Here is a 102,450-nt window from a genome sequence, read left to right on the forward strand (position 1 = left end):
AGCATGAGAAAGGCTGAGAGGCTTTCGGTCCAGACTTACAAAGCAGAAGTGTCAGGCCCACCTCCACTCCTTGGCATGGTTCTGCTGGCCTTAGCAGATCTGGGCTTATTTTAGGCCATTGAGTCTAGATCAGTAGCTTCCAGCTCCTGAACTCCTGTTAGGGTCACCCCCAGACAAATGCTCAAGGTCAGATTAGGTCTGACTAGCCTAGGCGGCTCCCCTCTGGGACACAGGTTTGTGTGTGATCACGCTGCTCTAAGAGTTGCTGAGCCAACTTGCTGGGGCCCTCGGGCAAGGCATGAAGTAGGAGGGTGCCACCTTAGCCAGGGACCCACCTGGGTCCTATGAAGTGGAGTTTTAGGAACGGCAGCCCCCTGATCTTTTTGTGTTCACAGACCTGGGTCACGTCTTCAGGTTCAGAGAATCTGGCTTAGAATCAGCAGAAAAGGTGAGTGAGGGGTGGGGACTGCAAGAGGCCCCACAGCTGGAGCAGTTGGGCTAAAATAGCCAAGGGTAGGGTCAGGATGAACACCTAACTAGGCTCCAACCAGGGATGTCTAGGCAGCCTAAGACAGAGACTAATCCCGCTGGCCTTGACTTCTGTTCCAGCTGCGCCCTCAGCTAAAAAGATATACTTCTGCATATCCTTTCCCCCATCTGTCCCGGGTCAGGCCCTATGTGACCATCAGGGAACTCCTTGAAGGAAGGATGAAGCAGGGCATATAGCAAGGGTCTGCTCCAGGCCAAGGGAGCATTCTGGGCAGCTTCCTAGAAACCAAAGTCCTGGCAAAGCAGAGCCTGGAATTGGAAACTTGGAACTTGAAGAAACCATTTTATTGCTGGGGAATCAGGCTCAATATATTCATTAGGGGAAAGGCGAAGCTGCTGTAATAGACCCCAAACTGTGACGGCTTGAATAAGATGGAACTTTATTTCTCTCTCTCATAACACAAGGCAAGAAGCTCAGGTTGTCAGGGCTGCTCTACAAAGTCACTCAGGGACCCAGCTTCCTTCCACTTTGTTTCCCTGCATCCTTTCCGGTGTTGCCACCTGCATAGTCAAATCTGGCTATTGGAATGTCTGTATTCTAGCTTATGGGAAGAGGGGAAGACAGGAAGCCCTGGATAAGCAATGTCCTTGTACACTAGAGAGGGAAAAGTAGCTCATATCTCTCCTGCCTACAGATGAGAATAGTAAGTTGTCTACACCTATTTGCAGGGGTAGCTGGGAAAGATAGTCTCCACTTGGCAAGCTGCCCTGGAGGGAGGGGAGAACGGAGGCTGGGGACACCAACAGCAGTCGGCCATGCTCAGGAAGGGGAAGTTGCCTGAGATCTGCATGAAGTAGTGTTCGAACCTGAGTCAGGATCCAGGCCTGAGCAGTCACCACCAAAGTCTGAGAGGCCTTAGGGCAGCACCACAGGCTCTTTGAGGGTCTGAATTAGCAGCCGGTCTCCAGGCTGTGGGTGACTCAGTCTGCTGGGCTGGGGCATATTTAGTGCAGGCCCTGAGTAGTGGCTGACTGTGACCTCCAGCCCTGACAGGACTCAGATATTTCTATGACTGACCACAGAAGGGGCCCAAGTGTGAGGGCTCAATGCCTGGCTTGGAGACACCCAGGCAGGTCCTGGGTAGCAGCAGCCATAGAGGACTATGTGCTTCCAGGGTGATGGGTTTTTCTCCGAACTTGTATCATGTGGGAGCTGGTGGGGCCTCTCAGACAGGCTGGGCGTGACAAAGAACCCCTTGGGCCTCTTCGATTTGGGGGCAGGGGTAGGACAGAAGGACCCCACTAGATAGATCCTGGAGGAAGCAGACCAGGAGCGCTTTCCCATCAGCCTCGCGTACCTTGGCCCCTGCCTGCAGCATCGGGAGGACGGCTTCTGGGATGCGTGTGCTGTTGGGACATGCGGCTGTAGCTCCAAGGGGACCACCTGCACGTGGGTGTGTTCACTTTGGTAAGCTTGTCAGGAAACTGTCTGTTCTCTGGGACTGAGTCACAGTGCTCAGCCCACGGGCCGGTCGGCAGGAGTCCATGAAGCTCTGGGACCAGCCCCAGCCCCACGAGTACGTGGGAATGCCCGGCTTCAGGGACCCAGCCCAGGATCACTCCAGGTCTTCAGTCCTCGGCGGACAGGTGATTAGGAGGACGGGAAAGGGAGCAGAGGACCCTAATCATGCAGATGATTATTCGGGATTCGGATTGGGATTCGGATTGGGATTGGGATCCTTTTTTTTTTTTTTTAATAATTAATTTATTTTTGGCTGCGTTGGGTCTTCGTTGCTGTGCGCGGGCTTTCTCTAGTTGCGGCGAGGGGGGGCTGCTCATTGTTGCGGTGCAGGGGCTTCTCATCGCGGTGGCTTCTCTTGTTGCAGAGCACAGGTTCTAGGCGTGCGGGCTTCAGTAGTTGTGGCACTCGGGTGCTGTAGTTGTGGCTCGCGGGCTCTAGAGCACAGGCTCAGTAGTTGTGGCGCACGGGCTTAGTTGCTCCACGGCATGTGGGATCTTCCCGGACCAGGGCTCGAACACGTGTCCCCTCCATTGGCAGGCGGATTCTCAACCATTGCGCCAGCAGGGAAGCCCATGGGATTGGGATTCTGAAGCTGCAGATCAGGCTGGAGCTTGGTTGCTGGGGTGGCTGTGGCCTCAGAGGGGACAGTGGGGCCCCAGGACGCCCCCATGGTGAGGGTCTCTGATGGGTGGGAGGTGCAGAAGAAAGCCATTTGGAGACTGAGTGTGCCGCACTCGAACTGCCGGGGAAGCCTGCAAGCTCACCAGCACCGCGGAGGGCCCTGTCATCACCAGTTCTCAGAACAAGCTAGATGACTAGATAAATAAAAGAGTGGAGAGAAATATTTGAGGAGACAAATTCTCCCAACTGTGGTTAGGGTGGTGGCTGTGAGAAGGGCAAGGACAAGTTCAGAATCTCAGAGTTGGGTTAGACCCCTGGGCCTTCTCGTCTGACCCATTTCTCCCCCAAAGCAGGGGGTTGGAAGAGAAGATGCAAACACTTACAACTTAACAGTTTTTCTTTGATCCCCGTCACACAAATAAGTATACAAATAACTATGTAATTGACTAGATCGTTGTGATAAGAACTATGGAGGAAAAGCAGAGGGCCCCTCCAGCCTGTAAGAGGGAGATCTAACCTAGTCTGGAGGGGAGAGGCCACCCTGACGAAGAGAGTGACATTAAATCCCAGACCCACGGGGTGAGCAAGAGGTGGTCCAAATGAAGAACGTTCCATGTAGACGAAACAGCGAGCCTGCAGGCCCTGAGGCAAGCAGTGGTTCAGACAATAACAAGGGCAACGACTGAAGGTGGGAGCAAGTGCTGGGTGCCCGTGATGGGAGATGCTTCAGGAGACCCTACTTGTGCAGAGCTGAGGGACAGGCTGGGGACGGGGGCTTTCTGCGGAGAGCAACGGGGAGCCATTACAGCCCTGATGGTTGGTCGACAGAATCTGATCTGCATTTTGAAGACATCTCCTGGCTGCATACGGGGTATGGAGGCTGTATTAGTGGGCCTCAGGATGGAAGCAGGGAGGCTAGCAGGAGGCTCTTGCAGCAGCATGCAAAAGATAATGGCCCCTCAGACTAGTGCAGTCGTGGTGACTATGTGATTGGAGGGAGTGTCAAAAATGACCCCAATTTATTTCTAAATTTTTTTAAATTACAAGTTACTTCTTCATTATAAGTAATGAAAAGATTCTAAAGGTACACAATGAAGAAAGTTGGTACTTTGCCCTTAACTCCCGCCTTCCACTCTCACCTGCTAAGGCCACCCTGCTGACAGCCTGAACAGGAGCAGCCTTGCACATCTTGCCTTTGTGTTCATCTAAGCAGAGAGAGGTTTTCTTTTAAATGGGATATTACTTGCTACTTACTCTGCAACCTACTTTTCTCGCTTAACAGTACATCACAGACACCCTTCGCAATTCCATAGCTGTAGGTCTAACTCCCGTTTTAACAGCTGCATGATGTTCTACAGCTGGGCTGTATGACAGTTTATTTGATCATTGAGTGACATTGATATCAGATAGTTTCCAGTTTCCTGCCACCACAAACAGTGCTGAAATTATAAGGCTATCCTTAAATATGGGTGATTTTCCTCCATAAGATGTATTCCCAGAAGGAGAATTTCTGGGTCAAAAGGTATGTGCGGGTGGGATAGGGAGGGTGGGAGGGAGGGAGACACAAGAGGGAAGAGATATGGGAACAGATGTATATGTATAACTGATTCACTTTGTTGTAAAGCAGAAACTAACGCACCATTGTAAAGCAGTTGTACTCCAATAAAGAAGTTAAAAAAAAAAGGTATGTGCATTTCTAATTTTAATCAATAGCACCTGGTTACTTGCCCCAAATTGTAACAGATAGTGCCCCATTACTTGCTCAGCAACAAATGAGAGCACCCGTTTTCTCACATTTCTAACAGACCTTAAATTTACTCTTAATTTTTTTTCCAATCTGATGAATTAAAGTAATGAAAACTTATTTTGCTTTAATTTGCATTTTCCTAAACAATAATGAGGGTAAGCATTTTATTGGCCATTTAGATTTCCTCCTCTCACAACAGCCTGTTCATACCCTATTTCCACTTTTCTTTCGGGTATTTGTCTTTTTCTTTACAATTTATAGAAGCTCTTCGTATATACAACATTTTCCCTTTTACTGTTTTATATTTTGCATATATTTTTCTGGTAAATCATTTGTCTTTTTTCTTTGTTTATGGTATCTTTTGCTATCAAAGTTTGAAAAATTAACTTAGTATAATGTCTATCCTTTCTTTTGCTACTCTTGCAGATATCCCCCACCAAATTTACTCATGTTTTCATTATCCAAATCTATTCCATTTTTCCTTTAAATTTCTTCTAATATTTTCATTGTTTCATTTTTGTATTAAAATCTCTAACCCATTTGGAACATAATCTTTATGGGAGTGGGTAGGGATTCCATTTGTTTCTTCCAGATGGATAACCAATTATGGTAGCATCATTTTAAAAAATAGCTTTATTGAGATATAATTTACATACCATACAATTTACCCATTTAAAGTGTACAGTATAATGCATGTTAGTATGTTTATAGATGGGTGAATCACCACAGTCAACTTTAGAACTTTTCATTACCTCAAAAAGAAAGCCTGTACCTTTTAGCTGTCATCCCACTATTACCCCCACTCATCTGCTTTCTGTCTCTACTGACTTGCCTACTCTTGACATTTTGAATGAATGGACTCATATGACATGTAGACTTTTGTGACTGCCTTCTTTCACACAGCATAACATTTTAAAGGCTCATCCATTTTGTGGCGTGTATCAGTACTTCATTCCTTTTTATGGCCCAGTAATGTCCATTTGTCAGTTGATGGACATTTGTTTTTTTCCCACCTTTTGGCTATTATAAATAATGCTGCTATAAACATCACTGTACAAATTTTTGTGTGGGCATGTTTTCAGTTCTCTTGTCTGTATACCTAGAAGTGGAATTAATGGGTCATATGGTGATTCCATGTTTAGCTTTTGAGGAATTACCAGGCTGTTTTCCAAAGTGGCTGCACCATTTCACATTCCCGCCAGCAGTTATGAGTTCCAATTTTTCCACATCTTCAGCAACATTTGTTATTATCTGACTTTTTGATTTTAGCTTCTTAGTGGGTGTGAAGTGGTATCTTATTGTGGTTTGGTGTGCATTTCCAATGGTGTTGAGCATCTTTTCAGGTGCCTATTGTCTTATTTGTATATCTTCCTTAGATAACTGGCTATTCAGATAGTAATACCATCTATTATTTATTTTCTCTGATGAATTGAAACTTTTATCATATATTAAATTCCTTTCTAATTTGGATCTATGTATTGGCTCTTTGTTCCTCTGATCTATTTGTCTCTTCCTAGCTTAATCCTGTACTGTTCAGATCACGGTGGCTTTGCAGTATGTTTTATTATCTAATAATGCAATTTCCCTTCGACTAATCTTTCTTTTCATGTTTTCCTAACCAGCCTCAGATATTTATTTTTCAAATATACTTCAAATTAATTTTTTACACTTCTAAAGTACTTTTAATTGGGGATTCTAATAGAAACTGCGTTAAATCTATTTTTGAAAGGATTCACTTTTTATGAGAATAAGTCTTTTCTTTGAAACATGGCTATCTTTCTATAAGTTCAGATCTTGTTATATGTCCTTCAATATGATTTCATAACTTTCTTCAAAGAACTTTACCTTTGTAATGGTTGTTGTTTTAAAATTATTCCTTGGTATTTTACAGTTTTGTCACTATTGCAGATGATCTTTTTTGTCATTTCCATTTCTATCATATCATTGCATTGAGAAAAAAACCTGTAGATCTCTATTTACCTTGTATTTAGCCACCTTCCCAATTATCTAACTAATTCTAGTAGCTTTTAAACTAAATTTTATTGGATTTTCTTGATATACAATCACATCATTTGTAAGCAGACATGTTCTTGTCTTTTTAAAAAAATCAGCTATTTATTCCGATTAGTTTATCTTCTTGTCTTATTGAATTAGTTAAAATCTCCAAAAAATGTTGAATATTAGTGATGATAATGAGCATCTTGTCTTGTTCCCAATTTCTGGGCATGTCATATATTTGCTATTGCGTTTTGGTAAACAGTCTTTATCAAATTGAAGGAATTTTCTTCTATTTTTCTTTATTTTGTATTTTATTAGCAATATTTGCTGAATTTTATCAAATGATTTTTGGCATCTATTACTATAATCATATTTTGTTCCTTTCATTTGTTGATGTACTGACTTATATTGATAGATTTCCTGATGCTGAATTATGTTTTTGGTGTTAAAATAAACCCTTCTTTGTATGGTGTAAACTTTTGATACTTTTCGCATATCTAGTAGCTAATATCTTATTTCAGATTTTGCACTCATTCAAACTGGTCTGTGATTTTTTTCTTCCTTTTTTAGTTCAATCTTTATAAGTTTTGGGAATTAAGAAAATGCTAGCTAATAAAACAAACCAAGAAACTTTCCAACTTTTTCTCTTGTCTGGAAGTAGTTTAGGTAACATTAAAAATCACCTGTTTTTAAAGGTTATATAAAACTCATATTTACTATAATCTGTGTTTTGAGATATTTTTAATTTTATTCTTAATTATGGTAAAATTCACAAACATAAAATCCACCATCTCAACCATTTTTAAGTGTACAGGTCAGTAGGGTTCAGTACGTTCACATTGTTATGTAATCAATCTCCAGAACTCTTTTCATCTTGCAAAACTAAATCTTTATATCCATTAAACAAAAACTCCCCATTTCTCCCTTCCCTCAGCCCCTGGCAGCCACAATTCTACTTTCTGTCTCTATGAATTTGACTATTCTAGATACCTCAATATAAGTGAAGTCATGTAGTATTTGTTTTCCTGTCATGGTCTTACTTTACTTAGCATAATGTCCTCAAGTTTCATCCATGTTGTAGCATGTGTCAAAATTTCCTTCCTTTTTAAGGCTGAGTAATATTCCATCATATATATATGGCATTTTGTCTATCTATTCGTCCATTGATGAACACTTGAGTTGCTTCCACCTTTGGGCTATTGTGAATAATGCTGCTATGAACAGGGGTGTACAAATATCTCTTCAAGACTTTGCTTTCAATTCTTTTGAGTATATGCCCAGGAGTGGAATTGCTGGATCATATGGTATCTTGTAATGTTTTAATAGCAGAGTTTTCATTAAAAAAAAAATCTTCTGTATATTGACCTATTCAAGATATCAACTTCTGTGCTCAATTTTTCACAGTTTTCTACTTTGGTTGGAAATCATCTATTTCATCTAGATTTTCACATTTATTTTCATAGGCTTACATACATTATTGTTATAATTCTTTAACCTTTTCTGTACCTGTGATATACCTCTTTTCTTATATCTAATATTGTATGTTTTTGCTTTCTTTTTTTTCTTAAGAAGGTTTGCCTGAAAAAAATTATCTATTTTGTTGGTCTTTTCAAAAAACCAGGGTTGGACTTTCATTTTTTCTTTTAATTATTTTTCTATTATTTGTTTATTTTCTATTAAATTAATTTCTGATTTTTAACTTTGTTATTTCATCTATTTTCTTTTGGCTTTGTTTGTTCTCTTTCTGATTTCTTAGATTAAATACTTAATTAAATTTTCTTTTAGTCTTTTTTTAAACGTTAAAAGCATTTAAGATGCAACTATTTTAAAAGATCTCTGTTATAACTGTAATAAATATATAGAAAAAATAAAAAAGCATTTAAGGCTATATTTTTTCCTCTGAGTACAGCTGTGTCTCATAAGCTCTGTATGGTATGCTGTTATACTAGATGATTTATAATTTCAGTTTTTATCTTATTTTTGATCCAGTAGTAATTTAAGGGAGTGTTTCTTAATTGCCAAGCAGTATATACTTTTGGCCCTGAAATTAGTCTTATTTGACATTAATATTGCTGTCCCTTCTCCCTCTCTGACTGCATTTACTAGGTGTATCTTTGCCCATTGCTTTATTTTCAGTCTTCTTTGTCACCTTGTTTTGGGAATATTTCTTGTAAACAGCATTTGGCTATATTTCGTGTTTTAACTTAGACAAACTGTTTTTTGATAGGGAAATTCAGTCTCTTCACATTTAGTGTAATATACTGATATACTTTACTTATTCCATCTTATTCCATATATTTGCTGTTTCTTACACACACACACACACACACACACACACACACACACACTTCTTTTTGGTTACTTTTGCTGGCTTGGTTGAAATTCTGCTTTACTTCTAGATTTCTGGTATTAAGAACTGAGTGGCAGGTTTACTGGAACAAGATGAAGAAAGATTTGGGAAGAAAGTCATGAGCTCAATTTGGATTTTAAATTTTAAGATACCTTTGAAACAGCCAAGTGGAAATATCAAGGGGGCATTTGGAAATACTGGAGTAGAACTCAAAGGAGAAATCCCGAGTAAGGGCTACACACCCCAACAGCCGTGGACAGCACCCCAGGGGAAGGTGTTTGGCAGGGGGAGGTGGGCCTTTCTGTCTAACACCTCTCATCTCATAAGGTCGGAGTTGACATTATCTGCTGAGACTTCAGAGGAGCAGGGGGATGAATCAGACAGTTGGGGAGACAAGAAGAGAAATGAAACAGAAGTTCAGGAGCATGGGAGAGCATGTGTGGCTTCAGGAGACCTTCCGGGCAGCGAGGGGCAGTGGGAACAAAGCCTTTGGTTGGCCCAATGTTAATGATGCCCTTTGCGTGCCCTGCTGATCTCCACTGCCATCAGGCAAAGCTGGCAGTGGGGGCTGTTCTGGCCCACTCCTGCTCCCACAGCCTCTCCCTTCATGCCAGTCACATAGCTAAAGCAGGTTGGAATATGGAGCCCATACATATGCCGGGTACCAGATCTTACACATTTACAACAATTAGCCCTAAATCCTCATGCTCCGATTCTCTTCTTCTGGATCCTCCTCTCCAAAACGGTGTAAGACCTTCTAGGAATGCTTACATGTGTTATCCAAGTGCCCTCTGGATACTATCAGATTTGGAGTTCTGGATAAGGCCACTTTCTCTCTAACAGTCCCAGGGTTGGGAGGTAGGGTTGATGGGCTAGGGATACAGATGCCTCCCATATAACTAGAGCTGCTTCCCAATACTTTTGCCATCTTGTCGTCCACTGCATGCACGTGCTGCCACCAATGCCACCGAGCTGCTGACCCAGTGGCTCTTGTCCCTCTCTACAGTTACCTTTTGTTCCTAGTGACCAGCTCTTTCAGAGGAGGCTTCAATCGTAAAGCCGTTAGTGACTTGCTTCCTCATCTGCACCACTGCCCTCTTCCTATGGGAGTGCCGGGTGGAAGTGGGTCAGGCCTAGCTTTGCGCCATACCTGGAATTGTTGCCCCTCCAAACTCCAGGCCTTTCTACTCAGTCTAGATGCCTATGAGGATCTCCTTTCAGGAAGCTCACTGTCTCTCCTCCAGCGTGGTTTCCGCTGGGAAACTTGATCCTTACAGTAGGTCTGTCCATGTCTGAATCTCAGGGGATAGACTGAGTTCAGTGTCCTTCACCAGTGCTTGGGGCCCACATAAATTCAAAGATGGGCTGGGCATCTGTTTCAGTATCCCTGACCACCCATCATGGTGAAACTCTCTGAATTTTCTCTTCCTCTATGAAAACCAGGAGGCTGGTCTTCTAAGAGCCCTTGGTGTGAGTGAGGGTGGGGGCAGAGGAGGCTGGGTGCTCAAGCCTTCAGGCCGGCTTCCTTGAGTGTCAGATCTGGCCAAGCAGATCACTCGATTGCAGGGCTACGCTAGTCCGCATGGTGCTTCTGTGCAAATTAGCAAAAAGTGCCCTCTTTTGGTGGGTGCAGCCCATGTCAGGCACATGGCTTGGAGAGCAGAGAGAGGGCAGAATTTCAGCCCCCTCTTGTCCTGTTGGCCAGATGCCCTAGTGCCAGGAACAGCCGGCACCAATCCAGGCAGTGGCCATGCCCAGCAACACAGAGAAGCATGGAGATCCAAATATTAGATCCAGAGGAAGCATGTACCTGGCCTCTGGTCCCATGCCATCTGAGATCCTGGGGAGGGAGGAAAGATGGTACCCAAGGTTCTCTCCTTCTGAGCCTCCATTCTTATATCTGAATCCCTCCCCTGCTTCTGCAGCTCCCATCTTCTCCAATGACCCAGTGTAGACTCTTCATATGATATCTGTCCTTCCACTCCAGAGGAGAGCTGAAACTATTCCCGCAAGGGCTGACCTTATACTCCAGGGCTCAATGGAATAATCCACATAGCACTCAGTAATCCAGACTTCACATAGAGACACTTAGAGAAACGTAGGGGAGATATTTCCTTAGAGGGCTTTGAGAGGTGGGCAAGGGCTTTCTAAGCAGAGGGATGCCATGAGAAGAATCACTAGAGCAAGAACCTGCAGGGTGTGTTCAATTACAGTAAAGCAGTCCAGAGGGGCCGGAGTGTGAGATTGTTGTTGGAGATCAATAGATAGCAATTGAATTGAAGTGAAGGGCCGTGGTTGTTACAGAGGCTTCCCCAGATCTCCCGAAGGGCCTGAAATGATATGATAAGTAGTTAGGGCTTTGTCTTATGGACAAAGGGGAGCCATGGAAGCTTTTTGAGCAGGAGAGTAGCAGGGTCAGGTCTTGGCACCAGGAAGATGACTCTAGCAGCTTGTGCCGGATGGTGAGGAGGAGGATTTGCCAGACCTCGTCATGGCCTGGCTGTGTTCAGTGCTCATGGGAGACTGAGAGCAGCAGTTGCGGGAGATCGTCCTGAAGAGCACCTCTGAACAGTCCGCTTTTCTTTACTGAATTGAATATAATTAACTCAATCATTTCACAAACTTTTCCCAATATGAACTGTGTGGGTCCATGGGCAAGGATCGAGGAGGGCAGGAGGAATCGGGGTGAGCCCTCTCTTCCCCCCAGGCCTCTCTCCACCCCTCAATCAGAATGTGTTTTGATAAGTGAGGGCTTGGGGACAGCATAAGGGTGACAAGCTGCGCCTCCCCCACCAATTAAATTTTTTAAAAAGCGGCTCTGGAAGGAGCGAATATTAGTTTCCTGATTTATATAGCCAAATGGATTAAGCTCATTCATTGCCCGAGGAAACAAAAAGGAAATCTTCAATACCTCTGTGCACATTGAGAACAGGAACAATACGGGTCTTTAGAAAGCAGAAACCTAATTTGGGGGAATCAATTACCCTCTGTGTCCCTGCCTCTGTGGGCTCTCTCACTGGCTCTCTCTCAATAGAGATTTCCTGGGAGGTAAAATGTGGAGAAGTTGGTCGACCATAGGCACACCCTCCGTTCAGCCTTACAAACGGGAGGCAAAGAAGTAAGGTTTGTGGAGTTGGGTGGGGGGTGTGCCTAGATATCAAGCACTTGTGGAAATGGGAGGGGGCGAGCTGGGACTCAGGAGGGCTTTGGAATAAACGCTGGAGAATGGGGGAAGTATAGGGATGTGCAGTGAGAGGGCGAGGGAAGGGGATGATGGGAACCTGAGGTTTATAACTGGGGGGAGGGGGAGCATAGTCCAGTCGGTGCACAAACCGGTGATGGAGAGAGGGGGACACTGCCCCAGCCTGGGCACGGCCTCCTGATTCTTCCGGTTTCTCTTGTGTGGTCTGCACTTGCCCTTGTGGGTTTGAGCGTGCAGTGGGCAATGGCCAGGCAATTAGGCGAAAAGGAAAGGGGATGGGTGCCTACCACAGTATCCAGGGAGTCACATTCACAGACACACACAGAAGCACCCGCACAATCTCATACATTCCTGCGCTGGAGCAGGGACTCTGCCCTCAGTCCCCAGACTCAGAGCCACACCCAGCCCGATGCACTCACAGTCGCACACGTGGAGTCCCACACTCACAAGGACAGGGTCACAGACTCAAAACGACACCCCACACACTCCCACGCGAAATCACACACATTCCGCCACCCCCAAGTCCCAGCTGAAGCTCACACAGTGGCTCACCACCCCACACAGCCCACACTCCGGCATGTGATCACACACACACACACACACACACACACACACACACACTGGCTGTGCTTTTGTGTTTTGTCAGAATTAATGAGAAAAGTTCCCGTGCCCTGCGGGTAATTAGTGTCCTTGGAGTTAAATAAGCTAATGGCGTGCACCTCTGGCCCAAGCAATTATGTTTGTGTATTGAATAATTGATTCAAAGGGGGGAAGGGCCGCTAATCAGACCTGAGCATAATGAATTGATTTAATTAACAGGGGAATCTGAGGGGCCCTGGGAAACGCAGGCTTCACTCGGCTGCGCGAGCGCTGTCAGCGCGCAGAGAAGGGCGCGCGGCGGCGGCGGCGGCGGCCCGGCTTGGGCAGCGGCTGCCGGATCGGCTCTGCGATCCCGGCCCGGCGGACGCGCCCCAGCCCCGCCCCGCCCCGCCCCCGGGTTGCGCCCGCCCGCGCGAGCTCCCTGTCCGCTGGGCTCAGCTCCCGGCGCCCGTCCGTCCGCCCCCGTCCGTCCGCCCCCGTCCGCGGCAGCGCTAGCCGGGCGCGGAGCCCGCGCGGGGCCGACTGGAGAAGCGCAGGCGGGCGGCGGCGGAGTCCGAGCCGCCCGCCCCTCCGCGTCCTCGGCCCGGGGGGGGAACCATGGTGTTGGACCAGGAGGACGGTAGGTACCCGGGGACCCGCGGGCCGCAGGGTGGGGGCGGCGACGCGGGCCCGGCCGAGGCCACCCGGCGCGGCGGCAGCGCCCCCGGCTCCCGGCTGCCTCGGGCCGCTGGGCTGCTTCCCGGAAGCCGGGCGGTGGAGGTGCGCGCGGGTGTGTGTCGGGGTGCCGGGCTCAGCCCCCGAGGCTTCTCAGGGGGATTAGGAAGTCACACGGGCCACCACGAGCCCGCCATCCCCGCACGCTCGGGCCGGGAACTTTCTCACTGGCTCTTGTCGCCTCGCAGACACAGGAGCGCCTCTCCGATCCGTGCCGCGGGCTTCCCCGCTGGCCCCGGTCTCCCCACCTTCCACTTGGGTATCTGCACGCCCGACCCCTTCTGCACCAACTGCGGAACGGCTCCCCCAGGGGGATGCCCAGAGAACCCGGCACTGTCCTGGGGTCCCTCAGGTCTGGAACTTCATAGTTGCGGGATGGGTGACATTGCTTCACCCCTGGCAGGGCTGGGGAGGACGCTCACCATCAGCTCCCCCAGTCCAGCGTGTTGGGAGGTGCTCCGCTGGCTAGGGCCCGTGGATGAGCCATATATCCAAGATATCAGGGCCGGATTCACCTTGAAGCTAATGAATGTTAAGCTTCAGAGTCCTTCTGTTGTAATTTGTATTAGTGATCTACTGTTCCTTTCTTAAAAACCCCCCCGCCCCAGTTGCATAAGGAAGCTTGGCTCTCCCAAAATCTGGACCACCCCTGGATCCAACTCACACCCTTCCCATTCTAACTGCCAGTCTCTCAGGAGGACTCACAGTGCTGCTGGTCCAAGGAGCATTGCCAGTTGCTAGGGCAGTTCTTTGGTGCCCAGGAGATGGAGCCCTGAGGCAGGAGGCTGGGAAATTTGGGGTTGGGAGGCAGCTGCTGGTCTGCAGGGAAGGGTCTGGCTGCCTGGCCTTTCTCTCCGGCCCCACTAGTCCCTTGTCCCACCCTACCACATCCCACTAGGGTGATTAACTGTCCTGGTTTGCCCAGGACCATCCCTGTTTTATCACTGACAGTCCTGGATCCTGGAAACCCCTCAGTCCCAGGGCAAACTAGGACATTTGGTCGACAGCCTATATCGACAACCTTCTCTGTGCTGTTGTGCAGGGGTGGATTGGACTTCATCAAGTGAGTGGGGAGACTTGTTTTCTGGAGTGCAGATTCTGCCTAGGCACCCACAAAACCTAATAAGTTATAACTGCAGCTTCCTAGAAGGCCTGTCCAGGGCTTCCAGAAACCAAAAGAGGAAAAGTTTGCCAACGATGTACTTCTCCACTCTAGCTGGTTGCAAATCTCTGTGCATGGGCTGCTTTTGTGTGAGTAGGGGACAGGGCAGGGCAGGGCATCTGAACTTGGCCAGCAGGCATCCTGATTGTTCTGCAAAGTCTGTAGATTCACCCTGTCCTGTCAACTGTGGCGGCCACAGGGAAATGGCCTTTGTCACTCCAAATACCCCTTTGAGTGTCACCTGTGAGGCCAGCTTGTAACCCCATCTTGGAGACAGCTGCACTGTGTTGGGAGCAGGGCCCTCAGGCTGAGGCACATCTGACAGGCTCTACTGAAGAGTTCTGGAATATCTGGTCTGCCTGGGCCCTCGGGCACCAAGTCTCCAACCTCCCCCCCAACCCCTAACACCGATGCAGGAATCCTTCCTCAGGATTTTACTGTCAGGTACAACGACAAACTGCTAGGACCTGCCCAGAACTTTGTAAAGCAGCCAGGAACACCCCCTCTTCCCTCACCGTAATCTAGGGGACTGATCAACTGGCCTCCCCCTGCCGTCCCCAGAGGCATTTCAAGGGCATTTTGGAGCACTCTTGGCAGTATGGAAGTGAGAGTACATGCTCATCACCTGTGGAATGTGTCAGGTGCAGACAACCTCCCCCAGCCCCAGGGGATCCAAGGACTGCACCCTGGTGTTATGGGCGTGCCCCTGGACCTGGAGGCTTGGAGCGAGCATGGGCGCGGGAGTTACCTGCCTGCACAGCAATTACCCATAAGCTGAGAGGGAGGCCACTGGATGAACCAGGCTCGTGTCTGGGTTTGTAAACCCAGCAGGGCTCTTCCTGGCTGGGAGCTCAAGCCACCCAAACTGTCCAAGGCTTGCTGGGTAGCTCTGTGAAGCAGAAGGCCTCTGCAGAGGCACTTCTCCAGGTGAGTGTGGGAACTCAGTGCTCACCACTGGGGCTGCAGAGAGAGCTGTCTGTGGGCACAAGCAGCCAGCCCTTCACACACGGCACCGATCCCCTGCTCAGTACCCCAAGGCTGCACCAGTCCCTGGGGTGGCATGCAAGGCGCCTGACTCCCTAGAGGGAGGCTGGCTGTGTGGCTGCTAACTGGGCACCCTGGGGGCTGGGGAGAGCTGGTGTTGGGACGGAGTCCTGAGCACAGCACATGGATGAAAGAGTGAGCAAGTGGCCCCAGATAATGGAGTCCAGGTTTGTGGGTCAGGGCCAGACCCTGAAAGTCAGGAGAAGCAGCCCTGGAGGTCAGGAGTAGGGCTGCAGCCCTTGTGGAGTGAATACCTCCAGGGAGCACAGAGGTGTCTACAGCAAGAAGCTACCCCTTGCCAGCCTGTCAGGCCCTGTGCTTGCTACACTGTCTGGCCCCCTCACTCAGGCTGGGGTGAGGGGCTGGCGCTAAATGTGCCGGCGGCAGCAGTTCCAAAGCCTCCCTCAGACCCTCAGGGTACTGTTCAACTGCAGTGACAGGGGAGAGATCAAGCTCACAGTCCTGAGGGATGGTGAGTCTGAGCAAAATGATATATTTAACATCAAATATACTCAAGGACTATTAGGATTAAGTATTCAAGATGAAGGGGAAAGCGAAACTCTCTGAGCTGCGGATGAAGCAGCTCATTAGAAGCAGCCTCTGTTCTGTTTTCTCAAAGCTTGACTTTCCTGCCTACAATAGAGGACCATAGGCTGCAGCACCACTCCCCCATCCCCCTCCCCAGTCAGGCACCCTGCACTGGGGCCTCCCAGGGCTTAAGGGGCATGACCTGGCCTCCAAGTCTCCTTTGTACCAACTATGTCCCCTTCCATTGTCCGGGGTGCCACAGTTCACAAAGCACATTCACATGCATTATCTCCTCTGATCCCCACAGCAACCTTGGAGTAGCAGAACAGGTCTCCCACTTCACAAACAGGGAAACTGAGGCCTGGGGAGAGAAAATGACTTGCTAAGGTCCACTGTTGGTAATAGGCAGAGATGGGATGAAGTCTCAACTGGTGGCCCTTTGCCCCTCCAGGGACTCTAGCTTCCTTCTCCTTGCCTGAGTCTAGTCCTCAGAAGTGACTGCGGGGATGAGCCTCTGACACATCTGTCTGGAGAAAAGCCATTAAGATTTTCATGCCATCCTGGAACTCTGTACTGTCAAGAAAATAATGCTCGATATTGAAGAGTGGCCTCCCTGGAGTAGGCAGCCTGGGCACCAGACCCAGGGCTCTGGGAGAGAAGCAGGGTTCAGAGGGAGAGGAGATGAACACTGTCTCCCTTCCTGCCTCCTGAGTTACAGAGCAAGAATTGTCAACTCTGCAATAGCAGGCATCTTTGTTTTCACTGCTATATCCCCAGGGCCTTAAAATAGTGCTTGGTGCATAGTATATGCTCAATAAATAGTTGTGGAATGAAAAAAACCTTTAAGGCCATGCTGTGCTTGCTCAGAGAGAAGTTGAGACAGGATCCCATTCTCTATGGAATCAGGATGCTCTTGGGAGGGGCTTCTGGGGTAAAGGTGGTGCTGTAGGACACACAGTGGGAAACTTTGTGCCCTGCAGAGGGTTAATTTTGCCAAACAATCCAGGAAGCAACCAGAAACCTCGAGCAGAGGAAGTAGGAAGGGAGGGCACAAGGTCAGAGAAAGATTGCCCCGTGGGAGGGGGGCAAAATCAAGGCTGAGGGGTGGGAGTGACAGACAGGTGTGGTCCACCAGGCAGTTTACCGGGGATGAGGACCCTGGGTCCTGAGCAGAGCCACACGCCGAGTTGGGGCCGACAGGCCTCCAGGCGGCGCTGCGGAGCCGGGCAGACGCGCGTCTCCACTCCCCATTAACCCGGGAGGGAGGGGGGCCTCGGGAAATGTGTGCATTTATTCAGTAGCAGGAGTGCAAACCTCATACATTGAGGGAGAAAGGCAGCGGGAGACGGCCGCCGAGATTCCCCCATCTCTTTGAATATAATTTTAGATTGAGATTCAGATTAAATCCGAGGGGAAAACACTTTATGAGGCTGAAAGCTGTGTCGTTGCCAGAGCCAGGGTTATGAGCTATCAAATGCAATTACATTAAGACAGATTATACTGGGCAAATTGAGCCATTTAGAAGGTGAGAATCAAAGAAACGGCTCTGATCCTCTCTTCCCCCTTCTCTCTCCCTCTCCCTCTCTCTCTCTAAATTGCAGTTCATAGTTCCTTGCAATTCTGAGGCACAAAAGTAGGTGAGACTGCTTTTGTATCTGCGAAGTGCTTCACTCCTGAATGTAATTCTAGCTGAGTGCAATCTAGGTTAAGAGCCGGGCAAGCGGGTAATTAGAGCCCGCTCGCTGCCCGAGGACCGGCCGCCCCGCCGAAGCGCGCCTGGAGCCGGCGCCCTTCTCCCGGCCGAGCCGAGCTGCGGCTGGACACGGAGCGCCCGAGATGATGGTGCTGGACAAGGAGGACGGTAGGTGGCGGGCGGGGGTCCCGACACCCCGCACACCCGCGCCCCCCGCCGCGGCGCGCGGGAACACACACGCCAGAACACCGGCGCGCGCACGCCGGGCTGTGCCGGGCTTGCCGGGCGGGCGGTCCGCAGGGGGCTGGGGCTGGAGCCTGGGGCGGGGGGAGGACCGAGTGGGACTGGCGTGGGGAGATGAGGGAGCCCCGGGCTGCGCGGCCCCGGGGCCGGGACAGGCCGGACCGAACCGCGGGAGGGCGAGCTGTGCGCCGGCCGTGTGATGCTCTGCGGGGCCGCGTGGAGGCTCCGGCTGCCCTCCGATCTCGGCGCAGCGGCGGTTCACGTAGAGCGTTTTCGTCTTTGCGGCTGCTCCTCTCACCGCAGCCATCAGCCTCGCGCCGCCCGCGTAACCCGAGAGGCGCTGAGCGCCGAGCAAATCAGTGGCTTCGGGAAATCTTACTCCAGAGCTTGCAGCGAGCGGGCGCGCGGAAAGACGGTGGCCGCCGGGTGCCCGGCAGGCGAGGGGAAAGGCCGGCCAGACCCTCGGGGAGACAGCTGCCCGAAAGCTCGGTGAGAAAAAGGGTTGCCTCCTGTGATTCCCACTGTCTCCCTGTCTCTGGAAATCGGAGGCAGGAGTTTGGCCCAGAGGAAGAAAGTGTCCCGCTCGTGGCCAGTAGCACGAGTGCCGGAGCGGCATGGACTTGTCCTGGTCAGGAGCCTCGCTGCGCCCGAGAGGTCAGAACAGAGGGACCCATGGTGGTCCCACACACCCCAAAGCCTTCCTGACTGGGAGTGCCCTGCAGTAATTGTCCTGGTATGTGCAGGAGAGGTTGGAGAACCCAGTCCCCTTGAGGGTAAAACCAGGGGTGCCCTGTGACCCAAGGGCAGCCCTCAGGGTCAAGAGTGGCCGTTCCCTGGCTGTCCCAGGCCCTCCTGCCCTGTAGGTGAGGGTTACCTGGTTTGTTAAGTTTGTTAGTGTTGTCGGGAGGAAGATGTGAATGTAATTGTTAGCACCCACGCCATCACCTGGGTTCTACTGGTAAGGAACTGAGAAAGTGGGTTTTCTGTGAGTCAGCGGAAATCCTCTTAGAGTGACATCTTCTGACCTCTACTAGTGAGTAGTAGAGGTCTGTGCCCTCTTGCCCTCCAGGTCAGTGGTGTTACTGACATGGTCACTTGGTGAAAATCTGAAGTTAAGTGACTTAAGTTCACACAGGATGTTCACTTTGCTGCCACCATGTGCTGATGCCCCTAACCTCTGCTCCCACCTTCTGAGACCTCCAGCAGGGAGGGACATTTAAAATATCTGGCCTGGGGGTGGCATGTGCTGGAGCCCTGTGGCCCGCAAGGCCATTTCTCAGCGTGAGTGTGGAAAGAGAGGGAGGGGGAACTAAATGCTCTGGCCAAAAGAATCCATTGTCCAGGGTCTGGCTGGGGTGTGACATTCATCTCCTGCATGCTTTTCTCTCTTCATGGACCCCTCCCCTGGAGCCCCATGTGGGCCATCAGAGGGCTGGGCTGGTGCAGTTGTGTACAGATTGAAAAAGAGAAGAAGGGGTCTGGGGTCAGGCCAGATAAGGAGGGAGGAGACCTTGATTTAGCTCCTTTCTCCACTAACTCCCTGTGTAATCTCGGACCAGTCATGCCCATCTCTTCACTTTCCCTCTTGGTAGAATGAGGAGCCAGTGCAGAGGGTCCTTCCTTGGTGTTTGGAGGAATTCCCACTGTGGAAATCAGGGTATGTCTTTAGCCGAGATTGTTTAGCATGCTTGGCTCCCCAGGCCCAAGCCAGAAATCCAGAAGACCCAGGCCCTATACGTGGGCGGCCTCAGGCAGGGAGACTGGTCTCCCGCCAATAAGACGACGCCACCAGCACCACCTCGGGTCTTGCACTCTGTGCAGGCACCCAGAGTGCCCCGGGCTTTGTGATACTAAAGGTTTCCAGATGAGCACTGAATGGGAATGGCTCTCTGGAGGTCATTTTAGCCCATCTCCTGCCTACACCCTGGGCATATGTATTTTCCCTAGTCTTCACCAGACCTGTGGAGGAGAGCTCGCACTGCCCCGCAAGTCCCCCACCCTGTCCAGTCCAAACCATATGGTGCTTTGTACTGTTGATGTCACTGAGCTCTGGGACACATCACAGCACAAGGAAGAAGGCTGGCTTAGGTCCTGAGGAGCCATTTGATTCTTGTCCTGCTCAGCCTAGAGCTGTCTTCCAAAAGCAACCTTTCTGCTCATAAAATCCACCCTCCACTCCCCATTGGAGTCTAGCATCTCCTGGTTCCAGGAAACCTTGAAGGTGGTACCTTCAGTTGGGGGAGGGAGAAAGGCTCTGGATATACTCCCCCTCCCCCCACACCTTCTGCCTAAATCCTTCCTTGCACTTATGCCCTCCCAGCAGGTGGCCGTCTGGGCTGGAGTCAGCACTGGTCCCCAGGGCCCCCAAGGGGTGTGTTCCTCAGGGCTGCGGACTGCACCCTTTGTCTGGCTGCAGCGTGAACTCAGGCTCCTATTAACCACCCCCAATGCCTTTTCTCCACCTGACAGCATCTTGTCGGAAGAGGCCGGGGCTCCTCTGGTTGAAGTCAGGTCCGCCAGCTGCTGAGGACCAAAGCTCTTGCTCTGCTGGGCTGCAGGGCTTTCATGTTGCACTTCTGAAAGATAATAAAATATCAATCGCTTTGCCGTAGCAACGGGTTTAAGAGACTTTCTGAAGTATTGAATCGTCAGAAAAAAAAATTTTTTTTTTTTTTTGCTTTTAAGCACAGTGCATTATTAATAAAGTAATCCATTAGGTCGAGCAGTGAAGGGCCACCACAGAGGAGAGGAGAGATCTGTTTTGCAAACGGTTAAACTTCAGGTTTTAAGATTAATTGCTTTCATTTGGATGCTTGCTCTTGGCCTAGGCAGCTCCACTTTACTGGAACTCAGGGTCCTGCCTTTCTGCATGTCGTCGGGCCTGCCTGTCAGCAACGGAAGCCCAACTCCAACTTTCCTGGAGAAACAGCCCTTCTTCCCCTGGCACCTGCTCTTGGGCTGGCACCAGGCTGTGGGCTTTCCGAGGAGGCTTACAGCCCCAGGGGTGCAAGGGGAGTACAGCCGTGCGTCCTGAGAGTCAAATTAGCCCTCAGGCTGTAGGAGAAAAGGCCCTTGAGCAGGGGCAGGCAGCAGAGGGTCTGAGCAGCCCCAAGAGCTGTGAGAGCCTTGGGTTGTGAGGGACAGGGGAGGATGCCAAGGGCACCCCCAAGGGGTGTCCCCAGGTGCATGCTGCAGAAGGACAGGTCCGGGTGTAAGCTGCCTCTGCAGAGGCCCAGCAGGAGGGCTGGCGTGACCACAGGAAGCAGCAGGCAGGCTGTGGAACTAAACATCAGACATAATTCCTAGGGCATTTTTAATAAGTTAAAAACACCTAAAGTTATTGGAGTTGGGCTGAGGAGGACCAGACAGTGCATCTTCAGTAGTTAGTGACTACCATGAGTGCAGCGTCCACAGATGACTCGGTTCATCCACAAGGGCAGGCTCTCAGCTGTGCTTGGGTCCTGACCAGCAGGACCTCCCAGAATGTCCCGTCATGCTCTGGACCACAGAGGGTACTGGCGGCCTCTCCTGTGGCCAGGACCTCCACAGCCCTGGGGGGAAGGCAGGGAGTGGGCCCTGATGCTGTTCCACACTACAGATCCCAGCCCATCAGCAGGACGGCAGAGCCCAGTGGACACTGCTGCCTGCTGAGGGCTGGTAAAGGCCTTGTGAGGCTGGCAGGGTAGGGACCAGGCCTGGCACCCACTGTATGCCTAGAAGAGGAAGGTCTCCATCTGCACCTACCAGGACAGCCCGGGCGGCAGCCACCTCCTCACTACAGGGAAACAAGGCATCACAAAACCTGAGCAGCACGTATAGCCATGTCCCCTTCCTGCCTAAACTCAGCCAGGCAGGGAGCCTGTAAAGATGGGTCTCCCCAACCCGCTCCCAGAGCCTGGGGTGAAAAAGGAGGTGCTTCTGTCTGTTCCCTGCTCTTCCATTCATCTGCCCAGGCAGAGAACTAAGGCGGGGGTGGGGGGGGGGGACAGGGAAACAACATAAATTGGTCTGTCGTCCAGAATCCGTGTCTCGCTAATGTACCCAGATTAACTCAACTGTAAATTGTCTCCTCGGGTGGCAGTGTCTTGCTAAAAGTTTCCCATATGATTCATGATTTGGATTGCTTTTAACGGCTATTGGCTAAGCAAGCCAGTGACTGTACAAGGTGATGCAATTGGCATTAGCAAGGGGAGGCACGGGAGCGTGTAATGCAGTCAATACTGCATTAACTACTGATGCCCAATTACAGGGAGTGGGAGAGAGCCTTTTGGGAGCATTAGGACTTGGGGAAGCTGAGATCACTGGCCGCTGCTCGCCTAAAAGCTTCACCCTTTCCATGCCGGGGCTCAGTGCTGGCCTGGCCACTCACTTGAACTGTCTCTCTCTCTCTCTCTCTCTCTCTCTCTCTCTCTCTCTCTCTCTCTCTCTCTCTCTCTCTCGTCCCACAATGATGCTTTTAGCACATGGAAATGTTCATTTTTCTAGAGCCGGGGCCTGCCTCTCATCCCTCCTGAGAATTGATTTCCTACCCAACTCCAGGTCCCAGAGTCAGATGGGGCGGCTGCCCCACCCACTTCCATTTAAGGAACCACTCAGCAGGCCCTATCTGAGAGTAGGACCGAGGGGAGGTCTATTTTGGTCTCTCCCCCTTGGAACAGATGGATGATTGCCAGCAAGCATTGGCGGCCGACCTTCTGTGGCCGAAGGAGACACGAGGTTTAGCCTCAGTGCAGCTGCGCTGCTGGGGCAAGCAAGGCTGCTGGACCTGGGAAGTAGTCCTGGCTGGGCCTTCTGAGCAGAAGACAGAGATGGAGAGGCTGATGGGGGAGTGACCCAAGCCAGGCTGGGGTTCTCAGCAGATGCAGGCCCCCTCCAGAGCTGCATCGACACAGGGCAGAGCTGCCCGCATGTAGCCAGGAGGCCAAAGCTGTAGTTGGGGTCCATCTCCAGGGGCCAGAGGGCCTCCCAGGAACCCCGATCAGACACATGAGGAAGTTTGGAAGGAGTTAGGGAGCAAAGTAGAACAAAGGACCTGGGTACCCCAGTGTGGCAAGTACCATGGGACTGGGACTGGTTTAGCTACTGCAGTGCTAAACTGTGCAGGTCCAGCACATCCACTGCAGTTCTGTGTTCTGTGCCCACCCAGTGCTGAGAGTGCTTTGCCTCCGTACCTTCTCCTCTCTACAGTGAGAACAACCACATCTAACCGGCATGATTGTGGACAGGATTAAATGAGATAATGTCCATGTACACCCTTGATAAACCAGGAAGCCCCATGTGTGTGTGAAGAGACAGTGCTCTCTACACAGCCACAGTATGATCTGAAATAGTCCTGCGCCCAGTTCAGTGCCTTGCTCACTGCCAGGCACTGGGTCCTAACCCTCCTTCTTCTAGTTTATCCATCATGGCCATCCGTCATCACTGTCCAGGAAGCAGGGTAGACTCACTACTCAACCACTCTCCAGATTTCCAAGGCGGGTAGCACCATGGGAAGAAGGCTCCAGAATCACTCTTTGCAAGCCCTTCCATTTATATGGGCATGGTTGAGGCTCAAAGTGGGCAAGAGAGTTGCCCAGGGTTATGTAGGGAGTTAGAGCCCAGAGCTTCTGCATCTTTCAGTGTTCCATGCCCGGCTTCCACGCCCTCTGCCTGTACCCAAAACATGATAAGGCTGAATGGTAGAAATCTCCGATGAGGAGAAATGTCAGTTGGACCAAGGCCATGTGTCTGGGCATCCTACTCATGGCCCTACGGACAGCCCAGGGCACGTGGTTCTGTCCTCAGATGTAGGTCCTCCTGGCAGGCGTTGATGGTTGCTAACGTGGCCTGAGCCTTCACAGACTGGAGAAGCCCCAGAGGTGCATGTGGCCTGTAGCCCTTGCTGCCTGCCTGCCCTACCTGAAGTTGAAAGACATTGAGGCACACAGGGCATCCTTCCCCCCTCAGGCTGAACTTTTCGTGGTGCTGCTAGAGTGAGTTTTCCTGGTAGGTCTGTACTCAAGATAGGACTACACCAGGGGAGTCAACTTGCACTGGCTTGCAAGAGCTGATTTTGCACATCTCTTCCCAGCTCTGAGTTCAGTGATATCACATGGGTAGCTTGACATCAGCCATGGTGGAAGTATGAACACCACGGAAATTGGCAAACACTACAGATCAAGGGTTTTTTCCCCAGAGAATCAGTTGTGAGCGATCTGTCCGCACACCGCTGGATTGCATTCATCCGGGACTCTGCACCCAGCTCTTTCTGATCTGCCACCACCCTTCTCCCATCCCATCTACCTCCTGTCAGAGGACCCAGCCTCTGCTACCCTGACATTCTGCCTGAGACCTGCTGCCACACTAAGCTGGGCAGGTCTGATATGTCCACTCTAGTTTTGTGTCCCATGCAGACCTGGCATTTGCCTCTATACCATTGCTCATGTTGTCCCCTTGCCACATCCTCTCCCCTTTGATTGGCCTCGTAGGAGCCTACAGGCGGTCAAAGCCTCTTACAGATCATTCCAGGTCCTGCTCAGAGTCACATCCACCCAACCTAGCAGGAAGCTCATCTCTCAGTGGTTGGAGTATGTTTATTTTGTGTTCTGGCTAAGGCAGGAGCCTACAGTGGCTGACATAACTGGGGGCAAATTAAAAGCAGATGGTAGAGAAGAGTAAGCAGGCTGGTCCAGGTAGCCGAGGCAGATGCCCCAGCGTGCAGGCCTACCGGGTCAGATTGGGCCCCTAGCTCTACCTCCGGCCCCTTCCTAAGTGGCCTTTCTTGAATGGCCTACTATCTTCAGGTGTAGCCTGCTAGCATGAGTCAGGAGACCTGGCTTCTAGTCCCAGCTGACTTCTGTGTGACTTCAGACAACTTCCTGAGCCTCAGTTTTCACATCCCTACAATGGGAGCAACACCTCACTGACACCTAATGTCCACGTGCACACTTGATAGGCCTGGAAGCCTCACGCCTATGTGAAGTGACAGTGTGCTCTACACAGCTACCGGATGATCTGTCCGGCTTCGGCCTCTCGGTCTTTACACAACAATTCTTGTTTCAGTGAACCCTTAGTTAAAAGTGAGCATTGTGGGCTTCCCTGGTGGCGCAGTGGTTGAGAGTCCGCCTGCCGATGCAGGGGACACGGGTTCGTGCCCCGGTCTGGGAAGATCCCACATGCCGCGGAGCGGTTGGGCCCGTGAGCCATGGCCGTTGGGCCTGCGCGTCCGGAGCCTGTGCTCCGCAACGGGAGAGGCCACAACAGTGAGAGGCCCGCATACAGAAAAAAAAAAAAAAAAAAAAAAAAAAAAAAAAAAAAAAGTGAGCATTGTACTGTGCATGTGTATCAGTTAGTTATTGCTACGTAACCACCCCAAGACCCAGAGGCTCAAAACAACAAGCATCCATTTAGCTTTCGAACCTGGGGGTCAGTGATGTAGGCTGGGCTTGGCTAAGCGGTTTTTCGGGTCTCGACTAGACTCACTCATACCTGGGAGATGGCTGATCAAACTGGATGCTGGGGGTAACGAGACTATGTCCCTCATCATCCAGCCGGCTCTTCCAGATTGTTCTCAGGCTGGAGGCAGGTCCAGGAGAGAGAATGGACGCAAGTCTTCTTGAGACCTAGGCTTGGCTCTGGGATGTTGTCACTTTACATTCTGTTGGCCAAAATAAATCACAAGCCCAGCCCAAGTTCAAGGGTCGGGGAAACAGATTCTATCCTTGAAGGAAGGAGGTGAAAAGTCACATTGCAAAGGGAGTAGATAGGGGAAGAGGTAGAGATGTGGTGCCGTGTGCAGGTCTCACAACTCGCAAGTCCAGGGCTGGGCTGGGAACCCAGGCCATCTGCTCTCCTCTGTGCTCTGCCGGCTCCCAGCTCCCCCGTTGTGGCTGGCAGGCCTGGGGATGGGGGAGAAGGACACTCGGGGTAGGGGGAGCTCACGGGAGAGGGGTGGAGCCAGCAAGAGGATGACTTGGGGTGGGGGTGAGGGAGGCTTGCTGTTGGGGCACTTGCTGGGGGCCGACATCAGAGCCCTGTCCCGTTCCTCCATGGGCGAGCCTGGAGGGGGACCACAGTGAGGGCAGTCCCTGCTGCCTTCTCTGGCTTTTCCTCTGTCCTGCAAAGCCACCCATCGGTTAGAAGGGGCGTGAAGCTCCGTGGTTCCCAGAGCTGATTGAAACCTGGACATACATGCAGATGCAGCCAGGCGAGAATCAATTCATTGGTTAGCCCCTTGCCTCAAAGCAGGGCAGTAGGTGGGCTGGTGAGAGGCCCGTGTACATTCATAAACCAGCTGATTGAAAAGCAATATTTCAGATAAATACAAGCCAGCGATCTATCAGTGGTTGTAATAAAACCCAGGCTTCAGGCTGTGATTTTATTTTGAAATAATAAGAATTGCTTGATTCTTTTTACTTGAGTTACCATGGTAATTCCAGCGTGGAGCAGTGTTATATTGATTTAGAAAGTGGACAGTAATATTTCTTTTGTGTTATTCTGTTTCTAGGCCTTGATTTCTAATTTCCACTTGGAGATTACTTTTATAAATTTCTTAAGTCCTTCCACTTTTTTCCCTCTCTCAGTATAATTTTCCTCTCATACGCCGCTATGTTCTGAGCTTATTGGTTTGCTCTTATTTTAAATTAAACTTGCTGGTTTCAAATATTGAAATGACATCTTTGTCTGTGTCTGTACTTTGGTTTAGCAAAATATTACAGTCTGACGCTTTCTGCTTAATAATTTAAGGGAGGCATTCTGTCGGCCCTCACTGGGTGCTGATAACTTATGACTCAACCAACACAAGCCTTAAACTCCTGACATTTTAATATTGTGTGGTAGGAGGGGCCACCCCTCTGCTCTGAGTCTCAGTGGAGAAAAATCCATGTGGTACCCGAGAAGGGAGTTTTAATAATTCAACTTTGCTGGTTGGCACAGTGACTTGATAGAGAAGGGGAGGGAGGCCAGTTCTTCTCGGGTTAGTGGGAGCAGCTCTGGTCTGGGCTCCGATGGCTCCCACGAGCACCTGCTCCATCCTGTCTTTCCTCTCCCTTGAATCTTTAAAAACTCCAATTCCTGATCCCTTGGTGACAGATTGTCCAGGAAGGATTTGGGGCGGGGCGAGGTGGGGGGGTGTGCTGCCCGTGGGTGCCATCATGAATTCTTAAACTCTCTGTTTCTCAGTTTTCCCATTTGTAAAACAAGTGGAACCGGCTCGGGCTTTGAGTCAGACAGCCTGGGTTCACATCCCTCCTCGGCCACTGAATAATTCTAGATAGCGAGCTGAATAGTAATTCTTACTGGTAAAATGGGTATGATCACGAACACCTTTCAGGTCTGTTGAGCCTTCACCCAGCACATCTCTTGTTGGTCTTAGAGATGGTTGGTGCGGTCTCCCCACCCTTCCTAGGGTTTTAGGAGGAGCAAGGGAGAAAGCGGATGTGGGTGTGCTTTGGAACGTTTGCTCCAGACATGCCTGGGGTTCAGAGCTCTGGCAGGACTGTTCTTTGGAGAGGACCCAGGGTGATGGCTCCACGAGGAAGTGGGTCAGCTCCACCCACTTTCCGGGTCTGCCCAGTGGAGAGCAGGGAGCCTGTCCTCTCCTTACAACACTGCACAGCAAGGATGGGTCTCCAGAAGGAAGCTCACAGCAGCGGGGGTCGTAGGGCAGAGATCTGTCCACAGGCTCTGTCTCTCTGGCCTGAAGAGAGGTCCCTACTGTCCTGTGTGTGTACGCCAGTGTGGTGGTGTATTAGTTATCTCTTGCTGTGTAACAAATTATTTCACAATTTAGCAGCTTAAAGCAACACCCATTTTTTAATCTCACAGCATCCGTGGGTCAGGAGTCCAGGTACAGCTTAGCTGGGTCCTCTGCTCAGGGTCTCTCACAGACGATGATCAACACGCTGGCCGGGGCTCGTCTGAAGTTTCATCTGGGGGAGTGAGCTTTCAAACTCACTCATGTGGTTGTGGGTGGGATTCTGTTCCTCATGGGCTGCTGGACTGAGGGCCTCCATTCCTCACTGACGGCTGATCAGAGGCTGCCCTCGGTTCCATACCTCGTGGGCTTCCCCATTAGGGCAGCTTGCTTCCTAAAGCCATCAAGAGAGAGTGTCTGCTAGCAAGCAAGAAGTCACAGTCTTTTATAAGATGTGACACATGTAATCACAGATGTGACATTCCATCAGTTTTGCTGTATTTTCTTCCTTGGGAGCAAGTCTCTAGGTCCAGCTCATACTCAAGGAAGTGGCGGGGGAGGAGGGGGGTTACACAGGGTATGAAGACCCTGTGTAACAGAGGATCATTAGGACCATTTTAGGAACTGGCCTACTGTGAGAGGTCAGCCTCTGGAACAGCATCTTAGGCCCCAAGGTGTCCGAGGTATCGGGAGGCCTGGTACCTCTGTTTCCTGCATCACCTCACCCCAGGGAAGGCCACAGGTGTCTCAAAGCCTTTCATTTCATCTTCACAGCACCTTTGGGAGGCTGGAGATCAAACACTAGCCCCATTTTGCAGAGGAGTAGGTTATGCCCAGAGAGGGCAAGCTTGCAAAGTGGCCATCCGTTACTCCAGGGCCTCTCTTCTGACTCAGAGGAGGTGAGGGTGCTTCCTTCCTAAGCCAGCCTCCCCACAGCTGTTGGACTGGGGGCCTCAACCCCTCGCTGGCTGTTGCCGGGCCAGGTGGAGACGGCGTCTTTGAGGTGGCCTGGGCAGAGGCCACTTCAGCAGTTCCTCACATGGGAACAGGGCTGAAGGAGGCTCTCCTTTGGGCTGGGACCAGAACTCATGCACCCTCAGCCTGGCTCTGCCACCAACTCACGTTCCTTGGGAATGTCCCAGTACGCCCCTGGGCAGGCCTCTTTTCCTCTCTGGGTTTACGTTTTCCCACTGATGTTTCAAGGGTCGCTGGCTGCTTGATGCCTAGTGGTACTGTGCATGGAGACGTGACCACGGGTGGGGAATGGGTGGGGTGAGGCCAAGGCCAGGAGAAAGAACCCACCCCGTTGACATTTCTGTGTCTTTCTTTGGTCTCCTGGGGTCAGGAGAAGTAGAGATCTCAGGTGAGAGCATTTGTGGCCTCCGGCCCTCCATACTTGGTCTTGCCATATTTGAATCCAGGTGGACGGTCCCATCCCTGGCTGTTCCCAGGCAGAGCCTCAACTAGGAGGCAGAGGGGACCCTTGGAGTAGGCCCAAAGCCTGGAGGCCAGTGAGCAAGTCACAGCCTCAGAACTGAGAGGACCCTGGTCAATTATCTCCTTTTTTAAAAAAAAAATTATTTATTTATTTATTTATTTATGGCTGTGTTGGCTCTTCGTTTCTGTGCGAGGGCTTTCTCTAGTTGCAGCAAGTGGGGGCCACTCCTCATCGCGGTGCGCGGGCCTCTCACTATCGCGGCCTCTCCTGTTGCGGAGCACAGGCTCCAGACGCGCAGGCTCAGTAATTGTGGCTCATGGGGCTAGTTGCTCCACGGCATGTGGGATCTTCCCAGACCAGGGCTTGAACCCGTGTCCCCTGCATTGGCAGGCAGATTCTCAACCACTGCGCCACCAGGGAAGCCCTCAAATATCTCCTTTTATCAATGGTTGGGGGGTGGGGGGACTGAGGCACCAAGAAGCATCTATTTCCTCTCTCAGCTGACGTTGAGATACTCAGCTGAAATCTCAGCTGAGATACTTTCTGAGTAGAAAAGTCTGGGGCCCAGCAGAGGCTGCATCCAACCTGGGATGGGACATCAGGGCTGAACCCCATCTCTTTGCCTGTCAATCAGAGGCTGTCTCTTGCAGATGGCTGCTCTCACCCCGGCCAGAAGCTGTTTCCCAACTGCCAGGCATCTTGGCAGGGGCTAGGGCTCCGGAGGAGCAGAGGGCAGTGGGCAGGGCTACCTCGGGCACCAGGTCCTGACCTGGTACTCAGCCCAAGTGCAGAGTGTGATGTTTTGACCTGCCTTTTTGCCCCGAGGATGTGTTCACGCTACTCTTTGATCCTCAGAATGCTTTATCAGAGCGGTGCTAAAATATGCCTTATATAACGAAAATAACATCTCATTAGTATTACTGAAAATGTAAAGGAACAAAATGATCCAGGAAAAAACTTAAGTTGGTTGAAATAATTAACACAAAGCAAAACTGGCAACAGCTAAGACTGCACCTGGCAAAATATGTTATTGACTAAAAATTGACAGAGGAATCAAATCTTCCTGATAAAATTTATCTGCTGAAGTTGGCTCAGGAAATATTTTCTGGTGGAAATAATTACTACAAAAGAAGTCTCAGCAACAATGGAAGTTCTAATTTGTAGGATTTGATTTGAGCCCAAAGCTGATCATAAACCAAATAGTCACTTAAAAATTTAAAAATAATTTATCCCAATGAAAATAATTTCAATACAATGAAAATGGAGAAAGAGGAAGAAATGGTTTAACTCTAGTGAATAGAAAATTGACCAAGGCATTGAACTGACTTAATGAAGCTCCCTAAGAACTACTTTCTTGATGAAAAATCATCAATGTTGATATAATTCTTATTAACATATAAGTGTTAGGGGCTAGCCTCTAGTAGATGTTTAGTAAATATTTGTTGAGTGACCTGTGAGTGAATGAGGTAACAGGTGAAGGAGGGTGGGAGGAGAGCAGAGAGAATCATAAGAGTTTCTTTATCCCAGAGAGAGGGCACATTTCCATTTTATTAAGATCATTTGGGCTACTCTGGAATGTTTTTCGACACCACCAAGCTATTCTCCAATTCTCAGTGGTCACCTACTGTGTGTCCTACAAATTTAACTCGATTCTGACACTATCTACCTAGAGATGACAGGTTAAGGGCTCAGTCCCACCAGACTGTTTCCACTTCAGAGGCCATTCGCTAGTCCAGGTTGTCACCTGTACTTCTGGCCAACACACTGTAAATTGGGGTTCACCCCCTCCTCAGGTGAGATAGTTTCCTAGAATGGCTCACAAAGCTCAGGGAAACATTGCCTTACTTTTACCAGTTTACTCTAAGGAAATGATAAAGGATACAAATGAACAGGTAGATGAAGAGGTACATAGGGTGAGGTCTGGAAGGGTCCCGAGCACAGCAGCAGCGTCTGTTCCTGTGGAGTTGGGGTACTTGTGGACACATTCACCAACCCAGACCTTATCAAATCTTGTTCAAGACTTTGTATACAACTTCATCACTGGCCACTTCCCGTCCTTTCCTGGAAGTGAGCGGGTGAGGCAGAAAGTTCTAACCCTCTAATCATTTGGTCTTTCTGGTGACCAGCCCCATCCTGAGGCTACCTAGGGCCCTCACCCTAAGTCACCTCATTAGCATAAACTCAGAGGTGCTCAAAAGGGACTCCTGGGCTTCCCTGGTGGCGCGGTGGTTGAGAGTCCACCTGCCGATGCACGGGACACGGGTTCGTGCCCTGGTCCGGGAAGATCCCACATGCCGCGGAGCGGCTGGGCCCGTGAGCCATGGCCGCTGAGCCTGCGCGTCCGGAGCCTGTGCTCCGCAACAGGAGAGGCCACAACAGTGAGAGGCCCACATACCGCAAAAAAAAAAAAAAAAAAAAAAAAAAAGGGACTCCTTATGAATAACAAAAGATACTCGTAGCACTCAGGAAATTACGAGGTTTTTAGGAGCTCTGTGCCAGGAACCTGGAACAAAGACCAGATATATTATTATACTACTTCTACTCTGTGGAGAATAATTAGAGGGGATAAAACAAGGGGCAGAAAATAAAAATAAAAAACAGCCGTGATGTAGAAGGGTAGTGTTCTTCCTTTGGAGCTTTATAATGTGACCACTGTAGTGTGACCTCCAGCCTCAGACTGCCCCCTGCTCCTTCCTGCAGTTTCCTTCCTTCCAAGCTTGCAGTCTGGGCCTGGGGCAGCGGCGGGGGGATGCAGATGGGGGTCCAGATGGTCAGAGAGGAGGCAGTTGAAGTCCGGGAAAGAAATGGTGGAGGGCATGACTAGAGCTGTGGCCTTGGGAATGTGGGGGGCTCCTCTGAGGTCTCCTGGTGGTCAAGATCTTGGCTAGAGTGTCTCAGCTACCAGCTGCAGGGCCTGAGTTTCTGGAGTTGAGCCCCAGGGAAGGCAGACTCTGACTGCAAGCCTGTCCTCACCCACTCTTGTCCCGGAGGCCCCTGCTGGCCCTGCCCAGCTTTGGCCTGAGGCTTCCGCGGCCCCTACACGTCCTCTTCTGTGGCTGCCCTGTGACTGGACCAAGATCTGGCTTTCCAGACTCCAAAGGAGTGAGCCAAAGCCTGTAGGCCTGAGGCAGGCGGGAGCACACCAGGGCAGGGAAACAGCAAGTCCAGACCTGCCCAGCTACCCACTTCCGAACTCCTGTGATCTCATGTGATCTGTCTGTAAAATGTTTCGTGGCCTTCCCAGCTCCGGGCCGGTTTTCTTTCTCAGACTGGCTTCCACGAAAGCTCCTGATTCTGGGAAAGAGCTAAGTCTCTCTACCCTTGTCTGTGTCTAATACAGTCCGCCCCCTGATTATATATGTGAGTAGGACTGGCCTGAGAAGAGCAGGACCTGTGTCTAAGAGCACTTCCATGGGGAGCTGAGTCTAAAGCCCTGCCTCTGCAGTGAACTGTCCCTCGGGGCATCTTTGTACAGCACCGCTCCTGCCTGGCTGCCCAGGGCCTAGAGAGCCACCCAGCCCAGTCCACACTGGCCACACTCTTCTCCCCATGGCCCACATTCCCAGGTGCTCTGCCTTCCCTTCCAGGGTGAAGGCTTTGGATTCTTTCCCTCAAGAGGAGAGAAACCCCAATAGCGTCCGTCCAGACCCCAGATTCAGGGGCAGCTGGGTGCACCCTGCCACAGCGTAGGCCTGACTCCCTCTGCTGGCCACATGCTTCTTCTTGAGTCACCCTCTCAGATTAGCCACAAAGGGTGCTGCTCTAGCCTGGGCACTGAACTCTCTCCCTCCAGCAGTTTTCATTAGACCCAAAGGCAGCCTTGTTGCCTTCCTTCCTGGCCTATGTGGCCTGGATCTTAGCTTGCACACCCTGTCTTGAGCGGGGCTCTCAGGCCCTGGGAAAGGATATCACTCTTTACGGCACCTTGTGGTACCCAATGTAGGACAAGCTTGGGGTCTAAAACAGGGACCCTCCCCAAGAGTGTGCCCAGTTTGCAGGTGGGGCATAGGCCTCGGAGGATGCAGAAATTTCAACAAAGAGAGATCTAGGAAGACAAAACACGAGTGTAGTAGTGGAAGCAAATGGGTCAGAGAAGAGTGATGGATCCAGTAGGGTCTGCGTTGCCTAGGAGCAGGGCTGGAAGAGCGGGCACAGTCAGATTTCTGGATGGGAGGGGCTGGGGAGGGAAGCAAGAGGGTGCTCTGGAGCCCTTCCCTATGAAGTAGCTGGGGTGAGGTAGGGTGACCAGGGCCCGGCCTCTCTGAGGGCTGGCTGCTGGACCTCCCAGGACCCCTCTCCTGACCCCAGGACTTAATTTTTCATGAACTGGTTTCTCCTGTTCTCAAAGGAATATTTGTTTTGTTGTTTGTTTGTTTTGCCTTTCTTTATAACAACTTTATTGAGAATAAATTGCATGCCACCAAATTAGCCTTTTAAAAATGTGCATTTCAGTGGTTTTTAGTATATTTAGAGTTGTGTGACCATCACCATTATATAATTCAAGAACATTTTCATCACCCTAAAAAGAGACTCCATATTCATTAGCAGTCACTCCCCATTCCCCTCCTCCCTGGCAACCACTAATTTACTTTCTGTCTCTATGGATTTGCCTGTTCTGGATATTTCATATAAATGGAATCACACAATATGTGGTCCTTTGTGGCTGACTTCTTTCCTATCATAATGTTTCCAAGGTTCATCCATGTTGTAGCATGTCTCAATACTTCATTTCTTTTCATTGCCCAATAATATTCCATTATATGTATATACTACATTTTATTTATCCATTCATCAGTTTGTGGGCATTTGAGTTGTTTCTCCTTTTTAGCTATTGTGAATAATGCTGCTATGAACATTCATATACAAGTTTTTGTGTGGACATATGTTTTCATTTTTCTTGGGTATATGTTTAGGAGTGGAATTGCTGAGTCATGGTAATTCTATGTTTAGGGATATTTGTTTCTCACTTTAAATAAACAGTACAAGAGTGTTTAGGAGAGAAACCATCCTTGGCTGTCTGAGCTTTGGGAAAGGAGGTTGCCTGCAGCCTGGTCCCCCGGGCTCCTAAGGGTCAGTGGAACCTTGGGTAAGTCCTTTCCCCTGCTGGCTTCAGTTTTCTGATCAGTGAAATGGGATTCTTACAGATCCCTGCTCGCCTCAAGGCCTTTTGTTAGTAATTACTACTTACATAGCGTGTCGAGGATTGCAAAGCCCTCCGCTTATTTTAGCTGCTTTGCTTCTTTGGCCCCACAATTTGGGTATTATTACTCGAGTTTTGCTGATGGGGAAGCTGAAGCTCAGAGAGGCTAAAGAACTTGACTGAGTTTACATTGTGGGTTAATGGCAGAACCTGAACTTGGACCCAGACTCATCAGAGTTCAGGTCCCTGGCCTGAACTCCTGTCTCACCTGTGTCTCTGGGCAAAGCAGGGCATTATGCAAGGGAGATCCCTGTCTGAGCAACCATCACGTTCTATTCTCCATCCTGGGTGCTGGGAAGTCAGGGCCCAGACGTGGCAAGGTGTGGGCTCTGAGGCAGAATGGTCCTCTAGGAATCAGGACTTTGCAAAAGTCCCCTTTTACCTGTGTGACTTTGGATAAGTTGCTCCACCTCTCTGAGCCTCAATTTTCCCATCCTCAAAATTGAAACAGTAATTATTACTCAAAGCACTGGAAGGGGAACATGGTAAGATATTATATAGGAAATGCCAAGCACGATGCCAGGCAGGGAGAAGGTGTTAGGTTATAGAACACCCGAGGAGCGCTGGAAGAGGGTGAAGAGTGCTGCGGGACCTTTGAGGAGAAGCGGCTGGATTCTGGGCTGGTCAGAGCCGGTGTTAGGGAGGGAAGGTGAGAGAAAGTGGGCTGTGCCAGTGTTCTCCAGCCTGGGGCTGCCAGAAACCAGGAGGGGTTTCCAGGGGGTCTCACAAAAACCTCCCGTCTCCAGGAGAGCTTGTAGACAGGCCCTGCTGGCACCAGCAGTCCTCACCCCCAGCCTAGCCCACAGCTGCCTGAGAGGGGGGCTTGCATGACTGCCTAAGTTAACCCAAATGGTAAGAAAACACTTTAAATTTATTGTGACATTTGGATTTAATTAAAAAGTACACACTTAGGGAAGTAGAACATAACGGGGAGAGAGGCAGGGTGGCTTTCCCCCTCCTTTCTTCCTCAAACTAATTAGCGTTGTATTTTAAATTGTTTATGTGCCGCTAATCATCGTAATAAATCATTTATACTGAAAAAGACACAGTCGGCTGTGCCCGCCACGCAGGTTCCGCTCTCCGGGCTCTATCGCGAACAAATTGATCTGGAAGTGAATTTATTAACCACTGGGGAAGAAATCATTAGCGCTTCCTCTAAACATTCCCCAGGTACGCTTTATTGCCGCAGTTTACGCTGTAACTAAAAGAGCATTACCCAGGCTCAAGTTGTAATTTCCTTACAGAGCTGGCAGCCCACTCCCAAGCCAGGGGGTGGGAGGGGTTGGGGAGTCCCTGCCCCCTCGCCCATAAGTGGTCTGGTGACCCCAGCCCTTTCCCAGGGCTGCTCATTCCAGAAGGGGCCCCTTGAGGTCTCTGCAGGCCCAAGGCTTTGGCTATCTTCCTGGTGCCTCTCAGAGGAAGAGTGGTTCACAGTCGATCGTGTTTCTGTCTCGGGAGTGTGGCTTACAGTTGGGGGTTTAGCCTCGGGTTTGGAGAACTGAGGGGCAGGGGCTGTGAGTCACTGAGGTCATACAGGCTGGTTGTGGACCAGCTTCCCCACCCAGAAATGGGAAGGCATCAGCGGTAGGCTGATCGTACACTTAGAGGAACCAACGTGGCTGAGCAGGAACCCCGGCAGGAGCAGGGGCTGCCAGGAGCATCCTCTGCCTGCAGGCGTCCCAAGGCCCTCCTCCTGCGGGCCCTGGAACCTCCTCCTAGGTTTGGCTGGAGCAGTCTGTTCTGGTTTTTTTTTTTTTTTCCTTCTTTTTAAAATTATTTTTATTTTTTTGAATTTTATTTTATTTTTTTATACAGCAGGTGCTTATTAGTTATCCATTTTATACATATTAGTATATGTATGTCAATCCCAATCTCCCAATTCATCATACCACCACGACCCCCACCGCTTTCCCCCTTTGGTGTCCATACGTTTCTTCTGCTCAGCTTCCTGCTGAGGCCCACTGCCCCGTGTGTCCCCATCCACCTCACAGGGCAGGGCCAGGATGGTGCTCAGTATGCCATACATGGTCTGACAGGTGACAGGCAGCATGATTGTCAGCTCCCTGGCTACAGATACCATGCCTCAGATCATGCAGCCTGTGGCCACAGCAGCCTTCCCAGCAGCCTGGCTACCCTGTGATGCTTCCTCTCCCTTTGCACTGGGGGCTTCAGACCACTGTCATTTCCCAGGGCCTGCACTCCAAGACCCTCCCAGCAGGCTTTCTCCCACCAGGTTTCTTGAAGGGAAATTCACTTCTGAACCAATACCTTCTCCCTAGGAGCCCATGGCTGCTCTAGGATACAAATCCCTGCCTGCCTGACTCCAAAGCTCATGTTCTTAACAGCTTCATCCACTGGGGCTCCATGAGCCTCCTCAGCCTGGTTGGGGGTGCATGGGGATCTAGCTCACGTGGGCCTTGCCTTCGGCTCTTTTCATCCGGGTCTGCAAAGCAGAGGGGAGCAGCCCCCAAGGCCTCAACAGGAAGCCCCAGGATGGCACCTCAGGCAAGTACCCCAAGGTCGTGCTGGGTCCACAAGAGCCGAAGGCACTCCTGTCCCTGCGGCTCCCGGGGTCTTTCTCCCAGCTCCCTCGCCCTCCCCTCCCTCACGCAGCCCAGTGGCTAGCAGATGGGCCCTGGCTGCTTTGAGAAGCAAGCAGGACCCAGCAGCTGGCTAGACCAGGCCTGCCTGGAGGGTCCCCTCCTTGTGTCTAGAGAACACATTTAAAAGTTTGAATTCAAAATTGATTTTGAAGGGCCCTAATCTCCGATCCCCTGGCGCTCGTGGTGTGTCTGCAGCTCCTGCCAGACTCTCGTTTTCTGGTTCAGCGCATTGGTGCTCGCGTCTCTGTTGCTGTGAAATTGAGACTCGTCTGAGAGTCGGTGCCCTCCTCCTCCTCTGTGGAGGCTGCAGGCCCCTTGGGAGCCATGTTTCATTAGATGGGTGACGTGGGCTTTCCGGGTGCCCAGGGAGCAGTTGAGTTGCTGTCTGGGGAATGCAGCTTCCAGACGCTTCCCGCTAGTTCCCATAGCTGTGCAGCTCCAAGCAGCATCCTGCCAAGGGCTCTGGGGGCTGGCTCCAGCAGCCCAGGATGGGATGGGGCTTGGAGGAGGCTACAGATAGAGTAAGACTTGGGACCTGGGGATTTTCTGTAGCAAACTTCATGCGCTTTTTCCTCCTACTGGTCCTCAGAGGCTCAGACTAGGCGGGGAGTGGGTTACATCATTAGGCCAAAAGGTCCCTCAAGTGGAGAGTTGCAGGGGCTAGGTCTGTGCCAGGGAGGAGTGGTGCCCTGGCCACAGGTACAAAGGGAAAGACTGAACTGCCAAGGTTACACAGATGCCTGAGCTCCAGGACTCCACTGCAACCCGAGAGTTGGGATGTAGTATTTCCGCATGAGGAGAGGCACCGAGGGGGGCTTCATTCCTCATGGGTCTGCAGGGCTGAAGGACAGGATTGCTGCCCCTTTATCTAAGGAGTAGAGGGTTTATATTTGCACAGGAGCAGTCATTTCTCAGCTGGAGCCCTGGGGTGGGCCTATTCAAATTCCAGATAGTGGCAGGCGGGACCTAGGCACTGCCGCAGTTGAATCTGCATTTGTTTCTTAGAGCTGCATAGCTACAGGTGGGTGGCACGGGCAGCAGCAAGCCAGATTAAGGCTCCCATCTCTGGGGAGCCTGCCTATCTGCATCGGCCCACTCTGCGCAGCAGACTCTTGCCAGTAATATCTGGAGAGATTCCGTTCAGTCTCTTCATTCATTAATTGAACTGATTAAAAAACTGGTTAAAAAGTGACCGCTATGGGGTTCAACCCTGGGGACACAGTGGTGAACAAGACAGAGCCCCCAAAATAGACCTTCATGGGGCTTACATTCTTATAATAAAATTCTTAAACATTTTCTTAGGTAAAATCACAAGAAAGTAAAACAATTACAGATTGTGGTAAAAAAAACTGAGAAGGAAATGACCAGGGAGTCATTTAAATAGGGAAATAAAGAGATCAAGGCTGGCCTCTCTGAGATGATATTTAAACTGAAGCCCCCAAATGAGAAGGAGCCAAGCACATGAAGAGACAAGGAAGGGTGTTCTGGGAAGAGGGAAACAGCAGGTGCAAAGGCCCTGAGGCAGAAGGGAGCTCTGGAGTGTAGCTGAAGCACATTGGGGGTGGAGGAGCAGAGGCCAGAGCACATAAGGATACCATGGGCTTAATGAAGAGTGTGGACGATATTCCCAGCCCACTGGACGTTAAGGAAGGGTTTCAAGCTGAGCAGTGACCTGACCTACTTTGTTCTGAAAGATTTCTCCAGCTGCTGTTTGAAGCTGGATTGTAGATACTAAACAAGAAGCTGGTGGGGTGCTTAGCTGATAGTGCAGGGAAAGATAGTGGTGGCTCTGGAAATGGAAAGAAGCAGGTGGGACGGGGTGGGGACCAAGCAGGGAAGAGGGGATGAGGATGATGGAAGATCTGAAGATGACTCTGAGTTTCTGGCCTGAGCACCTGGCTGGGTGATGGTGTCAGGACTGTGAGGGGAAGCCTGGGTAAGGGTACAGGTTTTGGGGAAGGAGATCTAGAGTCCTATTTTGGGTCTGTTGCTTTCTAGATGTGTCTGGGGCTTTACAGAGACAACCTGAGGATGAGAAGAGAAGGCCTACACCCGTGCCGGAGGAGCACACATTGCAGATAACTATGCAGTTAACGTAGGCATCATTCCCTGTGACAAACTCCAAAGAGCACACGCAGCTTCTGATGTTTCAAAGTGCCCCTCAGATTCTGTTTGCAGCTGCTCCCACGTCTCTCGGTGCATTGTCCAGGTCCCCTTCAAGTTATCGACTGGGTCCCCTAAAGCCGTTGCCCAGCAGCAGGCTGTGCTGGGTTCGGCTTCCCTCAGCAAGGAAGACCCGTGAGATATGTGTGGAAACTCCTCAGCCCCTCCCTCTCTCCACACTGGAAGGTCCCCGCGGGCTTAGGCTTCTGGACCCACCATTCCTCAGGATGTTTGTCTCTGCCAGAACCTGCTGTAGAAATGCCTGCTGCTTCGGACTGCCACATAAGAAATGGGTCCTCTGGGGTGACACTGGGGACCAGAGGCCCATCCTTCCCTGATTTGTCCCTGTACGGTGTGTTTCAGAGCTGCCTTCTTTGGGCAGGGCCCAGTTTGGGTCCAAGCAGAAGTTCACTTACCCCATTGCTTAGGGAAAACATGACACGATGCTGCCTCTAGAGAGAGCAGGAAGGGGGTGGGGCACTTCCTGGCCAGCAGCCTGGGTCCAAAGCCCTGCTTGGCCACTCACAGGATGCCCCCGGGCCGGTTGTGTGATTTCCCTGACCTCAGGGTCATGATGAGAATGAGCCTTAACGAATATAAAGCATTTGGCCCGTAGTAGGCATTCGGTGCGAGGTGTTGTCATGTGGTCAAACGCCGCAGTTGTTTGGGGATGGGGCTGGACAGTGCTTCCCTTCGGCCTCTACTGTGGTGATCTGTGGAGACCAGGAGGAACTTGGCACTTCAGAGACGGCCAGCGTTTGCTGCACCCCCTTTAAATTTCTTACCTTCAGCTGGGCCCCTCTCCAGCTCCCCCCACACCCTCCCCTCTCCCCTCATTCACACAGAGCCCCTGGCTGTTGACTGAGGCTCCCCGGCTCTTGTGGCTCTGGGTCCGGAGCCACCAGCTACCCCCTCACAGCTCGGCTCTCCCCAGTGAGGCTTCTTCATCTCTCTCAAGGCCTCGATGCAAACATCTCTTCTCTGCCTCTACACGGCCTTCCTGCTCCCTTCCCGGCCCCTGTGCTGTCTTTGTCCTTAGATTCTGGTCTGTGTCCCCTTTCTGGCCCTTTCAAGATCCTACAGCAGCAATAGCTTCTGAAGGAACAACAGGTGAGAAGCAATAGCCTGTGACCCACCAGAACCTGGAGACAGTGCACTGCCTGTCATCCCTCCTGGTCTTAGTCCAGGCCCTGCTTTAAGTTTGCCCCCCAGGGTCCCGCCCTAGCATCACCTGTGTCCAGGCTGCACAGAGGCTGCCCCAGCAAACCTTCTTCACCTGGGCTGTTCAGGGAGGCCACGAGGTGTGTTCTGGGTGAGAAATGGAACTCTGGATTCCGGCAGGCCAGGGCCGCAATCCTCCCCCTGCCTGTCAGCTGTGTGACCTCGGGTAATGGCCTGAACCTCTCTGGGCCTCTGTTGAGTGGGGTCATCATTTAGTGCCTCAGGGTTAAAATGAGGATTCACTGAGACAACAGATGTAGTGAACAGTGGGTAAATGGTGGGTTTTATGAAGAGGCATATAAAGTCTTGACGGAGACTGAGGAGTCTCCTTCTTAGTTTTTTTTGTTGCTGCTGAGGTATCATATATATGCAGTAAAAGGCACAAGTCTCAAATGTTCAGTTCAGTGAAGTTTTCTGTATGTATGCACCCATTTAAACACCACCCAGATCAAGATAAAGGACATTTCCAGGACCTCAGCAGGCTTCCTCACACCTCCTGCCAGGTGATGATACACCCCATTATTCTGACATTGATCACCATGGATTGGTTTTCTGTTTGGGAATTACATATAAATAGAATGATACAGTATTTACCTTTCTGTGTCTGGCTTCTTTTGTTCCACGTTATACTGTCTGATTAATGCATATTGTGGTGTGTACTGGTGATTCCTTCTTTATCATTGCTGTGTACTATTCTGTTGTATGACCATAGCATAATTTATTATCCATTTTACTGTTGATGGACATCTGTGTAGTTTTCAGTTTGGGGCTATTATGAAGAAAACTGCTACGAATATCGTTGTACATCTCTTTTGGTGGATATAAGCTCTCGTTTCTGTTGGGCGCATACCTAGGAAGAGAATTGGGGGGTCATCGGATATGCATAAATTTTCTTAGTTGATTGTTTTTAAGCTACTGTATCCAACATTGTTATGAGTATTTCATGTCCATTATCTAATTCAGTCCTCCAAATAATCCTTTAAAGTAGTCTGTTCTCATTTAGCAGGTGAGTATATTGGGCAGTGATGGAGTCAGAATTCCAGCTGAGGCCACCTTGTCTGCAAGGACCACCGTCAGTGTGTACCTGCCTGCCTCTTCTCTCGGAGCCCCTTGAGGGGCACTACTAGAGTCAAAGGGGCCCGTCCCCCCGCCGCGCTGACCGCCATCCCGGGAGCCGAGCCCCCCAACCCCTAGGGGAGTTGGAGGCCACAGGAACCCCACTTCCCTCCCTCATCAAATCCAATGCGCAGCTACCGGCGAGGGGCTGTGCACAGGGGCAGTAATGAGCATGCTCTAGGTGGCTGTAGCCGTGCGCTTCAACAGTTGTTCTCGTTGGCTTTTGATTCCAAATGAGTAGGAAATGCTATTAGTTCAGGCCTCGCCTGGCGCGTGGCAAGGCCCTGGGATAGGAGTGCAGTGAGACGAGAAATTGTGGAGATAAAACTGGTGTGAAATGGAGGCCTTCGCACGAGGCTGGATGTGTCCGTGCGAAATGAAGTTACTTCTGAGAAAACGAGATTTAAAGAGATTCTGGAAAATTAGATTACACTTTCAAATTTCCTTATTAAACAGGATTGATGCCGAGGAGGGGCTGCTGGCTGGCTCTGTTTGGGAACCTACTCTGCAGTTCCAGGCCCGGGTGTGGGCCCTGCTGGGTACAAGCACCTTGCAGGTGGCAGGGACCCAGACCCTACCCCTCCAGCAGCTGACATGGGTGTGACGATTGTGGGACTGATCACTTCTGGATCATTTCCCCTGTTTTGCCTGGGTCCATGTGGGCGAAACCTCAGGGCTTGTGCTCCTCCATTTCCTGAGGAAAGTGGAATTAAAAACAGAGCACCAGGCCTCTCCTTCGTAGGTTTTGTTCAAATCAGAGCTTGATTTATAGCTACAATCCACTTTTTGGAAGTGTAGTGTTTTAAAAGGCAGTAAATGTGCATGTGACTGCTCAGGCGTATGTGTGTGTATTTTTATGTGACACCCATGCGTGCGTGTCCTTGGATGCAGGGGTGTGTCTTTTCATGCAACTTACTGAGCACCTACTGTATACTAGCACTGTGCTGGAGCCTGGAATAAAGCTGTTCTGGGGAGAATAAGCAGACACAGTCCCGCCTCTCGTGGACCTTGTACGCATGTGTGTGATTACACGTATGTGTGAAAGTATGTGTGCAGCTGTGTATGTTTGCACATATGCCCTGCATGTGCATACCTTCTGTGTCTCCTAATCTCTGTGATGTCTCCCTTCCCGGTCTCCTAGCACCTCAAGGTAAGCAGCGCCCCGCCTGGCATCAGAGCAGTTGAGTCCAGTGCTCGGGCCCTGAAGACAGGCTGCCAGGGTTCAAATCCCAGCTCTGTCTCATTCTGTGTGACCCATGACAAGTCACAGCCTTTCTTGTGCCTTAGTTTTCCCATCGTTAAAATGGGAATAGGTTTCATCTGGAAGGTTATTTGCTGGTTTCTGTGATGAAAGAGGTGCATTTAATGCAAGGTCTTATCCTACATACGCCTGAGGACATCCTTAGAAGTACAGGCTAGAATCATTCCCACTGTGCAGGTGGGGAGACAGACAGGCCTTGAGAGCCACAGTGATTTATCCAGGATCAAGAACAGGGCTCCACACAGGAGGCCAGACAGGAGCTGATCCATGGAGCCTTTAGGGCAGGTGCCCCACACCACCAGCGGAGCCTAGGACAGGCTCAGGGGGGAAAACGTGTCAACAGTAGACAGGAATGGGGCCTGCGTGGTACCCGTCTCATAAAGCAGTTGTGAGCTGAGCACTTCTCAGTGTTCAGTCAGTGATATCTCCCTGCAGAATGCCCTTAGCCCCCAGGAGAGTCCAGCCCAGGCTCCCTGCCTGTCCCCCAGTGTGAGAAAAGGAAGCCCCAGCACTGTTCTGGGCAGCTGTGTTTTGCTATGTGGGCACGGATTTGGAACAGTACTGAGGCATATGGAGAGATGATGAGAAATCCCAGGCCTCCCGGGGCACACAGAGGGACCTGCCCTGAACTGGGGCCCCCTGAGCTGCCACAGCCCCCTTCTCCTCTGACTGGTCCCTGAAGCAGCCTGTGGGACAGATGGGGCTGACCTCCTGCACACATTTGCAGTGGCCACTAGACTATCCTTTGGGTAAGGCTGGACTCTAACCAGTGCCTGCATGACTTGAACCATGGTTGCACGTTCAAATCAGGTAATTCTCCTCCAAATGTGCCCATCACTGTTGTAGCGGCCTGAGATGGAGCTGTGACTAAGGTCATCCTTCCCCATGTGCTGAATGGGGTGACACCAATCAGAGCTAACTTTTGACTGCCACGTTCGGTTCGTCCTGAGCACTTCACACGTATTAGCTCCTGGATTCCTCACAGAACTCTATGAGGGCCATTCTCATATTCATTTTATAACCAAGAGGTACATAGGAGTTAAGGTCATATAGTCAAAGGGGTCAGATAAACCCAAATTGAAGGAAACTTCATAATAACTGGCCCGTACTCTTCAAAAATGCTAGTGTCTTGAAACACAAAGAAGGGCTTGGGAATTCTTCCAGATTCAAGTAGACGGAACTTGACAGCTGAATGAAATGCATGATCCAGACTTTTATTTTGCCGTAAAAGATATTGGGGGAACTGATTAAATCTGAATGGATAGATAATAGTATTAGATCAATGATAATTTCCTGGTTTGGATCATTGTACTGGAGTTACATGAGAGAATGTCTTTGCTCTCAGGAAATCAAAGTATTTCGGGGTATAGGGGCTTCATGTCTGAAACAGATGAGTCAGGAAAAGAATTATATAGGAAGGGAGGGAGGGAGGGAGGTAGATGGACAGATAAACAGAGAAGAGTAAAGCAAATATGGCAAAATGTTCATATTTAGGGAATCAGGGTAAAGGGTATACAGGAATTCTTCCTATTCTTGCAAAATCTGGAAGTTTGAAATGTCAAGATAAAAAATTAAAAGAGCCAAAAAACAAGTGTCAGAACAGGAAAGGCATCCCAGGGTGCATGTTAACAGTATAACAGTTCCTGTTTGTTGGTCCCAGCTGGCTGCCAGGCCCTGTGCTGTGGCTTCCTCTGCAGAACCTTATTCTACCCTCACTATAGTCTGGAAGGAGACTAGTATGGCCCCATTTCACAGAGGACAGTTGGAAAGGTAAAGGGGTTTGTGCCAAGCCCTCCAGCTACTTGGGACAGTTCCCAGATTGGAAAGTAGGTTCTCTGAGTTCAAAGTCTGTGCTCTTAGCCTCAACTGCACTGTTGACTCTGACCTTTGGGGACGAGTGGGGCAGGCAGGACAAGGCGTTTCTTCCTGGAGCAATGGCGGAGGGAAGGCTCTAGGGCAGAAGCAAATGAGATCCATTTGCAGGGTGGAAAGGGACATTATTCCTGGGATTCTACAGGGAGCAGAGCCAGCAGTGCCAGGCAGGAGGTGCTGGCATGTGGGAGGAGGCCTCAAGTGCCAGGTGGAGTTCCCAGTGGTGGCCACAGTGGCTTCCAGCAGGGGAGCCACAGGGCATGACCTGGAGTGACACGGGGCTGGGTGGGGTGGGCATTCTGGGGAGGAGGACCTGCCTCAGAGGAGCTCACTGTGAGCAGAGGAAGTGCTCCACAGCCGGGCTCAGTGTGCTGTCCAAACTGGAGGCGTGGGTGGGACCGGGAGCCGGTGGCCTTGGCACCTTAGAGAAGTCCCATCCGAGGGACATGCTGTCCTGGGATAGGTGGGCAGGAGTTGCTGAAGACTTGGGTCTGGCCTGGCAGACCACTCTCGAGGATGCGGGAAGAGCTGAATGACCTCTGGCAGTGCCTCCCGGTCACCGGGACTGTCTGGCTTTTCCCCAGATTAAAGAGCTGAGGGTAAGTGTCTGGCAGCCGGATGAGTCAGACTGGGAGGCTGCCTCCTTCCACCATCAGCCCGCCCAGGGTAGAGGCGGGGTAGGAGTCTGGCCCATCTCCTAGCAAATGTGGTCCCCCTCACACCCCGAGTTTGGGGGAACACACGGGCTGAGTGAATTGGTTTATTTTGCTGGGTCTCGTGTGTGCTTCTGAGCGTGAGTCCACACGCCATGCAGAGGCAAACATCATCCATTGTAAAATATCAGTGTTTTCATGGGTGAGTAGTAATTACTGGGTAATGCTTTAAAACCTTTCCTGAAGGAGCGCAAAGCTGTTTTTTTCTAAAGTCAGGAGTACATTAAAAGGATTACCATGTAGATTTGATTTTTAGATAACGCTAAAATGGATCCCAAATGGACTTCAGCAAAGGGATGCTATCTCCTTAATGGAAAGTGCATGGCCCGAGGCTCAGCTCCCAGAGCCAGGCAGGGGAGGGAGGGAGGGAAGAGGTGTCTGCAGGGCCGACAGGCAGGCTGGGTGGGAGCTGGGGAGGCAGGACAGGAAGGGAGAACCCAGAGCCTCTGGGGAACATCTTGCTCTATTTGGGAGAAGGAGACTACAGATGCCCCCCTTAAAGGCCCTTCACCTTTCCAGGAGTGTTTTCAAGTCTCCTGGACTAGCCCAATGAGAGCAAACGGTGTGGGTGCTCGGTAAAGAAGGGAGGGGTGAGTCAGACTTCTCCCAGGACCTCAGCCTTCCCAGGCGAAGAAAGCTCGAGCTCCCCAGATGCTCTGGGACCTCCTCAGCCAGGCTGGGCCTGGTGTTCCCTGTCTCAGTGGACATCAGACACTGGCAGAAGCCATGTGGCTTCTTAAAGAGTTCTCCAGGACCCAGGAAGCAGAGTCCAGCACCCTAAAGCAGGGTATTCAGGCCTCACAGAGCACTTGCTGTATGCCAGGAGGGGGACCTGGGGCAGCGTGTGGCTTTGCTCCCCATATCCTCCCTGCATCCTCTAGGTGCTCGGTCCCACTGGTGATGGAATACCGGCTACCATGTGGTCCACAGCCCTTCAGGCTCAGCCTCTCTAGGAGCCAGGCCAGATGGAAGATGGAGCAGGACAGACGCTCCTAGTGCTGGGACCCCCCTTCATTTGGGGGCATAACTTAGTGGGCCAGGTGTATCCCCTGAGTAATGATGTTCCAGCCACTCACCCCCCTCCCAGTGACAGCACAAGTATAGAGCCCTGGGAGGGCTCAGGGCTGCTGGGAAGGGAGCCAGGCCTGCTGCTAGCCCTGGGGAGCAAGGGGCAAATCAGCCGTGGGGGGACTAGAGAGAGACTTGGTCTGGCATTTTCCAAGCTGGAATGTATATGCATAGCTATGCTGGCTGGGTGCTCCTTCCACAGGCCCCAGGGACAGTAGTTTTACCCTGGGAGCCCCCAGACCTTTCCATATTCAGCTCTTTGAACCCCTCCCCCATTTGATCCCTGTAGGCCAGGCCTAGGAAGGAGCCTCTTAGGCCCCCCTTAGCTCTCGGGTGGGCCTGCTCCCCAGCCACCTCTCTGGGCTCCCCTGAGCTCTGTGACCGCCGGGCTGGCCCCTGTCAGAGGAGACACAGGCGGGCCTGAGGACACAGTCATCCTGAGCCCCATCACTCTCTCAGACCAATTAACCTGTAGAGCTGCATTAGGCAACAAACTTCCCAGCTAACAGATGGGCCCCGCGGGCGCTGGAGGAGGGAGGATGCGCTGCCTCCTTCCTGCCCTCACCTGTCCTGCTGCTCCTGGGGGTTGGGGGGCCGCCCCCTCTCCAAGAGAAGTCTGAGGAAGCAGCGAGGCTGAGAAAGAGCATAGGAGGGAGGAAGAACCCCGGAGGCCAGCTTGAGCAGTGGCTTACACTAGCTCTTTGGACTGTCTGGGCCTCAGTTCCCCCATTTGTAGAATGAGAGCATTTGCCTGTACGAACCCTGAGGGCCCCTCTCACCTGACATCTGTGGATTCTGAGACTGAGGTCCTTTGGAAGCTGGTTCTCTCCTGGAGCCTGAGGAAGGGTCACAACCCAGAAGAGGGAAGGGAAAGGAAGCAGCTCGGACTCCGGGCTGGGGGCAGTGAGGGGGAGGGAGGGAGAGGAGGGATGCCAGGGAATGGGAGCTGAACCCAGAGCCCTGGAGAATGCAGGGGTCCTGTGGAGACCTTGGGCCCAGGGGGAGGGAGTGTTCGGGGGCTTGCTGGAAAACCGAGGAGGCAGGAGGGCGTGGGCTCTTTCCCTCAGCGGTGACCCCTCAACCCATCTGAGCCCTTGTGAGGGTCACTTAGACTTAGACAAGTGCAAGGCAACCCCACCATCCAGCTGGGCTCTGAGACTCTCTGCACTTGCCTCCAAGCCTAGTCTTCACCACCCTCGAGCCTCAGGACTCCATGTGGATATCCAGGTTCCCAGACAACATCTGTCCCCACCTCCTTCTCAGCTGCCCCTCCCTATGGCCTCAGGGCCGGGGGCTAGGAGCCTGTGCCTCTGTGCACACACATGCCCACGCCTGCACACCTTGCCTGTGTGCACGGGGCATGTGTGGCTGGCTGTACATTCTTGCCTGGTGGGAGGTCTGCCCCTCCCTCTGGTCAAGGCCACGCTGCGATTCCTGTCTTCTGTACTTACCACTTCCTTGCATGTCGGGAAGCTCACATGGGCCCTGGGAGAGGGCCGGTGTCTCCAAGATTCTTATCCTGGTAGGATGAGCAAGGATGCTGGGGCACTGATGGACAAGTACTGGCTAGGGCAGGTAGGAAGTTTGAATCTAGCTAGAAACATTCCTGAGGAAAGCTTCAACTAGGCCAGGCCCAGCTACCTCCCCAAGCACTGACCAGGAGCTCCAGAGCTCCTGCTGCCCCCTGGGAGTATCACAGGGGCATCTCACTTTCTTCTTTTTTTTTTATTTTTTAAAATTTATTTATTTTTGGCTGTGTTGGGTCTTCGTTGCTGCGTGCAGGCTTTCTCTAGTTGCCGGGAGCGGGGGCTACTCTTCGTTGCGGTGCGCGGGCTTCTCATTGTGGTGGCTTCTCTTGTTGCGGAGCACCGGCTCTAGGCTCGCGGGCTCAGCAGTTGTGGCGCACGGGCTCATTTGCTCCACGGCATGTGGGATCTTCCCGGACCAGGGCACGAGACCGTGTCCCCTGCATTGGCAGGCGGATTCTTAACCACTGCGCCACCAGGGAAGCCCTCACTTTCTTCTTGACGCCTCCACAATCAAGAGTCTGTAGCCTGACGTGTTAGGTTAAAATGGTCAAGCACACAGCAGTGTGAGGAAGCCTTGAGGTGGCAAAAAGATCTGGGAGTTCTAGTGGACCCCAAGCCCAAGATTCCATTCTCAGGGCTGCCGAAAGAGCCAATGGATGGTGTCTGCATAAGGAAGCCTCAGGCCTACCGTGGATCACACGGCACAGGGGGCAGTGGCTGGATGGAGAGGAACAACTCAGGGAAGCGGGCGTGAGGACTAGCTGTGTAGAGCAGCTGCAGCAGAGTAGACGCGGGGCTCCCGCAGCTTCTGGAGGACCTTCACGGGGCAGGGGAGGAGGCTGTGCCATGCAGCCCACACAGGGCGGGACCCAGGCCCAGGGGAGGTAGCTGCTGGGGAGACAGGGAGGGCTTCTGGAAGGGGGCAGCAGAGAGAAGCAGAGGGATGTACCCTGAGGTGGGAGCCGCAGGGCCCACCGTGTCCATCTGTCTGTCCATCCGCAGGTATGCCGATGCTCTCCGTCCAGCCCAAAGGGAAGCAGAAGGGCTGCGCGGGCTGCAACCGCAAGATCAAGGACCGGTACCTGCTGAAGGCACTGGACAAGTACTGGCACGAGGACTGCCTCAAGTGCGCCTGCTGTGACTGCCGCCTGGGCGAGGTGGGCTCCACGCTCTACACCAAGGCCAACCTCATCCTGTGCCGGCGCGACTACCTGAGGTGGGCGGCCCTCCACCCCATCTGCCCCCCAAGCCCTTCTGCTCAGAAAGCCCCATCCTCCAAGGCTGGCACTGCTCTGCCCTGCTCTAGCCCCAGCATCCTGCCTGCACTCATCCCCACCCCTGCCCTGCCCCTTGGACTCAGTGCCCAGCACGGGTCCTGGGCGGGCACATCTGTTACCATTGGGCACCCAAGAGAAGCTTCCCGAGGGCACCAGTCTGGCTCTGGCCCTGCCTTTGCCAGGTGCTTTTGACCCACCCCGTCCCTGAAATCTGGGAAGGGACGCCCTGGAGGGGCTTCCAGGAGCAGGTGGGGAAGCTCTGACTTCCCTGGGCCCCTCTGGCCTGACGGTCTCCTTCTCAGTCTCCCCAGGGACCAGCTCCCCATCTTCCAGGTGGGCCCTGGGATTAAACACCCCCATGCCTGGGGAGCCTGGTAGGCAGCCAGACCCTAGAAGAAGAGCTGCTGATGCTGGACCTTAAAGACCTGGGTTTGAACTAGTCCTGAACCTCTTCCCCGCCTCAGGTTACCCGTCTGGGAATGGGGAAAAGACTATCGCTTCCCCTCCTGGCATTCCTCAGAGCTCTAACCCACCCTCCTCCACAACCTGGCTCCTATTCCCCAGGGCTCCTCCTCCCCAGTGAACCCTCCCTTAGGCCATCTATGACATCAGCAAGGCTGGAAGGAGGCCACAAAGCAGGGGCCTTGGCTGACACCCAGCATCTGCATTTGGCTCCCATGCAGGCTGCTGGGTGGCGGCAGGGCCTTGCGGGGAAGGAAGGCCCATCGCATTAATTAGTAGGTCATGGCCAGGCTTCTTGGGGCTCCCTCTGCTCAGGACTGGGCATGTCTGGGGGGGGGAAGGCGGGGTTATCAGCAGAGGCTCCCCTATTTCCCCGAAGAGCCTAAGATTTACCTGCCTGCACCGTCTCTTTTAACTTCTGCCTTTGCAGGAGTTTTTTTTTTTTTTTTTTAAGGGGTGCTATAAACCAGGATGTGTGACTCAGTGCTCCTGACTGGGGCTGGAGGAGAGATGCTGAGGCCAGGAGGAGGGGTTAAGGATGCTTCTGGGGACTCACCCCTTGACAACCTGGAAGGGGTCTCCAAGTCTGGAGGTTTAGGACATCACCTGGGGGCTGAACCTACCAGGCTGAGGGGAGGTGGCAGACCATCTGACGAGTCCACAGGACCTGGAGAGGGACGACCACAGTACAGGATGGGCTCATCTACAGAGCTGATGCACCCACAAGCATCCTGGGCCCTGCCAGCTACTGGAGCCTGAAGGTATTCTCCTGGACTCTGGCAGAGGCTCAGGAATGACTTTGAGGCCTGGTGGGCCAGTGGGCCAGGGTGGGTGTGGGTATGGGGCTTCCTTGAGCTGCTCAGCCCCAGAGAATGGCTGTCCAGAGCCTGCCTCTCTGCAGTCACTTCTCATTGGACTGGTGGCCAGAAAGGCCCCTCTTGGCAAGCAGATGCTGTTGGCCCGGCCTTTGTCTGCCTTAATCTGAGCCACCAGGCAGCTCAGCCTGATGAATAATGGAGCCAAGCTCATCTGCAGGCGCTCGAGCTTGAGCTGGACAAATCAGGGATTAGAGGGCCTCCCGCCCGCCTCTCAGCCCCCTTGCCTCACTTGGGGCTTGCTCTGCCAGTCTGCAGAGCAGAGGCCTGGCTGGCTCAGACCCCTGGAACATTCAGCCAAGGACTGGCCTACGTGGGGGAAGGAGTGAGTTCCCTGTCCTTAGAGCTTTGCAACCAGCAGCTAAGAGGAGGGGTACCTGCCCCAAAGAGGTGTTGTGCCAGATGGCCTTGGAACTTCCTTCCTGTTTTAGAAGCACCTTTGAACAGGATCATCTAGTCCAGCCTTCCCATTTTAAAGAAGGATAAACTGAGGTTCAAGAAAAGGGAGTTAGGCAAGTCACACCATGAGTTGGTAGCAGAAAAAGACCATCCCATAGGGTTGTTGTCAAGATTAAATGAGTTGGTCTTTGGAGGGCCCTTAGAACAGTGCCTGGCACATAGCAAACGCTACATAGGCATTTACTAAAGGAGCTGTGACTGAGAGGTTACAGTTTTCACAACAAGCTTGTGAAGAATGTATTATGGTCCCCATTTTACCGTTGAAATAAATGAGGCTCAGAGAGACTCGGTAACTTGCCTGAGGACACACAGCCCATGATCAACAGGCTGTCTCTAAATTCAGGCTTGTGTGAGTCTGGAGTCCTTGCTCAGGGCCCAGCCCAGTGTTCTTCTGGTGACCTCAGGTGCTTGAGGGACCCCAGTGGAAGCCTGGGAGGGGGCATTGTCAGTGAAGCGGGGGGACGGGCAGCGTCAGCCAACACCTGGGTCCCCAGAGTCTCCTTCCTGGGTGAAGGCGCCAATTTCTCTGAAGCCTTCTCTCTTAGCAGAATCTAGACACTGTCATCTGTGCTCCTTCCCTCTTGCCCAGGCCCACCTGCTGAACCAGGGGGAGGGCAGGTGGGGCCCTGGGTGGAGGCAACTCCCCTGCCCCCCACACCACCCCAACAGGTGCCTGAAACCTCTGCACCCTTCCCTCTGCAGGCTCTTCGGCACCACAGGAAACTGCGCCGCCTGCAGCAAGCTGATTCCAGCCTTCGAGATGGTGATGCGGGCCCGAGACAATGTATATCACCTCGACTGCTTCGCCTGCCAGCTCTGCAACCAGAGGTGAGTGCTGGCCTGTAACAGACCCAACACGCTCAGCAGACCCCAGCTGACACCTACTGCCACAGACCAGGAGTACCATGGAGGCATGCATGCAAATGCGGGTTCTGTGTGTGCATGTTGTTGTGAGCATGTATGTTCATGCCTGTGTTTTATGTACACCTGAGCCCTGTAGCCAAATGTGTGCCCTCCAATACCGCGTGTACATGTTTGTGGAGTACAGCTCTGTGCAAACGTAATGGACGGGGCCATGCATGAGCTGTGTGCAGTGTGTGTAGTGTCCATGCATGTATTTTTATTTTTTTTTAATATATTTATTTATTTATTTTTGCTGCATTGGGTCTTCATTGCTGCGCACAGGCTTTCTCTAGTTGTGGCAAGTGGGGCTCTTCATTGCGGCGCGCGGGCTTCTCGTTGTGCTGGCTTCTCTCCGTTGCAGAGCACTGGCTCTAGGCACACGGGCTTCAGTGGTTGTGGCATGTGGGCCCAGTAGTTGTGGCTTGCGGGCTCTAGAGTGTAGACTCAGTACTTGTGGCACACAGGCTTAGTTGCTCCGCGGCATATGGGATCTTCCCGGACCAGGGCTCGAACCCGTGTCCCCTGCATTGGCAGGTGGATTCTTAACCACTGCGCCACCAGAGGAGTCCCATGCATGTATTTTTAAATGTCCATGTACGGGGTGGCGGGGGGTGAGTCTGTGTGTGCATAATAAATGAGCATGCCTGTGCATGCATGTTTTAAATGTGTGTGCACAAGGGTTCTCTATGCATGTCCTGTGCCGTGTGTGTGTGTGCTACATGCAGGAGCACGCATGGACATTCCAGCGAAAAAGGGTTCCCAGACCTGGAGGGTGAAATCCCCTTGGGGAGCCGTCACTCACTTCTGTGATTCTGGTTCCAGCCCAGCCTTGTTTCTGGTCTTTTGGCCCCTACTTTGTGCCCCGAGCCCCATGGGAGACCCTAGGGACCTAAGGAGCCAGAGCCCTTCAACCCTGGCTGGGGGCCGGGCCCCAGAAGGCAGGCCCTTTTCTCAGGAGCCCCCAGGTGAGGAAGGAGTTCATACAAGTGTTCCCAGAGGGTGAGGTCCAGAGGGACCTGCAGGGAATGCTGGTTTGGCTGGGGCTCTGCCCAGACCTACTGCTGGGAGGGCTCGGTGAAGTTGCAGCACCACCTGGTGGTTGAAGTGGGATCTGCTGGGACTGAGCCTGTGACCCTGGGGTCCCACGACAGCCCTCAGACACCCTGGGCACGCCTTTGGGGGAAGGGCTGAGTCCTCCAGTGCTTGAGGAGGACTGGGAGGGGCAGAGAGGTAAAGCAGGGCCTTCTTTGGGTTAGAGGGAAGATGGTGGGACAGGGTCACCTCCTCCTGAAAGGATGTTCCCGGAAACCCAGATTCTGTTTAGAGGAAGAGTGCCCTTCACTGAGCCATTTCCTTAAGCTGGTTGGAAAAGTCAGCCATTTTATCCCTTCCTCGTGCTCCATCTCTGCCTCTCCTTCCCTCTCCTCGGTTGGTCTTTTCCTATTTCTTTGTTCCTCCTCTCCTTCTCCCGCTCTGGCACTGAGGTACATTATTTCTACACCTCCCCTCCGACCCCAGCCCTGCTCCCACCTCCACAGGAGCTCTGACTATGTGCAAGGGCTGTGACCCGGGCTTATCTGTCTGTCTTACACCCCAGGCTGCAGGGCCTGGCCGAGAGACTTTCAGGGATCCCCTCTGGATTGACGGGGTGTGCATGGGACTTTCAGGGACCCCCGGAAAGCTCGAGGAGCAGACTCCCCGGGACCTCACTTCCCGCACGTCCACTTCCTGGGCCGGGTGGGGTCCTGTCTGGATCCTCCGCCATCCACTGGGACCCCTCCATGGCCTCTCTCTCCTGCTTGGATTTTCCAGATTTTGTGTGGGAGACAAATTCTTCCTGAAGAACAACATGATATTGTGTCAGATGGACTATGAGGAGGGGCAACTCAATGGCACCTTTGAACCCCAGGTTCAGTGACGCCCGGCACCTGGCCTCCCGGCCCGTCCGTCCGTCCGCCCGCCTGCCCACCCGCCTGGCTGGCCAGCCGCTCTCCTGCCGATTACAACTCCTCTGTCCTCGATGGGAGGAATGGCCCTTCCTCCACCGCCGCCCGTCTGTGTGTGACCCCTCCTGGGGCCAGGCTGGGCCTGTACAGTCTGTCTTCTGTATATAAATGGGAACATTTATTTTATGAGAAATGTAATGCGATTTTATTACTGGCGTGGATTAAACTTATGAATGTTTCCGGGGAGGTTATTCTGCATTGATCACATGACTGACACAGGCCTGGGGCCCCTCCCCTTGGCTTGGGAGTAAAACCAGACCCTGCCCTTGGTCCTTGGTGGGGAGGGGGCCCTGGAGCAGGACACGGGGCTCTAGTGTATGCCGTTGCCGGCAGGGCGGCTCCAGGTGGGCTTTAGCGGGAACAAGCTGGAGGGGAGGGGACAACCCCAAGCACCCCCTCAGCCAGAAGGTGGGGCTAGGCTGTCCTCACCCTCCCCTGGCAGAGCATATACCCTGGCCCCCAAGATGAAAACCTCCCTTCCCTGGACTCCTGTGTTGCATCCACCATTGAAACCCCCCCAGACTGCCCAGACAGGGACCCAGCTCTGGTCTACCTCCATGGTAGGACCCCAAATCCTGAGCTCCCTGCCATGGGAGCACCATTCTTAAACCCCTCTTAACCTTCATGGGGACGGACAGCATTTGCTGTCTCTTCCTTACAGCTTGGGCACAACCTGGGACCTGCCTTTCTTCTCCCCTGGAGGAGTGAGAACAATTCTGTTTCCCTGTAACTCAGCCCACGGAGGCGGGAGGGTTTCGTTCATTCAGTCGGCAAATCTGTCTGTCTCAGCCCCGCGCTGCAAGTACCAGACACAAGGATGAATCATGGACTGGACACGGTCCGTGCTCTTGAGGAGAAGGGGGAAAGCCAGGAAAACAAACAGAGCACATCAAGGTGAGGATGAACGCCATGGGGAGGCCTGGGACAGGCTGGTTCCCTCCAGCAGACATGGGACCATTTGTGACGACTGCAGAGTCAGACAAGTCAACAGACACACAGTCAGACACATACGTGTACTGGCAAGCAGGAGAGATGGACACACAAGTAGATGGATGTGTAGGCAGAGGTAGGTAGGGACAGACAGAAAGCCAGCAGGTACTCAGACTGGAAGGCAGCCAGACATCCAGCAGCTGAGCTAGGCTCACCCAGGGCAGCAGGGATGCTGTCTTGGTCATGGCTGAAGCCATAGTGCCGAGCACATAGCCTGGAACTGAAAAGGTATCACTGAACAGTATTAAAAAGAGAGGCTCCTGGGCTTCCCTGGTGGCGCAGTGGTTGGGAGTCTGCCTGCCGATGCAGGGGACGCGGGTTCGTGCCCTGGTCCGGGAGGATCCCACATGCCGCGGAGCGGCTGGGCCCGTGAGCCGTGGCTGCTGAGCCTGCGCGTCCGGAGCCTGTGCTCCGCAACGGGAGAGGCCACAGCAGTGAGAGGCCCGCGTACCGCAAAAAAAAAAAAAAAAAAAGGAGAGCCTCCTAGGGTCCAAAGCCTGAACAGAGAAGGCTATATGGACAGGCTCCCCTGACCATCAGGCCACTCACTCCTCCTTCCCCAGGGATGGTTTTTATCCTGGCCACAGACCAGAGCCCAGATGGAGTCAGCCTACAGCCTCGGCCTCTGCCTGCTCCTGGGCAGGGAACTGGCTGCCTGGGCAAAGCGGGGACGTGCTGCCATCTCACGTCACCTGCCCCCAGGCCTGCTCCTCCACTTGAGTGAAGCGGGAGGATGGCTGAGCTATTACGGGCGCTTGGAGGAGGCTACATCTCCAAGAGATGATTTTGTGGCCAGTGGCCCAGTCCGTGGGAAGGAATCTTTAGGGCCAAGGATCTTGGGGTAGGAGTTCTCTACTTTGGGGCTTACCACCTTCTATGAAGGAGCCGCACCCGTGTACGTGAGAGAAAAGAGAGGCTTCAGTGGGTATATTTGCGTGAGTCTGGTGGGTATATTTGAGTGGGTCTGGTGAGACCAGGGAGCTGTCGTCTGTGTGTGACCATGTGAGATTGTGAATGGGTTTGAGCACATGAGCTTGAGGCTGGAGTCTGTAATGAGGGATTTTTTTCTCACTCAACATGAACATTATTTCCCTGGACTGTAGCAGAGCCCTCAATGCCAGACCCTCCCTGGGCCCTTATGTCTAGGATGGCTGTGCCCACCCCAAGGACCCAAGTCCTAACTTGGGAGTCTGCTGCAGATAAAGTTGTAACAAGTTAATTACATGGTTATCGAGAGATAACGGAGCCACTCGAATGCAGTTTCTGGGCAATTACAATTGTTTCCAACAGAGTTACCATATTGCAGCCATGAAATAACGTGTCATTTTGCAGTAATTATGTAATTAACTTGTCTCATACTGTAGGTTGCACAACAATTAATTCACTCACAATGAGATCGACTCAAAGTCAGGCAGCCGGGCTTTGAAAGCCCCCAAGAGCAGAGCTGGCCTTCTAAGATGACCCCAGCCCCACTCTGCTTGCCCCATACCTTGACAGGGTGCTTCCTCAGCCTAACGTGGCATGGAACGTTCCAAGTTCAGCATCATGGCTCCACGGACTGCTGCCTAACCATCCTCATCCAGGAAATGGGGATGATCTGTTTCCTGGGACAGCCACAAGGCTGAGATCTACACTGTGAAGTCCTGTGCTTACATGAGCTGGGGTCACCATCCTGGATATCATGAGGTCCTGAGTAGGAAACCCTTTGTACAGGAAGACCCATAGCCGTCCACAGCTGCCCCCAGGAAGAGGCCACACAGGCATTGCCTCGGCAGGTGTAGAGCCAGTGGTGGGGGGTGGGGGAGACAGCCAGAGAGGAGACCGATCTCTCTCTGTAGCAGGGCAACCAAGCTGGGGCTAGAATGGCTACTGGGGGCCGGGGATTATGCACCTGGAGAGGATTTGCAACCCCCAGAGGAAACCCAGGAAAAGCCTGACCTCCCCCACCTCCCCAGCCACTGTGTATGAGAAACTTGTGTAAGTGTAGGGCATGAATGGTCCTGACCTGGTTCTCCCTGAGGCCGTAGCTCACCACAGAGGATTGAAGATGAGGAAGCCAGGGAGCACTGAATGTGAACCATTAGAGGCTGTAGCAGCTCAAGCCTCAGCCTGGGGCTTGTGGGTAGTGGGGATGTGGAAAGCCTTGCACTAGCTATGCACAAATCCCCTCCATCCCCAGCCAGCCCCTGGGACCCCATCTCCCCACCTGCTTTCCTTAGTGCCCTGGTCTCAGAGATACTCTAACAAGGGGCCTGGGACCCATGGAACATGACACCTGCATATGCCCCCGCTCCTTGGTCTGAAGCTGGACCACATAGTCTGTGTTTGGAAAGAAGTTTGATTCTACCCTTGACACTGCTGCAGGGCCCGTCATGGCATCTCATATGGGTCCTCTTCTCCTGGGCCTGGTCCCAGAAACCATGCCCCACATCATGAGACATGTAGGAGCCACAGGTGGAAACCACGTGAAATTCCTGCCTGGGAAATCTCATCTCTACATGGAGATAACTGCTCTCGCCCTTAAAGCTGTCAGAGATAGGCAAGGCCAGACTCAATCTGGCACTGAGTGATCCCCAGCACCACCCATCTGCGGATGCTGCCACCAGGTGAGAGTAGGTTAAGGAAAGATGCTTTGTAGCTGTGACTGTGCATCACTCTTGGTGAGAATTCCAGTGAGAGAATTCTGTCAGTCTGCAAGTCAATATTTAGCTATATGTTACCTCCCAAACTATAATTAGCTAAAAATGAATGAACAAAGATGAGCTGATACGAAGGTAAGTTGGTCCAGAAAAATACTTGATCAAGATTGGTTGGGCTTCCCTGGTGGCGCAGTGGTTGAGAGTCCGCCTGCCGATGCAGGGGACGTGGGTTCGTGCCCTGGTCCGGGAGGATCCCATATACCGCGGAGTGGCTGGGCCCATGAGCCATGGCCGCTGAGCCTGTGCTTCCGGAGCCTGTGCTCCGCAACGGGAGAGGCCACAGCAGTGAGAGGCCTGCGTACTGCAAAAAAAAAAAAAAAGATTGGTTTATCATGAAAAAATGATCAGATGAACCAAACACATACCCAGACACGCGCACACACAGCTAAAATCCAGAAAAGAGTGCTGGTTCATCAGTACCTCATGAGCAAACCTCATCTCTGCTCCTGGCCCCTGGGGAAGACTCTCATACTGCTTTATCCCAGCAAAGATAGCAACCTCCTACCCCCAGACACGAGGTTGAAGGGTGTCCAGATCTCTTCAGACTCTTGGTAGCTCCAGAGTAGATTGTTCCTGAGCTCCCTCCTGTTGGGGCCATTTTCCGTCACCCAGCAATAGCCCCTCCAACCAGTGGGTCTGCCCGCAACCTAGCAACACCTCTCTGTTTCTGCTGCCGTGTTGAGCCCCGAGGCTCCAGTGAGGCCACACTCACCAACTCTCCCCTCGGGGCTGGGTCCAGTGCTCACATAATAAGTTTCACATCAAACTTCTTTCCACCATGTGGTTTCTCCCTTTCACCACCTGTACCCCCTTCTTGGATCAGGGGACGTCCCTTGCTGGGGCTCCTTCTACCTGGGTTAGACCCTCCTGACCCTCTCTAGGGGCTCAGGGCTGCACCTAGGAAGGGGAACGCCATTGCTGCTCAGGGCATTCTTCAGGGGTGCAGGGCAGAGGTGAGAGGCACTTTACTATGAAACTGCTGTAGCAGGAAGAGGGAGAAGCTGGGCCAGGCCTCAGAAAGGAGGGAGAGAAATTAGCTTTTAAAACCTATTTCCAGTGGGGGGAAAAAGACCTGGATTCAAATATTCTGGACCCTACAAAATGGTTTTTATTCTGGGGCAGCATCCATCTTTCTGAGAACTGATGGAAACCCTCTGTGCGGCTGGGTTCCCCAAAACACTGGTTTCTCCCTCTCTCCAGACCCCAGGCTGCACACCTACCCAAGGCTTCCGGTAGGTGCTGCCTAGACCCCGATTCTCTGAACTCACATGCTCGGAGCCCAAGACAAGCAGGCCAGTCCCAAGTCTGTCCCACTGGCACTGGGTTTGGCAGAGATTATGGCCTTTGCAGGGAAAGCGTGAGTCCCTCGGGGGCTCAGGCGCCCTTTGGCTGCCTGTGGCCCCCAGGTTGGGGGTCTGCATCCCCCCATTCCCCTGCCTTCTTTGCAGGCACAGCCAGGTTCCAGAGGAGAGCTGGGCCAGGGGCTCTTCCCTCAGCTTGACCTACAGACTCACACCTCCTGGGTCTGCTCTGTGAGCAGTGGGAAGCCCTGTGGTGGCCAGAGTTCTGGACGGCAGGTACACTGTTGTCTTCCAGAGTCTGAGGTGCTAAAGGGACTGAGGCAGTTCCCAGGCCACACCTCTCGTTCTACCTGGTCTCCTGCTGCACTTGGGGACCACGGGGGCTCTCCCCACAGGGGGCCAAAGGCTTCCCCCAAATGACCCAGGCTCCCCTTCTCCCACCTCCCTCCCCATCTGCCAGCACAGATCAGGGACCACTTACCTGAGACAGAGGAACACAGAGACAGGGACAGGTGAGGGAGGGAATGAGGGGGGGGCAGGGAGGGAGGAAAGGAGAGAGGGAGGAGAAAGGGGACGTGGGAGAGCTGAGACACAGGGCAGGAGAGAAGGGAGAGAGAGTGGGCAAAGAGTCTGGGAAGAATCTTCTAACTGCAGGGAAGGCGTGGGGTGAGGGCGACAGTGGTGGCAAAGGACAGTGTGACATGGTCGTGGCATGTGGCTCAGGAGCCAGATTACATGGGTTCTGATCATAGCTCCTCTGTTTGGCAGCTGTACAGCCTTGGGCAGCTTACTTAGCTCCCATCTTACAGATGAGGAGTTTTCTCATCCTTACAAGGGGCGTGTTGATGGTACCTACTTCTCAGGGCTGCCTTGAACATTAGCTGAGTCGCCACATGGACAGCACATACTCACAACTGTGACCGGCTTATGGTAAACCCCAGAACATGTAGTCACTGCTGGAACATTCTCTATATACATCCAGGTCTAGCTCCACTTGTTCTGAGGCCTGGGACACTCCCATAGGAGGCCTGGGCTCCCCACAGCAGCCTCTAACTGCATCCCGCAGGCTGTTCCTGGGCATTGGTGTGTGCTTTATGGAAAGGGCACTGCACCCTGGGACCAGTGTGGGACAAACTCAGTGGGCTTTCATAAGTAAAAACACGCCTAACCCACTTGAGCCACTCTGTAACTCTATTAGGGAAGTGCTATTTTTATCACCCCCGTTGCTATGGGTGCTATTATTATCATCATCCCCATTTCACCGTTGAAGAAACTGAGGCTCAAAGAGCCATTCTAGTAAGCAATAGAACCTCGATCTGAATTCAGACCTGTTCTAACTCCAGATTCCATACAGGTAATTCTCATGTGAAATGGACACCTAGAGGCAGCCCTGTGCAGTGGAAGGATCTAGGAGTGCACAGTAGCTTTTACCCATGACAGAGCCCCTGGACCTGCTGCCCTACCCCTGTGTCTCACTACAAACCATCCCCCAACTGAGAACTTGTTTCTTGGGTAAGGAGGGCCCTTGGGCACTTCTGTCCCATATTGCACATCCTAACTGAGCCTGTCACTGGTCCTGGCCTATGCTGGGTGCTGAGTGGGATGAGCAATTCCAGATGATGGAGTCAGAGGCAGTGCAGGGTGGAGCAGTGGTGGGACTCCAGGCAGCTCATCCAGTCCCCGGGCTGGAGGTTTCTCAGTCATCCAATCGCTGGGCTGGAGGTTTCTCAGTCATCCAATCCCTGAGCTGGAGGTTTTTCAGTCATCCAATCCCTGAGCTGGAGGTTTTTCAGTCATCCAATCCCTGAGCTGGAGGTTTTTCAGTCATCCAATCCCTGAGCTGGAGGTTTCTCGGGAAGGCAGTCCCCAGTGCATCATCATTCATTCAGTCAGGGAACCAGCCTGCCAGCCAGTGAGCAGACGTGAATCAAGTGTCTGCTACATGCCAGGCATGGTGCTGGGCGCAGAGGAATGGAAATGCCAGTGGAGAAGGCAGACAGGGTCCTTCTCTGTGTGTAGTTTACAGCCAGCCTAGTGGGGGAGAGAGATGATAAACAAATAGATCAATAACAAGCTAAATATAGTTCTGAGTAGCTAAAGGGAGGCCTACTTTAGACAGAGTGGGAAGGAATGACCTTTACTGGCCCATTCTTCATTTATTTATTTATTTTTTTGCGGTACGCGGGCCTCTCACTGTTGTGGCCTCTCCCATTGCGGAGCACAGGCTCCGGACGCACAGGCCCAACGGCCATGGCTCACGGGCCCAGCTGCTCCACGGCATGTGGGATCCTCCCGGACTGGGGCACGAACCCGTGTCCCCTGCATCGGCAGGCAGACTCTCAACCACTGCGCCACCAGGGAAGCCCTCTGGCCCATTCTTATGGACCATCTTAATCAAAGGGCTCACTTTGGGGAAATTGAGGACCAGAGAGGAAGCAACGGCTAGGGCACACTGTAGCCAGCCTGGTCTGGAAGCCTGACCTCCTGGCCCTCAGCCTGGCCCAGGGCTCTGTCTCCTGCATCCTGAGACCTGCATTCCAGCCAAGGATCCTACTTGGGCACACAGTGCATGGAGGAGAGAAAGCATCACTCAGCCCTGATGCCTGCTCACTGCTTCTCTCCCTTTGTTTTCCAGGTTAACAAGAAATCGTTTTCCTTAAAATACCAAGAAACTGGGCTTGGGTTCTTGGCTGCCATCGCAGGTCTCCCTGCCCCATAATACCACTAACTTGGGCCATGTCGGCTGGATCCATGGCTTCTGGGGAATTCTAACCTGCTTGTTCTGAACACCTGGAATTACTGCCCTCCACAGAGGAGGCATCAAGAAAGTAGGTTTCTCTGCAGACTCTGCATGACCAGTTTTCCAGGGAAAAAGATTTGCTGTAAAAGCAGGAATTGGCAATGCACAGAGGGCCACAGGACAATGGGACCAGCATGACCAATCCTCCTTTTCCTCTTCTCCAGACCTCACTACCCTCTGCCTGGCTGGTCTGTTTTGAGGGGGAAGAGGTCCAGGTTGAGGCTCAGCCTCAGGGTTCCTCATGGACTGTCCTGGCCCAGAGAGGGGCCAAGGCAGGTGGGTTTCTCTTAGCTGTGCATCACAGAGCTGAGGCTGGGGACTCCTGCTGCTGCCAACCGTGCACCCCCTCAGGTGCCCCCCGGAGGAAGGGTTGTTTTGTCTGGCTCCTGTGGACACCCCTCCTGCTTCATCCTGGCCTTTCATGCAGGGCCATGGATTTCCAGAATCCAGCTAACACCAGAGCCCCTTGCTTCTAGGCTGGAGACGCCAGGCGACCATCCCCCCCATACCCTCTCACAGTGAAGAACTATGGGGGACTTGGCATAAAGTAGGGCTGGGGTGGACACTGGCTCCGTGAGGCTCAGGAGACCCTGGACCCCCTTCTCCAAGTTCCCACAGGCTGGGTGCCCCTCAACCTGGGGCCCAGATGGCCTGGCCTTCACGCCCTCCCCTGCACCTGTCTTCTTATTTAGGGCCTGTTTGGAAGCTAATCCCTGTGTTCATTCAGTGACCCCTCCTCCCGCCCCTCTGCTTTCATTAGAAACAAGAGAGCTAATTACTAACCACTCTGAGGCCCCACCACAGGCCATTTTAGAGCTGACGCGAGGCCCTTAAAATGGGATTTAAAAACCCCATTTCCCTGTAATGAAGCGGGCTGCTCTTCCCTGCCTGTTAAGGCTAATTACCACCACTTCCCATCTGCAGAGGGATCCTGTGCCTCGTCCTCCCACCCAGCCTCAGGCTGTGGCTTTTTACAGAAGCCTTCCGGCTGTTGGGCAGGGACGCAGTGGAAACATCATCAGAGGATCCTCTCCCTCCAGGCAGATGCCCCAGTGAGTTCAGGAAGGCTGAGCTTGGAGGAGACTGGGCAGGATGGGCCCGAACTGGTAGGGTTGGATGAAGAGAGAGTGTTGAGGTGGAGGGGTAAAGGGAAAACCAGTGCTGAACTGTGGCCATCATCCCCTCCGGAGCTTCAGAATTTCCCTGCTTAAAGGCAAGGCTTGAACAGGTCCTGTAGAAGGGAGAATGGGATTAGGGCTGTGGAGCTCCCTGGGGCTCTCCATGGTCCTGAACTGTTTGAGGCCGACCCCTTTGGTCCTCAGTCAGCCGCAGAGTGGAAGGAGTGGTGGAAAGCACCTCCAAGTATTACGATGGGGGCTTCGCCTGGAAGACAGGAGCTCACTGCCTCCAGAAGTAGCTGGATTCTAAGGGAGGCCCCTGTTTAGGCCCCTCTAACTCCAGGAAATGATGCCAACAGTGCCCTTCATTTTGACTTGTCTTCTTCCCCTCTGCCTCCTGTCTGGGACCTGCAAGGTGGAAAAACCAAACTAAAAAAGGGCAATCTGGGCTTCCCTGGTGGCGCAGTGGTTGAGAGTCCGCCTGCCGATGCAGGGGACACGGGTTCGTGCCCCGGTCCGGGAAGATCCCACATGCCGTGGAGCGGCTGGGCCCATGAGCCATGGCCGCTGAGCCTGCGCGTCCGGAGCCTGTGCTCCGCAACGGGAGAGGCCACAGCAGTGAGAGGCCTGCGTACCACAAAAAAAAAAAAGGGCAATCTTGGTTTTTTTTGGCCATGCCACATGGCTTGCAGGATTAGTTCCCCAACCAGGGATTAAACCCGGGCCCCCTGCAGTCGAAACACAGAGTCCTAACCACTGGACCGCCAGGGAATTCCCAAGGGGCAATCTTAATTTTTGTCATATGTGTAAGTTTGTTTCATTTCAAGAATACAATTTTCTTTTGCACTTTAGATATTATATTTATTTTAAATCATATGGGGGTGCCCTAACGTTGTTTCCTTAATTTAGGGCCTCTAACTTGGGCTCCCAACTCCATCTGGCTCTGCTCTCCTGTGTTCACTGGGGGATTTGCTACATAATCCTAGAGGTCCCTCCCCTCCCACATTCTGGGAACCCTTGAGTCCCCTGTCAAAGGACATGTGGTGGTAGGCTGTTACTGCATGCTCTCTTCCCAGCCCCACCAGCAGTAGATGTCCACCAATGTTTAGCCCATAACCTGTTAGAGTGGGAATATAAGAAGAAAAGTGGCATGGCCTGTGCTGCTGGGGACCCCCAAGCCTCCACAGTGCAAGCCCTGCCTCAGGCCAAGCAGGGGTCAGACTCTACCTTCCACCACTGGCTTTGTCTCTTGTGACCCTCACCACCAGCAGCGCTCTGTAGAGTGAAGCATCGTGTTCCTAACCCCCTATCCTCTACCAGTCCTGTACACCTTCAAGCTTCACCTTCTGAGTTTTGCAGGAAAACAGGCAAGGATAAAAGCTCCACACAGAGGAAGGGGCACAGATCCCAGAGTCCCATAGTACATGTAAATTCCGGGCTCCTGACCCCACCTGGGTGATGAGCAGATCCCCATTACACTTCTGGTTGCCTTTATTCCCTAAAGGAATGCTCACATTTCTACCTACCCCCACTGCTCATCAGTAGCCCCTTTGTCCAGCAAAATAATGCCCTTAGGCCTGAAGAGACTTTAGAGGCAGGATATCAAGAGCCCCTTGTTCCCTGTGGACTATCTACATTCCTGAGGTCACAGGCCTCTACCTCTGGGAACTTATCCACCCAACAGCGCAAATGACAACTCCCCATAATGGAAATGTCTCTGCTTATTAAATCCATGTCCCCTCCATTGCTGTATTTGTCTCACAGCCTCCCTGGGAGAGCACAGGTTCATATGCCCATTTTACAGGTGAGGACATAAAAGACATTGTAATGTGGCCCAGTGGTGCAGAGGAGGGAATAGAAGTCAGCTCTTCTGTATCCTGGGGCAGGACACCTGCTCTGTGGTTCCTCGGGCATACATCATCAATATAAGCCATCCACAGTGAGGATGAATGAATGGGTATCATGTTGTGAGAACTCTGAAGAGGAGGTGTGGTAAAAAATATCTGAGGGGAGGTGGATACAGAGTTGCTTCTTACAGAAAGAATAGCTAGAAATATGAGGGAAGCCCTTACAGGTACAGGAGAAGTTGACTGGTTGAGACAGAAGACGGGACATGGGGAGGTAGAATGTGTTTGGAGTTGACATGGGAGACAAGAAATTAAGAAGAGTTTAAGCCTTTATGTACAAGGCAATAGAGAGCTATAGTAGGTTCCTGAGCAGGACACATGGCACATAGGGAAGTAGGCTAGAAGCAGAGAGCTACAGTTCACAGAGATACTGGATGGTCTCTGGCTTGGGGAACAAGGCACATGATTCGGGTCAGGGGGTGCCCTTAACTGGGGAGGACTCTGAGGTCTGATAGACCAGAAGTGTCCAACAGGTGGCCGAGTTCAGCACCGTGGGGTGATATTTTTAAACACTGCCTCTTCCGAGGGGTAATAATGCTAACTGCAGAGGTGATCACTCTCTTGGCTAAAAATTGGGCATGACATGGCCTAGGACAGAGTTCTGTGGCTGGTCACTAGGCACCTCCTATCAGGCTACCATTATTTGGTGCTCTTTGGGGCCAGTTCTTTAAAGAGCTGAGTAGTACCATGTCACACAATTTTCCATCTCAGGCACGGATGAGGTTGTGAAAGAATTTATCTGAAGTACAGACATCGCAAATCATCCCTGATAGCTGTCTAGGGACATAGGCAGAAAAGAGTGAGGTTGGTTTAACTCCTCCATCCATCCTTCCCTCTTTCCATTCCTCCTTCCATCCACGTTTCTAGCTATCCAATGCATGTTGAGCATCTAATGTAGGATAAGGCAAGAGAGATACAAAAGAAATGGAGCAAAGTCCCTGCCCTCAGAAACTCTCACAGAAGGGAGGGGAGTCAGGAGCCAGCCAGTGAAAGAGTCATAACTCAGGGTTGTCGGTGTCCTGATAGAGCTTCAGAAAGAAGGGAGAGAAGGTGACTAACTCAGCCTGGGAAACAGGAGAGTTTCTGAGGAAAGGACACTTGAACCATCAGACAAGGGAGGATGAGCATGGCAGGCAGTGGGTAAAGGCCCAGAAGTGGGAGAGAGTGGGCTTGGGTGGAGGGTGTCCAGGAGCTCTGTGTGCCTGCAACACAGAACACAGAGGCCCCAGGGGAGAGTGGCCAGGCTGCTTGCAGGGGCCCTCATGCCAGGAAGGGGAGATGGGCCTTTATCCTTGAAGCAACAGGGAAATGTCACAGCTTTGTAAATGGAGCAAGGACATGATCAGATTTGTACTCTTTGAAAGATCACTCTGGGGTGATATAAAGGGTGAATCAGAGGGAGCAGACACCAGGGGTTGGGGACACCTGCACTTTCAATTGCTCAGGTGAGAAATGAGTTTTGCATAACTTGCTCCTCATGGGCCCCTGCTGGGATTTTTTATTTTTATACCCATTCAAAAACCATATACTAGAACCCTCCTGGGGATGCAGAGGTGAAATGCTCTACCTGCCATAGCCTCTCAGGTCTGCTTTTTCCCCTTTTCAGAAAACCCAGCCTCCCATATCTCCTCCCAAGCACTTTTACCCATGTTCTGCTCCTAGGGCTTCTGCAAGCACAGAGAATAAAATAGCCAAAGGAACGGTGTTCATATTGGGTAAACAATTTTTTATGAGTTGAGATGGACTGTGGCCACCTCCTCAGTACAACCCCCTGTTACCACAGAAGACATTTGGGGCTTACAGAGAAAGGAATTGAGAATGGTGCCAATATCCCAAATGACTCAGGGGGGAGGATTTTCTGTGAATGGAGGAGCCTGTGAAAGCAGGATTAGAAATGAGTCAAACACTTCCTTAGTACAATAATTCCAGGTCATAATTATTGGAGAGAAATAAAAATCAGGTTATTAGGAGGAAGATGCATTCCTCTGGTGAGAATCAGCTTTGATGCAGTGGTGAATTTCTCTTAGGTAAATCCAGGAAGAAGCAGTGTATGTCTGGTTGAGAGACTGAACTAGAGCCAAAGCTTGAACATCTTTTTCTCTCCCACAGGAACAAGGGAGCAGCTCCCTGAGACACCCTATAGGGTGGACATTTGGTTGACTCCCAACCTCCATCCCACAGATGAGCAGTCTAAATCAAAAGAGTACACCTGGCCCCTATTATTGGCCCAGAGTGAGTAGGTATACAAGTTGTCTTGAGGAAACTCTGTTTGCCACTGGAAGCATCTTATGACCGCAAAGGAACCCAGCCTTAGAATGAAGCTGACACTCAGGAAGGCAGAATGGAGGAATAGAAACCCCTATGTCCTTGATGGCTTCATTAAGCTGCTGGAAGTACCTACTTGGGGCCCACCCTATTTCTGGTGTCTTTATTCTTTTTGGCTCCTTTTCAAAACAATGAATCTGAACCTTGGAGGACAGGAGGTGTTGGGAGGAGTGGGACCCCTTGCTAAGGACTTATTGCCAGCTAGGCTGCATTAACACAGTATAGTGTCTAAAATGTGGAAGGTGATGGGTTCACACTGCTCTCTCCCGGCCAGACCACCTCTGTGCTTTGGACATCGGAAAGGAGGTCCAGGAAGGCAGGGAGAAGGGAGACCTTGCTAGATGAGGAGCATCTGCAGCAACTGAGCTTGTTTGTTTGTTTTGTTTTTGTGGGGTTTTTTGTTTGTTTGTTTGTTTGTTTGTCGCACCAAACGGCTTGCAGGATCTCAGTTCCCCGAGCAGGTATCGAACCTGAGCCCCTGCGGTGGAAGCACAGAGACCTAACCACTGGACTGCCTGGGAATTCCCAGCAACTGAGCTTGTTAACCACAGAAGAACAGCCTCCGGGCCATGGTGTTCCTGTCTGGAGGGTAGAGTTGTCAAAAGTGGTGTCTGGCAAAGTGGGGTTTGGTGTCTGGTGCTGTTACTTTCATCAGTGACCTTGCCTAGGTTTCGTCACATGTCTGTGCCTCAAAATCTCACTTACATCACAGGGATATTAGGCAGACTAAATGAGGTGGTGCATAATAGGTCCCTAGTACTGTGTGTGGCACATAGTAGTTCCTCAATTAACGTTAGATACGATTATGATTATTGCTGTTATTAGCTGAATGGTTGTCATGCGGACAGGGAGATTCGGGGTGGGGTGTTAGAGGGAGGAGCATGCAGACTCCATACAGGATGACTCTTTTTTTTTTTTTTTTTTTTTTTGCGGTACACGGGCCTCTCACTGCTGTGGACTCTCCTGTTGCGGAGCACAAGCTCCGGACACGCAGGCTCAGAGGCCATGGCTCACGGGCCCAGCCGCTCCGTGGCATGTGGGATCTTTCCGGACCAGGGCACGAACCCGTGTCCCCTGCATCAGCAGGCGAACCCTCAACCACTGTGCCACCAGGGAAGCCCAAGCATGACTCTTATTATTAAAGCTTCCCTTCCCTGGAGGTCTTCAAACAGAGACTGAATGACCCCCCTCCCCAACTCTAAGAGCCACCTCCAGTTCTTAGACAGACTTCTGGGGTCCCTTCCACAACTTTTGCACTTGGTGGGGATGCCCATGACATCTGTCAGGCTGTCTGCTGTGACTTTATTCCAGCCCAGAGGAAAGGAAATGGGCAGATGGCATGATCCCAGCCAGTGTCTGCACAGGCGTATGCAAGACCTTCTTCCTGACTCATCTCTCTGCTCAGAAAGCCCTCAGAATTCCTCTTTCTGAACACAAGCAGCAGGATAGGGACAGGGACGAGGGCAGGAAGAGGTGGCTTAATAAAAAATCCCAATAAAACTCTGCAGCCCCTGGTGGCCAGGGGCAGGTCCTGGGTATAAGCCTTCCTTAGGCCCACCCACGGGGGGACCCTGACTAATATTCCTGGAGCCTCTGTCTGCCCCCGGCTTCATTAATGGTTCTGAAGGGGGCTGAGATGTCCAACGGGGCTCCGCAGTGCTGCCTGACGATATTGCTGAGCCCTCCATGTAAGCCCCACTCCAGCACACATACCCCGCCCCCCCATTCCAGACCCTCTGCTGAGGAATGGGTTTGATTCAATCAACCATTTGCCTGTGGGACCGCCTGGGTCAACTTATGGGCAGATGCCGGCTCCAGGGAGTCAGACAGCCCTGGCGTGGAATTTGGAGCAGGCTTATTAAAGAACAGCAGAGAGATGCTGGGATGGGGTTCTGTTCCCTCAGAGCAACCAGACCCAGCTAGGCTCCGGCTAGGGAAGGGCTGGGCTGCAGCCGGGAGGGGCAGGTGGGAGCCGAGGTAGAGCCCACAAGGGGTGCTGCTGTGCTCCTCAGAGCTGGCCTCCCTGCTGGGAGTTCTGGGTGGGACAAGCTTGGATCTTGTCCCCTCTACCTACCCCTAATATAAAGCACAATGCTTAAGGAGTCTGGGCTGCAAAAAGCGAAGTCTGGCCAGTCTGAAGACAGCTAGACAAAGGCCTGGTGCGGGACCGCGCAGAGTGCCTCGGCCCTCAGCTGCCTATAAAAGGGAGGAAAGGAGTGCGGACGTTGCAGTTCGGCTTAAAAAACAAACCTGTGAAACAGAACCAGCGGCCCCTCCCCTTCCCCCTCGCTGCAGCATTAGCAGGAGGGGCTGAAAACATTTGTTCAGAGAGAGAGAGGCGGGAGGGGGGTGGGGGGGACCCTAAGTGCTTCTGCTTCCTTTTTTTTGCCAAATCATGCAGAAGATGCTGGCAGCTGCAAAGATTCAATTATGCACAATGTGAAAAAATCATTTACAAAAATAATGGCACTCGAAAAAAATGGCCTCTCCAGAAATGGCGTGGAACAATAAATCCGTTAATTAGCTAATTAATATTCAATTGGGGTCAGTGGGCTTAATAGAACCTTTCTTGGAGACCCAAGAAATTCTAAACTGCCGCAAGGCGCCTGCCCACTGCCATTATCTCGGACGAGCAGGCCCTTATCGAGCCGCCAGCTGTCCCTGAACAATACGGGCCCTTATCAGCTGGGGCAGCAGCCCTGGCCGCTCGCTCTGGCTCCCTCCGCCCAGAGGAGCACACAGCCTCTTGGTAATTGATATACGGCGCAGCTTTGTCTGAGGCTGTTTGCTCTGCTGGTATTTAAGGCAGTGCGGGGGGGCAGGGGGGGGAGCCCTGATTGATTGCCATTGGCCAAGTTTTTGCCGTCAATGACAACCCGTCAATGAGGGACCAGCCAATGGCAGTGGCTGACACTCGATGCCCCGGCCATCTGGGCCAGGCCAGTGGCTTAACACGTGGTCCAATTGGGTCTGGCTTGAGTTTTGTTGCCCTCCTCAAATGGGAACTCGAACCCTCAGACGGGTATTTGAATGGCTGGCCAGCATCCCCTGCCCTGTTTTGCTGGCCAGAGGTTGGATCAGACCCTTGCGACTCTTAAGTGTGGTCCATGTACCTGCAGCATCCATCATCCAGGAGCTTGTTAGAAACACAAATTCTTGGTGCCACCTCAGATCTCCTGAATCTGAATATCAGGGGATGGGGCCCGGGAATCTAGGCTTTAATCAAGCTCTCTAGATGTCTCTGATACTTGTTAAAGTTTGAGAAGCAGTTAACAAGATCAGAGTTCCCACTGCCAGCTGTCTTAGAATCACCTGCAGTGGGGGAGAATTAAATATTCAAATTCCCACTGAAGTGTGTGCCTTGAGCACTGGTAGGTACAAGGTACTCTGGGAACACTAGGGCTGGCCAGCAAAGAGGCAGGGAAACAGGCTGCCATGGTCACGGCCCTCCAGGGGGCAGGGGTGGGGTTCTTGTCCAGTATGGAACAAGGCTGCATATGTCTAGTGTGGAACAAAGCTGCAACAGTGTAGGCTAGCTCTGGCTATGCAGGATTTGGGCTCCAGGAACCCACTTGGGAGCCATTAGGTATTCAGAATGCACTCTCTACAGAAATGATGTTCCACATGGGAGAATGGGTCCCCAGGCTAGTCCTCAGACACCATGAGACCCATAGCGAAGCTGTCTCAGCACATCTCCTTAACAGGAGGGACCGTGGGATGGGGAAAGGAAGAGAAGGAAGTAGAGAAAGAGAAGAAAAGGATGGAAAAGGAACTTGTCAATTCTCTTCCCAGGGTTCACAGCACAGAGTCAGGCCTCGGCTGCTCTCTGAGTGGGCAGTTGCCTCTGTGTCCTACATTCCCATCCTGCCCCATCTTCTCTCTTCACCCCATCCTCTATCACTGCACCCTCTCCAGCCTGCCTTCACATGTAGGGCTCAGAGTCCCAGCCTTCTGAGCCCTGCCTTCTCCCAGCCCAGACCCACGTGTCCAGAGTCACAATACTCAGGGGACAGCTTGCTCATGTCTCTACATGTGAAAGAGTCTGAGTCACAGGGGTAGAAGGGCTTTAGGGGGACCTGGACTTGGAGCCCTCCTAGGATGAGGAGTTTGGGAGAGCCCCCCGCCCTGATCACACCCCATCTTCTCTCTGGGGCTGAGTGAGAATTAGTCAAGCAATAGGAACCAGGAGGCCACAGGGAGGGCCAGACACCAGGCATAACCCAGCTCTGGCTCAATGCCCTGATCCCACACAGTGCAGAAGCGATCTGCAGGGCTTCCCTGGTGGCGCAGTAGTTGAGAGTCCACCTGCCGATGCAGGGGACACAGGTTCGTGCCCCGGTCCGGGAGGATCCCACATGCCACAGAGCGGCTGGGCCCGTGAGCCATGGCCACTGGGCCTGCGCGTCCGGAGCCTGTGCTCCGCAACGGGAGAGGCCACAACAGTGAGAGGTCCGCGTACCGGAAAAAAAAAAAGAAGTGATCTGCAGATCGCGGAGCTTGGTGATAGGTATTCACAACCAGGGCCAGGTGCAAGGAGGGCTGAGCATCAGCAGGCAACAGGGCGCCAGCCACAGGGGCCATGGGCAGGGCTGGTGGGGCGAAGCTGCTCTAAGCAATGAGCAGGTGACCTGGTGGGGCCTCCAGCCTCATAACAAGTTAGAGAGAAGGGATCAGCCCTACCAGGTGCGATGCGAAGTGAGGCCACAGGTGGGGTCGAATGGCTGATGAGAGAGGGAGGGAAGCAGCAGGCAGCCAATCCGAGCCGTTCCTTTGCCTTTAATGAGGCTCAGCAGCGAGGGCTCAACGTGCTGCTCCTCCCCGGTCATTTCCGGCTTGAGAACCCGGGGCCTTCTGGGCCTTGACCTCTGTGTGGGAGGATCAACAGGCATTTCTAGAGCCACCCCAGGCCTTGGGGAGGCTCAGACGCGTTCTCCGTTTGTGTGGGAGTTCACCAGCACGCAGCAAGGGAAGGAGCACAGCTGATACTCAAGTTTGCAACCGAACGATCCCTTCATCGGTGACTTCTCTGCGGCTCTTGGTGGCATCGAAAGGCTGTCGAAGACTATCAAAGGCAAGTACCCGTCATCCATCACTCTGATAGGTTAAATGACTGCCATTTTGATGTGTGAACAAACCCTAATAAGAAAAATAACTTTTTGTTAAGTAAGCAAACCACTAACTTGAGAACCCATGGATTAACCCAGGCCCTAACCTACCAAGTGAGCAGTTAGCTTCTGAAGCTGCCCCAAACACCAAAAACAGTCCCTTCCTTCTCTGAACATATGTGCACACACATGACTTTTGCCCTCACGGTGCCCCTTGATCCCTCACAGAGCAAGTCTGCCCTTTTGGGCAGCTTAGGTTTGAGCCATGTCGTCAGATCTTGGGATTGGAGGCCAAAGGTGGTGTGGAGTCTTGGCCTCATCCCCTTTGGGGAGTGAACATGTGATCCCAGGTCGGGGGTGCTGCTCTGCACAAGCTGGTGCAAGAACAAGATACCCCAATCTTCCTTTCCCCGATCATATCTGCTCTGGTTTCAAGAGGTCACTGAATGCTGGCCCCCTTTGGAGAGCCCTCCATAGCCAGTTGTTGGTGGGAGAGAGAGAGTGAGAGACCCAGAGACAGACTTGGGAGGGGCAGAGAGGGCTGGTTGGTTTGTGTGAGAATTGTGGGGAGCGCTAATCATTGGTTAAGCTATCCGGACTCTCCTTTGGCTGCCACACAGACTTCCTGTGTCTACGATGACAGTTGCCAGGATGTGAGTTATAGCAGGCTGGGACCCTGCAGGTTTTTCTGACTCCAAATCCCTATTCTGATCTCGAATCTCTGGCTTCCTGCAAGCCCAAAGTGAGTTCTTCCTTGAGCAGGAAAAAGGCTGAGCTTACTCGCAATCCCCTTTGCCACTTTTCCTTGAAACACTAGGCTACTGGGAAACCTCAGATCAGCGTTCACCCCAAGTTACAGATGAAGAAACTAAGGCGACCCAAGTACACACTACACACATGAAGTCAGGTGCTGGGCTGGGATGGCACTCCAGGACCTCCCTTTCTCTTTCACCTTTACCCATCTACCTGCTGCCCACCCTCTCACACCCCTCACTAGTCTCCATGGCGGGGGAGTCCAGGCCTCACCACCAGCGGAAAGAAAGTCCTGCTCACCTGAAAATGAGCCAGAGAAGCAGGAGCCCTGAGTGCCCCTACAGAGTTTGGAGCTCCCTCAACTTTGCAGACTAATTGCAGAGAGGCGTGGGCGGGCTCTTGGCAAGCGATTAGCTGTCCCACTGCATGAATAATTTGCATAGAAAATGCTTTATTTTGGCAATCTATTAAAGGGCCCACAGTGCTGTGGCTTATCTCGGTCTCACAGCAAGGAGAAGGCTTGGCTATCTCGTTAAGTTCTGTTGATGCATAACAATTTGAAATGGGCACAAGCTAGTATGACATTTAAAGATGCCTTCACTTAATTATATTACACAAACATGGGGTTGTTTATCCTTGGGAATAAAGTCTTTTTGAAGTCAAAGTTGGCATGTGCATAAAGGAAGGCATTTTAACTGATTTTTCAAGAGGGGGCCTCCTCACTTCAAACTTGGGGGGTTGCGTTTCCCTAGGGCCTCGTAACACAGAGGGCTCTATGGCTGAGATGCAGGCTTTGAGATTGGTTCTCTTCTTCTTCTTCTTCTCTGGGGATGGCCTACAGTTTGGCACTTAATACAGAACTGTGGGAAAAAAAGCTTATTAGAGCAAGGGAAAGAGACTCACTGTGTGACCTTGGACGAGCCCCTCCCCTTCTCTGAGCCTCCATTGCCTCACATGCAACATGTGGGGTGGGACTTTCCAGCTCGAAGGCAATGACTGGCAAACCGCAGTGTATTTTTTGCTTTCTGTTTGCCACTCAGCTGTAAATAAAAATATAGCCTCTTTGGTCAAAGCCAAAGGGAATTCAGGGTCCCGGTCATACTCTAAGGACTGTAAACATGCTGGAGGAGGGAGGTGAGGAAAAATAGGAAGGGGCCTGCAGCAGGTATCAGTATGTCTTTGCTCTTCCAAGCCGGAAAGCCCCAGGGGACTACAGAGCTAGCAGCCTTGCCTCGCTTCCGAGACAACTAGGAATTGGGCCCTGGTCGGAGGAAATGCAGGGAGAGCCCTAGGACGCTGAGGAAACCCAAGAAGCCCTGAGAAGGCTGCCTTGCAGACAAGGCGCTCTGCATCAGAGCGGAGACCAGCACTGCCGTGGGAGGAGGCCCGGGCACGAGGCTAGGCGGGCTGGTTTCTGGCACGGTAGGGTCTTTGATGTTTCCAGTGACAGTGTTGCCTGAGTAGCTCACTCAAGAGAAAAAGATGCAGAGAAAGGAGGGCTTTGTCCATGGCCGTGGTGCCGGGCTCTGTGTTCCTCCTGGATTCAAGCTTTCTGGAAAGCTGACTCTCATTGCACCTCCCACTCCCCTTTTTGCCCCTCTAGGACTGAGACCTGCACTTTTCTCCGCCCAGAGTGAAGCTGCTCCTGCTTCTGCCTCTTCCTGGCTCTTGAAAAAATATACTTGTGATTAATGGACATGTTATCTGTGGTTAAGCATAGAGACTATTCCCATTCCATTATGATTTCCTAGAACGGCAACTCTGTTAAAATAATTGAGGGTATTAATTAGCATTAGCGGTTAACTTTATATTTAACTGATGTGTACCACTTTGAGTAAGACCTAAAGAAATGCCAACTTCTAGGCACAATTAGGCAGCTCCCTGGCTAGTTTTTAACTGTGGCAATCACTGCCTGCTCTAACATGATTGTCCCTAGTCTTAAGTAAAACTAACCCACTGAGTGTGTAAACCTTGAGTCAAACCCTTCCTGGTGGTGCTAGAAAGAGTTTCATCTCCAAATATCAGCACTAGACAAATAGTCGAGGTAAGGGAACTCACCATTAAGCTTGTACTGTCTGGATGAGAAGAAGCAAAGGTACTACTTACTAAGCAGCTGCTCTGTACCAAGTCTTGTGCTAAGCACTTAGGTTAAAACCATATGACATTAGTGTTTTTGTAGTTCAGAAGCAGCCAGCTGGTGGCAATTTCATATTGTTCAACCTCAGATCTCATTTAACTCTTACCATGCCCTTACCATTGTTGTTACTCTTTCCATATTACACATTAGGAAAATGAGGCACAGAGAAATTAAATAATTTACCCAAATTACAGAGCAAGTAAGTGGGGCCAGGTGCCATCTTTGGAAGACCAAGAGCTCTGATTCCATAGGCATCCAACTCTGATACTGTACCTTTTATCAAAATGTTCCCACAAGTAGTTCATGTTTCAATCAACAAAAATGGTCAAAATGGGGGGCTTGGGCTTCCCAGGTGGCACAGTGGTTGAGAGTCTGCCTGCCGATGCAGGGGACGTGGGTTCGTGCCCCGGTCCGGGAGGATCCCACATGCCGCGGAGCGGCTGGGCCCGTTAGCCATGGCTGCTGAGCCTGCGCGTCCGGAGCCTGTGCTCCGCAGCGGGAGAGGCCACAACAGTGAGAGGCCTGCGTACCGCAGAAAAAAAAAAAAAAATGAGGGGCTTCCCTGGTGGCGCAGTGGTTGAGAGTCCGCCTGCTGATATAGGGGACACGGGTTTGTGCCCCGGTCCGGGAAGATCCCACATGCCGCCAAGCGGCTAGGCCCATGAGCCATGGCCGCTGAGCCTGCGCATCCGGAGCCTGTGCTCCACAACGGGAGAGGCCACAACAGTGAGAGGCCCGCAAAAAAAAAAAAAAGGTCAAAATGAACCTGGTACATATTGTGTGCTCAGGTAATCCTTATTAAATAAATGGATGAATACATCCAGAACTGATTGCAGGGGTGTCTGAGGCTCCAGTATCAGAAAGGTGTGCAGGAACAGGTTGGTTGGTTACTGCTAAGCCATCGAACACGTGGCCGAGGCTCCTCACATTCTCTTCTCCGAATCTGACCACCCACACCAGGTTCATTTCCAGAGTCAAATATGGGCCAGACATGGCTGGAGGGGTGGAATGGGGGACAGATAGACCCAGAAGCTACATGCCTATCAAGGCAGAGCACTAGTGCTAGAGGGCATTTTGGAGGAGCAGAGAAAGGGAGAAGAGGGTGAGAAGAGCCATAATGCCATGAGACACATGCTTCAGCTGGGAGAAGTAGAGCCTCCTGGATCTGGGTTCCCTCTCCAGACGACCTGCAAAAGGCTGTAAAGTGTCCATGAACACTAGAGAGTCCTTGTGCTGCATCCTTCACTCTCTGGGGACTGGGAGTCCTTTCTCTCTGAGCCCCGTGTCTGTTCTCTGGGCTTGGGTTAAATCTGCCCTCTCACAGCCACCTACACCTCAGCTGCTTCTCTTAACATTGCCCTGTGACAGTGCCAGGGGACTGAGGCTGAGCATCCTCAGTGGTCAGCTGTGGAGGGAGGCAAAGCCATGTGGGCATTGATACAGCGGATCCAGAGGGTGCCCCATAGTCCCATGCATGGTATGAATCAGTGGGGTTGGACTGTGATTTATGTATTTATCAATTTTTGGTCAAACATAGCTAAGAAATTGCAAACTGTAAAATGACACATAATTATATGCAATTGAATAGCTTTGAATAACAAGAAATGCTGCTTTTGGCTCCGCATGAAGTAGTGTTTCAAAAGGGAGAGATTGATTAGCAGATGCTGGTGTTGCCCATCGCCTTCCCTTTGTGTTGCCAGGCACATTGCACACAGTGATGACAGGAGAAGTCCATGATGACAGGAGTCCAGAGGAGGCAGTTGGTGAAGAGGGAGGCTTCAGATTCTAGGCTGTCTCCTTGAGGCCCAGACGGATGAGTAGATGGGTGCCAAAGCAGGAACAGCTGATCCCTGGAGAATAGCAGGGTGGAGAGCCTTGCCTTCTTTGGGTCTAAAACCTGTAGATCTAGGTCACTACTAGGGGTCTTCTGAAGAAAGAAATTCAGTTCCATTCAACGACTTACTCGGCATCCATGTACTGCTCTTACTGGGTCCTGGGAGATGCGAGAGGAGAACCACCCACATGCCCTGCCCTCAAAGAGCTTGTATATTTTGCCTGGCTAAGACCCTAACTTATCTTGGATGTCACACTCAGTATCATTACCATCACATTCCTGCCCCCATGCACCATGTTTTATGATCTGTAAAGCTCTTTAATTCATTAGCTTGTTTAATTTTGTAATGACCCTATAAAGGGAGAAATAATTATTCCCAGGGGAAACTGAGGCCCCAAGAGTAGGTGACCTTTTCAAGCTTATTCAACAAGTCAGTGACAATGAAAGGACCACAACACCAGTGTGTAGTTCCGAGTCCAGAACTCCTCCCATAAAAGCACACGGCCTCCTGGGAAGGGGTGGTAGAGAGGAGGAGAACTCTGCTATGCCAGGATTGATCCAGTGTGGTATGAACAGGGTAGAACTCATCTGGCCTCTGGGACCCACTCACACATGTATGAGTGTCCTGAGTCATTTATCATTCATTTGACAAATATTAACTGAGAGCCTACTGTGTGCCACATGCTGTCCTGAAAGGCGTTTGGAGTATGGAAGACATCTGTCACAATCCCCAGACTCTGCCCTCTCCCTCCTTCCCACTTTCAGTCTGGCTGTCACAACCAGCAGACATTGGTACCATGACAGCTCAGTGAGAGGGATAGGCCAGGAAGGAAGGCAGAAGGCGCCACCCACCTCCTGTCTTTTCAGGAACATCCTCACTTCCTCTGGGAGAATCCAGGGAAAACCTGACCTCACCCTACATCTCCCGCACATTAAAGTCAATCTATACCCCATCCCTTTGGCATATGGCACCCAAAGGCCAAGAAAGATTATCTGGATGTTCCAAAGATTATCTGGATGTTCCAAGGCTGCTCAGACAAATCACCAAGATCTGTTCTTATTCCTTATTCCTTCCTCATCTGCTTTACTTTGTGACACTATTTTATGTGACTCTGAACTCTTGCTCCACAACCCAAACTCTGGTCCTGCCACTATCCTTTTGGACTTCAAGTTTATTCTGGGTGTTTCTAGTGCATGAGCTTTGATTTTTCCTAAAATGGGATCTGATTTAGCTTTCCTCTGCCTTGCCTTGAATAGGAGCTCCCACATGGCACCCAGACCCACAGGTTAGCCATATTCTGTGTCCCCTCTAGACTAAACCTAAACAGACAGTCGGTGTGGGCATATCTTCAAAGTGGCTCACTAGGAGAGGAAGGAAAAACTGGAGTTTAAAAATAGAGTGAAAGCCAATAGACAGGAGAAGTTTCAATTTGTTATTGATAGAGAAGGGCATGAAAGGAGTTTCCATATGAAGTTTTCTATTCTTTAGAGTTTTCTGATATGAGTGAAGGGAGGTTAAAGGAGAGGGAATAAATTCTGAAATAGTTTCTTCAGAAAGCCGGAGATAGACATACTGGGGACCAACAGAGAGATGGATAGGTAGTGTTGAGGGTCTGGCAGAAAAGAGCCTATAGTTTATAGGATTCTGGTCCTTGTGTTTGGTTGATTGTCCCCAGTAGCACTCAGCTCCTTGCATGCAGAGAAGGAATGATAAATGCTTGGATTGACCCAAGATTAGGACAGTGGGAAAACAGAGGTCAGTGGGGTTGAGTGTGTTGACAAGACAGTGAGTGGTTAAAGTGATGGATCGCTGGAAAGATCAAGAGGAACTAAAGCCAGGAGAAGGCTGAAAGACTTCTAGGAGAAGAGGGACTTGAAGAGCTGCCAGACACAATAGGGACCAAAAGAGGAGAAGCAGGGGCAAGGAAATGTGAATACCCCTAAAGTATCAGGTCATGGTCACAGTGGAATACTAGAGAATAAGGCTTCAACAGATAAAGCAGTTTGGGTAGGAACAAGGTCAAGAGTGTGCCTATAGAGAAGGAGCATGGAGGTGAGGGATGGAGTGATGTGCAGATAAGAGAAGGAGGTGGAAACACTGAAAGGCCAGGGTATTGAGTGGGTCCCCATAGATATCAGAGCCTCTCACCCCACCCCCATGATGGCTAAGAGTGTGTTCTAAGGGGCATAAGTTTCAGGGACCCATTGACAACTCTGAGAATTTCATTTATAAGAATTGTGAGAGCCTACCAAACGTAAGGTAGATAGCTAGTGGGAAGCAGCCGCATAGCACAGGGAGATCAGATCGGTGCTTTGTGACTGCCTGGAGGGGTGGGATAGGGAGGGTGGGAGGGAGGGAGACGCAAGAGGGAAGGACTATGGGAACAGATGTATATGTATAACCGATTCACTTTGTTATAAAGCAGAAACTAACACACCATTGTAAAGCAATTATATTCCAATTAAAAAAAAAGAATTGTGAGAGCAAAGTTGAGGCACTTAGTGAAGAAAAACTCCATGGTTTCCTCCCCTGCCATCAACACCCAGTTAAGCCTACATCTAAAAACACTGGATCAATATACAAGACTTAGGAGGAGTCCCATTGTTATGTCTCTAATGCTCTGCCCATAAGAGCTCCGTTGAGCTATGCTTAGGTCCCATCTCTGGTCACCATTCTCAGCCTGCAAAGGAACGTCATGGTCAGAGTTGGGGGTCTGTGGTAGGTTGCAAAAATGGCTGCAAATTATTCTTCCTCTATTTCCTCTATTTTGAAATGTGACTTGCATCATCTCCCATCAAAAGTCTTTTTCCTAACCCTTGAATCTCAGACAGTTTTGTGATTTGTTGGCCAAAAGGATATGGCAGAAGAGACATTATACGAATTCTGAACCTAGAAAAAAAAGAGGCCTTGCATGCTCCTTTCCAACTTGAGCAGCCACGTGAACAAGTCCAGAGTACCTTGCTAGTTGATGAGAGACATACAGCCCAGTTTCCACTGTTCCCCCAACTGACAGTCAGCCAATGTCCAGAAGCAGAACTATCAGCCATATGAGTGATGCCATCCTGGGTCATCCAGCCCATAGCTAAGCCTCTAGCTGAAGGCAGACACATGAAGAAGCTTAGCCTATATCAGTGAAACCAGGTGCAAATCAGCAGAACCACCCAGCCAGTCCAGGGACTCATGAGCAATAATAAGTAGTTGCTATTTTAAGTCAATAATTTGGAGGAGTGTCTTAGTCAGCTTGAGCTGCTATAACAAAAGACCATAGACTGGGTGGCTCAAACAACAAACTCCTATTTCTCACAGTTCTGGAAGCTGGGAAGTCCAAAATCAAAGTGCTGGCTGATTTGCTTCCTGATGAGAAATCTCTTTCTGGTTTGTACATGGCTGCCTTCTTGTTGTAACCTCACATGTGGGAGAGATAGAGAGATCATCTCTTTTGTGACTCTTCTTATTAGGGCACTAATCTCTCATGAGGGCTCCACTCTCATGACCTCATTATCTCCCAAAGGTGTTACCTCCAAACGCCATTACATTAGGCACACTGGGCTTCAACATGTGAATTTGGAGGACACACAAACATTCAGTCCATTGCAGGGAGAGTTGGTTTGTTATGCAGCAAAGGCTAGCTGATACGGGGTGGCATGGAGAATAGATAAGAGATGCATTGTCCTAAGTAATAAATAGATTATGTGATAATCACAGTATCTGACTCATCACAGGGCTACTTCTCTTCAGCTAGAGGTACCCTCTTCTCCCTTCCTCCATGTTGGTGCAGCCCCATACAAAGCTGTGTGGCTTGCTAAAGAGTGTGGATGGAACGTTAAACCCCACCTGCCCCCTCAGCCAGACACCCTTGTACAGGGCACCCCTTACCCAACTGTAAGCAGCCCCCTTGCACGCCATCCCAGTGTCTGATATCACCCCCTCTAGGCAGCAAGTGTTGTGCTGTGTAAATCCCCCAATACAGGCAACTGGACAAGACTTTGGTATCTGACCAGGAGCTGGCAAGTCAGATTCTTGTGTTTGGAAATCTGGATTATAAAATATGGAGAAAATCACTTACTAGCAGGAGCAAGAAAGTGAAAAGATGCATCCAGAAAGGACTTTCAGTTGAGTGTGTGGTCAGGAGTCCTGAAGGGTCACTGAGGGTTCAGGCAAGTGGAAATTGACAAAGTATGAGTAAAAAGGAGCTGGAAACTCAACAGGCCTACAGAGGGTGTATGGGAGAGGAGGGGCAGACTCTCAGGGTTAGTGATGGAGCATGGCAGTGAGGAATATGAAGACCAGACACAAAAGATCTGGAACCTTCCAGCCCAGGCTCATGACACCTTGCATCGTTAGGGTCCTGTCCTTGAGTTGCTGGAAAATGCAGATTCCCTGTTTTTTTGCCTCCCTTCCTTGGGATGCTCTGTTCCTTGCCCACCAAAGACCCCTGAGTAAGACGGAAGGTTATCCTCCACCACCTGAGGCCTCAGAGCCAAAGTCAAGTGGACCCCTCCACCACCACTGTTCATCTATTACCTTCTTTCTGGTCCTGGCTTGGGAGCCAGTGTGGGGTTCCAGGGGTGGGATGACAAGAGCCGGTTATCTGCTTCTCTGGGCCCCATTCTTCAGGGCACCATGGGGGACATATAGAGTTGTGCCTAGGGAAGGGGCCCCTGAGAACAGGCTCAGGGCCCACGACCCAATCGTGCTGCAGGGCTAGGAAATGGGGTGGAATGGATGGACGGGGGAAAGCTGCTTAGAAGCAGCTTTAACCTGAGAGCTGGGGCCGAGCTACGGCCGCAGAGCTAGCTACACAGGGGTGGGCTGCCCCCAAGTGGGGGTTTCCTGAGGGCCTGTGGTGAATCCTGACCCCACCCAGGCCCACAGTAGCCTAAGCGCCTGGCAGGGCAGGTAGGTCTGACCCCGGGAAAGAGAGAAGGGACATGCCATCATCGGGTCCAGCACCCCTGGACAAGCTTCCCCTTAGCAGCTCACCAGGGTGGTTGGTGACTCTTCAGCAAGAGAGAGGACCCCTTATCTGGTCATCCAGCTCTTTGACAAGAGGGACAGTGGTCCTCTTCCTGCTCTCCAGCCTGCAAAGTTGTCAGCTGGTGATCCCGGAAACTGTTGCTTTGGTTCCCATACTCACAGTGCCATCTGCTGGGAGGACGGAGGAGTGATCCGGAGGCTGCCCTGCATTTGGGCCCAAGCCAGAAGTCCCGTCCAAGGAAAGCCCCTCTCTCCTGCTAGTCCCAGCCAGAAGGTCCCAGTCTCCCTCTCTTCCTCTGACCTCCCAAACCCTCTCTCGTACCCCCTCTGGGTACCCATCCCTCTCTGTCTTGGGTTCCTCGCCTCCAACTCCCTACCTTATATAGTTGCTCCCTGAGGATGGATTCAGTCCCCAGCATGGAGGTACAGACACAGAGCAGGAGATTTGGGGCACGTGGCCCCTCCAGCAGAAGATGATGCCTGTCCCCTCTGTTATGCCAGACGAGGCCAGGCAAGGGAAGAGAGGGCCGCAGGGCTCAACCTGTCATAGGTCTGGAGGGGAGGCTACATGGATGTGCTGCTTCCAGTCAGCCCAAGGGCTGCCAGCCCACAGGTCCAGGCCCATTCCAGAGCTAGCTGCACCTGAAGCCGGGAGGGGAGGGGCAGGGTGGGGTGTGCCCCTGCTTGTGAACTCTGCAAGGGAGTCAGGGGAGTCAGAGCCACGTAGAAGAGCAGCGAAGAGAGGGAAGAGACCTCTGAGACCTCCCACCACAACCCCACTTTATGGATGGGAAAACTGAGGCCCGGAAATAGGGTGCATCACACTGAGCTTTCAGATAAGAGGAACTATGAAAGCACATCCTTGAAGGACTCAGAGGACATCTAGTCTAATCCTTTCGCTTATGGATGGGGAAAGCAAGGCCTGGAGGGTAGCAGGAGGGAGAGATACTGACCCGCTCCAGGTTGTGATGCTACTTAGTATCTGTCCTGTGCTTTTTCTGTGCACCAGCCTGCCCCAGTTTGAAGAGGTCAGCTCCTAATGTAGGATCTGCTTGAAGGCAGGAGGGCTCTGGGAGAGGAGATGGGCAGGGAGGCCGCCTAGCCTTCTGGTGAGGAAGAATGCTGAAGCAGCAGTCGCCGACTGCCCTGTCCTGCTGTGAGTTCTCACCGTTTCCCTTGCTGCTCAGAGCAAGGCCAAGGTGGGAGGCTTATTTTTTCCTGCACTTTTATTTATTCATCTTTTATTCATTCCCATCCTGTCAGTGTATATTGTTTACATTGTAAATCATATGTATTCCCACACTCCCTCTTAACGAAAAGGCCCGAGAATACAGATTGTTGAAAAGCTGTAAAAAAGGTGGCCGCTGCAGCACATCTCCATCCCCCTTGGGGGCTCCCAGCGGGGCTGCAGAAAGTCCTCATTGTACCAAGCTGAGGGCTGAGACCACCTAGACCTCCCCAAGCACCCACTCAGGGCAGCATGCTCCCAATAGAGAGAGCATGAGAAGGAGGAGGAAGGAGAGTGCATGGGGGTCTGCAGGGAAACCTGAGGATGGCATTTTCCCCACGCCTTCTTCCTGAGCTGACCAGGTAGGGCTGGACTGGGGTACCAGCTGCCTGAAGCCATCTGAAGGAGTGAGCCAAATCCAACATAGGCTACAGGAAAGCCTCAAGTCAACATAGAGGTGGATTGGAAATGCCAAAACCAAAGGAGGAGAAGCAGATTTGTGAAGAAGAGATGGAGACAAGAATTGGTAACCTACCAGGGCGTGGCATTTGAGCAGAAGCAAGTCAGGAACAGAAGCAGCAAGCCCAGGAGAGGCTTGGTGGGCAATCGCAGTTTGCATTTATAAACTGACTGAAGTGGAGTAGGAGGGCCTAGAGTTCTGACCAGACTGGGATTTGAAGAAGTAGGCTGAGCAGATGTATCCTGCAGCTGTGAGACTGAGCTAGTGGAAACTGCTAGATATATCTCTGAGCAGTAAAAAAAAAAGAATCATTTTTTTTTCACATCTTTATTGGAGTATAATTGCTTTACAGTGTTGTGTTAGCCTCTGCTGTATAACAAAGTGAATCAGCTATATGCATACGTATATCCCCATCTCCCCTCCCTCTTGCGTCTCCCTCCCACCCTCCCTATCCCACCCCTCTAGGTGGTCGCAAAGCACCGAGCTGATCTCCCTGTGCTATGCAGCTGCTTCCCACTAGCTATCTATTTTACGTTTGGTAGTGTATATATGTCCATGCCACTATCTCACTTTGTCCCAGCTTACCCTTCCCCCTCCCAGTGTCCTCAATTCCATTCTCTATGTCTGTGTCTTTATTCTTGTCCTGCCCCTAGGTTCATCAGAACCTTTTTTTTTTATTCCATATATATGTGTTAGCATACAGCATTTGTTTTTCTCTTTCTGACTGACTTCACTCTGTATGACAGACTCTAGGTCCATCCACCTCACTACAAATAACTCAGTTTTTTTCCTTTTATGGCTAATACTCCATTGTATATATGTGCAACATCTTCTTTATCCATTCATCTATCGATGGACACTTAGGTTGCTTCCATGTCCTGGCTACTGTAAATAGAGCTGCAGTGAACATTGTGGTACATGACGCTTTTTGAATTATGGTTTTCTTAGGGTATATGCCCAGTAGTGGGATTGCTGGGTCATATGGTAGTTCTATTTTTAGTTTTTTAAGGAACCTCCATACTGTTCCCCATAGTGGCTGTATCAATTTACATTCCCACCAGCAGTGCAAGAGTGTTCTCTTTTCTCCACAGCCTCTCCAGCATTTACTGTTTGTAGATTTTTTGATGATGGCCACTCTGACTGGTGTGAGGTGATACCTCATTGTAGTTTTGATTTGCACTTCTCTAATGATTAGTGATGTTGAGCATCTTTTCATGTGTTTGTTGGCAATCTGCTTATCTTCTTTGGAGAAATGTCTATTTAGGTCTTCTGCCCATTTTTGGACTGGGTTTTTTTTTTTTTTTTTTTGCGGTATGCGGGCCTCTCACTGTTGTGGCCTCTCCCGTTGCGGAGCACAGGCTCCGGACGCGCAAGCTCAGCGGCCATGGCTCACGGGCCCAGCCGCTCTGCAGCATGTGGGACCTTCCCAGACCGGGGCACGAACCCGCATCCCCTGCATCAGCAGGCGGACTCTCAACCACTGCGCCACCAGGGAAGCCCTGTTTTTTTGATATTGAGCTGCATGAGCTACTTGTATATTTTGGAGATTAATCCTTTGTCAGTTGCTTCATTTGCAAATATTTTCTCCCATTCTAAGGGTTGTCTTTTCATCTTGTTTATGGTTTCCTTTGCTGTGCAAAAGCTTTTAAGTTTCATTAGGTCTCATTTGCTTATTTTTGTTTTTATTTCCATTTCTCTAGGAGGTGGGTTAAAAAGGATCTTGCTGTGATGTATGTCATAGAGTGTTCTGCCTATGTTTTCCTCTAAGAGTTTTATAGTGTCTGGCCTTACATTTAGGTCTTTAATCCATTTTGAGTTTATTTTTGTGTATGGTGTTAGAGTGTGTTCTAATTTCATTCTTTTACATGTAGCTGTCCAGTTTTCCCAGCACCACATATTGAAGAGGCTGTCTTTTCTCCATTGTATACTCTTGCCTCCTTTATCAAAGATGACCATATGTGCGTGGGTTTATCTCTGGGCTTTCTATCCTGTTCCATTGATCTATCTTTCTGTTTTTGTGCCAGTGCAATGCTGTCTTGATTAGTGTAGCTTTGTAGTATAGTCTGAAGTCAGGGAGCCTGATTCCTCCAGCTCTGTTTTTCTTTCTCAAGATTGCTTTGGCTATTCGGGGTCTTTTGTGTTTCCATACAAATTGTGAAATTTTTTTTTCTAGTGCTGTGAAAAATGCCATTGGTAGTTGATAGGGATTGCATTGAATCTGTAGATTGCTTTGGGTAGTATAGTCATTTTCACAATGTTGATTCTTCCAATCCAAGAACATGGTATATCTCTCCATCTGTTTGTATCATCTTTAATTTCTTTCATCAGTGTCTTATAGTTTTCTGCATACAGGTCTTTTGTCTCATTAGGTAGGTTTATTCCTAGGTATTTTATTCTTTTTGTTGAAATGGTACATGGAAGTGTTCCTTAATATCTCTTTCAGATTTTTCATCATTAGTGTATAGGAATGCAAGAGATTTCTGTGCATTAATTTTGCATCCTGCTACTCTACCAAATTCATTGATTAGCTCTAGTAGTTTTCTGGTAGCATCTTTAGGATTCTCTATGTATAGTATCATGTCATCTGCAAACAGTGACAGTTCTACTTTTTCTCTTCTGATTTGGATTCCTTTTATTTCTTTATCTTTTTTGATTGCTGTGGCTAAAACTTCCAAAACTATGTTGAATAATAGCACTGAGAGGGGGCAACCTTGTCTTGTTCCTGATCTTAGAGGAAATGCTTTCAGTTTTTCACCACTGAGAACGATGTTGGCTGTGGGTTTGTCATATATGGCCTTTATTATGTTGAGGTAGGTTCCCTCTATGCCTACTTTCTAGAGAGTTTTTATCATAAATGGGTGTTGAATTTTGTCAAAAGCTTTTTCTGCATCTATTGAGATGGTCATATGGTTTTTATCCTTCAATTTATTAATATGGTGTATCACATTGATTTATTTGCATATATTGAAGAATCCTTGCATTCCTGGGATAAAGCCCACTTGATCATGATGTATGATCCTTTTAATGTGCTGTTGGATTCTGTTTGCTAGTATTTTGTTGAGGATTTTTGCATCTATGTTCATCACAGATATTGGCCTGTAGTTTTCTTTTTTTGTGACATCTTTGTCTGGTTTTCGTATCAGGGTGATGGTGGCCTCGTAGAATGAGTTTGGGATTGTTCCTCCCTCTGCTATATTTTGGAAGAGTTTGAGAATGATAGGTGTTAACTCTTCTCTAAATGTTTGATAGAATTCGCCTGTGAAGCCATCTGGTCCTGGGCTTTTGTTTGTTGGAAGATTTTTAATCACAGTCTCAATTTCAGTGCTTGTGATTGGTCTGTTTATATTTTCTATTTCTTCCTGGTTCAGTCTTGGAAGGTTGTGCTTTTCTAAGAATTTGTCCATTTCTTCCAGGTTGTCCATTTTATTGGCATATAGTTGCTTGTAGTAATCTCTCATGATCCTTTGTATTTCTGCAGTGTCAGATGTTACTTCTCCTTTTTCATTTCTAGTTCTGTTGATTTGAGTCTTCTCCCTTTTTTTCTTGATGAGTCTGGCTAATGGTTTATCAATTTTGTTTATCTTCTCAGAGAAGCAGCTTTTAGTTTTATTGATCTTTGCTATTGTTTCCTTCATTTCTTTTTCATTTATTTCTGATCTGATCTTTATGATTTCTTTCCTTCTGCTAACTTTGATTTTTTTGTTGTTTTTCTTTCTCTAATTGCTTTAAGTGTAAGGTTAGGTTGTTTATTTGAGATGTTTCTTGTTTCTTGAGGTAGGATTGTATTGCTATAAACTTCCCTCTTAGAACTGTTTTTGCTGCATCCCATAGGTTTTGGGTCGTTGTGTTTTCATTGTCATTTGTTTCTAGGTATTTTTTAATTTCCTCTTTGATCTCTTCAGTGATCTCTTGGTTATTTAGTAGCATATTGTTTAGCCTCCATGTGTTTGTACTTTTTACAGATTTTTTCCTGTAATTGATACCTAGTCTCATAGCATTGTGGTCAGAAAAGATACTTGATACAATTTCAATTTTCTTAAATTTACCAAGGCTTGATTGGTGACCCAAGATATGGTCTATCCTGGAGAATGTTCCATGAGCACTTGAGAAGAAAGTGTATTCTGTTGTTTTCGGTTGGAATGTCCTATAAATATCAATTAAGTCCATCTTGTTTAATGTGTCATTTAAAGCTTGTGTTTCCTTATTTATTTTCATTTTGGATGATCTGTCCATTGGTGAAAGTGGGGTGTTAAAATCCCCTACTCTGATTGTGTTACTGTCGACTTCCCCTTTTATGGCTGTTAGCATTTGCCTTATTATGTATTGAGGTGCTCCTATGTTGGGTGCCTAAATATTTACCATTGTTATGTCTTCTTCTTGGATTGATCCCTTGATCATTATGGGGTGTCCTTCTTTGTCTCTTGTATAGTCTTTATTTTAAAGTCTATTTTTTCTAATATGAGAATTGCTACTTCATCTTTTTTCTGATTTCCATATGCATGGAATATCTTTTTCCATCCCCTCACTTTTAGTCTGTATGTGTCCCTAGGTCTGAAGTGGGTCTCTTGTTGACAGCATATGTACGGGTCTTGTTTTTGTATCCATTCAGCCAGTCTGTCTTTTGGTTGGAGCATTTAATCCATTTACATTTATGGTAATTATCGATATGTATGTACCTATTACCATTTCTTAATTGTTTTGGGTCTGTTTTTGTAGATCTTTTCCTTCTCTTGTGTTTTCTGCCTAGAGAAGTTCCTTTAGCATTTGTTGTAAAGCTGGTTTGCTGGTACTGAATTCTCTTTTGCTTATCTGTAAAAGTTTTAATTTCTCCATTGAATCTGAATGAGATCCTTGCTGGGTAGAGTAATCTTGGTTGTAGGTTTTTCCCTTTCATCACTTTAAATATATCCTGCCACTCCCTTCTGGCTTGCAGAGTTTCTGCTGAAAGATCAGCTGTTAACCTTATGGGGATTCCCTTGTATGTTATTTGTTGCTTTTCCCTTGCTGCTTTTAATATTTTTTCTTTGTATTTAATTCTTGATAGTTTGATTAATATGTGTCTCGGCCTGTTTCTCTTTGGGTTTATCCTGTATGGTACTCTCTGTGCTTCCTGGACTTGATTGACTATTTCCTTTCCCATGATAGGGAAGTTTTCAACTATAACTCTTCAGATATTTTCTCAGACCCCTTCTTTTTCTATTCCTCTTCTGGGACCCCTATAATTCGAATGTTGGTGTGTTTAATGTTGTCCCTGAGGTCTCTGAGACTGTCCTCAGTTCTTTTCATTCTTTTTTCTTTATTCTGCTCCCTGGGAGTTATTTCCACCATTTTGTCTTCCAGCTCACTTATCCATTCTTCTGCCTCAGTTATTCTGTTATTGATTCCTTCTAGAGTATTTTTAATTTCAGTAATTGTGTTGTCCATCACTGTTTGTTTGCTCTTTAGTTCTTCTAGATCCTTGTTAAATGTTTCTTGTATTTTCTCCATCCTGTTTCCGAGATTTTGGATCATCTTTACTCTCATTTTTCTGAATTCTTTTTCAGGTAGGTTGCCTATTTCATCTTCATTTATTTGGTCTTGTAGGTTTTTACCTTACTCCTTCGTCTATAACATTGTTTTTGTCATTTTATTATCATTATTTTTTGATGGGTGGTGCTCTATTCCTGTCTTACTGGCTGTTTGCCCTGAGACATCCAGCACTGGAGTGTGCAGGCTGTTGGATAGATCTGGGTCTTGGTGCTGAGATGAGGACCTCCGGGAGGCCTCACTCCAATTGATATTCCCTGGGGTCTGAGGTTCTCTGTTAGTCCAGCGGTTTGGACTCAGAACTTCCACCACAGGAGCTCGGGCCCAACCTCTGGCCTGGGAACCAAGATCGTGCAAGCTTCGAGGTGTGGTGAAATTCATGCCAAAAATACAAGGATGATTTTAAATTAGGAAATATAATTTACCATATTAATACATCCAGATGTATGTTCTCAGACTAAAAGTTAGCATCATTTTTAATGTTGCTTACTGTCTCAACAATAGGATAATTTCTCTCACATTAAAAATAAGATCAGAATATACTCTAACACTACTATTTTTTTTCACATCAAATGATTTTATTCAACTGTGGAAAATAAAAAACAAACAAACAAAAATCCAAAATTAATGAACAAACCAAACCAAACGGAACTGAACCAAATGCACAGATACAGAGAACAAAGTAATGGTTACCAGAGAGAAAGAGGCAGGGAGAGAGCCAAATGGGTCAGGATGATCAACTGTATGAGAATGGATGGAAACTAAATTTTTGGTGGTGAGCATGCTGCAGTGTACAGAGAAGTAGAAACGTAATGCTGTACACATGAAACATACAGTGTTATAAACCACTGTTACCTCAATAAAAATATCTAAAAAAAAAGAGTAAATAAATATTGATACAAGCTAAAAGGCACAAATCAGAATCACCTTTGGAACTTTCTCCTATTTTAAGATGGACCTACTCAGTCCTTCACATGTTCTATTATTTGAAGAAAATAGTAGGGCAGATGTGAAAAAAATGTACGTAGAATACAGTAGTGTCCATTATAGTATTATTTACAAGCTTGAAAGAGTTGATATAAAGCTTTTTTTAATTGAAGTGGAAAGATATTTATGATGCATTGTAAAAAAGAAAGAGAAGAGTAGTGCTAAAATAGATATATGACGATTATATATACATATATTATATATATATACACACACACACACACACTCATATAGAAAAGCTTAGGAGGATTTACTCTTAACAATATTTATCTCTGGGTAGTAGAATTTTAAAGTTTGTAACACTACTATTTTTTTAACACTGTTGTGCAGTTATTGACCAATATAAATAGATTACCTATCTCCATTTCACTTAGTTGTTCTTCTGGGGTTTTATCTTATTCCTTCGTCTGGAACATATTCCTCTTCCACCTCATTCTAAACTGCTATTTGTATTTTTATGTCTGTGGTAGGTTAGTTACGTTTCTCAACCTTGGAGAAGTGGCCCTCTGTAGGAGGCATCCTCTGCATCCCAGCAGCACACTCCCTTCTCATCACCCAACCTATATGCTCTAGGGTTCCCCCTAAGAGGGCAGTGTGGGTCCTTCTGTTGTGGCAGGCTATGTGGGTTGTCTGGTGGGCTTGGTTGGCCCCTAATCTGGTTGGTTGCCAGGCCCTGCCTTGTGCGGATGCCGCTGGCTGCTGTTTAGCAGGGGCCTGGTCACGAGGTGGCTAGTCGCAGAACCCTAGGAGGCCCTGGGGCTAGTGCTTGCTGGCTCACTGGTGGGCAGAGTCAGGATCCCAAAGACTCTGGGGCTTTTGTCCACCCACTGGCAGGTGAAGCCAGGTCCTGGGGTTAGCACCGGTCTACTGGCAGGCAGAGCTGGTTCCTGGAGTCTGGCTGCAGGGCACAAGGATCCCAGGGTTCATTTCAGATTGTTGATGGGGGGTGGGGTTGGTTCCTGACACTGTTGGGTATGGGACTTGGGTTGTCCTGAAGGTTGCGTTGACCTGCTAGGGGGCAAAGGCCGGGGCCCAGCTGGTCCCAGGGTAGGGTCTGGCCTGCATTGGGGAGCTGTAGTTTTCTTGCTTCTGGCGTCTGCCACCTGGTGGGTGAGGCTGGTTTAAAGGCTTGTGCAAGCTTCCTGGCAGGAGGGGCGTGTGCCTGTCCACTGGTGGGTGGAGCTGGGTCTTGGCCCTCTGGTGGGCAGGGCCGTGTCAAGGGGTGTGTCTAGAGATGGCTCAGGAAGTCTTTAGGCAGCCGGTCTGCTGATGAGTGGGCCTGTGTTCCCACCCTGTTGGTTGTTTGGCCTGAGGTGTCCCAGCACTGGAGCCTACAGGCTTTTGGGTGGGGCCAGGTCTTGGTGCTGATGACCCATGCCAGATGTCTGCCACCTTGAGAGTTCATGTAGCTGAACACTCCCAAAAATCTCCACCACCAGTGTCCACGCTCCCAGGAAGCGCCACAGCCACACCCCACCTCCCCAGGAGACCCTCCAAGACCAGCAGGTAGGTCCGGCTCAGGCTCCTATATATTCACTGAGTTTGCCCTGGGTCCCAGCACGTGAAAGACCCTGTGTGTGCCTTCCAAGAGTGGAGTCTCTGCTTCTCCCAGTCCCTTGGAGCTCCTGCAATCAAGCCCTGCCGACCTTCAAAGCCAAATGCCCTGGGGGCTCCTCCTCTCCCCCATGCCAGACCCCCCAGGCCAGGGAGCCTGACGTGGGGCTTAGAACTCTCACTCCTGTGAGAGAACTTCTGCAATGTAATTATTCTCCAGCCTGTGGATTGCCCACCTGGGGGGTATGGGATTTCACCATACCTCAGGTGTCCCCGTGCTACCGTCCCACTGTAGTTTCTTCTTTATATCCTTGGATGCAGAACATCTTTTTTGGTAGGCTCCAGTCCTTTCCATCAATGGCTGTTCAGCAGTTAGTTGTGTCCCTGGTGTGCTTGTGAGAGGAGGTGATCCCAAGTTCCCTCTACTCCACCATATTTTGGGGCCAGAATCAACCAATACAGATAGCCAAGAGAAATAAATACAAGATGAAATTGGAAAGAAGAGGTAAAATTATGATTATTTTTAAATGATATGAAAAATCCAAACAATTCAATGAAAACAACAAATGGTAAATGAGAATTAGAAAATTGATATATAAAATCAGATTTTTCTGATATGAAAAATAACAAGTTAAAGAATAATATAAGAAAAAGATTCACAGTCAAATAGCAAGAAAAACAGAAATATATTTAAGAGAAATATATTCAGAAACTATAAACTTCACCTGAGGAATTAAAAGACTAGAATAAATGAAGGTACAACTGGTGTTGGCTGAGAAAACTCAAGTTTATAAAGATGGTAACATCAATAAATGGATTGATACATTAATTATGATACCAATCCTACCAATCAGTTTAGAAAATGATTCTAAAGTTAATCTGAAAAAATATATTTGTAAGAATAAACAGTAAAACTCTGGATAAGAAGAGAAATGATAATTAATCAGCTCTTCTAGATAATAAAATATATTAAAGCTTTGGTAAATAAAACAGTATACTACTGGCATAATAGATAATCATTGGCACAGAATGGAGAGTCCAGACAGAAATCAAAACATATATAAATTTACTATAATGGTAGCATTTTGAATCAATGGTTAAAGTGTTGTGTTATTCAATAAATAGTGCTCATTCACAGCTAGTCTTTTTGGGGGGTTGGGGGGAGGAGGAGGATGGGAGGAAGAAGCTGCATTCCTGCCTCACTCATTTAACAAAGTAAATTCCAGATGGATCTAATATAAATGTGGAGAACAGAACCATAAAAGTACCAAGAGAATATATGGATGGATGCTTTTCAAATTCTTAAAGTGAGGAAAGCTTTCTTAAGCATACAACCCCAAAGCCTTATAGGAAAGGCTAATAAATCAGGCTATAAACAAGGCAAAATTTCCTCTTTGACAAAATCTGGTTACTTCCAGGTAGCAGAGTGGATATTAACTTTCTTGTTTGTATCCTGTATTGTTTCTTATAATAGACATGTATTAGTTTTATAAAAACAAAATCACTACCTTTAAAAAAGGAAATCAAATAATTAAAACAACCAATTATTTTGAAATGTCAAGAATTAAAAGCAACCATATAAAAAATTAACTCAAAATTGGTAATAGACCTAAATGTAAAAATATAAAACTCACAGAAGAAAATGTAGGAAAAAATCTTCTTGACCTTGGGTTAAGCAAAGTGTTCCTAGATATGACATCAAAAGCACAATCCAGGGCCTCCCTGGTGGCGTAGTGGTTGAGAGTCCGCCTGCCGATGCAGGGGATACGGGTTCGTGCCCCGGTCTGGGAGGATCCCATATGCCACGGAGCGGCTGGGCCCGTGAGCCGTGGCCGCTGAGCCTGCGCATCCGGAGCCTGTGCTCCGCAACGGGAGAGGCCACAGCAGTGAGAGGCCCGCGTACCGCAAAAAAAAAAAAAAAAAAAAAAAAAAAAAGCACAATCCAAAAGAAAATATTGATAAATTGGACCTTATCAAAATTAGAAACTTTTGCTCTTTGAAGGATACTGTTAAAAGAAGAAAAATATCAGCCACAGAGTGGCAGAAAATACTTGCAAATCATATACCAGATAAATGGCTTGTACCCAGAATATGAAAATAATTCTGAAACTCAGCAAAAAGAAAACAACCCAATTGTTTAAATGGCAAAAGTTTTAAATAGACACTTTACCAAATAAGCACATGAAAAATGCTCAACAACACTAGTCATTAGATAAATATAAATTAAAATATTGTGATATTCTGGTATACATAGATTAGAATGGATAAAATTAAAAAACAAAAACTGACAATATTAAGTGCTGATGAGGATGTGGAGCAACTGGAACTCTCATACAGTCCTGGTAGAAAAGCAAAATAATACAGCCTTCTGGAAAACATAGTGTGGGAGTTTCTTTAAAAGTGAAACACACAGTTACCTACGTCACCGGAATCCCATTTCTTTGTATTTATCTTAGAGAAGTGAAAGCCATTTCTCTACGTACAAAACATTTGTATACAAAAACCTGTACACAAATGTTTATAGCAACATTTCTTAATTGGTAAAAACTGAAAACAACTCAAATGTCCTTCAACAGATGAATAAACTCTGCTGTATCCACACAATAGAATACCACTCAGCAACAAAAAGCAATGAACTACTGATACACACACCAACTTGGATGAATCTCAAATGCATTTTGCTAAGTGAGAGAACTCGGTCTCAAAATATCACATACTATATTATTCCATTTAAAAGACATTCTGAAAAAGGCAAAAACATAGAAACAGAAAACAGATAAGTAGTTGCCAGGAGAAGGTGTAGGGGGAGGATCTGAAGACAAAGATGCAGATGCAGCACATGGGAATTCTCTGGGATGTTGGAATTGTCCTGTATCCTGAGGTGGTGGTTATAAGAATCTACGTACCTATAAAACTCATAGGAAAAAAAGTGAATTTTATATTTGTCAGTTTTAAAACATTAAAAAAAAAATCCCCAGTGATTCAACTTTCCACATTCAAAATGCTGATATGAATGAACAGCTGTATCAACCCAGAAAGTGAGGGAGAGTGTAAAGATCTATAAGGTGCCAAAACTTTATGAAAACATGTGACTGTATCCTTGTGGTGACACTATTTATTCACATAGCTGCATCAGTTTTGTAAGAAAAACAAAATTAAAAGAAGACCACCCAAATAATTACCATTTCAAAAAATATTGAAAATAAGGGCTATTGAGGAGAGTTTCTGCTACTTACCAGTTTTGGCACCCAATTTATTTCTGCCTTTTGTTTTGATCGCATAGTAGTGAGAATATTCTGATGCCAGAGGAATGTAGTAAAAACGGCAATATATTTTAAGTTTGCCTTTCAACCTCAGGATAATCTTCAATTAACCTGTTTCAGAAGCTTGAAAGTAAACAGTAGAAAACTTTTATTTTCCAATAGAGAATCACCAGAGTTATCTGTTTGCATTCCTTATTGAATAAAGTGTCACAAATGAAGAACTCCAAACTTATCACCTTTTATAAACACATTTATATGAAATCAAATATATTTATATAAATGGCAGAAGAATGAAGAATCTTTATCCTTAGGCTGTACTTTTTTTTAAATGAGTTAACCTGACAGTGCTCGTTAATACAACAGAAATTGTCAATATATTCAAATTTAATATATACTGCATTCGAGTATGTGTTCTATTCTCAAAATAGTTAAAAATATATTTGATAATAAAATTAAGAACAAACATCAAAGAAGCCCTGCAGCACCTGAATTTCTACAGAACACCATTTAAAAACCACCCAGCCACAGCATGGTAAACACCATCTAAGCCAAACATAAGAATGTGGATGATCAATCATTCAATGTAAACCTGTTCCCACTTTATTTACCCAATTGTGGTTTTCAGCTGTTATATAATAGGCATGTAAACTGATTTCCAATCAGTTTAGTTTTTCCAAAGCACTTTGTCTGTAGAATCTAGACATTATCATCTTCATTCATTCATCCAAATATTATTGAAATTTACCATGTGCCAGGCACTGCTCTAGGCACTGGGTATGCAAAAACAAGCAAACTCCTTGCCCTCATGCAGCTTTTAGTCTAGAGGAGAGGGGCAGGAGAGAAATGAAAGTAATAAGCAGCAGAAGGTGATAAGTTGCTGCTGTAGACTTAATGTTTGCATCCCCCTGAAACCTAACCCCCAATGTGATCGTACTTGGAGGTGGAGACTTTGGGAGGTGATTAAGTCATAATCTCATTAGTGAGATTAGTGCCATTATAAAAGAGACCCCAAAGAGCTCCCTTGCCTCTTCTGCCCTGTGAGAACACAGAGAAGAGGGTCATCCATGAACCAGGAAGCAGGCTCTCACTAGACACCAAATCTGCCAACACCCTGATCTCAGACTTATAGTCTCCAGAGCTCTGAGAAATAAAGATCTGCTGTTTCTAAGTCTGTGGAACTTTCTTACAGCAGCCCGAACAGACTAAGACAACTGCCATGGAAGAAAATAAAGCAGAACAGGAGGCTAAGGGGGTGTTCGTTGGCCAAGGAAGATCTCACTGAGAAAAGTGACATTTGAGCAAAGACTTGAAGGTGAGGGGTCAAGTCATGCAGATGGTTGGGGTAAGACCATCCCAACAGAGAGCACAGTGCAAGGGCTCAGGGTGGCACTGCCCAGGCACGTGTGAGTGACAGCAAGGAGGCCAGTGTGGCTGGAGCTGGAAGAGACATCCCGGGAGATGTACTCAGAGAGGTGAGGATATTTATGAACCCTGGCTGCCTGGGACCCCCTAACTTCATAGCAGGATCCAGCCCCTCTCTCTGCCCCTTTCACTTGAAGGATCACTGTCTTCCTTCACTGAAGGATCACTGGCTATTTGGGAGAAATAGCCTTTGCCTCAAGTGCATTCTTGACCGGATACACTGCAGCCTACTCCTCTGCATTCACCTGGCCGACCCACAGCCCTCCATTCACATTGTTTCAGGCCACCTTGGCTGTCGGGATTAGCATTCTCTACTGATTCAAAGCTGCTGCCTCCGCCCTGGCCTTACAAGATGACAGTTCCTTGCTCCAAGTGGAGAACAGTCCCCTCCCTTATTCCCTAGCACCAATGACACAGCACATGTTGTGTCAGACATTTCTAAAGGTTTGAAGAAATCATAAGAAGAATCAGTGCAAGAGGAAAATTTGGATATCACTGTATTAAATCCATAGGCCACCAGGCCTTGCCCATCCCAGGGAGCTCTTTCCTGGCTGACTCTCTATTAGCCCAAGCTCCTCCCCAAATCACCAGCCTTCAAACCCTGCCTTCTCTTCCCCAGACCCTAGGCTGTCAAATTCCTATCTCTGGGTCACCAGAAGTAGTCCCAGATTTTGCAATATCACAATGTCTCATTGAAGGAAAACATCACTTGAATTTATTGTGAGAAGCCTTTTTGTCTTGTCTCAACTCAGTCCAGATGACCCTCTGGACCTTGCCTTTGCCTAACCAGAAGATTCCTGGACGCATTTTCCCTCTGCCAAGATCAAGCCTTTCATCATGCCTAGAATTCAAACACGTCTGCTGGCAACTTTTCTAAAAATGGCAACATTTTACTTATATGATGCTTGATACAATTAAAAACTGCTATGTGTCATGGAAAACAGAAAGCAGCAGTCACATTACTAAAATGCTTTAATTTCTCTTAAAGTCAGAAGGAAAGAAGGATTTTTAGGTAGAAAGTGTCTTAATATATAATACTAACATATATGTCTTTATAGCAGTGCAGTCATAAAATATAATTTTAAATACGTTTTTTGGAGGATGGGGCTCATAACATTCCTACTGTGACCCTGCAGCCAGTCAGAGCTGCCATGACTTGAACCTGACTGGGCATTCATGCTGAGCAGTTTGTCTATGCAACTCAGATTTGGTAACAAAATTACAGCAAAACCAATGTGACCCTTAAACAAAATAGAATAATATTTAATTGCTCGTTGTTCGTGATCAATAAGAAGACAGTAAAGCTATAGTTACTGATTGCATAAATATGTCCCAGTGAGAGAGAAAGTGGGCATCAATCCAATCAAGTTATGAAAAAAGCCAAAAGGGAGGAAATTAGCTAGAATTAAACTGACTTCTTTTTTTTTTTTTTTTTTTTTTTTTGCGGTACGCGGGCCTCTCACTGTTGTGGCCTCTCCCGTTGCTAAGCACAGGCTCCGGACGCGCAGGCTCAGCGGCCATGGCTCACGGGCCCAGCCACTCCGCGGCATGTGGGATCTGTCCAGACCGGGGCACGAACCCGCATCCCCTGCATTGGCAGGTGGACTCTCAACCACTGCGCCACCAGGGAAGCCCCTAAACTGACTTCTTTATGACTCTTTTCTAGGCTCTAGGTCCTTGACCCATAGTCCTTTCTGGAAGCAGGTTAGACATTGAATAATAACTCTGTGCACCTAATAATAATAGTAGCAGTGATGGTAGTAGCATTTAATCTGAGGCAAGCTCTATTCTAAATGCTTTGTGTGCAAATTCACTTATTTGTTGCAAGAGTCATGATACTTTCAGTTGCAAGTGAGCTTAATGCACCCCCCAAAAATAGGAGGAATGTATTGGCTCTCATAGCTGGGATAGATTCAGGGCAGCTCAAGGAATCAAGGGAGGGTCAGGAGCAAGGAGAGTCTTGGGGGTGGAACCAGGATTCAACACCACCAGGCTCTCTCTCCAACCGCCTCTTTTCTGCTCGTTTCTCCTGGCTTCGCTCTCCTCCTTCAGACAGGCCTCTTCCACATGGTGGAGAAAACAGTTATCTGGAATCCCCAACTGTGTATCTGTCTTAGTTTGGCTCCCTGAAAGCAGACTCCAAGGCAAGAGTTTGGGTGCACTGCTCTATTTGGGAGATGATCCCAAGAAGCATGATGAGGGAGTGGGGAAGGGAGACAAGGGAGGAGAAGAAGCCCCCAGATGGGCGTGTGGATGAGCAGTCACAGCTGGAGCAGGCAGAGCCCAATTCCGCTGGGATGCCTCAGAAGGAATGTGCAGAGAATCCCTCAGGTTGTCCACCTGGAGCAAGGAAGCTGAGGCATTTATCTACCAGCTCCCCTCTCTCATTGTTTGAGAGCTGCTCTGGGGATGGGAGCTCTCCAGCAGGCCTAGCTTGCTCCCCAAGCCAGAGAATGGCCTTATGCAGAGAGACACAGGACCCCAAATTCTGTGTAGGAACTGTCAGCAGGTGACCTCAAGGGTGGACCATTGGGATACACTGGAGCACCTATAACATCCACAACAACTCCTTCCAGCCCCATGGCCCCCAAAGCAGTGTGGAGCTGCTGCTTTTCCAGCTCCAGTTCCAGCAAGCCCTGTGAGGAACCCTGGTCTAGCAGGCTTAGGTCACATGCCCAGTCATGAGTGGACCAATCATTAGTCCAGGGGAGCTGCTTCCTAGGAAGGGGAGTAGCTTCAACTGTTGGAATGGGAAAGATTCCCTTGGTCCTTTCCTCTACCCTCTTTAGTTACCAAAACCCATATTCACTACAGAAGGACTGAGTCGTAAGGAGAAAGGCACTGACAGACACAAAACTGCCTGGTTCTCCAGTTTTCACCAACCTGATCTCCCTGCAGAAAGAAAACAGTCATTATCAAAAGGCCAATTGTCATTCAGCCTCTTTAGAAAAATTCCCATTAAAGATAAAGCAAATTTTAATTAGATTAAGTATCCAATTACTGTAATTACATTTTTTAAAAATTCACATCATGAAGATGACCCTTTTTAAAAGGGTTACAGGAATAATTAGTGTATTCATATTAACTAAAATGTATTGGATAATATTTATACCCAGAAGACAAAGTACATTACACACATTTCACCTTTGGGGAAAGCTTGCAAATGTTTTGGCAGTGGCATGAATATTTATAGGCGAGAGTGTGCTTTAGCAAGATTATGTGAGCAAGCATTTAAATGCTCACCAATTTTTACCCAGGGGTAAAGTATACAGAAAATGTAGTGCAGAGATTATGGATATGCAAAGTGTGACTTAAGCGGGGAATTTCTATCAGTTTGCTTAATTAATTGGAGCCAAAGACTATTTCTTCTCATTGAAGGCAGAAAGGCCCAAGGTATCCAACTGTGACTTCTCTCTGTTCTGTGTCACCAGGGGCCGGGGCCAGCGAGGAGTGTTGGTAGCAAAGCAGTAAGGGTATTCTCACCTCGACCACTCGCCACCAGGAAATCTGGGTCCTCATGCTGTTGACCTTTACCCACCAGTCCCACTTGGGTAAAGCTTTAGGGTGAGGAATATGGGCCTTCTAGAGGCTTCCTCCCTATAGGTTTTCCTCTGAAACCATCTTCCCTTTTCTGATTCCAGTTTCCTTTCATTGGACATGCTTTGAGCTGCAGCTCCTGCTGCTGTTTTGGTCTCACACACAATTGCCTTCCAAGCTCCATCACATTTGCTAGCTCACGGGAGGGAGGGAGGGGAAGGAGGTGGTATAGTCTCCATTTCACAGGTGAGAAAACTGGAGCTCTGGAGCTTGGAATAACCCCCAGAACTAGCTTGGGAAAACTCCACAGAACTAGCCTAGTAAGGGAGCTCTGCCGCCACTGACCCCAGACCTACGTGGCCTCTGCTCTACCTTTAGGAAGCTACTTGTGGCCGCCACCAACTGCGAGAGCTTCCACTTCTGCTACCACCTATGGCCGTCAAAAAAGGCAGCCCAGGCATTGATGTTTCCTCTCATAGATAACTTCCAAACCGAAATCAGGCATGGGTACATCTGACTGGGGAAACAGAGTTATGTATCTGCACCCGTGACCAGGGGAAATATAGTTTGTTGGATTCTACGTTGAGAAAGTGAGGTTCACAATGTGTATAACATCTGACAAAGAAAGGCTATTTAAAAGACTGTGGACAACCACAACTAGCAGATGTTTATCACATTCCCCTTATTCCCTGATAGAAATTCCATCCATCTCTCAAGGCCCTGGTCCAACATACCCTCTTGTGTGTATACTGTCCCATTTCCTGCTTGCCTCCTTTAGCTTTTTCATTCTGGGCTTTGAAGTTACAGGCCTTGCTCCCTTCTTCTCAGTGTTCTAGATATTTGGGTCTCACTTCCCTGCTCACCACCCTGATTCCTGCCTTTAATAAGGGTCCATGACTCTACAGTGGAGCTGCTATGGTTCCTTATAGGCTTTTAAAAATTGTTTTCAGAGGCCAAGGTACATCCTTGGAATCTCCTCTGGGATGGAGAAGCCTAAATAACAGGAGGAATTACATTTTCAGAAATAGCTAAAGTCACTCTATTAGAGTTCCCCAGAGAAACAGAAACAATTGGATACTGCTCAGTGCATATTTTACTCTGACTCCATCTCCTCCCCTTGACGTCCCAAACCTTCTGCTTACCGTGCTTTCTGGATTCAAGATCTGTCATCAGAAAAATATCAAGTTTGAAAATCACTAATACAAGTCATAGAAGTAAGTCAACGGCCTGTTTGACAGAGGGCTAAAGGTTAGACTATGATCAGTGACTATGAATATGACAACTTTACACTGAGTGACTTTCCAGTGTCTCTCATGGAGGAAGAGTTCGGGGCCCCTAGGCAGTCTCAGTTGGAAGCAGCTGCAGTTAAGTTGCTCTAGCTGCAGTGCCTCGAGGGCCTCATATCAGGGAGCCCCGCTGGTCATCACAAGGCAGAATGGAAATAGATTCCAAGGAGAAGGAGGCAAACAGAGGTCCCCTCTCTTTGGGCCTAAGGCTGAGAGAGCCCCTCTCGACTGCTTACTGCACATCAGAGGAAGGTAGGTTCTCTTCCCTGGATCTTGTGGCCCATGAGCAGTTTGCTTCTGTGCTGAAATTGGGTGTTAAGAAAGCAGAAAGGAGCTAAATCAGGAGAATTGGGAAGGTGGTTATCACAGGGATAAGAATGCCAGCAACACAGGAGAAGCTGCTAGGGAGTAATTTACAAGTTCCATGACAGTGGGACTGCAAGTGAAAGGAAAAGAGGTTTGTTCTGAGTGTAGAACCATAAAAAATAGAATTAGACCAAATAGTTACTAGTAAGAGCTGGCATTTATTCAGGAAGTTTTGTATAATCATCAAAGGATTGATGTATGTAAAGCACTTAGAAGTATGCCTCCAAGTGACTGCTGCTGCCATTGCTACAACTACTCTAAAAACAAACAAACTACAACTGTTAGAAGAGCCTGTCATCTGATTGTTTATTACACCCTCTGTTCCTGTCACCTTTCATCCTTCCAGTAACTCCTCATTCATTCAAGATTTTAGCACCTGGATCACTATCTCCTTTTCCACTGCATTTCTGTCCTCATACTTGGGAATTTCAACATAAGGGTGTAACCTAAGTTTCCACTGTGGCCTCTTATCATTTACATGAGCATTCTTGCTAATGTTATCTTCTCCCAGACTTCATTTACTATTGGTGGGCGATCACTTCCATATTTGTTTCCAGCCCAAACGTCTCTTCTGAGCTTCGGACCCATATACCCAACTGGACAGCTCTGCATGGACATTTCATGGAACCTCAAACTCAACTCGTCAAAATCTGAACTCATCTTTCTCACAGATCTGATTCTTCTGTTCTCAAAATCTTGTTATATGGAATCAATGTCTATCCAGTCACCCAAGTGAGAATTTGAGGGGTGATCTGGGATTCCTCTGCACCTCTTAGACTATTCCATCAGTCTTCACCTTCCTAAGCTGCACCTGCTGTCTGTGAGTCCAGAGCATCTCTGGTTCCAGAAAGTAAAACTGGTGGTTAAGAGAGCAAGTCTTGGAATAAGCATGCCTGGATTCAAACAATAACTTCCAATGTATATTGTGTAGTTGTTGTCAAGTTACTTAGGCTTTCTGTTCCTTAGTTTTCTCATTTGTAAAGTGGGGACATAATAATATTTCTTACTTCATGAAGTTGTTAGGAGAATCAATTGTTATGATATGGAAAATACCTGGAACATAGGAAGTGCTCAATAACTTTCAGTGCTATTGATGATATCAATGATGATGATGCCTGAGTG

At 49.8% G+C, this 102,450-nt stretch overlaps 1 protein-coding gene across 2 annotated transcripts; it reads left to right on the forward strand.

Annotated features, from left to right (window-relative positions):
• The first annotated feature begins 13,038 nt into the window (after positions 1–13,038).
• On the forward strand, positions 13,039–53,906 carry LMO1 (LIM domain only 1). Of its 2 annotated transcripts, XM_081239624.1 has the most exons (5): positions 13,040–13,148; positions 17,579–17,838; positions 48,773–48,986; positions 51,546–51,671; positions 53,559–53,906. In XM_081239624.1, the coding sequence occupies exons 2-5, from the start codon at positions 17,814–17,816 to the stop codon at positions 53,662–53,664; spliced, it is 471 nt and encodes a 156-aa protein (XP_081095750.1). In that variant the 5' UTR covers positions 13,040–13,148; positions 17,579–17,813; the 3' UTR covers positions 53,665–53,906. The 2 variants fall into 2 exon arrangements, with proteins under 2 accessions (XP_081095751.1, XP_081095750.1); XM_081239625.1 differs by lacking the exon at positions 17,579–17,838 and having other exon boundaries at positions 13,039–13,148.
• Positions 53,907–102,450: the final 48,544 nt, after the last annotated feature.

The sequence above is a fragment of the Mesoplodon bidens genome (assembly GCF_964165515.1).
Source record: "Mesoplodon bidens genome assembly, chromosome: 7".
Taxonomy (NCBI): Eukaryota; Metazoa; Chordata; class Mammalia; order Artiodactyla; family Ziphiidae; genus Mesoplodon; species Mesoplodon bidens.

Bases quoted from the DNA above. Each gene is read 5' to 3' on its own strand.
- LMO1 (XM_081239624.1), top strand. From the start codon at position 17,814: ATGATGGTGCTGGACAAGGAGGACG. The intron at 17,839-48,772 runs GTAGGTGGCGGG...GTCCATCCGCAG, and splicing joins GGTGCTGGACAAGGAGGACG to GTATGCCGATGCTCTCCGTC. The intron at 48,987-51,545 runs GTGGGCGGCCCT...TTCCCTCTGCAG, and splicing joins TGCCGGCGCGACTACCTGAG to GCTCTTCGGCACCACAGGAA.